The sequence below is a fragment of the Asterias rubens genome, chromosome 3 (genome assembly GCF_902459465.1).
Source record: "Asterias rubens chromosome 3, eAstRub1.3, whole genome shotgun sequence".
NCBI lineage: Eukaryota > Metazoa > Echinodermata > Asteroidea > Forcipulatida > Asteriidae > Asterias > Asterias rubens.
In genome coordinates, this window is record NC_047064.1 from 3,865,624 (window position 1) to 3,987,519 (window position 121,896).

At 38.6% G+C, this 121,896-nt stretch overlaps 10 protein-coding genes and 1 long non-coding RNA gene across 15 annotated transcripts in view; 5 read left to right on the forward strand and 6 right to left on the reverse strand.

Annotated features, from left to right (window-relative positions):
* Positions 1-10,996, forward strand: part of LOC117288220 (HIG1 domain family member 1A, mitochondrial-like) — an 11,074-nt gene extending 78 nt beyond the window's left edge. Inside the window, exons 1-3 of the mRNA XM_033768989.1 lie at positions 1-49; positions 2,151-2,309; positions 10,391-10,996. The exon at positions 1-49 is cut by the window's left edge and continues 78 nt beyond it. Coding sequence (XP_033624880.1) covers positions 2,189-2,309; positions 10,391-10,569 — 300 coding nt within the window. The 5' untranslated portion in view covers positions 1-49; positions 2,151-2,188 and the 3' untranslated portion in view covers positions 10,570-10,996. The remainder of the gene's footprint in view (positions 50-2,150; positions 2,310-10,390) is intronic.
* LOC117288219 (branched-chain-amino-acid aminotransferase-like protein 1) lies at positions 4,553-7,809 on the reverse strand. The gene is made up of 2 exons (XM_033768987.1): positions 7,743-7,809; positions 4,553-5,781 (listed from the first exon to the last, which is right to left on the reverse strand). Exon 2 carries the CDS (start codon positions 5,728-5,730, stop codon positions 4,858-4,860), a length of 873 nt encoding a protein of 290 aa, XP_033624878.1. The 5' UTR covers positions 5,731-5,781; positions 7,743-7,809; the 3' UTR covers positions 4,553-4,857.
* An 8,021-nt stretch (positions 10,997-19,017) lies between the features above and the next one.
* LOC117288196 (ras suppressor protein 1-like) lies at positions 19,018-27,003 on the reverse strand. Its single transcript, XM_033768941.1, has 8 exons — positions 26,780-27,003; positions 25,922-25,972; positions 25,066-25,186; positions 24,073-24,191; positions 23,201-23,283; positions 21,834-21,948; positions 20,328-20,460; positions 19,018-19,853 (listed from the first exon to the last, which is right to left on the reverse strand). The coding sequence occupies exons 1-8, from the start codon at positions 26,886-26,888 to the stop codon at positions 19,754-19,756; spliced, it is 831 nt and encodes a 276-aa protein (XP_033624832.1). The 5' UTR covers positions 26,889-27,003; the 3' UTR covers positions 19,018-19,753.
* A 275-nt stretch (positions 27,004-27,278) lies between these two features.
* Positions 27,279-38,540, forward strand: LOC117288197. 4 transcript variants are annotated; one of them, XR_004518863.1, is made up of 9 exons: positions 27,279-27,293; positions 30,352-30,527; positions 31,836-31,935; positions 32,907-33,026; positions 33,937-34,011; positions 35,148-35,277; positions 36,007-36,076; positions 36,847-36,934; positions 37,448-38,540. It is a non-coding gene; the product is annotated as an uncharacterized LOC117288197 (long non-coding RNA). The 4 variants fall into 4 exon arrangements; XR_004518862.1 differs by having other exon boundaries at positions 35,153-35,288; XR_004518861.1 differs by having other exon boundaries at positions 35,153-35,277.
* A 967-nt stretch (positions 38,541-39,507) lies between these two features.
* On the reverse strand, positions 39,508-49,539 carry LOC117288198 (histone acetyltransferase type B catalytic subunit-like). 2 transcript variants are annotated; one of them, XM_033768944.1, is made up of 10 exons: positions 49,513-49,539; positions 48,636-48,707; positions 47,521-47,596; positions 46,984-47,107; positions 45,698-45,993; positions 44,854-44,958; positions 43,923-44,029; positions 42,204-42,355; positions 40,725-40,841; positions 39,508-40,234 (listed from the first exon to the last, which is right to left on the reverse strand). In XM_033768944.1, the coding sequence occupies exons 1-10, from the start codon at positions 49,517-49,519 to the stop codon at positions 40,067-40,069; spliced, it is 1,224 nt and encodes a 407-aa protein (XP_033624835.1). In that variant the 5' UTR covers positions 49,520-49,539; the 3' UTR covers positions 39,508-40,066. The 2 variants fall into 2 exon arrangements, with proteins under 2 accessions (XP_033624835.1, XP_033624834.1); XM_033768943.1 differs by lacking the exon at positions 49,513-49,539 and adding an exon at positions 49,253-49,339.
* A 475-nt stretch (positions 49,540-50,014) lies between these two features.
* LOC117288245 (calcium-binding mitochondrial carrier protein Aralar1-like) lies at positions 50,015-65,744 on the forward strand. Its single transcript, XM_033769023.1, has 16 exons — positions 50,015-50,255; positions 51,744-51,800; positions 52,475-52,617; positions 53,335-53,450; positions 53,660-53,799; positions 55,043-55,189; positions 55,972-56,110; positions 57,309-57,402; positions 57,779-57,933; positions 59,446-59,598; positions 60,038-60,171; positions 60,937-61,077; positions 61,578-61,716; positions 62,320-62,478; positions 63,122-63,212; positions 63,627-65,744. The coding sequence occupies exons 1-16, from the start codon at positions 50,214-50,216 to the stop codon at positions 63,805-63,807; spliced, it is 2,031 nt and encodes a 676-aa protein (XP_033624914.1). The 5' UTR covers positions 50,015-50,213; the 3' UTR covers positions 63,808-65,744.
* Positions 65,745-68,905: 3,161 nt separating this feature from the next.
* On the reverse strand, positions 68,906-77,140 carry LOC117288383 (methylsterol monooxygenase 1-like). The gene is made up of 6 exons (XM_033769226.1): positions 76,693-77,140; positions 75,399-75,625; positions 74,354-74,480; positions 73,670-73,718; positions 70,449-70,604; positions 68,906-69,341 (listed from the first exon to the last, which is right to left on the reverse strand). The coding sequence occupies exons 1-6, from the start codon at positions 76,858-76,860 to the stop codon at positions 69,196-69,198; spliced, it is 873 nt and encodes a 290-aa protein (XP_033625117.1). The 5' UTR covers positions 76,861-77,140; the 3' UTR covers positions 68,906-69,195.
* Positions 77,141-79,036: 1,896 nt separating this feature from the next.
* On the forward strand, positions 79,037-84,466 carry LOC117288581 (proteoglycan 4-like). The gene is made up of 5 exons (XM_033769492.1): positions 79,037-79,188; positions 80,606-80,758; positions 81,359-81,467; positions 81,917-82,140; positions 82,425-84,466. The coding sequence occupies exons 1-5, from the start codon at positions 79,084-79,086 to the stop codon at positions 83,604-83,606; spliced, it is 1,773 nt and encodes a 590-aa protein (XP_033625383.1). The 5' UTR covers positions 79,037-79,083; the 3' UTR covers positions 83,607-84,466.
* A 1,660-nt stretch (positions 84,467-86,126) lies between these two features.
* On the forward strand, positions 86,127-90,414 carry LOC117288595 (putative malate dehydrogenase 1B). The gene is made up of 4 exons (XM_033769512.1): positions 86,127-86,204; positions 87,058-87,170; positions 87,698-88,793; positions 89,461-90,414. The coding sequence occupies exons 1-4, from the start codon at positions 86,183-86,185 to the stop codon at positions 89,859-89,861; spliced, it is 1,632 nt and encodes a 543-aa protein (XP_033625403.1). The 5' UTR covers positions 86,127-86,182; the 3' UTR covers positions 89,862-90,414.
* A 2,462-nt stretch (positions 90,415-92,876) lies between these two features.
* Positions 92,877-100,406, reverse strand: LOC117287981. Its single transcript, XM_033768647.1, has 8 exons — positions 100,357-100,406; positions 99,651-99,839; positions 98,222-98,362; positions 96,659-97,934; positions 96,310-96,408; positions 96,082-96,155; positions 95,345-95,464; positions 92,877-95,150 (listed from the first exon to the last, which is right to left on the reverse strand). Exons 1-8 carry the CDS (start codon positions 100,404-100,406, stop codon positions 94,160-94,162), a joined length of 2,940 nt encoding a protein of 979 aa, XP_033624538.1. The 3' UTR covers positions 92,877-94,159.
* Positions 100,407-102,345: 1,939 nt separating this feature from the next.
* On the reverse strand, positions 102,346-118,549 carry LOC117287733 (organic cation transporter protein-like). Its single transcript, XM_033768237.1, has 10 exons — positions 118,376-118,549; positions 114,526-114,861; positions 113,609-113,839; positions 112,785-112,981; positions 111,659-111,961; positions 111,107-111,241; positions 110,495-110,580; positions 109,300-109,420; positions 104,279-104,351; positions 102,346-103,531 (listed from the first exon to the last, which is right to left on the reverse strand). Exons 2-10 carry the CDS (start codon positions 114,856-114,858, stop codon positions 103,388-103,390), a joined length of 1,623 nt encoding a protein of 540 aa, XP_033624128.1. The 5' UTR covers positions 114,859-114,861; positions 118,376-118,549; the 3' UTR covers positions 102,346-103,387.
* Positions 118,550-121,896: the final 3,347 nt, after the last annotated feature.

The following is a 121,896-nucleotide window of genomic DNA, read 5'->3' on the forward strand; positions in this document are numbered from 1 at the left end:
CGCGTTTGTGATTTATTGACGACACGCACGACTGAAGTCCTCTTTTCAGGTAAAAATGATTAATTGATACAGGATTACGGTGAGGAAATAATGGACGAATTATCAATAAAACAAATTGTTGATATTGTTTTATTTGAAATTGAATGGACTGATCCCTGATATGGGCTGATCCATTGTGATGCAATTGCAATCTTGATTGCAACCACTGCCAGAAAGGGTAAAACCATGGTAAAACTTCCGACGACGACAGCCACATTTTTATTCATGATACTTACTTCACTACTTTTGTTTCACTAACATGATGACAGTTATTATTTAGTGAACAAATGGTCGCAGTATAATAAAGTGTTTAGTAAAAATTTGGTGAACATATCATATAACTTCCAAGCAAGGTCTAATTATTAATTAACTAATGATTAATAAGTTATTCTTTCATCATCAACCCAACGACTCCAGACCAGAGTTGCACATGTAACAGTAAAACTTAAAAGTAAAGAAACATTTACATATTTACTTAAAGACAGTGGACACTACTGGTAATTGTCAAAGTCCAGTCTTCTCACTTGGTGTATCTCAACATATGCATAGAATAACAAACCTGTGAAAATTTAAGCTCAATCGGTCGTTGAAGTTGCGAGATAATAATAATAGAAAAAACACCCGTGTCACACGAAGTTGTGTGCTTTAAGACGGTTAAATCTGAGGTCTCAAAATCAAATTCGTGGAAAATTACTTCTTTCTCGAAACTATGTCACATCAGATGGAGCCGTTTCTCACAATGTTTTATACCATCAACCTCTCCCCATTACTCGTCACCAAGAAAGGTTTTATGCTAATGATTATTTTGATTAATTACCAATAGTGTCCACTGCCTTTAAATTATTTTATATGTTCACCAAATTGTTACTAAACAATTCAGATTGAGTAAAAGTATTTCAGAGTGAGTATCACGCCCCTTCTTTTTCATTAAAAAAAATCAAGATGAAATATTATTATACATGTTGTACATGTAGGGGCCTACATCTTGTAAAAATGAGTGAAAAAGTGGTGGCATGGCAGGATATGGAAAGTTAACAAAAAATTTCAACTCAAAGTAAAAAGTGAGGTTTTCCTTTGGGGTTGGATGAAAGAGTAGCATAAACCATTTAGTTTTCTAACAAGTGAGTTTTCTTGAGTTGTATTGTATTTTGTAAGAAAGAGTATCAGAAGCCATTGAGTGGGCATAATTAAATTCAAGTGAGTTTTTTTAATCGTAAGAAAGTAGCAAAAAACATTTGAGTATTTCAAAATTCAACCGAGATGTTTTAGTGCTTATCCTTATTCTTATTTGTATTTTGGCCATTAAACAATTAAAAATACAAACAGACAGTACACACTGTATATAAAATAAATAATACAAATACAAAAGTAAATACAAAGCAAGATAAACAGGAAATTACAAAACAAACTTAATGTGATGGCCAGGATCAACCAAAGTTGATAGAAAGATTAGCAAAAACCTACTTCTAATCTAAGAATGAGGTTCATTACGCTATCGTCCCCCCATTCATAGCAGAATTAACCGCAGTCATAGTTTTAAGACTAAGACAAGAGTAGCAAAAACCATGCGACCACCCCTTTGCAGTTGAGTACACATGTATTTCATGCGAGTGGTTGATTTTGAGTTTTAACAGTTGCAAGGCCAGGTTTTTTGAGTTATAAAGTAAGACTAAAAAGAGTAGCAAAAACTAAGAGTATTCAACATTTTTAAAGTACAGTTAGCAAAAGTCGAGTTCAAGTACTTTGAGTGAGGTATTTTCAGTTTGTAAAAAGTAGCATAAATATTGGGTTTTTATTGAGTATTTAGTGAGTTGTCTTTAGTCGTAAACAGCAGCCAAACTTTTGTTAAATTGTCTACATTAATAGTCAGTTATGAAGAAAATATTGAAAATATGAGATTTCTGAACCATCTGGAACACGTTTTTGTTTGAAATTATACAAAGAAATTATGGAATCTAATGAGCATCGTTTCACAGCTTCATGCATTTTTATTAAGATCTAATAGTCACTTAATTTACTAAGAAATTTCACCAAAGTTGCACTTCACACATACCTCAATCAGAAGAACAGCAGCCATTTTAAGAAATTCCTCACCACATTTTCTTTCCCAGATTTTATACTTGACCAGTTGACTTCAGAAACGAAGAAGATGTCCAATTCCGCAAGTCCCAGAACGACGCAAACACCAAACATCGACTACGGTCAATACCAGGAGACTGTAACAGAGAAACTGAAGAGGAAGGCTGTCAATGAACCGTTCGTTCCGCTTGGTAAGATACAATTATGTTTAATACTTACGAGACAAGAAACACAATAAAGGGGACTACTTTATTACTGTCACCTTTAATGGCACTGAACACGTTTGGTAATTGGCTTTCTGGAGTTTTGATGTTTCACCAAAGGACGCTGAATTGAAACAAGGTTTTGGGAATGTTTTCTTTTATATCTGGTCTTGGTTGTAAAAGCCCTTCTGTGCATTCTCGAGCACTCTATTATAGTTTTCTCTGCAAGTTTTTGTTGGGGAAAATGTGCATCGTCATGCACTACACTGTTAACGGCTGGGGAGAACTCTGCAGGCCCTCCCCTGTATCAAATGTGGAGAGCGTCCGTGGACGTCTTATTGCAGATTGCAGAGAGTTCACTATACAGCCAAAGAACAGCAGCCAATTTCACAAATTACTAGAGAATTAATCCTATCTCAAGTTAGGACGAGTAACCCTTTCTTACTTAGGACAGGTTCAATGCATCCTAACGTCTTCGAATACAGAAGTAACTCGTCCTATGTAAGTCCTAAGATTAATCCTAAGAGTTTGGCGAAATCGACGGCTGGTAAAATACAATGACACAGCACTTTAACCAGACAGAATAGTTCAGAAGCTTTATAGTTTCCCACTACATTTTGTTATTTATTGTTTAAAAAACACTTAAACTATTTTAATAATAACACGCAACTTTTATAAAGCTCATAAGCAATGGCATCAATGCGCAAATTTACAAACAATTCTAAACAAACAATATAGAATATCGAAAAAATACCTTGCGCTACACACATAAAAATGAGTTCTACACAAATCCTATATTTAAATTATATCCCACCTCATATGAATGAATTAAACTTACTCTGATACTATGTAGATTTTAATAAGGGAATCAATGTGTGGTGAAGAGGTTTTCAACTAGTGGTTTAAACCCAACGAGGCCTGGTTCTTGATAATTTTACCGAGACGAAGTCGAGGTAAATTATCAAGAACCAGGCCTCGTGGGTTTAAACAACTAGTTGAAACCCGATTCAACACACTTTGATTCCCATTCATATACCTTTCGGTAAAAAAACATCAACACTTTTGGTAAAAAAGTAAAATAAATGCAAAAATTATGATTGTTCAATGGTTTCTTTCAACATAACACCCCTCCAGCTACATGTATGAAATGGTTAGGACCTCCGCCGCCCTCGGGTAAACAATTCCTTATATAAAGGGAATGCTGTGCGTGTCGCGCTTATCGCGTGATGTGGCACAACTGTCCCGGCCGTTGCTCTCCACCAATAGGAATAGCGAAACTGTCTGAGGTATTTATGAATTAACATTTAGCCTGGTTCATTTGATTTGAACACAAATTGCGAAAGCAAAACAACTTTGGTTGCATCATTCACAGTTGGAAAGCATTGAGTATTGGCTTTTCAAGTGAAGTATGTGACGGGGTTTGGATTATAACAGTTGGTTGTTGAGTCTAATGCTGTACATTACTCTACCCACCCATTATAAATGTTAAGCTCAAATATTTATAAATTTAAAATCAAAAATCAATTCTGTTTCTGAAATATAGAAACTTTGATTGGCTGTTATTTTCCCGATCCCGCTTCTTTCTGGATCCTTCCCTTAATCCCTTTCCCCTCTCTTTTTCTATAAATGGATATATGTATTTGTTTGTACTTGTTTTATGCCTCTGAAGAAGGTCCGGTTTGGATCGAAAGCTATGCCACCTACCCTATTCATTATATAAATTTAAAATCATAATATTTTTAAAGTACTTTTTAAATTAAAGTTCATGAAACACATACTTGTACCACTGTACTTTCAAAAACCATAATTTAGGCTATAACAAACCAAATCATGACTATGACATGTATGAGTACAAATACAAAGGTCTTGAGTAAATAGAACTTGATGTTTCCCTCATGTGTTAAATCCATTGGACACTTTCGGTAAACAGTATTTTCCAAGGCCCACACTTCGTGTATCACAACTTATATATAAAATAACAAACCTGTGAAAATTTAGGCTCAATCGGTCATTGGAGTCGGGAGAAAATAACGGGAAAACCCACCCTTGTTTTCGCACATTTCGCCATGTCATGACATGTGTTTACTATAAATCCATAATTCTTGTTGTCGAGAATTGATATTGTTTTAATGTTTTCTCAAAAAGTAAAGCATTTCATGGAACAATATTTCAAGAGAAGTCTTTCACCATTACCTTCTGTGAACCCTGTAAGTTATATGTTAATCTGTGAAGCTTTTTTTTCCTATTGTACCGAAAGTGTATAATGGCTTTAAAGCAATGTACAAAATGTACATTGGACCAAAGTGTTGCCCAATATGTTTGAATACACGAGAAACTTGCACTAATCTATTGGGGCAGGATCCGGAAGCTCAGTGCACAGGTGGACCTAACTAGTTGTTTACTTCCAACACCCTTTTTATTACATAAATGCTATCCACTCACCATCATAATACGTAATTCTTGATTTGAAGATCATTATATATATTTTTAATTAAAGGTTTCTGGTTCATTTTGCTCTTACTACCACTGTGGTTTTTTACTTCATTCTTTTCTCATACATCTGTGTGTAATATGGCATTGAAATATCAATCAAGTTTTGCATTTCAGCTGACACCTCTGGATCAGCTTTAGGTTTTGGCTTCAAAAAACAAGGATGTGTGCGGAAGTTCTTACAGGTTTCTGTGTATTTCAGAGTGTTCAGCAGTTCTTGGCTGACAGTCCAGTCTTCCACAACCTCAACCCCAGGTTCCCATCTCAGCAATGCATCACTGTATGGGATCCCCATTTTCTGGCAAAACCTGGACAGAACACCTTCTGGATCATTCAGAAGGTCATCTGAATCTATGATGACGGGGTCGGGATCCAGACCTTTATCTTTGATGTGTGAATATAAATCACACGTTGCCTGTATGAAAGAGGATGCTCTCTTAAATGAAATTTTGCTAATGTCTGCCGTCGCTGGCATTTTTCCCTGTTTGGCCATGAGAGTTATCATTTCCGTCACCACTAAGTGCCACGACGGTAGTACCTTTGCAGGGTTGCGGATCAGGAAGGCATGACGGTAGCCAGAATCGGGAATGTAGTCAAACTTTCCTGGGATGCAAAACGTCAGCTCTTTGCTGAACACCAACTTCTTGTCCGGGTACCCTGTCTCTAGATGATGTTTCAGCCACTCGTACGTGCAGATTGAGCTGTTGAAACCGGATTCAGGATCAGCTTGGGCAACTTCTGATGCTGATGGTGACGGGCTTTTCTTGTCAAAGAACATTCCTTCCGGTCCGTAGCACATAGCAGTGGTGTACATCTCAAACAGCATTTTCGAGTCGGGGACATTACTCATACATTTCACAAAAGTAGAAGAGACAGTCCGGGGATAAGACCATAGGATGACTTTGGTTTGCTCGGCCATTGTTACTCAGATTTGTATCCAGATGGAATCAAGTCGTACAGTTCATGCAGTCTGAAATGAGAATAAATCAATCAACTGTGCAGTCTCAGAAAACCTAACCTGCGACATAAAATTGTACACAACATTGAACCCTATAATAAATATGTTATGAACTATTGGATGCAACTGTTTAGCTCAGTTTAAAGCCATTGGACACTTTCGGGAAACTGTATTTTCCAAGGCCCACACCTCGTGTATCACAACTTATATATAAAATAACAAACCTGTGAAAATTTAGGCTCAATCGGTCATTGGAGTCGGGAGAAAATAACGGGAAAACCCACCCTTGTTTCCGCACGTTTTGCCATGTCATGACATGTGTTTACTTTAAATCCGTAATTCTCGATGTCGAAAATTTATATTGTTTTAATGTTTTCTCAAAAAGTAACGCATTTCATGGAACAATATTTCAAGAGAAGTCTTTCATCATTACCTTCTGTAAATCCTGTAAGTTATGTAAATCTGTGAACCCCTTTCTTTTTTTTCTGTACCGAAAGTAAAATGGCTTTAATAGTAATTTGTCTTTGTTCAACCCCAAATCAATTCAATTTAAGATGACATTTTATTTCATGCAAGAGTTAATAAAGTAAATATTGCACTAGAAACTAATAAGTAGCCTTGTGATTATTGTGAGAGGGGGGAGAACATAAGGTATCAAACCAAGGCTTTACGTTTATAGAAAACAACCTGGGCCCAATTTCATGGCTCTGCTTACCGTAAGCACAGAATCGGCGCTTACAGAAGCAGGGAATTATGTGCTTACGGCAAGCGAATTGCACAGGGTAGCGGCGAATTTTGGCTTCTGCGTGTGCGTACTCGACATTACTAGGCATTTTAAGCTTTTAAATACAGGTAGCACAGAAATTCGGTGCTTGCATGTACATGTAAGCAGAGAGTTGTTAAATGGAAGTGCAGAATTCGGCGCTGAGCAGAGCCATGTGGGCCCGAAAAAACCATGGGAAAAAAAATGACATCCTAAACATGAACGAGATAGACAAGAAAAAACCCAATCCCAAAACATGGGGAGACCGACACGACTGAAAAAGACATTACACAGGGATGATAAATATAAGATTTTATCTGAATTCAGACTTTATGAAGTCAACCTGGCAAACAAATTAAGTTTTTTTTTCCTTCCAAAATGAGCTAAACCTTGCTCTTTGATCTACTTCTGTAGCACTGAGGATACCGTTTCCATAACTTCCTTGAGGTCTACATTTGTATGTATAACTCCCAGGGGTTGCCAAAAGGTTGAGATGTCATCATGTCAATGTTCCTCCAGAGATCTGGGTCCTGGTTTCAGATTTCTTTTCTCTGCAGTGACTCTCACCCACCCTCCCCCCCCCCCTCAACTACATGACAAGTATAACAAGAGTAATTTATCAATAATCACACATAAATGTACTCGGGGCTTGAACCCACTCCTGGACTGCAGGCCTGAGGCCACTAGTTTGAGTGTTGGGCCAGTAGACTTATGACTGGAGTCTTTTATGTTTTTTTTTTATATTATTGAATGATAATGAAGTTCAAGTGTTGATTTTGATCTGCCCAAAAATACCATTCGAGGCATAGACACTATTGGTAATTTACCAGTAGTCAAAATAATTGTTAGCATAAAAACTTCCTTGGTAATGAGCAAGGGAGAACTGGTGATAGCATAACACATTGTGAGTTCTAAAGTACACGTAGCGTAGTTTTTGAGAAAGAAGTAATTACTCACTAAAATGTTTCAATTGAGTTCAAGACCTCAGCAGAGGTCTCGAATTCAAGCATCTGAAAACACACAACTTGTCAAAAGGGTATTTTTTCTTCTGATTATTCTCTCGCAAGTTTGATGACCAATTGAGTCCAAATTTTGCCCAGGTTTGTTAATATATGCATGATTATGTTGGGATACACCAAGTGAGAAGACTGTTTGTGATACGTAGTGTCGCAGCTATTGGCTCATTTGAACTATTTACTAAAATACTTACGATTAGAAAAACTCCAGCAAGGTACAATATTTCTTACATCAACCATGCATCAACGAGCCACATCCCAGCAATGCAGTAGATGTGCAGGTGATCTTGCTCTTGCTTTTTATTTGATCATTGAACTGTTTATATGGCCCCCAAAAATAATGTTCTGTTTCTGTTTACGCGAACTGTGCTAATTTTATGGCACCTAACCATAACAATTTATTTTGTGTAAAATAAAAGAAACAAACAAGGGGAAAAGTATCTTCTGATTTCTCTATGGTTTGACCCTCTTTTATGATTCACTCGGCCGTATAACACTAACAGGTTCCCCTACCAGCAGAAAAATATCCACTTTAGTCCAACAATGATTTCCGGTCAGTCTGATTGTAGCTTTACAAGATTTATGATACCATTTACTATACGAAATGACCCCCAAAAAGTGCTCCGACACAATAAAAAATACAATATAAATAAAGCAAAATGTGTTTGTTCAGGCATAGAGGAAGGACAGTATGGTTCAGGTGGCTTTAATACTGGTACATTGCTTTTAAAATATATTTCTTTTGTCAATTTCATATCTGCTAGGTAGTACTACATGTACATTTAGGTCAATAACGGAATGTTTAAAGGACACTATTGGTTATTACTCAAAATAAATATTTTACATAAAACCTTTCTTGGTGACGAGTAATAGGGAGAGGTTGATGGTATAAAACATTGTGTGAAACAGCTCCCTCTGAAGTGCCATAGTTTTCGAGAAAGAAGTAATTTTCCACGAGTTTGATTTCGAGACCTCAAGTTTAGAACTTGAGGTCTCGAAATCAAGCATCAGAAAGCACACAACTTTGTGTGACAAGGGTGTTTTTTCATTCATTATATTATCTCGCAACTTCTACGACCGATTGAGCTCAAATTTTCACAGGTTTGTTATTCTATGCATATGTTGAGATACACCAAGTGAGAAGACTGGTCTTTGACATTTACCAATAGTGTCCACTGTCTTTAACGGAATGTTGAATATAAACAAATGTCAAATATAACAGATTTGTTTGCAGGATTTGAAATTTTGCATTGTGGAAAAAGGATATGGAAAGGTTTGCGGTAACACCATGTAATGACTATCTCTAATGAGTTGGGGTGGTTCTGAAATGAACCATTGGTTTCAACTCAACGATTTGTTTGTGTTTACTTCAGATTTGTTTGTGTTTACCAACTCACACCTCTTTTCATTTGTTACTTGAGCATGTTGAGTTGTGAGAAGGGATACAACGAACTCAGTTATTCTATGTCAGGCCCCGAATTTTTCACTGGACCGCAAGCCTGAAGCCTGGTTCATGATTGCATGTTTTGACATCAAAGCTCTGTTTTTTATTTGGATATTCGCAGGCGTTTTCCACATCACAACTGTCTATCTACACTCTGAATGAAGAATAACCATGATAACAATAGAAATATTTTCGAAAGCGTTGTTTCTTTTCACAAGTAACTATAACAAATCTTACTTTTGTAAATTGGGACAAAGAATAGATGTTTAGTAGACAGAGCCAGTCACATATTTTGTGTCTGTGAAAATTTGAGCTCAATCGATCGTCGAAGTTGCGAGATAATAATGAAAGAAACAAAAACGCCCTCCTCACACGTACATGTAGTTGTGTGCTTTCAGATTCGTGATTTCGAGACCTCAAGCTCTAAATCTGAGGTCTCGATAAAAATTCATGGAAAATGACTTCTTTCTCGAAAAACTACGTTACTTCAGAGGGAGTCGTTTCTCACAATGTTTTATACTATCAACAGCTCCCCATTACTTGTTACCAAGTGAGGTTTTATGCTAATAATTGTTTTGAGTAATTACCAATAATGTCTTTAACATTAGGGTGGGCTTTATACGTGCTATACAAGCACTTCCCTGCAACGAGCTGATGAACAATATTTTCTGCTGTCTTGATACTGCTGTAATGCTGTAAAAAGACTTACGACTCTAATATTATTGAAATTCTTCTCCTGAAGACGAGCAGAGTATACTGTTAGAAACGTCGAGACCAAAACGGCTCTTTTCAGATTTTACTCATGCTTGTACCCGCAAGTTTACTATTCATATTTATATTTATAGTTACTCTTATTATTGAAATTATATTTCATTCGATATGGATGAAAGATGTCAATTATGAATTTATGAATAAAAAAGGATAATGATGGTGCCACAAATGATTGTGCCAGATGTTTTATTGCTTAGGTATATGATTTGATCAACATGGGGGTATGGACAGTGTTGAAAGTGTTTCAAGCATCAGTGAATTTAATATATATGGATAATTGAAACATGAAATGCCTGTGGAAGTTCGAGGGTTTTAGAAGCTCTTTGAATCAAAATTGAAGCTGGCTTCTTTAAGACAAAATTTGAACAAAAGTTTAAAGACTATTAAACAAAAATTGATTGGCAGCATGTTACACCATAGCAGCACCTTATAAACCATTAAGTAGTGCTATGTACATGTATAAGGATTACATGTAGGTCTCATAATTCAAATGTAGTCCGACATACCCTGCAGGAAAAGACTAAATAATGTATAAAGCGCTTTGAGCGTTACTGAGTGGTGGAAATGCGCTCTATAAGAAGCTACTATTATTATCATTTAACCTTCCTGTCTGTTTGCAATACTCAGGTCTCACCGCATTGGTTGGTGCTTTGGTGTGGGGCGCAGTCTCATACAAGCACAGAAAGGGAATGTCGACCTCCATATACCTGATGAGGCTCCGTGTCGCTGCGCAGACGTGTGTAGTGGGCGCCATGACCATCGGAGCGGGATACACAATGTTAAAAGACTCCAAAAAGAAGGACTAAGAAGTATGCACCCTAGCGCTTTTTATCCTATTTGAATGCCTGCCATAGATATACTTTTTAATTGAGTCACGAACATGGTGTTTTAAAAACAATAGTTGGCCAGTACATGTAGTAATGAACCCTTATGCACTGACGCCATCACAAGTGCAATGGAAGACACACATCTGCGTACGCACAGTGCACAGGATGGGCCAATGAGCAACCTTGACCTCAAAACGAGGGCGCCCTATTCTAATGACGTCATATGCAAAAGGTCTATAGTTACCAAAGTACGTGTATCAGAAACTTTTTCAATATTTTTAATCATGTAGAAAGTTTTACTTCGCTTACCACAAAAGTGGTTTAAAATATTCATACATTTTTAAAGACAGTCGACACTATTGGTAATTGTCAAAGACTAGTGTTCACAGTTACATGTAGTGTATCTCAACATATGCATAATATAACAAACCTGTGAAAATTTGAACTCAATCAGTCATCGAATTTGCGAGATAACAATGAAAGAAAAAACACCCTTGTCACACGAAGTTGTGTGCTTTCTGATGCTTGATTTCGAGACCTCAAATTCTAAACTTGAGGTCTCGAAATCAAATTTGTGACAAATTACTTCTTTCTCGAAAACTATGTCACTTCAGAGGGAGCTGTTTCTCACAATGTTTTATACCATCAACCTCTCCCCATTACTTGTAATCAAGAAAGGTTTTATGATGATAATTGTTTTGAGTAATTACCAATAGTGTCCACTGCCTTTAAATATTAGAAATACCAAATTCATTTTGTGTGTGTTTAACTTATCTCTGCTTAGACCTACCTGCTCAGCTCCTTGTAGAATAAGACACTGTTGCCAAAGAGAAGAAGCAAAACGTTTCCTTCTTTGCTTATTTTATTCAGTACCTGCTACCCGCCGTTAAATATCTTTTGTTTGTAGGCCTATTCTATTTTAAGAAGCAACAGTCTGTTATCTAAGACTCAAAACATGCACTTAGTATAAATTCCTTTTTAGGTTTAGCTTTAAATTCCTGGATTGCTTTAAAAATCCAAGTAGTTATTGGGCTTTCATGTGGAGGATGGTTTATTGTTCTCCATCTTCAGCCTTTTTTGCATCAAACTGGGTCCAGGCAAATATTGATCACAGTTACACCAAGAGTTTACTGAACATAAAAATGTGTTTGGTAAAGAACTCTGGCCAGCTGTTGGTAAAGAACTCTGGCCAGTTGTTGGTAAAGAACTCTGGCCAGTTGTTGGTAAAGAACTCTGGCCAGTTGTTGGTATTACAAAACATTGTTATAAAAGACACCATTTGAAGTGATATAGTTTAAGAGAAAGAGGTTATTTTTCACACAAAAATATGAATCTGACAAAGGCTTCAGGGATGAAGTCAATGTTTTGAAGTTAACAGGACACTTATAAAGGGGCAACAGGGCCAAGTATGGAACCAGGGCAACAGAGGCATTGGCTTTTGTGGCCTATGTGTGTTTCCTGGCCTGAAAATTATATTTCCCTCATAGGGAAAACATTCCCTGACAGGAATGAAGTATGGTTACTGCTAATGTTATGTTAGTAACAATAATATCAACTCTTATATAGCGCAATTCCAAAGAATGATCATTGCGTTTTGAACATCATTGCCCCTGGGCTACTCGAACATTTATTTAATTCCTTAATCCATCTCGGCACCATGGGGAGTTTATACAGCCTGTGCTGCCAAGTACGTAGCGCACTAAGCTAAATCAATTACAAGACCCATCTCTGTCTTCCTAGGTACCCCTTTACCACACGGTGTTTAGAAGGACACAAGTGTCATGACCGGGATTCGAACCCACACCCTGCTGCGTAGGTGCTTTATTCTTGATAACTCCAGAACCCATGTATTGCAATGACGCTAGTAATGAGTTTACTAATTTAAATTTATTCTGAAAACTAAAACGGTTTTAATAAACTGTGCTTTTCAAAACTCCAAAATTTTCCATCCTGCTATAATAATTTTAATTCTAAATGTTGGTATTTTTTTCTTTAAATTAATCTCATATTAAAGTGTGAATAAGATTTTATTTTATATTTTTTGTTTTTAATTATCTGTTAAACAGAAATAATAAACCTCCAGAAAGGTCCAACTGAATAACAATTTTCAAAGTTTGTTTAGTATGAAAGTTCTTTCCTTTGTTGCACCCTCCAGTAAAAAGAAAACCTCTGTATTTTTTAAACCCTCCAGAAATAAACAAGAAAAGGGGTAATCTTTCAGAGTCAAGGCACATTACTGTGATGGGATTCGAAGCCCCAATTTTTTTTTTTCACAGCTCAATAAGAGAAAACATTAAATCTTTGATATTGCACTTTAGGATTTTGGGACACAATCACATCAAAAACCTTTTCAGCTGTTACTTTTATAACTCTTGAGTTTAAGTTATGGCACAAAAAGTGTATCGGACCTGTATTGCCTGCCAGAAAGGGCCTGGATGGTACACTTATTCACTCTTTTTGTAAACTAAAGTTTCACACCCTGTATACAAAATGAACCTACATTTAGGATTGATTGATTTGGGACCAGAGTTAATTGTGTACGGAAATAATTGTTGTTATGATTTTATTGCCAACCCTTTTGATTATTTCTAGATTAGAGATTTAATTCAGAGTGCGAATGAACATCTGATGCAGATGTAGATTTATTTTTATATTTGGGGAAATTTGTTGCTTTAGAAACACATTTGAGTTTTTGGATTGAGGATTTTTGATTGTATTTTTTGCCCTATGAAAATCAGTAAAATGTGTTTTAAAAATCCTGACAAAATCTTGAAACACCAGATCACTTGTGTGCTATCCCTCATAATTAAAACTATCCCTATTTAATATTTCGAGACAGACTCTACTTGGGTCGAAACGTCAGGCCATTAATAATTGATGCATTTGTACCATAGGTCCTTCCGTTTGGTAAGCAGTTTGCAACAGCTAATTCTATGTCCTATTTGATATTTCAATGGTTAAACTTCCCACCTATATTGTCAATATGAATGTTGAATGTATTTGTGTTAACAACTTGGACAGCTGTTGTACTAGGTCAAGACAGACTTTTCCAAGGTCCTTGTTATTCTTCTGTCTGGAGATCCCAGATCCGAACCCACTGATGAGCTCACACAACCATACAAAACCTGGAGGGATCATGTTTGCATTAGACCCTATATTTGTATTGTGAGTGACCCACATACACTCAGAATCCAATCTGTAATGATTATGCTGGTTTTTTCCTAAGTAATGTCTATGTCTGGAACTCTGGAAATGATTATGCACTTTTTCTGCTGGGTCCAATTTCATCTCTCTGCTTACTGAGGAATTCTGCGCTTATGGCGCCCTGTAGATCACATATGTTTATGGGCTGTAAGCGCATAATTCCTCGGAAGCAGAGCCATGGGGCCAATTTCATTGAGCTGTTTAAGCAAAAAATTTGCTTAAGCACGAAAATAGCTCGCTTATTTTACACATGTTACTAGCCCAAATTTCATGCCATATACATTGCTTGTGACTGGTATTGAGCTGTTGTTTACTTAGCATAACAACTGAGTGGAGTCTTGGCCGGTTAATCTGATTTTACTAAGCAAGTATTTTTTCGCTTAAGCAAAATTTTGTGCTTAAGCAGCTCTATGAAATTGGGCCATGATAGTGGGCCCTGATCAGCTGATATTCTCTGTTTCTTCTTCAACTGATTTGTTGCAGATAGGTGCTATTTAAAAAATAAAAATAAAAAACCCATAGTCTACGAAGAATGCACAAATTACTTGAAGCATTCAGAGTCGTGTTTGTGTGGGGTCCCAACAATATCTCATGTTGTATTTTTTAAACTAAACTGTTAATAATATTATGTGAAGAAAAAAAATCATTGAGTATCATCTCATATAAAAATTCAAAACTCCAACTCCTTGACTGAAGAAAAATAAAATTTCAAGAAATGTTTTACCATAAATTTGGCATGGCAAACTGACTTTCCCTTCATGTTTTAAATATCGCACCCATTCCGTCTAATAATGTAGATTAACATTTTGAATGAATTAAACCGGTTGGTGATTTGTTTTAACACTTTAGTTATATTTGGTGCTGTCTTTTGCAAAAAAATTTTTGTTTAAATAGCTGCTAAAGCCACTTGCATAGACTTTGTACCGTGTAAGCTGTACTTGTAGCTCACTGTACTGTTCTTGGGTTTATTCTGATCCCGTAAGTGACCTTCCATTATTCTATTTATGTTTTGTTATCCATTGATAGATGTATCTTGAAGTGCTTTCAATATATGTATAGCTAAATACAAGTGTGTAGTTTTATCTTCCATCTGCATTTTAAAGCTTTGTCAACAATTTTAGCAACATTTATCCAAAAATATGCTTAGTATGATTAATAATTGCCTTGTCAAAATTGAAATTGTTATTGAAATAAATAAACCAAAGAAACAAGTAAATCTGTTTTGATATTTTGTAATTTTATGCGTTGGTTGAAAACAACAGCCAATGTGAAATAACTTAAATTCAATATATGGCAGGTAGGTTATAGGATTGTGCATTTGACGTTACAAGATGGATTAAAGGCAGTGGACACTATTGGTAATTATCAAAGACCAGTCTTCTCACTTGGTGTATCTCAACATATGCATAAAATAACAAACCTGTGAAAATTTGAGCTCTATCGGTCATCGAAGTTGCGAGATAATAATGAAAGAAAAAACACCCTTGTCACACGAAGTTGTGTGCATTTAGATGGTTGATTTCGAGACCTCAAGTTCTAAACCTGAGGTCTCGAAATCAAATTCGTGGAAAATTACTTCTTTCTCGAAAACTATGGCACTTCAGAGGGAGCCATTTCTCACAATGTTTTTTACCATCAACCTCTCCCCATTACTCGTCACCAAGAAAGGTTTTATGCTAATAATTATTTTAAGTAACTACCAATAGTGTCCACTGCCTTTAAGCACACATGGTATTTTGCCTGATAACCCGTGTCCAGCAAACACAGTTTTTATCTACTTTTTAAACTTACGCACCTGGAACCTGGTTACAAAAATGGGTGTTGTGAACCTGACTGGCCAGCGTCAAATTTCATGGCTCTGCTTACCGCAAATTAATCTGTGCTTACAGCACCCTTCTAAGCGCATAATTCTGTGGGTCTAAGCATACAATTCTGGTGAATTAGGCCCTCAAGTCACAAAGATAGCATCATGGTTTTTCTCCATAAGAAGACAAGTGACAATGTAGTAGGAAAATGACCACGGAATAGAAATGTGGAAAATTTAAAAATCAATAAAGAACACATGAACACATTTGTAAAAAAAAGTTAGTCTGAAAATGTCTTTATTCAGCTGAAAGATGGTTCAACCTATTTAACAATGATTTGATTTAAGTTATAGCATGCACATAAAGCACCAGTTTAAAGCAAACAAACGAAGACTTCAGGAAAAATAACTGTATTTTTAATTCTTCAGTGAAAGTGTGAGATCCCATTTAGGTTAAGGTTCAGGGGCTAGAGCCTTATTATTTTAAAGTAAATTTTTCTTCAACATCCTGTATTTTATTTTGGTTTATTATTGTAATTACTTATACTCATATACTTTTTCCGAGGAGGGAAGTTTTTATAGTGCAACTTATCTAGAAATTAATTTATTTTTTAGATTAGTCGCATTGGTAGTAGAAAGAGGCCCCTCCCCCCATTAAGAGTATTCAATTCCACCTATCCCGAGTGTGTTTAAGACTCGGGTACCATGTAGAAGGCTTGTCCACTAAGCTCCCCCCAAAACAAACCAATCACACCAGCAGACACGTGCCTAATAGTCTGAAAAACATTTGGCACTTATAAAGAAGTTTGTAAACAAGTTTGGCTATTTTGATTGCTGCGTTGTCTTTTGAGTGTGATATGGGACAGAGCAAAACTTGTGTGTCGTGTAAAAAAACTATCCCAGCAGATACCAGTGATAAACAGTTGTTAAGTTGGGTGGGTCTTAATGGACCGGTCTAATTCTCCCTCATATAACAGTGTAAGAACTCCTTGAGAAGTTTAAAAAAAACATACACCTGTTCTTTATCTACATTACGTTTAAATTTAACGACTACTCCTTCCAAGCTACATACATGTAAAATCTTAATTTATGTCATCAAATGTTAATATACTATTCTGGATAATCTCAATTTTAAACAATTTGTACCCAAAAGTGAATTTTTCCAGTAATTTTGTTTTTTTATGACAAATGCAAAAGTTTTTTTTACAATCACTGAAGAAATATGCTGATATTGAGATAGGCAGCTATCTGAACCTGACATACAGCCGAGTCATCGCAGAACGGGTACAGATCTGGCCCTAATTTCATAGCTGCTTAAGCACCGAAAGTAGCTAAGCACAGCAGCATTTGCCTGACCAGATAAAGAATACCAGCAAAATGCCATGTCACAACTACAATTTGTGATTGCGTGGTATCCTGCTCATTTCTGCTAAGCAGGAAATTGTTAAGCACACTTTTCTGCTTAAGCGGCTCTAAGAAATTCAGTCCCACAGCTACACGTAGCACTTCCTTCAAACTCTACACGACTGGGATGCGCTCCCCCGAAAATATTTCAACTGCCCACAGTTAGTTCAAGGGAGCAACCAGTTCCTACAAGCACAATCTCTTTACTTGCACTCATAGAGTTATATATAAGAACTAGAGGGCGCACTGGTGATGTTGCTTGCACAAACGCGACGGGAATACGAAACACACGTAGGAGTTTGTGTTTATTGAACGCTATCATGATGCTGTTCTGTCAACTTACAAAATGGCCGCACAAACACACACTGGGTGCGGTCGTTTAGCTTCCCTGGGTCAACCCCTGTGTGTGGCGGTTATTTTTTTCAAGGATGAACTTTGGCAAATAATTACCCACGTTCGTCCTGGAAAAAAAAATTGCTACATGCCGGGGTCGACCCAGGGAAGCTAAACGAGCGCACCCACTGTGGGATGCCTGTTTTGTCAACTTAGAAAATGGCCACCTGCTCGCATGCCGAGGCGCATATATAGGCCAGTGCACTCTCTAGTTCTTATATATAACTCTATGCTTGCACTAGAGCCCCTTGCACACAGGCTCACCATTTAAGGCACCACACCACAATCCTCAATAATTTGCTAAACATACATTCAATGAGTGCCAACATAGAAATAGAAATATAGGCATGAAATTACAGGCCTGTATGCTTCGCTTTTAAAGGGCAAGGGCACCAAGGCTTTCTGTAAGGGCCAAATATCATGACTGAAGTGCCCTTGTGCAACATGAAATTGGCCCTGCCCCTCCCAAGACATAATTCCAGGTCTGACCAAAATATTGGACAAACTAGGGTGACACATAAGTGTGTGATGCTAAGCAAAAGAAGTTGGCATTTAATAAAGTCAAGGTATTTTACACAAAATTCCTTACTTTGGCTTACTCCATGATTACTACCTCCTTCACATTCAAAAGGCTTCCGTTTTTTCTTCTTCTTCCATCCCAAGTAAAATACAAGAAATATTCAGTTAGTATAAAAAAGCTGTACATTATTATGAAATAAATGCTAAAATAGAATAATGTTAATAAACTATTGGTATAAATAGGCATTACTATATACAAATGAGTTGAAGTGTGACTGAATCCCACAATGGGCAGCTTACTTATTTTAAGCAACAACAAAAATGTTGAATTTGTGACAATTTGGCCCGAAGAGACATATCTTCTCTTTGTACCATAGCAGGGCTCTGAATTTTACACTGGACCGCAGTTTCAATGTCGGGCCAGTAGACTTGGCTCATACTTCCTGCGAATGCGAATTTCAACATCACAAATTTGCAACAAATAATTTGCTACAGTTGACTTGTGCTGAACTCTTGCAAAACATTCACTTGCAAACACAGCCCTGTGTCGTCACAATTCGTATCGGATTCGCAGGAAGTATGAACCAACCTTTATGACCGCACAAGTCTGGTGAGCTTGTGTTTTTCAATGGGAGACTTTCTGGGACGATAGAGGGCAGCAGACTTACCGGGTAAATCCATTGTTCTCAGAATTATGCGCATGTTCAGAACTACGTAAACAATGGAAATTTACCCGGTATGTCTGCTGCCACCTAGCGTTGGAAAGTCTCCTATTGAATAACAATACCTCACTGTGAAGTATCTTGAACATAAACAAATGTTCAAAATGTTTACTTTGAGTCTGAAAATTACCTTTTAATTCTTTTGAGTAATACTTAATACCTCAAAAGACAGATGAGACCAAACTTCTTCACAGAGTGTGTTCCGCATATTGTCAGTACTCGGTAAATGTTTCTTTCATTTTGAGTCCGGTCTTGTAAAAGCAAAAGACCGGTCCAGTAGGCTCCGCCTACGACGCACGTGTGAGCAAGAACCCGTGGGGCTCTCCAATGCCTTTCTGCACAACTCTGCCGCGCGTGCAAAGCATAGGCGCACGCATGTCGGACCTTAGTGTCGGACCTTCGTTGCGTTGTGATTGGTCAATAGGCGATGGGGCGGAGCTTAATGGATCGGTCTTTTCTGGTCTAGCCAACATTTTTTAGTTACAAGCCACTTGTAACCTTGTGGATTTTTCTAACAAATTCAAGCCGTGCACGGGAAATTCAAAAATCCTTTGCAATTGCAAAGTACTTAAGGCATTTGTGTGAGTTAACAAAAAAATTGAATTAGCAAGTTCAAGTTTTTTAATGCATTGCGACTACGTTTAGACTCGATTCAAGTTGGACTCTTCCGTGTTACAACCATACAGTATGCAGTTTTTGTGGAGAAAACTCTCAGTTAAAATTTGATAATTTACTTTCTTCAGAACAGCAAGTGCCTCAATAGACCCCTTGCATAATGCAAAATGACGCTGGGCTCACGTGCTCTTCTTACGCACAAAGAACAGCTATTTGCCTCCTTTGACCCCAGTGAGGGCGCTGTTGGACCCAAGTGAGGGCGCCTTTTGAGCGTGAGACGACACAGGGGTCTATTGAAGATCAACAATGACAAAGGTGAGAAAGATCTCCCAAGATTTCCCACATTCAAAACATTCTACACACTCCTCCGAGGGCTACAACCAAGTTTCTTGTTTCCAGAATAACGTCTTACTGTTGCTTTTTTTTTATAAATGAGGAAGATCTCGGACTGTTGAGACAAGAGAGAGCCTGGATATTTCAGGATTGGTACCTCCTTGTATATTTACTTCTTTCCCCACACTTCTCGTCGACTGATCTTCTTGGCTCTGTTGTTGGTCTTCGGTGGAGGGGCGGCCCCAGCTTGGATGTGGCGACCGTACAAACTGGTTAAATCGAGAAAAGATATAGAATGAATACACTGAGCAGTTAACAACAAGCGAAGCATTCTCCCTTATCAGTGGTCTGCTGGCCAAATGTCAGTTTAACACCTTAGGACCAGTCAAACCTTGCCGAGCCAATATGGCTCATCAGGTATTGGCTCGGCAGGCCTGTGTTTATATCCAGTTTCCTTGGCATTAAACCACTCAGAATATTTCTATTCCCCCTGGACAGGATGCCAGTCAACCGCAGGTTACTCCCCAGCTCTCGTCAGTACCCCTGTTGTATTCCTGTGTGGAGAGAAGCAATTATGATAATGTGCCTTGGCTCAAGAACAAGTGTCGCTACAGACCAGGCCAGGATTCAAACACACATTCTGTACAGAACATGAGTCCAACACCCTAGACTGCTTGGCCACCACAACCCATTGTTTAAAGTTGAGCAGCACTATACAATGTTAGGCCAAAATCTTCACTTACTATTTGTACGTGTCTGATCTGATGTAATCAAAGACATGAGACACGCCCACCTGGAACTGGTCAGCAATGGGCGGGACCCAAGGGTTGTTCTCCGCCTTGAAGACCGTGTTGCCACTGAACAGGTCAATCTTGCCTATTAGAGTGAATTGAAAGATTTAAAGTGTAAATAACTACTGATAATAAAATACATTGTCTGGGTCATGACCTGCCAATATTTCAAATAGACCTTCAACAACTTGTTACCATCTCTGTCAACTTGCAGGAAGTTAGTTAAATACCAGTCAGAATGTCAGTAGCAATTACAGAGTCTCACTCTGTTCTATTTATTGATTTCCACATTATTCAAATATTACATCAGAAGCATTGCAATATCTTCACGTTTGTTATTATTAAGGGTATAAAAGGGTAGCGACGAGTTCTTACATGACCGTTTAAAGCCGGCAGGGTCGAATTGCCATGTGATGGGCCTTTAGCGCACGGCAACGACCCTGCAAGGTTTTAAACGGACGTTTAAGAGCGAGTCACTACTCTTTTGTTCCCATTCATAAATGCCCTTTTGTTAAAAAACGTCAACAAAATATAATTACAGACACTTGAAAATTTGAGGTTTGAAATATTTTTTTCAAAAACTTTGTGAAGAGTCTGTTGCGCGTGGGTTGTGTGTACGCGCGCGCGCTTAGAAACAGATCACGCGCACCCGCTTAGAAGCAGATTACGCGCTGTTACTAATAGCTATGAATTGCTTTCCGCGTGATAATCTTGCGCGCCTGACACGCAGAAGCCAGCCGGTTATAAACACTGGTCATTATTAACCGTTTAAACACCCCCACGTGACGCCCTCTCCACCAATAGGAGTAGAGAAACTGTCTGGGGTATTTATGAATATTATATATATGTCTAGTATTTAAATCAGGGATGCCTTATATAAGAACTTAATCACTGTACATGGAGCTTGCAAACCCGAGGAAGCCTGTAAACAAGGGTGTGAACTATGTGAATCAGGAAAATACAGGGTTAACCCCTACTCTTCCATGATAAAATTGTTCTGGGTTCTTTTATGTGCACTACCAATTCTAGTACACGCTTACCCTAGGAACTACAGTTTCATGTCCGATTTGAAAGGGACACAAATTATGGTTGAGAAAGTAGACATGGCAGAGCTTAAGACTGATGCTCTTAACCGCTCGGGCACAACACACCACAACAGAGGAGTGAAAACTGCCAGAAGAACCCATAAAGCGTGCAATTCTCCATGAGCTATAGAAAATGCAGCAACGAGCACCGTGATAGGATGCCCACCATAATTTATGTTTAAAAAGCCTTCCACGGCGCTTTTATACAGTGTAATTTTTGAAGATTTCTGAAGATTATTGTTGCATGTAACCTTTTGGAAGTCAATTGCATGTATGCAATTTTACTTCCAAAATGCCCCAGCATAGCCTAGTGTGACATCAGGGCAAGAGGTCTTCGTCAGATTTCCATCATGAAAGTTGAAATTCCACTTACCCAGTTCTGGGGGTAGAACGGTGAGTCTGTTTCCCTGAATATGAAGCTCCTTCATTTTTTGCAGATCCCCGATAGCCTTTGGTAGAGCTATTAACTCATTGTCTCTCATTGCCAGCTGCGAGAAGAAATATATTGAACTATTAGTAAGTCTAGTAATTAACTGTTGAACTTCATTTTAAGTACAATTTCCTATGAGTTTAGTTAACTTTAAATCGAGTGGTAAGTAATAACATTACAGACACAGACACAGCCACACAAACAGACAGACATCATTTTGCAAATTATTCAGAGATAAAGGATGAATCCATCAAGCAAAACAAAACAGAGATTAGGGACATGATCATCGACGGTATGCGGCGCAAGCAGCACTCATGGCGCTGCTGTACAAAAAACAACCAACAAGCAAATAAAAGTAGCATCACATAATTAGAAAATTGAGTCAACAAAATGCTTCTTTATGCAGATGAGTTTTCAAACTGTTCTTGAATATGCCAAATGAAAGGCACATGAGATGTGATGGAAGTGTCGTGGTCGAGCAGTTAAGAGCACCGAATTCAAACTCTGGTGTTTCTGATCAGCAGAGTGTGGGTTCGAATCCCCAGCCGTGACACTTGTGTCCTTAAGCAAGACACTTTACCATTGCTTCGTCCTTCAGATGGGACGTAAAGCAGTTGGTCCCATGTGTTGTGTAACCCATGTAAAAGAACCCAGTGCACTTAATCGAAAAGAGAAGGGGTTCGCCCCGGTGTTCCTGGCTGTGGCTGCTGTATGCACCTTGTAAACCCTTATAAGGTGCTAACTAATTAGGTCTCAAAATTCATCACTGCAATAACCTATCTTTCTGAAAGTTTGTATATATACTCAGCGCCTTGAGTACCTTGTTTGGTAGATACATGCGCTATATAAGACTTCAATCCTATTACCAATGCACTCATAGTGTGTACCATGGCTAAATGGCGATGAGCAGACAGAAAGGGAAGGTACAGCGAAAACCCGACTGTGGTCATAAGCTGTAAAGCTTTATGTTTTTTTCTTTCCCATCTTTGTGTCATGTGGGGTCACAAGTGAACAAACTATGGGCAGCCATCAAGTGAAAAATCAGACACAAATTTGTTTGTGTTAATTTTATTGGCTTTGATGAAATTTGACAAGTACTAGATAATAAAAAAAAAACTGTGATGAACTTGGATAATACTTTTCCTACAACAAATCAATTTTGTTTTTAAAACACAATTGAGCTGAGTGATAAATCTTTCAAACTTGGCTTTCATGGCTTTTTCTGGAACATGACTGAGTGTGCAGTGTGCACTTCCACGTTCTAATACGTAGTTGTTTTCTCTCTAGTGAAAATAATGGCTGTTACTTACCACTTCTAATTTGCTTAGCTGACCAACATCTTCAGGGATGATCTCAAAATCGTTGTCGGAAAAATATATCCCTCTCATTGATTCTGCCATAACAAAAAGAAAGAAGATACTTAATTATTTCACACAGGAACAATTAACAATGTAGAAAATCTTAGCTGAATAAACAGTGTAACCAGGGTCCATTAATGTGAAATTTCATACTTAGTTATAGTCACCACTCTACGTTAATTGAAGAATGCTTATTAATGTCGAGGTAACACGAAGAAATCCAATCTCAATTTCATAGAGCTGCTTTATTTGGCAAAAAGTAGAAGGATACCAGCCATAGATGATGCATTTGAGACAGTTTTCTTTGTGAGTTGGGGTTAAATAAAGAAAAATTTACTAGTGCAGGGTTTGAACCAATAATCTTCGGATTAATTTGCCAGCGCTCTACTAACTGAGCTATCTAGCCCTAAGCATAATTTTGCAATGCTTAGCCAACTTTTGAACTTTTACAGGCTCAGGGCCTTTGTGATTTGGGGTTGAATCAAGAAAAAATTTACTAGTGCAGGGTTTGAACCAACAATCTTCGGATTAACTTGCCAGCGCTCTACTAACTGAGCTATCTAGCCCTCAGCATAATTTTGCAATGCTTAGCCAACTTTTGAACTTTTACAGGCTCAGGGCCTTTGTGATTTGGGGTTGAATCAAGAAAAATTTACTAGTGCAGGGTTTGAACCAACAACCTTCGGATTAACTTGCCAGCGCTCTACTAACTGAGCTATCTAGCCCTAAGCATAATTTTGCAATGCTTAGCAAATTTTTGAACTTTTACAGGCCCTGATGCTTACAGTAAAAAAACAGAGAAGAGAAATACAAAAACAACTTACCAAGAAGAAAGAAGTTTCCAGGGAGACTGTTTTCATTCAGGTTGTTGTACGTTGCATCCAGGACCTCAAGCTTAGGGAAGGCACCAAAGCCTCTCGGCAAACTGTACAAACGGTTCATTCTAGGGAAAAAGAATAAGATAACGATGTATTTTTTATTATATGCATCATGACTACAATTCTTTGGATGTTGAAACAAACAGCGTCGTATACAGGTACAATTATACTTGCATTGCAGTAACAGATTAACAAGACCAACTAGTAGTATGATTTGATTGATCCAACTTCATTTATATTAATAGCTGGGTTTTCCTCTCCTATCCAAATGTAATATTCTTGGTTGGAATTGGGTCCTTCTTCCTCACGTACGTGCGGAGTAGTAGTAGTAAGTATAGTAAGTTAATCGGGAGGGCTTGAACTTGAAGTTGACGTTGAATAATTAAAGTTCGCCACAGAACAAACAAATGACAAGTTGAACTCGAAAGTAAGTTGATGTCACGATAAATGATTTTATTAAGAGTTCTCTTCTCGAACCCTCCTGTTCTCCAGTCTAGCTCAAACTAAACTCCTCCTTTTTCATTCCTTTTCTTTATTCCAAACCTTGTTATTAATCATCTTCTAAATCACAATATTCTTAATTCCAAACCAACCGCGCGCACGCTCACGCTTAGTAATTAGCTCACGCTTTGCAGTTGGTTTAGGGTACATGTAGATCACTACAACTAGATAAGGTCATTCTCCTCTTCACCAGAGCCCTATTTTATAAACATGTTAATCAGAAAATATTGCTTAGCAAATTTGTTTGCTAAGCAAAAAAATGAGTGGGGCACCAGTCACATCACAACAAAGTAAACTTTATGGAATTTTGATGGTAACCAGTTTCTGTTCAGCAAATCCAAATTCTTCTGTGCTTCGCAAGTTGTTATGCTTATATACAGGCTTTAGAAAATTGGGACCAGCAGGATCTTTCCTTATGATGGTTTAAGTAATACTTACCCAACATTGAGGTACTTGAGACTTTGCATGGAGCTAATGTTCGTTGGGAGCTCTTCAATGTGATTATTGAACAAGTTGAGCGTCTCTAGGGAGACAAGCTCCACAATGTTTGGTGGAAGAACTGCAAGAAAGTAAATATTAACATCGACAAGTTAACATCACACAACCTTTCTGTTTTAACTTAAAGACACTGGACATCTTTGGTAATTGTCAAAGAACAGTCTTCTCACTTGGTGTATCTCAACTTATGCACAAAATAACAATCCTAAATTCAATTGGTCGTCAAAGTTGCGAGATAAATAATGGAAGAAAAAACACCCTTGTCACACGAAGTTGTGTGCTTTCAGATGCTTGATTTCAAGACCTCAATATTTTACTGAGAAATTACTTCTTGCTAAAAAACTACGTTACTTCAGAGGGAACCATTTTTTAAAATGTTTTAAATACTCTCAACAGCTCTCCATTGCTTGTTACCAATTAAGTTTTTATGCTAACAATTATTTCGAGCAAATTACCAATAGTGTCCAGTGTCTCTAAGTTTCTTTCTTTGTAACTGTATGTTGGCTAAACTTTGTATCACTTCTTCCAACATCTTCCCTTTTAAATTACAGATCTGCCATCAGATAGTCTGTCTTGGTTCAGCCCACTTTTTTCAACATAAAGAAACTTTAGTTTTTTGTTAAAATGAACCTAAATACAATGTTAAAAGTGGTTGTGTGTGTTTTGATGATGGTGGGTGTTTTTTTGCTGGATCAATATTGGTTTTTTTTTATTGTGTGTTTATGTGTGTCTGTTTTTTTTTTTTTGGGGGGGGGAGTACACGTCGTGGTTACAGGAAAAGCTGAAATGGATTTACCATCAATCTTGTTATGGCTTAACGTCAAGCGAGTCAGGTTTCGTAGCGTAACTGCAAAGGAAAGATACACCAAAAAATACTGTTAAGTTTCATAACACTAACTGTTATTAAAATGTATTTTAAAATAGACAACCTTTTTGCTCGACCACAATTTATTCAGGAACAATTTGCAGAGTACCCCACAACTAAGTAGAGACCTAAAAAATAAAATATGGATTCTTGTTCCATAGCTGACCTGGGCTAGGTGGGCCACTCCACAACACGGGAGAAATGGTGAAAAAACAATGTCTTCATTGTGACCTTGGCTATGCTTTTGAGTGAAATGGGATTCCACAAGTGCATGTGTAGAATAACCACTATGCTACTAGTCTAGGAAAAACAAGAAGCCGGTACCCAGAATTCAGACAAAATGTGTCAAATTTCACTAGTAAACACTTGCACGTACGTGCAAGTATGATTTAATATTAATAATTTACTTGCATAACCGACTAAACAGTTCTATTTAGAACAGTTTGGCGCGACGATATTGATGCGGTTATCGCATTAAAAAAGTGGAGGAATGTTTCTCTGACACTAACGGTAACACCAGCCACTATTTTGAGCAAAAGTAAAGGGTTGACAGTCATGATTGTTTGTGCTCAAAACTATAATTATAAAGCAACATTTACTCTGCAAAATTCAATAATGACAACTAGCTAGCCTAACTATACTTCAGCTTCAGACGTGGCTACTGTGTGCACCGAACTTAAACTACACATGTGTTGAAAATTATTTAGAATTACCGTAAACAACAAACAAACAACTGTCATTTCATTCTGTAAAATACTACATACATTACAAAACAATTCAGTCACTTACACAGTCCAGGGATGTCAGCCAGTCTATTGATGCCTCTATCGCTCAAATCCAGATCGGGACTGTTGTGTTCCCTGGCCTCTTCCACTTGCTTTTTGACAGATTTAGACATTGTAGGAACAAGAACAATAAAATAAATTGCAAAAAATGTTACAAAATGTAGAACACCGGAAGAAAAATGCGAAAAACCAACTCCGTTTTTCTGTATCAGATAACGTTGAGTGGGTTGAAACCGGAAGTGCCGAGGAACACCTCTGAGGTCAAGATTTCGCGCCAGTAAAAATAGTTCCATACTGTCCCTTTTTAGGACATTAAACTCCTTTAAACCCCAATTTAGAGTTTACAAACACAAATTTACAATTTATTGTAAATACAACAATATCTTTAAGGCAGGTTTTAAGTAATTTGAGATTTTGGCGAATTGATATTTCAAGTTATTTCCGGTAAACTAGTCTCCCATAATGCAGTGGACGACTACCGAGTTCATTTTACAGAAAAGCATCTTGGCGGAAGGAAGGTTGGTGTCACGTTTCTGGAATTGTTGAAATATTTTAACCGATGATTCATTTTTCCATGTGTATTGTAATGTTTTTCGTTGCTGTAAAGATAGCAGACAATATTTTTCTTGAGGTTGTGTTTTGATTACATCTCTTTACTATTAAATAATTGCGCGAAAAAGTGTGTTTTTCTGTTAAAATGTCAAGGATCTAATTTGGTATTTTACTTATTTCCTTCTTTGCCCCACCCAAACCATGATGTGGATAAAATAAACAGCTTAATTTGATTGAAATTTTAATTTACTTGTAAAACTAAAATAACAAAAATTGTAATTTTGTTCAGGTCAAAACTAGGAAAAGTATGTAGCTGGCCATGCCAGGCAGGGTGGTAGACCCAATTCTTTTGTTCTTCTAAACTAATGTAAATTGTAATATTTGACTTTATTTGAATTTGATTGAGTTTTTGTCTTTGTTTGAGCATAGAATGGTTTGAGGAGGGAAGGCAAGCCCGTAATTCGGCTTGCTGGTTGGGGGGGGGGGGGGGTGTTTAATCATTTTTTAATAATATATTAAAAGGCTAAATAAAGTCATCCAAAATTCAAATTAAAATGCAAAAGGGCAAAAATCAAAACGGCTTGTGTTGCGCCTTCATTTTAAAACTTATTTTCCAACTTCCCCCAAAAACAAAAATAAATAAATAAATAGGCCCTAAATAATTATAAATAATATATAAAATAACTGAAAAAATAAGAAATAAATAATCAAAAAACAAAGCAACCTTTTGAGATCAAAACATTTTTAATTTAGGGGTACATGAAAAGATGACAAACCAAGGCATTACTTCCTTGAATAACACAAAACCCAGACAACTGTTTATCTCGACTTGAGAATAAATTCTTAAATTTACACTATCATTAAATAGTAATGCCAGCGAGGTGGTGGTAAATGATTGAGTAAAGCCAAGGTAAACTGTGCCGACAATCCTTTTTGGTTCTATAAATATTGGCTTTTAAAGCAAAAAATTTGCTTAAGCACGAAAATAGCTCGCTTATTTTACACATGTTAATGGCCAAAATTTCATGCCGTATACATTGCTTGTGACTTGTATTTGGCTGTTGTTTACTTAGCATAACAACTGAGTGGAGTCTTGGCCGGTAGTCTGATTTGGAAAAGTTTCCGTATGGCGCCACCACTTTTTCATTCGAAATAAAATAATATAGTATCTAATTTACCTGATTGATATATCCCTTTTTGTAAAAATGAGTGAAAAAGTGGTGGCGCCATACGGAAAGTTATCCTCTGATTTTACTAAGCAATAATTTGTTTGTTTAAGCAAAATTTTGTGCTTAAGCAGCTCTATGAAATTGGGCCCTGATTCATAGCGATCCTTTGGACCAAGTGGGAGAAATATTCCTCACCAGTAATGTTTGTAAGAGTCCAAATGTGTATAATAAACTCATTTGAAACCATAAGACTTTCCTTGAAATTGCATTCCTTGAGGTTGGTTTTAGATGTTTGAATAAAAATTTACTCACCGGCCGAAAGCATAGCATCGACATTGTCAGCTCGTCAATCAGAAAAAAAACACCCTGCGAAAAAAAAAAATCGCCACCTCCTACGCTTCTATCAATCCACTAAGGAACTCTCTGTAAGCATGCAGTTTATACTCGTCAAAAAAATGCTGTCACTTGAATGGCATTCCGTTTCTCGGCCAATGATCATTGCAATCTATCTCTGTTCAAAAGACCAATCTGTACTGTTGTCAAACTCTCACACAATTCAACGAACTGCTCACCCAGTCTCTGGCATGTTTAGTAAGGTTAAACCGGCAGCTCACTGATAACTTTCACCTGCATTCCTGGCTGCCATATGATGACTTTGCCCATTCAGAACGTCAGTAGCTTTACAGTAAGCATTGATGTGTTTCTAAAATGTCATTCGATACCCTTTGAAGATGCTGGAGGCAGGAGTAGTGGTGTAAAAGGAGGAGCATTGCACATTGTTCACATTTTTGAATGGTACGATGAGAAACATTTAAAGATTTAAAAAAAAAAAGGAATCGTTAAACTGTCAAATCAAAGCATCTGGAACCAACATAAAATGTGTTGAGATTTATTGACAGAAACAACATACCTTTAAGTGTTATCATTTGATTTTTGTAACAAAAATATTTTGAAAATATTATGACTTCCAAATGTTTATTGGTCTCGTACTTCAAGCTTCTCAATACCTTACAGGAAAATACTGAATGTTGAAGCACCTTGAGCATCACTGAGTGCCAGATATATAAAAAGCCAGGCCTGTTATTACATGCAGGCCCCAGAGGCCATGGACTCTGTTGCCCCTGGTCTTGGCCTTGGTGCCCCTTCAAATGTTTCCCATTGATTTCCAGATTTTCCAATGGAAGGTGCCCTTTGCAAAATAAAAATCGCCCTTGCCCGTTCAAAGATTAAATTCCACTATTGTTATTATTAAAATTAAATGAAAAATGCACATCAGAGTCTTTGGATTTCTTTTACTGTTTATTTGCCATTGTATCCCGCATCTTTAAGATGTAGACCACTCCTCATCTCAATACCTCCTGCTGACACCTTCAATACTTGCTGTCAATCACAAGGAACGAACCTCTTTGAGGCAGAGAGAGAGTCAAACGGTCGGCAGACGCTGTCTGCTGGCCTTCCAGCGCAGCATTATAATTGCTAACAACTGTTGAGAGATCTCACATAGTATTAATACAGACCAAGTTCACTCAGTGCAGTCGTGTTATTTATTTGGCCTTGTAGTTTTATCAAAAATACATTAAAATAAAAAAAATCTACTTCATACTTGAACCTTTTGAAAGAGAAACTAAACACATGTTCTCGGTCAACTACACTGATGTGTAGTCAAACAATTGCATTAAGGGTTTTTTTTTTTTTGAAAGAGTTTGTTTTTAACGCACATAGTTAGACATGCTGTAATACGCAATTCACTTGCAATACTGTCTCCTAACTGGATAGCGCTGTCTTTTTTTACTCTTTTTTTTTTATTTTTTTTTTTATTTTTGTATCATTCACCATCATGTTGATTATACTGCAGGATGGGGATGTTCACCTCTCAACAAGTCGTATCCATGGTGAGATGCAGATTATTCGGTACCTATCATGATGAAGTTCTTACACATCCACTAAAGGAGCAGGCTGTCTTCCTTAAGGACGAGTTTCTGCATCTTCTGCGGTTGAGGAAGAAGTACAAGTTAGATCAACGTTGAATGGGTAAGGGCTTTATATTAAAACAGGAATGTTCTTTTTTCGTTAGTCGGTTGGACTTACTACTTAAGATCCCCTGAATCTATCAATGTCCACCCCTCGGTATTGCCATTGAGAGAAATAAGCATACAAATGTGACTTGAATGTAAATGGTATTGATCCAATATGCTGTTGGTTTTTATGGATATTTGGAGATTCTCAATCGTGAAGCCTTGAGGGTATTAGGTAAAACTCGAGTATTGTACCAGTTACCCAAACACAGACTTTTCTAAGTAATAATCCATATTAATTCTACAAGTACGGGATTTGAGGCATTGCATTGTGAAGTGTCGATATACATTTCGTTTTGAACTTTAGTAATGTTACCATCTGGAGACTATGTTAAGAAATTAAAACACATTTATTAAAGTGTTTACTTGTGTTGTATGGCTCATTTTTATTGAGTAGAGGTTTGTTTTAAGCAATCCTTTTTGTTTTATAACTTGGATAAAAGACCAAAAACAAACTGCTGCTGATATAAACATTTGATCGGTATTTAAAATTACAACCTTAATAGTTTTGCAAGTGAAATCAATCAGCTGGTTACGATCTGCCCTGTGATGACAAAAGATGCCTTATTCTGAGGCCAGTCTGCAGCTAGGAACCTCTTCATAAAATTGCTTCAGTTTTTCAATCTTTCTCTCCCTCCCCAAAGCAAATCCAATCCCTCTCTCTCAAGTCCACCCCTCCCTCCAATTCTTTATTCTTTCTTCTGGTCTTCCTTGCTGATCAATCGTTGGAGTGGAACCCATCCGTTGACTGCTCATGAGAAGACAAACAGTATGTCTGAGGGCTATGTTGGATTGGAGAGGAGGATTTGGGTTATAATGGCCGGGAGGGGAGGGGGTTGCGACAAAAGCATAATTTGCTTACACAACAATTTTGCTGTGTGCAGAAGAATTCAGACCAGGGCCCAAATTCATGGCTCTGCTTACCGCCGAATTTTGCGCTTACGATCACGATTCCCTGCTTACGTGCAAGCGAATTTCTGTGCTAGCCTTGTAAGCGTAGAATGCCTAGTAACGTTGAGTACGCACGCGCAGAAGCCAAAATTCGCCGCTAACCCGTGAAATACGCTTGCCGTAAGCGCTGATTCTGTGCTTACGGTGAGCAGAGCCATGAAATTTGGCCCTGATGTTTCATTTGTGAAAGGGCAAAGGCACCAAGGACAAGGGCTTTGGTTATTTTGTATTAAAAAGCTGTGTTTTCTAACCAAAGTTGTAAATAAGTGAAGGTAATTTTTTCGTATTGATTTTTGTTCATATTATCTGACAGTTTAGGAATCAAGGAGTTTGAACGACTGTAAGACTCTGGAGGAAAATGATTCCGCTGAAGATGTAACAACATTATTTCAGAGCTGTTATTATTATCACAGGTAAATGTTTAAAAAAAAATAGCTTGTTTCAAGATTAAAGCCTGGTTCATACTTCCTGTGAGTGCGAATGCAATTCAAGTTTTGACACCCCAAATTCGTAACGCACAATTCGCATCAGTTGCCCTGTGCTCTACTCCTGCTAAACATTCGCTTTAAAACAGCCCCGTGGCGTCAAAATTTTTAAGTATGAACCGGGCGAAACTTGTTACATGCCAGGTGCAGACACTAGAATCTGTTGTCTCGGCACAAAACTCTCTGAAACGAAATTCCCTTGAATTGGCTGGCATAACTTGTTGTTGAACAATTCAAATTCACTTGCCAATTAAACGGTTGCCCTACATTGCCTGCTGGAGCTGGCGAATTCATTCATAAACATGGCGATCCACCTGCCCAGTGATGACAAACTATGCCGTGAGGTTAAAGCCGCTGGGCACAGACACGGACAAAGACACTTTCATCTTTCAATCTCCTCCTTGCTTCTTAAATCTTTCAATCTCAAATATCTTTTCTGAGTGTCTACTTGATTTCTTCCTTTCCTCTACCGTCTTATCTGTTGATGTGTCTGGCAGGATGGCAACCGATGATAGTCTAGATTATGAGAGCTGAGGGCAGTGTGAAGCCGATACGTTTTGATATGTGGAAACAAATTTCCTTGAAATTTTACGTAATTTTCTCTGAGTTCTGCGGTTCTTTATGGTGACAGGAAGACAATTCTGTAAATTGGAGGCCACAATGCTCCCGATCAGTTGATGCTCTGTCATAGACCTTTTGCAAATGACGTCATTTGAGTAGGACGCCCTTGACCAGAGGTCAAGCAGAAGGTTGCTAATTTACTTATCCTGCACGCCTTTGTTTTTCATCATCATTTATTTAAGATGGTGGTGTGATGACATCAGTGCACAACATTGTAAAAGCAAAGCTTGTATTTTTCTTGAAACATAAAGCATGTTTTTTGTGAAATTTGTTGATAGCAAGTATCAGTGTAGCATCGGTGACCACAAGGACAATGCACTGTGGTTACTTATGACATTGTACGAGTATCCCACAGTACCAATATCAGGAGTATGGGACTCCACTATGGGAGGTTGAAGGTATGCTCTACAGTATTTGATGGTCTTATATTTTTATTATTTTGCGACAGTTTAATTTTGTTTATACATTTATTGATAAGTAAATTAAATCATCAATAATTTTTAAGTAAAAAGATTGTTTTAAATGGCCTGCCGATACTGGATATATCAATCTTGACTTGTATTTTAGAGGAAATCACAAAATCTTATAGACGTATGAAGTAGAACTTGTTATGGAACTTTCAAAATTAATTTCCTTGTATTCTGATCACATCTAATGATCTTGTCAAAGGATGTCCCTTTTGCAATTTATAAGGACGAGGACTGCATGGTATTACCCTGTGATGACAAAAGATGCCTTATTCTGAGATTGATCTTCAGTCAGGAGCAACTTCCCCACCAACCCTTCATCCTGCCAACCCATCCCATTGCCTCCTCCATCCCTACCCTCATCTTCCCTTCATCCTTTCCCATGACCCTCCCTGGAGTTGTTGCGACTCTCTGTTGTATTGCAATTCGTGAGTGGAAAACAAGGCTGTCTGAGGGTTCCAACCAGTATGTCTGTCTTGACACGCATCAAGAAGATAAAGATCACACATGTAAACTTAAGTAGGATTTGAAACTTTGCATGGTGGAAGTAAGATATAGAAGAGTGTGCGGTAACACCATGTAATAACAATCTCTAAATGAGTTGGGGTGGTTCTGAAAAGAACCGTTGGTTTAACTCGACGTTTCGATCAGTATGCTCTGATCGTCTTCTGTAAACTTATCAATCAATGGAATTTAGGGTTTGCCAACTTTAGGCTTGTGATTTTCTCAGGTTGTTTTCTATAAATTTTTTCTACAAATTTTGTTTTTTAATTGTATCTTTATTAACACTCCGACTATCTAATAACCTCCAAGTCTCCCTTGTTGTTATCCCCAATACCAGACCTTTATCCATTCTTTGGACTAAGAAGGGATACGAGAGATCGTTGGGATGCTACCATTGTATTCGGCGTGAGAGGTAAGTCTGAGATCCCAGCATGTCAAGACCATTTTCTTTATATTGGCCGTAGCCGATAATTGGCCATAGCCAATTATTGGCTGTAGCCCGATAATTGGCCGCCGGGCATAATTTACTTTGGAATATGGCTAATGTTTGGCCAATTCACAGTGAACATGTACCACATTTTCTTAAAAGAGAAAACAAATCCCTGAACATTTGTTGTCTACTTTGTTAAGACAAGGTGTCATTTTGACTACAAATTCTCAACAACAGAAATATTCTGGAAATTTTAAACAACTAATCCAATGGTTAAAGCCATTGGACCCTTTTGGTACAGAAAAAAAAATAAAAGCTTACAGATTTACAAATAACTTACCGATTGAGTCTAAATTTTCACAGGTTTGTTATTTCATATAGAAGTTGTGATACACAAAGTGTGGGCTTTGGACAATACCGTTTACCGAAAGGGTCCAATGGCTTTAAGCACAAACAAAGTTTGCAGGCAAGTGGTCCTTTTTTAAGTAGGAATAATTTAAAAGTAGCAGAATTTTTTTTATATTGCCTGCCGTTGTTGAAGGATTCATTCATCAACATGGCGTCCCACCTGCCCAGTGATGACAATCGATGCCGTGAGGTTAAAGCCGCTGGACACAGACACGGACAAAGACACTTTCATCTTTCAATCTCCTCCTTGCTTCTTTAATCTTTCAATCTCAAATCTCTTTTCTGAGTCTCTACTTGATTTCTTCCTTTCCTCTACCGTCTTATCTGTCGATGTGTCTGGCAGGATGGCAACCGATGATAGTCTAGATTATGAGAGCTGAGGGCAGTGTGAAGCCGACATGTTTGATGCGTGGAAACAAGTTTCTTCAAAATTTATATACATTCTTTTTAAAGGTTATGCTGATACCACATACATGTCGGGTATACACAACTGATACTTCTCTGAGGCAATCGCCCCCATTGCCCCTGGGCATAGCCTTCATTGCCCCTGGGCATTGCCTTGGTGCCCCTGGTCATTGCCTTGGTGCCCCTGGTCGTTGCCTTAGTGCCCCCTTGAAATGTTCCAATAGAGATTTACAATGCATTTTACATTGTATAAGCAATGCTTGTATTTTGATTTTAAAACGCGTTGTATGTGAAATTTGTCCTAGTGTAGCAGACACACTGCTGACGTCATGGACTGTGGTTAGTCGTGACATAGTCCGAGTGTTGCATAGAGGTATGAAGGCACATCGTCTTGCTCAGTATACCATCTTACGTGTATGAGACTCCACCTTTATCGTAAGTTGAAGGTATGCTTTATTAAATATTGTTTTCTTAAACTCTTATTATGTTGATCAATAATTGTCAAATAGAATGTTTGCCTTACATTGCTTGCTGGTACTGGGTTTATCAATCTTGACTTTGTTTTTTAAGGAAATCACAAAGTTCTTATTGACATATATGCAGTAGATGGTTTTTGTGTAGAACTTTCAAAGTAAAAGCATTTCCTTGTATACTGATTATGTTTTACCGACCTGTTGAATGATGTCCTTAATGCAGTTTATAAGGACAAGGACTGCATGGTTATACCCTGTGATGACAAAAGATGCCTTATTCTGAGATTGGTCTTCAGTCAGGAGCAACTTCCCCACCAACCCTTCATCCTGCCAACCCATCCCATTGCCTCCTCCATCCCTACCCTCATCTTCCCTTCATCCTTCCCATGACCCTCCCTGGAGTTGTTGCGACTCTCTGTTGTATTGCAATTCGTGAGTGGAAAACAAGGCGGTCTGAGGGTTCCAACAAGTATGGCTGTCCAAAATGTCCGTCTTGTATTGATTAATATCACAAACGTAAACTTTAAATCAAGGGATTTTAGAGTTATTCAATTTGAGGCCTTTGATTTTCTCAGTTTATTTTCCAAGAAGTTTTCCTGCAAATCTGATTTTTTTTTTATTGTGTTTGTATTAACCCTCCCAACTATCTAATAACCTCCCAAGTCTCCCTTGGTCTTATCCCCGATTACAGACCGTTGTCCTTTATTTGGATCAATGAGAGATCGTTAGGATGCCACCAATGTATTCAGCATGAGAGAGAGGTAAGTCTGAAATTCCAGCATGTCAAGTTCGATCATTGGCCATGGCATACGGCCAAGGGTTTTGCCAACTCACCGTGACCAAATGCCACAGTTTCTTGAAAGAGGAAGAACAAATCCCTGAACATTTTATCTGAACATTTTGTGGTCTCCACCAATTAATCATCCAATGGTTGAGCGCGAACATTTCCTGTGGCAAGTAGTTTAAATACAAGAAACTAGAATAATTTTATAGCAGCAACAAATTATTATATTGCTTGTTGAAGATGAAGGGTTCATTCCTAAACATGGCGCCCCACCTGCCCAGTGATGACAAACGATGCCGTGAGGTTAAAGCCGCCGGACACAGACATGGACCAAGACACTTTCATCTTTCAATCTCCTCCTTGCTTCTTTAATCTTTCAATCTCAAATCTCTTTTCTGAGTCTCTACTTGATTTCTTCCTTTCCTCTACCGTCTTATCTGTTGATGTGTCTGGCAGGATGGCAACCAATGATAGTCTAGATTATGAGAGCTGAGGGCAGTGTGAAGCACACATGTTTTGATGCGTGGAAACAAATTTACTTACATGTTTTTTAAAGTTTATGTTGATATCACATGCTGGATATACATGCATAATTTTGTTGTGCTTAGCTGCTGTTTGTGATTAAGCAGGTCAATGACCTTGGGCCTGGTTTATTTCTATATTAAAAGCTTTGTTTTTTAAACCAAGTGTTTTTTTGTTGAGAACACTTCTTGGATTAATTTTCATTGATATTATTTGACTTTTTAGGAACAAGGGACAGTTTGACTGTGAGACTCAAGAGAAAAAATACTCTGCTGAAGATGGATTACCATGTTATCACAGGTACAGTGTAAAGGTAAATTATTAGAGCTTGTATGTCAGGTGCAGAAACTGGAATGTCATCACAAAACTCTTCAAAGAAATTGCCTTGAACTTGCTTGCATTACCTGTTGAATAAATTCACTTGCTAATGAAATAATTGCCTGTAACGCTGTTGATGAATGATTCATAAACATGGTTCCTCACCTGCCCAGTGATGACAATCGATGCCGTGAGGTTAAAGCCGCCCGGACACAGACACGGACCAAGACACTTTCATCTTTCAATCTCCTCCTTGCTTCTTTAATCTTTCAATCTCAACTCTTATTTCTGAGTCTCTACTTGATTTCTTCCTTTCCTCTACCGTCTTATCTGTTGATGTGTCTGGCAGGATGGCAACCGATGATAGTCTAGATTATGAGAGCTGAGGGCAGTGTGAAGGAAATGTTTTGAAAAATCAAAAAAAGTTGCCCTTGTATTATATACTTCAAAGTGTTCATCTTGTCGGTTACTTATTCAATCAATACAACTTTGTGTGTCTCTCTTTCAGACTCAGTCAACGACATTTGGATAGTGAAATGTCAAGTTTGTCTCAAAGACTTGAGGAGTTTTGCAAAAAGACGTTGTTGGGCACCAGTATAGCGTTTCGTGGCCTGAACATCTTTAGAAAATAGTGGACACAAAGTAAAACGTTAAAAGTTTCCCACAGTTTATCATGAGTACGTCGTCATTTATTGGACTAAATATGCACCAAATCTATAAACATGAGGTATACAGGAAATACTATTTATGAAACGGAGCAATCTAGTTATATATTTCATTCAACATAGAGTAATCCCAATCCCCGTCTTAGAAATAAAACAACAAACCCGATCAAAGAATTCAAGTATTTTCTTGGCGCCTTGAGAAGTTTGCATGTACACAGGTCTAGTCAGGTTTGCAGAGATACTGTATGTTTAAAACTCACTCGCTGAATGGTGGCGGTTCTAAAAATCATACCCACCACTACTCCTAGGAGTTTTATGTACATTTCATCTCAGCAAACCACACTAGGTTGTACTCGCAAAGTTTCAAATCTTACTTATGTACACAAGTATTCTGCTATTGAAATATGTTCATTTGTAGTCTACCCCAGCCATGTTATAGTTTTTGTATAGTTTTATTAATGCTTCACACTCTCTTTACTCTAGGTGTTGTTTGAACTACTTTGTAAAAATTGTTTATAACTAGCTTCAAATTTTCTATTACTTTCTTGGTAACTTTGACATTTGTTGTTGAATCTTTAGTTTTAGCATTTAATGCTTCTTGTTACAGATTTAGTTGAAATAATTAAATTGGATGGAACTATTCCTTTAATATACCGTTGTCAAACAACAAAGTTGGTTCTTTTAGTCTATACTTTCACTATAATCATGAACAGTGATAGAAATATCTTCTTTTTTGAAAAGAACAAACTCTCAATAGAACTGGAGAAAAAAGTCTGAATAACTTTAAATTGTTTGTTTTTATTTTACCCTACTCGGATGTGTGATAAGCATTGTATGCCCCCCTACACCCCATGCCATCCTAGAGCAGATAGCTTACCACTAGACCACAAATCCTATACATAAATAGCAGTTGCTACCTCAGCAATATAATGGATGTAATAATGGTATCAGAAATAAAGAATATAGTTGGAACTATTTCAAATAGTATGGTAAGAATATTTATTAAATTTGAAATAACAGTCTTATTTGTAACAGAATGAATGTGCATAATTGCATACTTGTCTCAATTCATAGAGTAATGTTAAAACATTTTTAGTATAATTCAGAATGAACTTTCCCCAACTTTGTTGGAATATACATTTGATTTTTGATTTAAATTGCAATTTGGAAGTAAATGTGGACCTGATTTGAATTGAAATAAAAGTGGCTTTAAATCCAAAACAGATATGCTATTGATTTTGTGGTTTCTGGAATTTTCTGGAAAAATACTTTAACAATTTAAATATCCGTACACTTCAATGTTTCCTACCTATGACTCAACTGCGCCAATTTCATGGCTGTGCTTACTGTGGGATTCTCTCGCCCTTCTCCAGTTATCATAGGGCCCTTTTCATAGAGTTTTGCACAGCCGAAACGAGAATGATAAAGTCACAAATGGTGTTTGTGATGTGGTGTATTGGCTGTCAACATTAATTTGGTATGCACATTTCCCTTGTGCTTAAGCAGCTCTATGAAATTGGGCCTATGTCGCTAGCTGTGCAAGCAAATAATGCTTCAGTAACCGTGAAACACTCGCCACAAACATTCCTTGCTAACCAGTTAAATTTTTAATGTTCAGATTTTTTTCTGCTGGCGTGAGTGCAAATTATTTGCTTATTGCAAGCTGAGCAATGCAATTTGGCTTTATGCAGAAACTTTCAAAGTGGAAAACCATGTCTGCAATAAAATTCCTGTATGATCCTCTACCAATGTCGGGCCATTAGCTATTTTGGTGGGGTGGGTTCTTTTGGTTGGTAAGCAGTTTACAACAGCTAATAGGGGACTTTTGAACACTAGGTGGCAGCAGACTTACCAGGTAAATTTCCATTGTTTACGTAGTTCTGAGCACGCGCACATTACCGAGAACAATGGATTTTACCTGGTAAGTCTGCTGCCACCAGCGTCCCAAAAGTCTCCCATTCTATTTTCTCATCTACCAACCAGTCAACATAGTTGAGTATCGAAAGAGGTAATGACTGGTATATCTTTGAGGGGTTGAGAGTGAAAACAAAAACGGGCTTCACTAAGAGGCCTCGCTGTAAAGCCGGGTTCATACTCCTGAGAATGCAAATGCGAATTTTGGTGACGCAATAATTCATACGAACTGTTTTTCCAATAGACCCATTGAATGTGAAGTCACACACTCAAAAAGCCCCCTCACTGGGGTCAAAAAGTGCCCTCACTGGGGTCAAAGGAGGCCAAATGATAAGACGATAGCTGTTCTTTGTGCGTGAAAACGTGCGCATCAGTGTAGCGTTTCGCGTTTGCAAGGGGTCTATTGTGACGCAAGAAAATACACTTTGCACGAATCATTCGCGGGAAGTATGAGCCAAGCTCGACTTATTTTTAGCAGAATATAATCGTTCTGCCTGCAGTAATAACCTAGCACCCTCATAACGATCACGCCTTGTGTCTCCCTTTGATCAATCCATAGCCAGTCTCTCGATCACACCGTCGTAGCTGGTTATCAGTTCTTGGTACCAGTTCTCAAGCGTTTCCTGGCGCTCTTGTAGGTTGGTGCCCTGCATGGTTGCCGAAAGTTCCTCTGGTTTCAGTGTACGGCGCATCTTCTCGTAATCCGACTTTTGTTTCTGCACATGAGAGAAAGAAAGTGACCACCCGTGAGTTTACAAAGGAATACAGGCATTTTGTGCTTATGAAACAACCCTTTACACAGCTTCTATTTAATAAACCTATTTGCTAAACTTAAGCAAAGCAAAGGGCAAATGTAAAAAATTTGAAGGATTAAAAAGTAATTTCTTACAGCCCGTAAGCAGACATTTTGGTGCTTGGAGAGCGACCCTAGCACAGGTTTTATTTCATAAACACTCCTTACAGTTGAGTTAGCGAAGCAAAAGGCATGCTATCTTGCCACTGGTTCTTTTAACCGATGAGTGACGCAACAATGCAAATCCATAGTAAGTTTGCAAACACATGCTGTCAAACCATCTCGCTTGTTTATAAAATACACTCTTGCTGTTTGGACATGGTTTTCTGACATTCAAAGCGCAATGAATTTGATTACTAGTAAGCAGCTTTATGAAAATACAACAAATGGTGATAAACAAATATTTTGCTTACTTGGAACGGGATATTGAGTCTCTTCTTGACGTCCAATCTGTACTCCTTCATTTCTTCAGGGTTACTTGAATCAGTGACCCGTAATCTTAAGATCTCATACACTCGTCTCACTTGTTTCTGAAACAGGACAAAATATCGAGATTATTGAAAATAGTTCAGTGGATGGGATGTTTATCAACTTACAAACCACAGGGTAAATCTAAAATATAAAGAAAAATTTACTAGAGCGGAACGTTAACCTTCGGATTGAATGTTTGTTAAAATTTTAATAGCAGCATGATTCCTTTTAATCACTCCATGTAGTGACTCACTTTTTAAAGAATGTTTTGCTTTTGGTATGAGAATTTTTTTATTTTATTCATTACACATCCAACAGCACAACTTAGTGCCAATAGACCGATCCATTAGGCTCCGCCTACGACGCACATGTGAGCAAGAAATAGTGGGGCTCTCCAATGCCTTTCTGCACAACTCTGCCGCGTGCGCCAAGATATGCTCACACATGTCGGACCTTATTTGTCGGACCTTCGTTGCGTTGTGATTGGTTAATACACAATGGGGCGGAGCTTCGTGGATCGGTCTATTACAGGATGAATAGTAACGAGAAAGTGTTCTTAGATGTGAAAGGAAAACCCCCAATGGGGGAAAACCCATGCAATCAAGAAAGGACTGAAAACACAATCTACATGCAAGGCTCCGGTCTGAGGTGGGATTCGAACCAGGGTCCACAGAGGTGAAAGGCAGGCAAAGAAAACACTGAGCCAACATAAACCCTCTCTGCTTTATCACATCCAATTCAAGAAAAACACCATTTTACTAACCTGTGAAAATTAAATTTTAAATGGTGGACAGGCTTTATAAAAAACAATGAACAGGAAGTGTTTTTTTTTTTCATGGAACTTTGAGCACATTCATATTGGGCTAAAAATAGACCCTTATCATGCTGCCTCCATCTTGGTTATGTTCCTTGTGTCGCATAACGATAATGAATGCTAATAAGCATTTTGCATTTAGGAACCAGACTATCTTGTTTTTCCAGCCATGGTTTGGTAACATTGACATCAATGGGAGAAATTCAAGACAGCTGCACTGTGATCAGGGGTGAGAGTCATTGCTAACGAAAAAGTCTGAAACTTGGATACAAATTCGGATACAAATTCAAAGGTATGTTGAAATGAAGCCATTTCTACCGTTTGGTAACCCCTGGGGTTATAGATTCCAAGGAGCTTTTGGAAACAGTATCCAAAGCACTAGAGAAGTAGACCAATGAGCAGGATTTCTTTATTTGTGGAAACAAATATTGTCTGATTTTCTTCACCAGGCAACATAAAAAGTCTGAACAATCTCATCCCTGCCTGACAAAGGTCGATCAATTGCGGCAATCAAAACACAAATTTGTGATGTCTTCAGATGATTATTTGCATGGCTTTTACAGTATCTTATGATTAAATTATGGGATAGGCTTAGTCCTTCCAGTACCTTGCACAGCTTCAGTTTCTCCAACGCTTGTTTCTCCATTTCTGGTGAGAAACCCTTCCCTAAGTTGGGCGGAGTGAACGCCGGCAGTTTCTGGCAATTCCTGCAGTCTACGAAATCTCTCAGTCTCACAAAGTTATCAGACGGGTCTTCAACTAAAATGTAAAATGAAAGCGATCAGGAGACGATTTCACAAAGAGTTACATGTAGGACTAGTCCTAAGTTAGAACGAGTTGAGATAAGACTAGTCTTAACTCTTTGTGAAATCCATCCCAGAAGAATTTACCAAATGTGTTGATAAAAATCTAAATTTTTCCGTGCACAGCCACAATCATGGCTACACCTTTTGTTACAAAGACTCCACATGAACAACAGATACATAATGAGTAACTCCTTGTACATCTTGTATTCGACAAACTAAAGCATTTTCTTGTTAACCATTGACACAACGATTGTTGATTGATATATCAGTAACATTGAGATAACTGCTACATCGAAAATATATTAGTAAATGGCAGAAGTGCAGAAATTAAGGTCAGGGGTTATATGAGCCAATGTGAACTATAATAAGTTCAACAGAATTAAAGAAAGCACACAATCACATTTTGAAAGGTTGGGATGGTACAATGTAAATGATTTATGGCCCAAAACATCCCTTCACTGAATTCACCTATGTATCTTCTTGCATATCGACATCAAGATGGACATCAATAGAAATGAACAAAAACTTTTAACCAATGGATAAATGATAAGAAACAATTCAACACTGAAAAACAAGTTGTGGTGGTGCCTAAACCTTTTCCACCAGAAAATTTTATTGTGGTTTCTGAAGCAAATGACTCAGAAAAGTGAACTTAATCACTACACTAGCTATTAAGGACCCAATGGAGGGAAGACAAGGAAGGATGTTTCAGTTTTAGATGTGGGAGGAAAACCGCTGAGAATTATTCCAGGGAAAACGCACTACATCGAGACGGACATACTGGTTGAAACCCTCAGACAGCCTTGTTTTCCACTCACGAATTGTAATACAACAGAGTCGCAACAACTCCAGGGAGGGTCATGGGAAGGATGAAGGGAAGATGAGGGTAGGGATGGAGGAGGCAATGGGATGGGTTGGCAGGATGAAGGGTTGGTGGGGAAGCTGCTCCTAACTGAAGATCAATCTCAGAATAAGGCATCTTTTGTCATCACAGGGTAATACCATTCAGTCCTCGTCCTTATAAACTGCAAATAGGACATTCTTTGAAAAGCTCATTAGATGTAGAGTATATTTTTAAAGTTCTACAAAAGCTTAGGCGTGTCGTGGCCAAGTGGATAAGAGCACCAAACTCAAGCTCCGGAGACTCTGATCAGCGGGGTGTGGGTTCGAGTCCCAGACTCTAAACCATTATTGATTCAGCCTTGGATGGGACATAAGCAGTAGGTCCCGTGTCATGTGCAACGCGCGCAAAAGAACCCAGTGCACTTATCTTAAAGAGAAGGGGTTCGTCCCTGTGTTCATGGTTTGATCGGCTGCATATTGCGTCGCAGCACCATGTAAACCAATGGTGCTATGCAAAGGAATATGACTCATACTTCAACAGGTAGCTCCGCATACCTTGTAGGATAAATACTGAGTGCTTTGAGACGCCCATCGGGAGTAGATAAAGTGTTATCTAAGAACTTCATATTATTATTATTAAACAAAACAACAGCACAAATACTAAGCTTAACACCAACCTGTTACATCCAGTACTTTGTTATCGTTCCTGAAATGTGTGTACATTGCTTCTAGAAGGTGAACTCCGTGTCCTTGTCTCTGGAACGGTGGCAATATCAGTACTTGACTAAAAAGAAAAAAAAAAGTACAAGAATGGTAATTATGTTTTAAAACACCTGAAAAATATCTTCTTTGAAGGTTATACACATGAAAACACAAAATCTCAACATAGTTTCGCTTACATGGCTTTAACGATCAATAAAAATACAGAGTTCTTATATAGCGCTTTAACATGATTGGGGGGGGGGGGGGTCTTAAGCACTCAGTATTTTTCCTTTTCGCTTTTTTCCCCTTTATTTAGCACCATGTACATGATGTAATGGTTTACAAGTTGCTGTGGTGCAATATACCACTAATTGAACCATATTACCAGGGTGAACCCCTTCTCCTTACAACAATTGCACTGGGTTCTTTTATGTGCATTACACAACACATGGGACCTACTGCTTTACATCCCATCCGAAGGACGCAGCAATAATGGCGAAGTGTGTCCAGCTTAGGGGCATGAGTGTCAAGATTGGGACTCGATCCCCCACTCTGCTAAATCAAAAACACCGAGTCTGGTGCTCTTATCCGCTCGGCCACAACAATATACCAGAACCTGAAACAATATATTTTTAATTTTAAAATCTTGTAACACCTAAAACATTTGTAAAGCAAACAACATTACTGATGTTGAAATGGAAAGAGTAACACTGAAAAATCAAAGCAAGAACTGTAAGATCAGATAACAAGCCCATTCTAAGATAACCAGGATTAACAAAAGTGAACCCTTTCACTGTGGCTCAAAAACCTACTTATCCAACCGGAAAAGGAAAAGAAAGTCTGGTTACTTTTTCATGGAGTTTCAAAGTGTACTATGATCATGAGTTAGGGTCTGTGGTACCATACCTTATTCTAGGCCTTATGAGGTCGGGATAGGCATAGTATCTGTAGGCTGTAGCGTACCCGGCGACAGCGTATCTCTTGTTACCATCCACTGAATATCTCTCAAATCTAAAAAAAACCCAAAAAAAAACAATAGTTTTTCAGGAGAAAATAAAAGAAAGTTCAGCATTCCTGATTTCTTGTGTGAGACCTTTGTAATCTTGGTGTAAGTTTTGTAAAAAAGACCCCAAAAACCAGAGACCTTTCTGCTTGAAAACATTAAACCTAGAAACATTACAATAGAATAGCTTTTAGAACAGAATACCTTCCTCATAAGATTACATTCTTCAAATCTGTGAGTTAGCATGATTGATAAATATAGTGAAAATTACCAATGCAAGTTTCAGTGAAAGAGGTTTTCAAAGTAATAGAATGGTTTTTGTATGATTTGGGGTAAAGTTTAATAGGAAAACAAAAGGGTTGGTCATTCTATGCTTGCTATAATACTGTGGTAGATCTAGGAAAGTTCACAGTAACTACCACCACATTTACCTTACATATCGGTAAAAAATTAGTTAATGGCTGATGTTTTGACCCTAGCAGAGTCTTTCTCGAAGGCTCTTCTAGGGTCAAAACGTCAGGCCTTGAACTATTTTGTTTGCATTTAGTGTAAAGGTCCCTTTGGTTGGTAGGCAGTTTCCAACAGCTAATTCTATTTCTCTCTTAAATATCAGTAATAAGGTTTTATGAAAGATAAACTTGATACAATGAAATAAGATCATTCAAAGAAGGGGCAAAGTTTGGAGAACTTGTGGGTTGGAGGTAGTCCGGTTCAGGGTGGGAAATCTTTTGAACTGGTCCAACTTACATAGTATAATAATCCCACTTCTCATCATCTGTGTCAATGTATGATGCTGCATCGATGTACCACCACAAGAATGTCTGCAATCTCTCATGGTATTCTTTAAACCCAGGGGTCGTGATGCTGTTGGAGTAGACCTCGAAGTGTCGGGCTGGCCCCTCCCCTTCCACTGAATATGCATGAAGGAGATCACCCATTGGCTGGAAAGTGCTGTCGTCTGATATCACCGTTAGGAACTTGTCGAGGTTGTCCAGTGGTTGGATCTCCAGTTGGTCGATGATGGTTTTCAGGACATTGTCAGCCTGGAGTTTGCAGAGAAGATCATTTTGTTAAATACAGGGGTGAGAGTCATTACTAAAGAAAAAGTCTGAAACTTGGATACAAATTCAAAGGTTTGTTGAAATGATGCCATTTCTACCTGTTGGTAACCCCTGGGTTATAGATTCCAAGGAGCTTTTGGAAACAGTATCCAAAGCATTAGAGAAGTATACCAATGAGCAGGATTTCTTTATTTGTGGAAACAAATATTGTCTGACTTTTCTTCACCAGGCCCACATAAAAAGTCTGAATTCAGCAAAAAGTCTGAACAATCTCATCCCTGTAATTAACAATCTTGGTATTATTTTCCAGCGAGTTGACCAGCCATTTGAAACCATTCAATGGGAACTTTGGAACGCTAGGTGGCAGCGGCTTACCAGATAAATTAATTTCCATTGATTATGTTGTTCTGAGCATGCGCACATAAAAAAGAACAATGGATCTACCTGGTAAGTATGCTGCCACCTAGTGACCCAAAAGTCCCCAATAGCACAGGTTTGTGTATGGCGGCTAGCATGGTTTCAGTAATAAATACCTGGGACAGTTTATCCATCCTGATTGGTCGAGAGGGGATCACATGAGCATGTTTAAAAAAGCAATTGAAATATAGTAAGGAGTGTTTTCAAATGGCCTGAGGAAATTGGGTCAAAAGAGGGCGCTATCAGATGATTGCTTATTTCACATCCTAATTTAAGTTAGGTTGATATTGGGCTCACGCAAGTTCAAAACTTATGTCCGATAGCTTGAAACTTAAGGGGCGCGAGGAACTTGCGGGAGGAGCTACTTAGTGCTCAACATGGATAGAAGTTCAATGCAGAGTCTAAACAGCTCAGGCTAAACTGTCAGATTTGTTCTCAACTTTTCAAAGTTTTTTTTTGGTCAACGTTTATATGAATGGGACTGAAAGACCAGCTTCTCAGACTTAAACTGCGGCTTAAAACTTAGCAGGGCAATCGGCTTTTCATTGATATTACCTTGACACCATCAAACAGCTTACTGTTGACCTTACTGCTAGAGGTCATGTGAAGGTAGGGAACAAGTCTAGCCGCTGTAAAGTACAGCTGCACCTTCAGGCCCTTGTAGCCAAAGATGTTCTCACTGAAACAATGAAGTAACAAAAGTTGGAATTGTACTTAATTATCAGCAAGATTGTTGACAACTTTCCTATATGTGAAAGGGCTCCCCTTTAGCACTAGCCCAGCATACAATGTCTATTAAAATTTGCTATCCCATGCTATTAAACATCACTTCTCAACTTGCCCAGTCCTGTGAACTACTAAAAACTGTGCAGCAACCTCGTTTAAAAATAAAATGCTCATATCTTCTTAAACAACTTGACTTTAAACCTATTCTTCTCGGGTTTATTCTCTCACATCTCTCTCACAACTTTTGAACCAAAGGTGGTTTTAATATGGGGTATTACAAAATTTAACACATAGGTTGTGCTCTTTTCAAATGTATAACTTTTTGGTAAATGACCTTGGTCGACAAACGACTAAAATGAGTCTCACCTTTGGCCGAAGAGCTGGTGAGTAAACTCCGGCTGGAAGATCTTGTCATCGTTAAACACATCCGCCTCCTCTCGGACTGTAAGGGCAGAAGGGAGATGGTGTAAGGGTTTAAGAGATGCTAGGTGTTTAATTTACTAAAAATTGGGTTTAAGATCAATATTTATTTAAAGGTATGGGCCCTACCTTTGTTTTTTTGGGGGACCGTTCGGTTCTTTTAATCTTATATGTGCACAGCCACAATCATGTGTACACTTTTTGTTACAAAGGCACCAATTGAACAACAGATAAATGTTGAGTATCTCTTTGCAGATCTTGTAATTTATTCGACAAACTTTTTTCATTTATCATTGACACAGTGATTATTAATTGATAGAACTGTACAATAAAAAGTAACCTGTGAAAAATTGATTTTGAAAGGTGGTAGGCTATTGCCAATATCAACCATTTATACCCCTGGGTGAGAAGAAAAGCAAATTTAGTGAAGTGTCTTGCTCAAGGACACAAGTGTTATGACCGGGATTCAAACCCACACCCCAATGACTTAACCACCAGAACTTGAAGTTTACGCTCTAAACCACTCGGCCATAACGCCCTACAGAATGCTAAACAGAATACAGACATTATAAATGGAAGTGTCGTGGCTGAGCGGTTAAGAGCACCGAATTCAAACTCTGGTGTTTCTAATCAGCAGAGTGTAGGTTCGAATCCCCAGCGGTGAAACTGGTGTCCTTAAGTAAGATACATAACCATTGCTTCGTCCTTCGGATGGGACGTAAAGCCGTTGGTCCCATGTGTTATGTAACGCATGTAAAAGAACCCAGTGCACTTATCGAAAAGAGAAGGGGTTCGCCCCGGTGTTCCTGGTCCAATCGGCAGCAAATTGCGCCACAGCACCTTGTCAAGCATTACATGGAGTATCAGAATTAGGTCTCATAATTCAAACGTAGTTCCACATCTCGCAGGAAATACTGTATGTTAAAGCGCCATAAGAAGCCATAATTATTTTTATTATTATAAACGCAAAACTAATCACCTCACGGCCTGTGTCAGTGTACTAGCAGAGGAAACGTGAACTACTTCTTTGCTTGTTGTTTAGTATTATATTAGAAACTCACCTAACTTCAGTTCAATTACATCATTTGAGGAACAGACAAACTCCTCCAGCACATTTTTCATGAGAGTCACATCTGGAGAGAAAAAAACAGGCCAGGACATTCAATGTTGTTGGAAAACAAGTATTACTATAATGTCAAAAACTCAAAGATTGTATATCTTTTATTTTTTTATATATTTTTTTAATCATATGAGATGTATGCTAACTTCAAAAGGGCGGACGGCCACTTCAGAACGTAGGGTGAGGGTTACATTGGATAACTTTCCGTATGGCGCCACCACTTTTTCACTCATTTTTACAAAAAGGGATATCTCATTGACTTTGGAAACTTTGAGGTAAATTAGATGCTATTTTATTTCCTATCGAATATGGCTGTCAACCCAAATCAACCGCCGCCACCTGTGACATAGGTGGGGGACATAGGTGGGGGACATAGAGACTTTAGAGTCATTGCCACCTACGCATGGTACTGAAAATGTCCCGTAACGGGAGATGATAGCGGAATGAAACCGCATAGTTCGAGGAGTAACTAGCAGTAGCACAAGCAGATCCTGCAATGATCCAGTCCAATTGCGAGTACAGTGCCCAGTGTCATTCGATGTGTGCCAACATACACACCTGTATTCATGGTATTCTTTCTACAGTTTTTACACTACTTGATTCCTACAGACATTTGACGTGAGATTGGCACCTGCCAGATTTGGGACATCGTCATCTACAGGACACGGACAGTGAGTTAATTTTTGATAACAAAACCTCTCCAAAATAAACTGTGTGTGTACATAAAAACCATTAATTTATTATGCCAGGAAATTGTAGCAAAGAAAGTAAAGTACAAGTCAACAACAGTAATAAAGTGAAGAGTGCTTCCGACTTACCCGCCATATTTTCGACATTTCGCGGGGTTATCCACAGTACAGAGTGAACTTTGACCTTGTTTCCGATTGGCAAGATTGGCGTACTGACTTGATAAATGCATAAAGCAACTTAGTGAAGTCTAATCGCCAGACAAGTAATAAACTTGCTTTAAATACATTGGCAGAATATGTGTCTGCAAAATTGTTTACTTCATTCATAGGAAATAAATGTCCTTAATTTAAAGTTAACATAATAAATTCTGACTATCAGGATGAATTATTTCGTTAAAGTGAAAAATAAAAGCTAACATCCGGCGTTTAAAATAAAAATAAGTACCGGTGGATTTGTAGCGAGTTTAAAGTAAATTCCATGCGGAAATTTTGCAAGCCGCCAATCAAATCATTCCAATCGCGTGCTGAAGCCCATATTTGGATGTTAACTTACTTTATATGGTTCGAATGGGTACGTGACTCATTACCATAAAGCAACCCTCGACTCGATTTATTTCTCGCGTGTGTCGAATATCGGCGAGAATCTCCCGGGTCGAACTCTCTCTTCGGTGTTGTGGCGGTTTATATCTGAATAACTAAATTCATGTATTTTACAAATAATTTACTCTTCAAAAGGTTGTGACCCATATTCTTGTAAATCACATATAGATATGTGAGTTTGGAGTGTTTTGTAGATCTCCCCCCTCGAAGCAATACATCAAGACTTCAAGATGTTTCAAACTGCAAGTTGTATGTCGGCACCGGGAGCGCAGGTAAACATGCACAAACTTTGCATCCTCGGGGTTTCGCACTTTGCATGCCCCCTTCCTTATTTTAATATTTAAATAAACGTTTTAAAATTAAGAATACATATTACAACTTACAAGTTGACGATGCAAAGACAACAATCAAAACCCTGCCAAATAACAAGTCTCATAAGTGCCCATGCCCATCTATGGACTAACACTACAGTAAAACAGATCATCACAACATCCTGTCATTTTAAATAAATGATGGTGAAGTTAAGTTTTATTTGTAAAAGTTTTGAGTGAGTTGGAAATGAGAGGGGGGGGGGGGGCCGGGGTGTCTATGGTTGCAGCATGGAGGCTCCATGGTTGCAGGTAGGTACCGTCTGTCCAATGTTATTTCGGAAAGGTTTCCGTTATTCCTGTCCAACCACCGTGACAAACCTTAATATTTGGGTTAATAAAACTCTATTGTTAGACAATTGGAATTTTCATGTATGGATGTGGATTGGAGCTCCCTCGACCATACCTTAACTAAGTTTTTAGCAAATAAATCAGACAAACTCTACCGTGTAATCCCCCCCCTCCCCTCCTAAAATAAACATTAGATCAAACACAAATTTGACCAAATGAAACAACCTATTAAAAATAAAAGTATACTTTATGATTGTGAAAATAACGTTCATTTGATTTTGATCTGTCTGAGGTAATAAAACCTTTACATTAAATGACTCTTTCTGATCATTTTTCGACAATGATTGATTGATATGAGTAAATACCTTGCTCGACTTGCTCGGCGCTGTATTCCTTTTTTTTCTTCTTTTAATAGCGGTCCTGCTACGTAGTACAACCGATAATGGACAAATTTGAAAAAAAAGAGTAGGGTAGGCGCCCCAGTTACTTGGTCTCACCTGTTTGCAGTCATTCCAAGGCTACATTTGGCTTTTTGTCTGACTGACCCTTTTGCGAAGGTCATTTATGGAATCTACTACATTACTTTAGAGGGAGCCGTTTCTCACAATGTTTTATACTATCAACAGCTCTCCATTGATTGTTAAAGCCATTGGACCCTTTCGGTAAACAGTGTTGCCCAAGGCCCACACTTTGTGTACCACAACTTCTATACCAAATAACAAACCTGTGAAAATTTAGGCTCAATCGGTCATCGGAGTCGGGAGAAAACAACGGAAAAACCCACCCTTGTTTCCGCGCGTTTCGCCGTGTCATGACATGTGTTTAAAATAAATCCGTAATTCTCGTTAACGAGAATTTATATTGTTTTGCTGTTTTCTCAAAAAGTAAAGCACTTCATGGAATAATATTTCAAGAGAAGTCTTTCACCAGTGCCTTCTGTAAACCCTGAAAGTTATTTGTAAATCTGTGAATTTTTTTTATTTTTTTATTGAACCGAAAGGGTCCAATGGCTTTAACAAGTAAGATTTTATGCTAACGGTGATACCAATAGTATCCAGTGCCTTTAACACTTAAATGTTTTTTGTTTTGTTTTTCTTCTAGACCCTTCATCTTGTAAAGAGAGCAGACACGGCTCAGCTGAGGCAGATTTTCTCCAAGGTCAGTTATTATTTGGCTAATGGTTTTCATGTCTAAACATTTGGCCACATTCCCTGGGCGTTGTTTTGTAATCTATTCATTGCTTCTTCCCCAAATTGCCAAACGAAACAAAAGAGGAAACTGTGTGGTCTTACAAGTTAAAGTGATGAGTGTAAAGTTTTGTATTCTTCATTGCTTTTCCCAGCACTGCCAATTGAAACAAAACAGGAAACAGTTTTGTCCTACAAGTTGAAGTGATGAGTAAAAATTTCAAGTGAAGAGTCAGAATTCCTAACTGATTAGTTTTGCTGATTACTATTAGGCAAGACATTTTTGGCATGATGTATTTCTGTACTAAAGAAAATTCCTTCCCATCATAGAAAACCAAATCATAGAATTGGGTTCCTATACTTCCTGGCCTTAAAAGCTGACCTAGAAATAGTAATTGCCCTTAGTGGATAACCCTGGTACGATAACGCAAGGCAGGCGTGCATTTTGAAGGGATAAATCGTGTGATTATTTGCACTCATGTGGAGGCTTTTAGGTGTGCGATGGTATGCGGGTGCGATTCATGCTGCAAAAAAAAGAAGGACTGAAATTAACCCCTTGTGCACATCAAACGTTGCGACTGTGCCAATGCTTACTTCACTGTATAACACACAGTGATGCAGAGTATCCTTTGTTTTTGTTTTTAGTATGCTGGAGTAGACAAAGATGGAGAAAAGTTCATGAATGCTGAGGATTTTATCCGCGGTTTCCTGGGAATGCAACCAGAAAGAAACTACAATCCTCACACTATGAAGCTGCTTGCTGGCGTTGTGGACCAGACAAAAGACGGGTAGGTTATTGAACAGATTGCTTCCTTAAAACTAATACTTGTCTTGCGCGAGGTGAATATTAGCCCATTTTAAGATAACACAGTCCATGGTTGCACTTTCAGCTACCATGCCGGCTTATGCAACATAATATTAACAATATCAAAATCTTATATAGCGCACGTATCTACCAAACAAGGTACTCAAGGTGCTGAGTATATACAAACTTTTAGAAAGATAGGTTATTGCAGTGATGAATTTTGAGACCCAATTAGTTAGCACCTTATAAGGGTTTACAAGGTGCTAGGGCCCATTAAGCAGCCGCAGCCAGGAACACCGGGGCGAACCCTTTCTCTTTTCGATAAGTGCACTGGGTTCTTTAACATGCGTTACACAGCACATGGGACCAACGGCTTTACGTCCCATCCGAAAGACAAAAGACTCTTGCATTGTCTAATGCATCAAGGACTTCCAGAATGTAGGTTTCATTTGAAGCACAACTTGGATTAAAGACAGCAAAAGCACTGGGCATCATGGCAATTGCTGTAGGCGCTATAGTTTTTTTTTTATCTAATGAATATTCCTAAATGTAACCTTCTGGATGTTTTAGGGGCTCCATGTCAAGACTAAGCTCTTGACCGCCTCCCAGTTTTCAGGATGTTTCAGTTTGTGCACAATAGTATTCCCAGTGTACAATTTCCATTTCTCACGATGCACCAGTTGTTTGCGTTTATTTCCAGCCTGATATCCTTCATAGAGTTCCAGGCCTTTGAGGCACTGTTATGTTCTCCAGATGCACTTCACATGGTAGCCTTTCAGCTTTTCGACACCAACGGCTCGGGATTTGTGTCGTTTGGTGAGTGATTAACCTTTCGTTAACCTGTATTAGCCTTGAAGGTTTTAGACATTTACGCAAGAGTGGATACTGTTTTGTTGAGTTTTGTGGCTGAGTGGTCTATGAACTGGCATTTTGCCATTGTTACAAGAGAACCCTGAGCTTGCACACTTGTTATGTGTTGTTTGTACAATTATTAACTATTGAATACATTGATTTCTATCTATCAGAGGAGTTCAAGAAGGTGATCAGCGCCACCGAGGTATACCAACAGATCCCGTTCAACTTTGACTGTTCCTTTGTCACCAGGCATTTTGGAAAAGATAAGAAGAAAGAACTGTCCTACGCTGAATTCACACAATTTCTCTGGGTACGTAGAGTTCCCTCTCTGAATAAAGATGTGGCACTTTTTGGTAAGGGTTGGCAGGCCTGATACTTCATGAAGGCAACGAAGGCGATTGCCTCCATGCCCCCGGTCATTGCCTTGGTGCCCTTGAAATGCTACAGTAGAAATTTAAAACCTCCTCATCGATCATAGGGTGCCCTTTACCAAGGAGCAAATGCCTCGATGCCCTTGCCCTTTCAAAGACGAAGCATACAGGCCTGGGTTGGTCTACTCATGAAACTCACTGATAGTGGCTTGGTTATTCCAAGTCTGTCAGAAAACACAAGGTGTGATGGAACCAATCACCAAGGCCATAGGGACATCGAGTCGTGGCCAAGCAGTTAAGAGCACCAGACTCGAGCTCTGGTGTTTCTGATCACCAGAGTATCAGTTGGAGTCCCGGTTATGGACACTTGTATCCTTGAGCAAGGTACTTTACCGTAGTTCTCTGTCCTTTGGATGGGATATTTTAAGCCCTACGTCCTGTGTTCTAGGATTAGAAGTGCACATAAAAGAACCCAGAACACTTATCGTGGAAGAGTAGGGGTTAACCCTGGTGTTGCTGGTTCACATACCAAGCACCCTTGTTTACAGGTTTCCTCAGGCTTGCAAGCTACAGTGGAAGGGTAGGGGTTAACCCCAGTGTTTCTGGTTCACATAGCAAGCACCCTTGTTTACAGGTTTCCTCAGGCTTGCGAGCTACAGTGGAAGGGTAGGGGTTAACCCCAGTGTTTCTGGTTCACATAGCAAGCACCCTTGTTTACAGGTTTCCTCGGGCTTGCAAGCTACAGTGGAAGGGTAGGGGTTAACCCCAGTGTTGCTGGTTCACATAGCAAGCACCCTTGTTTACAGGTTTTCTCAGGCTTGCAAGCTACAGTGGAAGGGTAGGGGTTAGCCTTAGTGTTTCTGGTTCACATACCAAGCACCCTTGTTTACAGGTTTCCTCAGGCTTGCAAGCTACAGTGGAAAGGTAGGGGTTAACCCCAGTGTTTCTGGTTCACATAGCAAGCACCCTTGTTTACAGGTTTCCTCAGGCTTGCAAGCTACAGTGAAAGAGTAGGGGTTAACCCCAGTGTTTCTGGTTCACATAGCAAGCACCCTTGTTTACAGGTTTCCTCAGGCTTGTGAGCTGCAGTGATTAAATTCACTTATGAGACATCCTTGGTTTCATTACAAGAAGTATAAGAATAATAATAAACTTTTGCTATTGTTGTGCACTTTTTCACAGAGTTTACAAGAAGAGCATGCTAGACAGGCCTTTGATAGATTCGACAAGGACCACCTTGGCGTCATCAACGCGTTAGAGTTCCGCAAGATCATGACCACCATCTCATCTCATCTCCTGACAGAATACGTAGAAGGCAATCTTGTTTCGGTAGGTGATTTAGGTTTCTTACAAAGGCAAGTCTTTAATTGTCAAATGAAAACTATATTAGATTTATTGGCTAAAACGATTGAGAGTTTTGCTGTGGGCAGAATGCCAGTCCATTGAAGATTACTCCCCAGCGCTCACCTGTGTTGCAGGAGATTCTGTCCCGCCGGAGATTCTCCCCCCCCCCCCCCACCATCATACAGCAAACTGTGTACGAACTGCTTCTGAAAGTGCCCTCTTGAAACAGCCTCCTTCAGCCCACGTTAATTTCCCATAAAGGGGACAATCTCTGGTGGTCGTTGAAAGATTTCCCAGGGACAACAGTACCCCTTTTTAGCAATTGGGATAAAGTGCATTCTGGAAGGACACAGTTGTCTCAACTGACCTGGCCAGGATTCGAACCCACATTCTGTAAACTACAGAACTGGAGTCCACTACCCTAGACCACTTGGCCATCGGGCCATGACACCTCAGAAACAGGCCTAATAGGAAAAAAAATATATATATATATTAATTTTTACAATAATGGAACAAAGTAGTCTGGGCAATTTCATGAAAACTTGGTGCAGGGTGGTCTTATTGTTGTTGTTCAGGAGATTGTGAAACGATTTTTTAAATGGAGTTGTCGTGCCTGATCAATGGCTGATTGAGCATGATCTAGATCGGCACAAAGCCGTCAGAGTGACATATTGATGTCTCGACTTCACCCTTGTGCACAGCACCAGACTCCAATTCCATTCACAAATCGTGTTAATCAATGTGTGCTACCCCGTCTCCTCCCACAGGTTGCAGGTGGAGAGACCAAGCATTTAGTGAGCTTCCCGTACTTCAACGCTTTTAACTCTCTACTCAGTCGGATGGATCTCATCAAGAAGATTCACTCTGATATCACAGACTCGGACCCCATAGCAGCTGTCACAAAAGGTAGGAGTCCAAGGTAGACAGTCCATGGTGCAGGGACATTGATTCTCCCTTTTCAACCGAAAATCCAGATTTTGTTTAAATTCCAAAAACAAATCTTCAAGGACCACCTTGGCGTCATCAAATGTTTTGTTTTTGTTTCTTTTTTCTCGAAGATCACATTTTTGTTTTATTTAACTAAGATCAAATTCATAAGACAATTATATGGCACACCCCATATTGCAGATTAGGGATTTTTGAAAATCTTTCGCGCTAGCAAGCTATCACGCTTTCTGCTCTTGGTTTAGTTTTCTTTTTAACAGCCTTTGACGGTGTCAAACTTATGCCAACAGTTTCCACTAACAAAAGTTCCAAATACGTAGCTATCAGGCTAAATGAGTTGTTTGTCGGAAATATCGGTCATCTGTACAGAAACAAACAAAAAAGGGCAAACAGGTGAAACTTTCAAAAACTATTTTTTTAAGGCCAAAGTATATTTATTTTATGTTAGCAACCTCTTTTCTGATAAACAACGTCAAACAGATTCTTCACAAAATTTTTGAAAATATATATTTCAAACCTCAAATTGTCAACTATCAAAGTGTCTATAATTGTATTTTTTTTTACGAATTTTAAAGCCATTATACACTTTCGGTACAGGAAAAGAAAAAAAAAAAGTTCACAGATTTACAAATAACTTTTGGTAATGGTGAAAGACTTCTCTTGAAATATTATTCCATGAAATGCTTTACTTTTTGAGAAAACATTAAAAAACAATTATCAATTCTCGATAGCGAGAATTACAGATTTATAGTAAACACATGTCATGACACGGCGAAACGTGCAGAAACAAGGGTGGGTTTTCCCGTTATTTTCTCCCGACTCCGATGACCGATTGAGCCTAAATTTTCACAGGTTTGTTATTTTATATATAAGTTGTGATACAAGAAGTGTGGGCCTTGGACAATACTGTTTACCGAAAGTGTATAATGGCTTTAACAAAAGGGCATTTATTAATGGGAATAAAAGAGTAAGTGGCTTGTTCTTACACGTCGTTTAAAACCTTGCAGGGTCGTTGCCGTGCGATAAAGGCCCTCACCTTCGCCTTATTGACGGATAATTTTTTTAAATTCAACAATATTAGTCATGTCTGGGCTTGTGGTGATGATTAAATACAGAAAGTGTTATTTCCAATCCTGTCTGTACTTGTTATCTTTATCAGAGGAGTTCTTACACGTAGCTCAACAGTTCTCACAGGTCACACCCCTGGAGGTTTCCATTCTGTTTCATCTCTGCTGTATGGACAGCTCCACAGGGTAAGTTTACCGGTCAATCAAATCACTAAAACTGCCAAGCTCGACCAATCATATCACTAAAAACTGCCAAGCTCAACCAATCGTATCACTCAAACTGCTAAGCTCTGACCAATCATATCACTAGAACTGCCAAGCTCGACCAATCGTATCACTCAAACTGCTAAGCTCTGACCAATCATATCACTCAAACTGCCAAGCTGAAAAGCTGTGACATAATATCAGTTTTGAGAAGAGATTTGAATTTTGTGGTACAAAAGATTTAATGGTAGAGGGTTCTGGATACGTGGCGCAGCTGAAGAAAAAGACCTGTCACACCAGGAGTGGTTATTTTATCAGTTTGTATTGTATGTCCTTTTCTTCTAATCCATTAAAACAGTCGTATCACGATGGCCGACCTTGATAAAGTAGCTCCAAAGGGTGACCTCGTCGGTGAACTTCAAGTCCAGCAACCAAAACAGGAAGTCAAGAGGACTGTGATCATCCAGGCCATGGAGTCTATCTATAGGTTTGCTCTTGGTGCTGTGGCTGGTGGTAAGTAGCCATCACAATACAACAGACCTGTAACTTAAGCATGAGATCTTTTCTTCCACGGTATAAAACCGCCCCCCTAGTGGCTTATAAGCCCACCTGGTATTCACTGCCTACCTTTATACCCATTTCACCTGGTACATTCTTCTAGGCATGCCAAACTGTTTTCTGTCTGGTTTGGAGCTGACAGTATAAAGTTATTGAAGCGGTTAGCTTACTGAGCCATATTACTGAGATACTGGGGGGGGGGGGGGTTGTCAAAGACTAGCCTTCACGGTTGGTGTATCTCAACACATGCATAAAATGACAAACCTGTGAAAATTTAAGCTCAATCGGTCATCGAACTTGCGAGATAATAATGAAAGAAAAAATACCCTTGTCACGAGAAGTTGTGTGCGTTTAGATAGTTGATTTTGAGACCTCAAGTTCTAAACTTGAGGTCTCAAAATCAAATTCGTGGAAAATTACTTCTTTCTCGAAAACTATGGCACTTCAGAGGGAGCCATTTCTCACAATGTTTTATACCATCAACCTCTCCCCATTACTCGCCACCAATAAAGGTTTTACGCTAATAATTATTTTGAGTAATTACCAATAGTGTCCACTGCCTTTAATGCATCAGAAGGGTAAATTTATGACAATACATGTTTAAAATCAGGGCTACTGACCCCAGAGTTTATTAGCCCGAATGGCTACTTAACAAAAAGCTTAAGAGCAAGGCCTGACACCCCATTGCTAAAACTAAGAGGTAAGTGGTTTAGCGTCTATTGCTCTTATCAAAGTGTCAGGGTTTAGGGTTTAACTCTGCTGTGGGATCGGGTTGGGATTCAGGCCTAATTTCAATACTGTTTACCGGTAAGCAAATTTGTGCTAACTGTATCAGAAAAATGTGCATTAGCAAAACACTTATTTCACCATGTTTTTTTCAAGTTAGCAGAACATTTCTAAATGGCCTGCACATTCACTGTGGATTTGCTTTGTTATGTCACTCATGTGCTAACCTTGCTTAAGTTAAAGCCATTATACACTTTCGGAACAGAAAAATAAATAAAAGTTCACAGATTTACAAATAACTTACAGGGTTTGCAGAAGGTAATGGTAAAAGACTTCTCTTGAAATATTGTTCCATGAAATGCTTTACTTTTTGAGAAAACATTAAAACAATTATCAATTCTCGGCAACAAGAATTACGGATTTATAGTAAACACATGTCATGACACGGCGAAATGTGCGGAAACAAGGGTGGATTTTCCCGTTATTTTCTCCCGACTCCGATGACCGATTGAGCCTAAATTGTCAGAGGTTTGTTATTTTATATATAAGTTGTGATACACGAAGTGCGGGTCTTTGGACAATACTGTTTACCGTAAGTGTCCAATGGCTTTAAACAGCCTTATAAAATAGAAATTCTGCTAAGGGAGGCCCTGAAAGTACAAAACGGCTCCTCACTAGTCTTACAAAATTGAGCCCTGAGTTGACAAAAAATCTCCCATGTATGTTTTTTTTTATCGACAGCTGTTGGAGCCACTGCTGTGTATCCGATCGATCTGGTCAAGACCAGGATGCAGAACCAGCGTGGAGGTTTGGTCGGCGAGTTGATGTACGAGAATAGCTTGGACTGTTTTACTAAAGTCATCAGACACGAAGGCATCATGGGTCTCTATAGAGGTATGTCACCACCTTGCTTACTGAGTTTTCACCCCTCTCTTCCCCTCCTGCTTAGCGGAAATTTGCCCCAAGCACAGTTTCTAACAGTTTCAGTTTTTCATAGCAAGGTTGAGAGCAGGGGAACGACTAAGCCATTAAGTTGGTTTAAGTGGGCAGTAATACTTAACTTTTTCCCCAGCATTTGGAGCCTTAAGCTCGGTACATACTTCTTTTGAATGCGAATGCGGCAGCATCTCCAATCTTCCCTGTCCTTTATGCAGCCAACTCTGTTGTGGTTTCTGCCCCAGCATCTCTCCTCAAGACACCAACAAAGCTCAACCTCTGTCTTCCTTAACACCTTCTCTGCAATAAAGAATAGCACAGAGAACTGAGTGGGATACTTGTATACCATTAGCGGCAGGAACGTTTTTAAACAATCTTACTTTTTTTATTTTAACAGGGTTACCCCCTCAGCTGGTGGGTGTGGCTCCAGAGAAGGCCATCAAGCTCACCATGAACGACTTTGTCCGAGATCATATGAGGAATAAAGACGGAAGTATACCATTTTGGGCTGAATGTCTGGCAGGAGGCTGTGTAAGTGTCTCAAGGGGTTATGAAATAAATTGCCTTTCAAGGGTTTGAGTACATTTTGTAGGACACAAACACAATGTCCACAGATTTTTATTTGAAGATAAAGATGGCAGAAAGCTTCCCTTAAAATATTACTTGCTATAAAGGTGCCGTAGGTTTTTTAGAATTGAGTCACAAAACAATGTTTGTATCCACGAGACAAACGCTATTTTAGCATGTCAAACGTATTTACCAGTACTTATATGAAATACCAATACTGGTTAATACGTTTGTACATGCTAAAATAATGTAAATCTGTGGACATTGTGTGTTGTGCTTCAAAAAAGTACCCAAACCCCTTTAGAGGCAGGGTATACTTTTAGTAATTGTCAAAGACAAGTATCAAATTTGTTGGTGAAAAATAACCTCTTGCTCCAAAACTACAATAACATCAAATGTCTACGTCCTTGCGGACTGGTAGGAGGTAAACCTGTTTCAGCCTCAAGGGTAGGTGGCAACAAGCTCCTTATGTCAGTTGATTTGAGTCAATAGTCCAAACCCGTTAAGTGTAGCCCAGACCTTGCAGTGGGCTTGTGATATTAAGCAATCTCATGAAAACAAAATGTAATCAAATTTTTAAAAAAGGCAATTTCTGATAAATTACCTTCGCATTTTTGGAGCTGACAAAACAAAACGTTTCGCTCCATGCCAAATCTGTACTGGTAGTAATTTTCTTCAACAAGTTGGCTTATTTCTCGTGGTATGACTTTATTATAATTGAATTTACAGGCTGGTGGATCTCAAGTGATGTTCACCAATCCATTAGAGATTGTGAAGATCCGGTTGCAGGTAGCTGGTGAGATTCAGGCGGGACCCAGAGTCAGTGCCATCACCGTCATCAGAGATTTGGGATTCTTTGGTCTGTATAAGGTAAGAAACATCTTTAGTCTCTTGACGTTGACTAGAGCAAGCTAGTCAAAAAATGATGAGACCCATTAAGATCTCACTCTGCGGCAGTGAAGTTATTAACGAGAACTCCCCTCAATCCAACAAGAAAAAAGTAGTAGTCCATGCCGATTTCCTACCTTCCGTCCAGGTAGTAGTTCTTTTTACAAATAAGTAGTCTCCCGAAATCTGAAATCTACTCCGTGGTAGTATAAAAAAAACAAGACCTCGTCTCCAAGGAGCCAAGTAGATGTACTACCGCAAGCTGAGTATATATTGATACCTTAACATGCAATGCCTCAAAAACTATAAACATCGTCTGCCTCTTAGTTCTGCTGCTGAATTTCAAAACTTTTCCACAATAGGTTTCCTTCACTGTGAATGGATCTTGATAAATTTGGCATGAAAGTAGTATGATGAACGGAAAACTACATTAAATTCATAGTTTGTTATTCATTCCTTTTTTCCAATCTGTTCTGATCTAGGGTGCCAGAGCGTGTTTTCTTCGAGACATCCCCTTCTCTGCCATCTACTTCCCCGGCTACGCACATCTTAAGAAATTCTTTGCTGACAAGGATGGACACAACAGCCCTCTCTCCTTGTTGACTGCTGCCACACTTGCTGGTAAGTTTTTAATTTTTTTTCTTTTTTTCTTTTACGGTGTTGCTGTTGGTTGGTGTTTGATTGTTTCTTTCTTTTTGTTGTTTTTGTACGTTTGTTTTGTTTGCTTGTTTAGATGATCTTATCGACAAAAAATACTTGGCAAAGCTCCCCACAAGGGGATATAAACGCCAAGCTGGCAACAGCCAATCTTAGTTTATTGTCTATGACTATGATTTGTGCAACGATGAAATGTGATTCACTAACTAGGCGACATACTAATACTAGTCATTGTGAAATCAGCGGTTAGCTTGGCCGGATTCAAACCCAGAACCTTTTTTATTGCAAGTCATGCAGTCTGACCACTTGATCACGATGGCATAAAAGACACACTGGAATAAACAATTTTTAGACATTGAAAATAACATACAACATCATTCTGCCAACACATGTCTCAAATTGTATATTCCGATTACAGACTACTTTCCCTGCGCTTCAATAACAGCTCCAGATTTTTGGCAATATCTCGAATACACTACAAATTTGTTAAAACAATCGGATGGTGGTTTCAAAAACCAAAGGTTTACCTTGCCTTTAATCTGTTCATGTCTCTGTTTCTCCCCCAAGGCCCTCCTGCCGCTTATCTAGCCACACCAGCTGACGTCATTAAGACCAGGCTACAGGTTGTTGCCAGGAAGGGACAGCAGACGTACTCCGGAGTCACTGACTGCATCCGTAAGATCTATGCACAGGAAGGCTTTAGAGCGTTCTTCAAGGGTGGGCCAGGTTAGTCGCATCCAGGCATGGTATTCTGTCTACTCTAGTCTGATTTCCAACACACAAAAAAACAGCAAAATTTTGGTAGAATGGGTTAACGCTTTAGAGACCATATTGGTCTCACAAGCGTCTTGTACCAAAATGCCCATGGCAACGGCAAACACGTATACACTGTGTGTTAGCATTGTATGCTCAGTTCTGTGAAAAAAAATCACAGGCATACTACTCGGATGGGATTCGATCCCACGACCCTTGTAATTCTAGAGCAGTGTCTTACCAACTAGACTACCGAGGTTAGACTGCTAGAGGCAGTTCGAATCCTATGTTTTAGCCGCAGGTACTGCAAACGATTTAATAGATGTATTAATTATATTAACTTTGGGTTTATTAGCACTGTATGCTTGGTACTTTCCCCGAGTTCTGTGAACAAAATCACATGAGTAATATGCCTACGGTACATGTAGGTGTTCTGTTTAATTTTTAATGTATATTGGTCTATATTGTTACAATTTTAAATGTTTTTTCCCTGTTTAAATATCCGGGGCCAGCCAGAAAAGCAGGTTGGCTCCGTATGTTTTGTTTTTAATCAGATGTGTCCTGGTTTTTTACTAAAAATTAATTGATTTGATAAAAATGTTGTTCTGTTTTTTAGCCCGTGTGTTTAGATCGTCACCGCAATTTGGCGTCACCCTTATGACATATGAGATCCTGCAGAGAAGTCTCTACATCGACTTTGGAGGACAGTAAGTTTAACAGTGTAGAAGTGTCAAAGGGTGTCACGGCCGAACAGTTTGAGCGTTCAATTCAAGTTCTGGTTGTTAAATCATCGGGATGTTGGTTAGAATCCCCGGTCATGACACTCTCTTCACTCTCTCATAGCCGTCTTCACCCAGGGGTATAGTGGGTTCCTTCGAGGGTAGAGGTTAATATTGTGTTTGAAAAAGCCTTCGGAGCACCATGGCAGCCTGGGGCTGTATACTCCCCAGTAAGCTGAGAAAGATCAAAGGAATGTTTTATTATTATTATTATTCGCCCAGACCTACCAATCATAATTGTTAAGTTTCCATTATGTAATTTTCTAAATCCACCTGAGTAAAAGCATTGCTTTCTGAAAAATGAGTCTTATTATTTTTTATGTATTTGTGTTTTTTCCGCAGACGTCCAGAGGGTTCGACGCACAAGGCAAGCACCCATGTAGCAGACCTGCCTCCTGTCAACCCCGATCATCTTGGAGGACTCCGGCTAGCCGTCGCCACCTTCTCTGGTGTCGAAACCAAGTTTGGCTTGTTCCTACCTAAATTTAGAAACCCTGTCGCAGCCGCCGCGCAAAGCAGCTAGTGACGGAATGTTTGTTTTTGAAGAATTTAAAAGTAGGAGCGTGTAGATAATTGTGAGTACAAGGGAGGTAAGGAGGGGCTGGACAGTTCCTTGGTTGAACCATTGAATCGGATAAGGAACAAAAGTGGTGTGACTTAAATACTTTTAAGGCACTGGTTAGTTTTTTATTTAGTTTTTTTCTGGGAAACCCAACAAGCATTCTATACACCAATCCGGGCGCCCAAATGTTGGGCACCGCGCGCCATTTGCTGCGGTGTCTTCAGTGTCTAGATTATGCACAAAGACACCGCAGTTGTTAATTTTGTTCAATAGATGGCACTACCAATTTTGTTTCGTCGGATTGGTCTATGGGTTGTCTGTTAACCTAACTCAAACTACGAGTGTTCAATTGCGTTTAAACCTAGGATTTGACTGACCCTCATTAATCTTTGTGAAAATTCTGTCTGTTATTTTTTTGGTTTTTGTCTGTTTGAGATAGCATTAGCATTTCATTGTTGTCTCAACAGTGCAAACTTGCAGAGTAAGTTTGTAAAAAAATAATTGTCACAAGTGCATTTTTAATTTTAATTTTTGTTTGCCAAGTTTCTGATTGTGATAATATTTCAGTGAATATTTATCACCGAAATTTGTAATGAATGATACATGTTGCCAACATAAACATTTGCTTGAAAATCTAATGTATTATAAATTTGTCTAGGAGTAAGAAATATAAAGGAAAAAATATGGATGCCCGTGCCGCACAAGCTTGACTACTGAGCTAGAGCAGTTGTCTTTGATAGAGCAGTCAGCAGCTCTATTGTATTTGGTAATGATAAGGCTTGCTTTCAGAGAGGCTCAAATCATTCTCTTTTGATGTGAATTATCTTTTAAATCGGGAAACTTGTTGGTGCTTTGTGCAGCTGAGTAGAATCTTGAATGGTTGGTTTAATCTCTTGTTTGAGAAGGAGATAAGAGTGCGGTGTAAAAGACGAGTATACTGTTTTACCCATTGTGTTAATTTACAGGAAGTGGAATAGCGCCCTCGCTTGCTATTCAGAAGGATTACATCATCCACCTCTTGATAAATTTGATGGTAGTATCTGCAGATTTGTTACTGTTGCATGCAATAAAGGCCAATGCTTGCTATTTGACAAGATTTATCCACACGTTACGTGGAAAAGTGTTATTTATTGCAATTTGCAGGCGAGGCAAATATGTGTTCAGGTGAACTCCTTCTGCACTGGGACATGTTGAAATTGTTTCAAAATGTTGTCGAAAGACTTCGGTATTGCTATGGCAAGGGAATTCAACAAACTATGTTGTGAACAAGTTGTGCCCAAAATGTGCGAGCATAAATTCAGCATTTGATATCTATCCTGCAAGGTTGAAAAAATTATTGTAATTTTGAAAAAATTATTGTAATTTATTTTTGCCATTTTAAATGGAGAGACAGTACTTTTTACATTTTTTTTCACAAATCAATTATTAAATGACAGGGTGTTTTATTATAAATGAATAATAAATTCCAGCTCCTTTAAAATCAAATTTAATATGTTTTGGGGTGTGAATATAGAGATAAAGAAGACGTTTCCAGAAGGATTTACTCAAAAATGTATAGTAATGAAGTTAGAGTCGATTTATCATATATAATCCACCTTTATAGAAACGTGAGGCTTCTTAAATAACCAAGAACAATAGTTTAAAAAAGTGAATGTTGTATAAATTGCAGTGACAGTGTGCACTTGGGATACAGGCAAATGCCTGTTTTAGAACCACTCAAATAATTGAAAGAATAGCTGGAAGCAAATAAGTTTTTTTTTGTGGCTGTTCGGACAGAATCATTTTGTAAGATGCTTACTACTGTAACCATCTCTATAACAAGTTCAAAGACACTGGACACTATTGGTAATGGACCCTTCCCATGAAATATGCTAATTACATTCACGCATGCGAATGTGTATCTCAACATTTGCATAAAATAACAAACCTGTGAACATTTGAGCTCAATTGGTCGTCAAATAGGTGGAAGAATAATGGAAGAAAAAACGCCCTTGTCACATGAAGTTGTGTGCTTTCACATGCTTGATTTCGAGACCTCAAAATCTAATTCTGAGGTCTCGAAATCAAATTCCTTGGAAAATTACTTATTTCTCGAAAAGGTCATTACTTCAGAGGGAGCCATTTCTTACAATGATTTATACTATCAATAGCTCTCCATTGCCTGTTAACATGAAAGTTTTTGGTATGGGCAGGAAGTGCCTGCTGGTTTTGGCATGGTACAATTCATTTTGTATTTTGGAATGATTAACATAATATGATATTAACACAACATGGAAACTGTTTATTATTCCCCTTTTGTTCAACTACAAAACACCCAGTACATTTTAGCTGCTTGGTGTTCTCAAACTGGGTCACTAGTTTGTTTTTTTGCATGCTTTAAAAAAAATTTGTTTTTAAGACAACAAAATATCAGGCATGCCTGGACAGTTTCTTTAATGGTTTTTCTTACTTCTTATTCAAATGTATATTTTAATATATTTAAATGAATTGTACATTAGAATCTAGTCTTTGAGAAAATGGAACTGATGTGTTAGTTCAAACCGAATGAAGAATTAAAATGAAATGATTTTTCATTGTCAAAAGTTGTTTTTCCTTTCTACATTCGTGTCTGAGTTTTTGTTTGATTTATATTTGTCAAGAAAAGATGTAAAAAGAAAGTTGGTCAGATTATGGCTCTGGCAAGGTTAAAGACACTGGACACTATTGGTAATTGTGAAAGACTAGTCTTCACAGTTGGTGTATCTCAACATATGCATACAGTAACAAACCTGTGAAAATATGAGCTCAATCGGTTGCTAGGTTCTGAGATAATGAAAGAAAAATACACCCCTGTCGCACCATGATCACACGAAGTTATGTGCTTTCAGATGCTTTATTTCGAGACCTCAAATTCTAACTCTGAGGTCTCAAAAATCAAAATCATGGAAAATTTCTTGAAAACTATGTCACTTCAGTGGGAGCCGTTTCTCACAATGTTTTATTATATCAACCTCTCCCCATTACTCGTAATCAAGAAAGGTTTTATCATGATAGTAATTATTTTCAGTAATTACCAAAAGCAACACGCTCAGCAACAGCCATAGCAGCAGCTGTACACACCAATTTGGATACAGCCTTAGTGTTGGTTTTACTTTGGGTTTTTTTTTAAGTTTAATTTTTTCCCATCCCTCTAGTTTTCATTTGTACACATCCTTGCCTGTAAAGTTTCCATCTTATTGGTTGCGTTCTGGAGGAATCAACTAGTCCAGGGCTTTGAAGCTATCCATTCGACTTGGGACAGCATTTCAGATTGAAATATTTGGGTTGGTACATGTATAAACTTAAGTCGAATTTGAAACTTTGCATGGTGGAAATGTGATGTAGAAAGGTTTGCGGTAACACCATGTAATGACTATCTCTAATGAGTTGTGGTGATCCTGAAAAGAACCGTTGGTTTCAACTCGACGTTTCAATCGGTATGCTCTGATCGTCTTCTGGAAACTTAATAAATCAGTGAGCTTGCCGTAGGAAACTTTTTTTTCTTTCTCTCCAACAACCAATTCAGTAGTTTTTAATATAATAAATACAACCACACTCTGAATAATTCTTGTAATGATTTCACAAACCAGAAAAAAAAGTGTTTGCAAATAGTTGAAGATAATTAGTTGCAACGTAGCATATCAAAGTATTTTTGTTGTGTGGTCAACAATTCCCTTTAATGCTATTGACACTAACGAACACAAGATCACAAAATAAGAACAGTCCAAGATAATGAGGTACTTTTAATGATAAAATACCAAATTTATTCATACAAATACTGTCTTGTTGCATAAAATACCATGCATGGTATCATCAGTTAAAGATCCAATCTAGCAAAATTGTTAATTTCTATGCAGTGATGTGCATTTGGAAAGAAATATCTTCTTTTATAATCTTAAGTTCCTCAAACTTCAGTTTTAGTAAATTGTTTATGTAACTACAGTTTTAAGAGAAATTTGTCACATTTTAATAAAATGCCATAAAAACTAAAAAATACATAAAACAATGTTACTTTGAAATTAAATCTACATCATTCACACTTTCTAATGGAATAAAGATTCAGAGTAGCAAAGTTAAACATCTGACAAACTTCTCTGAAAAATTTGTTGAAGAATATTAAAATATAACATGACTATCCTACTATATTTTAAAACCGATACCTTAGTCTAATCAAAATAACTTAGTATCGAGAAATTTATATTCATTCCATTTTAATAACAATATTAGTGTCCATATGGCGTGTTTGATGCTAAGCACAATGGCAGAATTTGTAAAACCGGAAGCCTTTGTTTTATCAACACAGAATATCAAGAAAAAATATTTGAATAGTTATTTTCTTGCTATTTTTCCAATTACCCGTTTGATGCTTCACACAAGTTTCTACACTAACTTAACTGTATTTTTCTTCTTCTTATCAATAGGAAGTGAAACACACTGTTGATGATCTTTTTCAAAAATATTCTTTGGTTTGTTTTAAATAATGATTTCCTTTCCAGGCTCAATTTGTCAAACACAGAATTCTTTTCTTTGTCGCTCCTCTATCGAATAGTCTACCTACAACATTACACTAATCTTGGTGTGGTAGCCCAACATGGGAAATTTGCCGAGTATCAATGTAGAAGTAGACTGTTTCTCTACAAAGGTTCAAGAAAGGACTTGAATCCCTTTTTTTGCATATTTTGTTGTGTGATTTGTCTCATCATACAACCACTGTGATTTTGCTAGCAGCAGGAAATGCAGGAAATGGGTATAAAGAAGTTCAACATTAACTTGGTCATAAATTATAAAATTAATCAAAGAAAACTCTTATTACACAGTGGTTATTTTGTTAAAAATTAACACAAAATTTAACACCCCTTAATAGGCCCCCATGCTTACATTGTTAAGAAAAATAAGACGAAATAAGGATTTTGTGTTCGGGAGAGACAAAAATTGTTCTTCAAAAATTCTGTCCAATAAACCTTTATCATGGTGCAGCCATCTTGAAATTGTCCCACTGATATCAATGTTACCAAAAACCGAGGCTGGAAGAACAAAAAAGTCTGGTTCCGATTTGCTGAATGATTATTAGCATTCATTATTGTTATTGGATGCGAGGATCATGACCAAGATGGAGGTAGCCTGATAAAGGTATATAATATGATGACGAGGGCTCCATCATTTCATCTCTGCATTCCATTAAATCAATTCCAATAAATAATAGCCAACTTTAACTCGGGCATTTAATTTAAATTCAAAACCCTCTTTTGAAATAAGTGATTTTGGAAAAAAATATAATCACCAGGGGTGGAGCAAATTCTTAAAAGCGCTAGTTGGGTCAAATATTTGTCTTTAATCTTTCTTCTCTACTTTGGCTGCTTCCTTCTCATTGTACTCGATGAATTGCTTGTCTGTGCCGAAGATCTTGTCCCAGTAAGTGAAGGTTGATGAATAATTCCCATTGAAGTTCATGTGGTGAAAATCATGGAAGCGGGCACCTGAAGGAGGGTGGATAATTACAAATTAGGTTTTGAATTTATAAGGCCATCGACTTTAGAAGGGAATAGAGTCAACTCTCTTTATTACAAGGGCACAATTTCATAGAACTGCGAAGCATACAAATCTGCTTAGCGTGAAATTTCTTCTTTGATAAAAAAGACAGGAGTACCAACCAAATTTCCACGTGATTTTCAGGATAAGCAAAGAACAGCTGAATACAAGTAAGCAGCAATATGCAACAAATGGAAATTTGGTTGGTAATCCTGTTTTTATCGAGGACGAAATTGCATGCAAAGCAAATTTGTGTGCTTAGCAGCTCTATGAAATTGGGCCCAGGTTGCTGGGACTGGCCAAATTACCTCTTTACAAAAGGAATGTAGTTGCAAGAGGAAATCAGAACAAAGAAACACAAAGCAGAAATGAGATTTCGGAATGTACTCTTCATAAGCAGAACCCTTAATTTAAGAATTCAAACCATTCAGCCACATTTTCGGACAAATATGTGTAAATTAATTGATGGATGATGCTACCCCAGCGAATGGGGATACTCCAGGAATAGCCACCCCAGGGCCTGCTCTTGAGTAGGGGTAAGCAAACAAAACCCCTGGGGTATTCTTGAAACATGCAGCCAGAAACCTGTGGGATAGGGACCTAAGCATGGACAACGTGAAAGCGCGCCGGGCTAACTCACTTTGGGCTAAAAAAACAGACTATTTTGGTTGCGGTAACACCATGTTTGTATCTACTTGCCAGGTAGAGTTTGTTCTTAGAGAACTGTCTTTCTTTATTCTACTACCGTGGAGAAGATTTATCGGATGTTCGGGAGACTTCTCAGTTCTGAAAAAAATGTCCTGCTTTTAATTACTACCCGTGCGGAAGGTATAGAAAATTGGCTGGGACTACTACTTTAGCTTATAGGATCATAATTAACCACACTGCCGCGAAGTCAGTCCTTAATTTGGTCTCAACGTTTCGACTAGCTTGCTCTGATAGTCATCGTCAGGAGACAAAGGAAAAGGACTGTGCGTGTATTCCACAAGAATAAAAGATGACATTGTGAAAAGGGCTCAAGTCATGTCTCTAAACAAGAGGAACCGAGTACCCACCTCCGTAGAAGGGTAGCAGGTGCAGTGGGTTGAGGGGGAGGTCGTAGCCACTGTGAACATCAATGGTCTCAAGTAGACGGAATGCCATCCATCCCCATAGAAGCATCAGGTGGTTACAGGTCAGCATGATGCCCCACATGAAGCCTAGTCCAAGGACTGCAAAGACACAAACAAAGAATTGTTTTTGTTTAGCATTAGATGTCATTTTTACCATAATCTTTGGCGTAATAATAATAATATTGAAGTCTTATATAGCGCACGTACTGTATAACAAGGTATTCAAAGCGCTGAGTATATACAAGCTTTCAGAAAGATAGGTTATTGCAGTGATGAATTCTGAGACCCAATTATGTAGCACCTTATAAGGGTTTACAAGGTGCTACGGCGCATTCAGCAGCCACAGCCAGGAACACCGGGACGATCCCCCTGCGCCTTGAACACCCAGCAGGGTGGCTATGTGTGCATTACAAGTCTTATTATTATTATTATTCTCTTTTCAAAAAGTGCACTGGGTTCTTTTACATGCGCTACACAACACATGGGACCAACGGCTTTACGTCCCATCTGAAGGACGAAGCAATGGTTAAGTGTCTTGCTTAAGGACACAAGTGTCACGGCTGGGGATGCCAAACATGTCGCAACTTCTTTAATTTTAAAACAATTCATGATGAACAAGTTCCTCAACTTTGACCTCATGTTATAAAACACCTTTGATATCTTGTTATCTAAATCTAATTAACCATATCAAGTTTCGAGGAGTTTCACGTTTTTTTTCTTTTTGATATTACAAAATTACTTTGTCATGACGTGATGCAGGCTGGTTTTATAAAGGACCCCTATATAACAGCTTACAAAACCAAATCTGTTGAATTCTCAATAAATACGACCCTCATGAATCAGGGATGTCTCATGATGGCTAAATACCAGGGTACCCTCATGTTTCTTCATCCTACGCGTTTGATCAACACTCGACAGGAAGTCTCTTTACCCGCCTCAGTGATTTGGCCTTTTCCATCATTCCCTCGATAACGGCCCACTTACATAAAAATTCCTTTCACGACGACGACTGATGACATCATGAGCTTCTTTGCATGCGTGTTTATCCACGTATTTTTAGTTGTGTAAGATGTCCTTATTTAACTTTAAGTTCGGATGTGGTTACGTAAAATGTCCGCCACACCACTTGTTATGAAACAAGCTTAATTTGAATCAAAATTCTTAAGAAAAGGTTTTTGGGGATTATAGAGCGAATAAATTGTTGGATCTATTGATTGGTTAGAGTCACTTTCCAGTTAATATCTAGTTCTGTTTCCTCTAACCAGGAATTTAAGCTGCCTGGGCCCAACTTCATAGAGCTGCTAAGCACGAAATTTGCCAAGCATTAAATTTCTTCCTTGATAAAAACAGGATTACCAACCAAATTTCCATTTGAGGCATATTGCTTTTTACTGGTATTCAGCTGTTGTTGGCGCATCCTGAAAGTCACGTGGAAATTCAGTTGCTAATCCTCTTTCTATCAAGGCAAAAATTTCATGCTAAGCAAATTGTTGCGCTTAGCAGCTCTATGAAATTGGGCCTTGTTCACAATATCAAATTTTGTCCCTTGGTGATCATTGGTAGGCATGATAGGCGACAAGAGTTTTGTTGGGGCAAAAGCATCCCAACTGACTGCCAAGCGACAGCATCGGATCAGGGACACAACTGATGACCAGTTATCATGCAAATTTATTATTTGTTCATAGATTTTAGAACCTATAGCTTTAAAGGAATTGCAGTTTATGTTATGAACCTTTCAGTCGTGTCAGTAATATGTTAATATGTTGATGGAGTCACGTAGGCCACAAGGCCATACTCAATAATTATTTTACTGGTTGTATTTTTTACGACCATGGCTTCACTTCCTCAAGTTTTTATTACTTTGTGTGTTTAATTTTTAACTTCACAAAAGGTACACTTTTTAGTACATTTCGGTCTACGTGACTCGTGATTCACCAATGACCAAATCGGGGGCAATGGCATGCTTAGGATTTTTGTGGGCAAGGGACTGCAAAGAAATTTCTTAATTTTGCAGCACAGCAGGAGCGCAGTAAGGTTATTTTTGGAGGATGGTATAGGACATTCTATTTTAGTTGATCTGTAATCACGATGTACAGGTGACCTGAAACTAAAGGGATATTTCGATGACAATGGGGACAAAACTAATTAAACAGGTCTGGTGACAATGTTTAGACCTATAAATAAAGAGATGGGGGGGGGGAAATTACCTTAAATAAAGAAATGCAAACAATTGCATATTGATAACATTGTTCATTAAAAGAACTACAATAACAAAGTAAACATTCTACAGGTACTGTACTTTGTACTCTTTGAGCCGATACTGTTTGATAATACTTGATTTCAGATTGTTTGCTTTTTATCAGATGCTAAAATAGTAATGTGGCATAATGTATCTTGTCATTTAGTTTTTTTTTTTTAGCATTCAAGTTAACCACTTCAGAAAGACAATAAAGATTACTCCCAAATTTCAGGATAAAGTGTCCATTTATATCTTGACATGTAGGTGTTCCGACAAAGAAAATTCTTCATCTGTGTAAACTATTCTCATCATAGATTTGGGATAAAATGAATCTGCACAATTTCAGATAATTTTGAAACTTATTTTTTTTAAACGATTTTGTATGGTATGAAATAAAAGATGGCCCCAATACATTAGTGTTAATCAACTATTGGTACTATTAACTGATGGGACTACTTGACTCTTTAGTAACTGAGTATTACTGTAATGTTCACATAGAGCGCCGTACTTGTGAACAATGACATGACAATACATGCACTATTGTAAACAAGGCTTGACCAAAGGTCCTGTGTAGCCAATCATTTTTTAGAGAATATTTTTACACAATCTAAAACATGTTTTTGTTGTTTTGAATTGCTGAATTTTTTAGAAGGTTTAGAACTCAAAAGCTTCAGCAAACATTTGTGAATCTTAAAAAATGTTTTTGTTTTTAGAAAGGTAGACTGCCGGGCTTGTTTAGCTGTGGGTTTTAACTGGCCAAGTGGTTTGGAAAATTACTGGACTCTGGCGAGAGGTCCAAGGTTTATTTCAAGCCCAGACTCTGACATAACACTAGATAAACCTTTTGAGGAGTGTCACACAAAGCCTGAAAAAATGCCTTAACAATTGTAAGTATTATTGTTACATGAAATAAATTAAAGCTTACTCATTGTCTCAGCAGGGTGGGCATACTCGGCAACAATACCAAATGGAGCCTGGAGAAGAAAAAAAAGGAAAACATCAAGTAAATTATTATATATTGCACTCTTTAGACAAATTACCCAAAAAATTTCAACTGAACAATTACCATTTAAAATATTGTACACTCAGTGTACCCACAATGGGCCTGTAATTATACGTAGGCTGGTCTCTGTTGCCCCTGGTCTTGGCCTAGTTGCCCCAATGACACCAACAATGTTAAGTTCAATTTCCATTCAAAGTGTGTCCTAACAGGAATGTTTCAAAGGGGCAGACAGGCTTGCACTTGGGGCAATGGTCACTGTGGTCAATTGACAAGTGGTTAGATCGCAATCACAAGGTTGTAGGTTCAAAACCAGCTTTAGAAGCTAAATGCTGTAGTCACGAATCACAATTGAATGATTTGTACATTTTATAATCATACACTACAATAAACCGTTGTTTGTATGGGAGAGATTTTTGCCGTTTCCAACTTGATGTTTAGTGGGTACAGTATATCCCCCTTGTATGTAGGAGCTTTGTCGAATTCCCATGTTGGGAAGATCATCTTATCAAACAAACAAACAAACCAAGGAGGAAACATCCACTAGCCGGTATAATTTGGGGCCTGTTTAAGGACCCCACAACCTATTTCGACATTGATTAAACTGACCTGGAAGTTGTGATGGATCTTGTGGATGTACTTGTAGATTCTCTTATCATGAAGGGCGCGGTGGAAGAAATAATGCCAAGTATCTTCAATGACGAGGCATACTAAGAATTGACCCATCAGAACATACCTGTATATTCACAAAGAAAGAAAAGAACTTGACAAATTTTGTGTGATCACACTAAGTTGTTACAGTGTTATTTTGCAAAATGAAAAGTTTCAACACGTGTTTGCATGCAGGTCTGGAATTGCATTGTTGAGAGGGCAAGGCCATTTTCAATTTGTAAAGGAAACACCCATTGCAGATTCCTATAAAAGTGTATGGGAAAGCTTTGGAGGGGCACTTAGGCCAAGACCAGGGCAAGGGAGGCCATGATGGCATTGATTGCCCCAGGCCTGTATGCTTCAAATTTGAAAAGGCAAGGGCACCAAGAAATGTTCGCCTTGGTGAAGGGCACTCTATGAGAAAATTGTAAAAACAACGGACCACTTGTGCAAAAGGTTGTGATCCGATTGCTATTAAAGACAATGGACACTATTGGTAAATGTCAAAGACCAGTCTTCCCACTTGGTGTATCTAAACATATGTATAAAATAACAAACCTGTGAAAATTTGAGTTCAATTGGTCATCGAAGTTGCGAGATATGAATGAAACAAAAACAAAACCTTGTCACACCAAGTTGTGTGCTTTCAGATGCTTGATTTCGAGACCTCAAATTCTAAACTTGAGGTCTCAAAATCAAATTCGTGGAAAATTACTTCTTTCTCGAAAACTACATGTTTTTTCTACACAATGTTTTTTATTATCAACCTCTCCCCATTACTTGTTGCCAAGTAAGGTTTTATGCTGATAATTATTTTGAGTAATTACCAATAGTGTCCATTGCCTTTAAATTTGTGCATTGTTGCCGCTACGCGACGCTATATGACTTTTGGTTGTTCCGAACCAGTAATTTGTGTGATTTTTCATTATGTTATACTTTTAAAATACATCAATGACAAATGTCAGTTATATAAAATATTTGTATACTATACAGCTATACATACCATGCCGGCATCTTGTCCCACTCAAACGATATATTGAAGAACTCACAGTAGACATACGAACCGCATACCATCGGTAGCTGCACAAACAACTGGTTTACCAGAAGAATTCTCAGACATTTCCACTGGCTCGCTGCGGTTTCTGGTTTATCCTTTTGGATTTTGTACTTCCTCATGTATGGTATGAACTGGAAAGTAAACGCTGGAAAACTCAGCAGATAGTAGGTTGCCTGCAAATAAAACAAAACATTAAATTAAAACAAATCAGTTAGGCCTATTGCAAACAACGATGCAATTAAGTTTAATATTATTTTACAAAATTGGTTTGTTTGTGCATTGTTTTTTTTTATATTATTATTTGTTTGTTTGTTTGCTCCTTTGAGCATCATCAGTTCTGTTTCCGCAGTAAATCAGTCATTGAGATCTAGAGGCAGGTATGTTGTCTAGGTAAAATTTTAATAGAAACACGATTAATAGCTTTAAACTGTTTAATAGTTTTTGTTTTGGGTACAAACACCTGACAAATAAGATGTCTCAGTGAAAACATTGAAAGCTGCTAAATGAAGCATGGAAGCAAAACGAAATTTTGGGATTGAGAACAAAAACAATACCTATTAAAATATTTTGAAAGTAAAGCCATTAATAACTATCGACTCTCAAGTTAGTTGCGATTACGTGACCCTCTTCGCCGTCTGGAGGAGGGTTATGTTATCGCATTCGCAACTACTCTCAAGTCACAAGTGACAAGTCTCAATCAAGATCTGCAAAATAATACTATTTATTTATAATATCTTACTTATCACAATATCACAAAAATAATACTGAAATGGTTAGTTAATAATGAAGACCAAGATTTTTTAAATTTTGCGAAATCGAGAAAGCAGGCAGAAGGTTACATGTAGTTGCAATAACGTAAAACCCTCCTCCCAAAACGGCAATATAAATGTATCCGCCGTTGGGAGGAGGGTTACGTTATCTCAACTAGCAGTGAGCTATCGTCTAGAATCTGTTCTATTCTATGTCACTATGTGTGTTCAGGAATTAAAATTGCAAAATATCACACTTTTTTCCTCTTTTTCAATCATCCACCCCCCCCCCCCCCCCACAAATTAATAGTAAAATTATAAAATTATATTTAAAATGTACCAACTCAGTTTCCCTTCTCCTACTCTAGGCCTACTACTAGTACTACTACAGTACTAGTAAAGACAAGTTGTGGTTTATATTTACTCTTTATTTACCGTTACAATTACTGGAATTTAAAAGTAAGATAATTTTAGGCAAACTTTTTTCTCACCATGTGAACCAAGACAGACCCGACGGTAGCTATCTGAAACCGGGTGTAGTTGTCAGTCATGTAGGTCCATGCTGATTCCATGGGTGGTTTGAGCGGATTCTCCGGTATGTACTCCAGGTACTCGCTGGCACTCAGCCGCATCGTCTCCATAATTCCTTCCTCAGCCATGACTGGGCTTTTGTTGAGGATTTCACTGCTGGCCGGAGGTTGCTGCTTGCACACAAATGTGGGCTGCGAATGCCTTCAGCTTTATATAACAAGATACTTATATAAATGGGGAAATGGTGTGTATGTGCTGGTACTTTTCGTGGATTTGGACGTTTCGATCTCCCCCCGCTACGAAAACAAGTCCACCGCTGATCGACCGCTCTCGTTGTTGTTGCGATGTGTATTCTTTTCGAGGTGCAGTCTCTCTTCGGTTATGCAATCATGACACGAGCTTATCACGTAACATCGCGTGATATGTCGAGTGTCGTCTGCTGAATCGAAGCGCACGTACGCCAGCAAGTTTGCTCGACCCCACCAACGTTATCTGTAGGGTAGTTAAGAGCAACCAGGGGCTATTACTACGGAGAGAAGGTCCAATGTCGTTCTCGTTCTCAAAAGTAATCCAGTGAATGGGGGGGGGGGGTAATAATAACAATAATAATAATAAAAATGAAAACTTATAAAGCGCACAAATCCACAGAAGTGCTCATGGCGCTAAAATACAAACAATAGCATTTATTAATATACAATAGCAACAACACAAATTAACGTGGGGCGGGCGTGGACACAGAGCCGTACAATAAGAGGTGAGTGCCGTAAGCGGTGAATCAGTGGCCTGGAAAATCGGTCCCAGGGAAATCCGTCACCCAGAAAGAAATTATGGGATGGAGGAAGATGACTCAAAGGAGGGCGTTATCAGAAATAAGTTTGCATGAGTTCGCAATGGGGGAGGGAGCGGGACCGATCCTGCTATAGCGGGCGATGCATCAGAGGGAAACCCACCTTTGACAGGACTTAATTTTTTTTAAAATTTTATGTACTGATGTTTTTTTAACTCTCAACTGTGCGTGAACAGTTTTATTTTTCAATTACCAGGGCCATGTCAGTGTTGTTATAAATCAATCCCAGTAATTTATGTATTTATTTATTTATTTAATTATTTATTTATTTATTTATTTATTTATTTATTTATTTATTTATTTATTTATTTATTTATTTATTTATTTATTTATTTATTTTTTATTTTTTATTTTTTATTTTTTATTTTTTATTTTTTATTTTTTTTATTTTTTGGGGGGAGGGGGGGGGGGGGGGCTATCCTTGGCTTGGTGTGCATTTTGTCTTTATTGGGGGGGGGGGGGTCATAGTCTATCCTCTCAATTTTGTGTATTTCATTCATTAGATTTATTGTGAGACAAAGGGACTGTTCAAATTCAACAGTGGATGAGTAGAGACTCTTAAACCGTCCGCCAGCATCATAATATGCAACTTTACTGCCACCTACGCGTTCGAATCTCCAAAGTCTACACTCACTTTATTTCAATACGCACGATAAACGGGTATTATGTGTTTTTGTTTTGTTATTTCAGCCTAGATTGAACAATCCGAGCCATTAACTTTTGGGAATTGTGGATGATCAAAACAATTATAAAAGAAAGTGGACACACTATTTGGTAATTATTTATTGTCAATTCTCACTTGGTGGTGGGGGGGGGGGGTATCTCAACATGTATGCATGAACAAACCTGTGAAAATTTGAGCTCCATTGGTCGTCGATGTTGCGAGGGTAATATGGAAGAAGAAAAAAACACCCTTGTCACTCGAGGTTGTATCAGATGCGTGATTTCGGGACCTCACATTCTAAATCTGGGGTCTCGAAATTAAATTTATTAGTGGAAAAATTACTTCTTTCTCGCAAACAACGTTACTTCAGGATTCAGAGGGAGCCACCTCCATGGTAATACCAATAGTGTCCAAATTAAAAGACTACATTGTCGGCCGGCCGGCTATAGGCTAGGCGCGGCCTAGTCCTATACTAATGTATAGGTACATGCTTAGTAGGTATGTGTAAAGTTACAGCCGAATACATTGTCAGGGTCAACAATTCACTCAATTAGCCAATTTTCTAAAAAGAAAGATTTTCAGTGACAAAGAGTATAGTGCCAGCATGAAGTTCGGTTTGTGGAAACCGGAATTTACACGTGTCAACTAAACTTATCGTAAACACACTCGATGACGAGGTTGATCTTTTGCATGAACTGCACGTTTTTAAATGTGTCACTCGATCGCTCAGTAGATAGTCTGGCTCATTGATTATATTTATTGGATGAGCTTGTATCTATCAAGCGTTGGGTACCAGACCTAAGCTACACGTGCAGTTTTGCAAGGTGAAAATCGTCAAAAATGGCTCTACTGGATGAAAATGATGCCGAAATGTTGGCTCCAGACTTTTCCGATGATGAGCAGGGGAAAAAGAAGAGGGTTAGAAGAAAGAGGTCGAAGAAAGTGGTAAGTAAAATTATAATTTCATATTGCGATAAAGAATAGAAATATAATGGCAACAACAACACGACTGACCATTCAACAAAATTGTGTGTTAAACTTTTAAAGGCCGTGTGTTAACACTAACAGTAAGCATGGTAGGGGTGAGTAGAAGTTAGTCAGGTAGTGTCACTCAGTCTCATTGCTCATGTCATCATGGAGGTACGTTACTGAATTCCTTGTTACTTCTAGAAACAATAAAAGGCTCCCCCGTGAGTAGAAAACTAGAAGTAGTATGACAGTGTATATCGATATCATTATCAAGCAAGGGAAAGAGAAACATGTTTCGCTACTTTTGGAATCCTGCCAGCCACCATTTCTTCACTCATTTTGACAAAAAGGAATATCTCTTGATGACAGTAGTATTTTATTTCATAGAATGAAACAAAAAGTGGTGGTACGCAGGATTTGAAAACTTTTGCAACTTTCAGTATCCAAATCCTGCCACCATCTTTTCATTCGTTTTGAAACATATTAAATTGGTGGAAAAGTTTCCGTATGGCGCCACCACTTTTTCATTCGATATGAAATAATGTAGTATCTAATTTACCTCAATGAGATATCCCTTTTTGTAAAAATGAGTGAAAAAGTGGTGGCGCCATACGGAAAGTTATCCAAATTGGTATCTAAATGCCCACTATTTGACCTCCAGGACTGATGGGTGCTTTATCTCATTGTCCGTATGTGAGTCAGATTTGCGTGTCCAAGGACCCACCTGAGGCAAAATATATACTCTTTTTGTACATTTCTTACTTCTTTCTTTGTACTTGAAAAGATAGCCAATTCCCAAGCGTGTCACTAGACTAGACTATGTTATCTCGTCAGGGACAGGGTTTATAGTTTAGCAGTTGTTAAGCCGAACATCGTCAAAACCAAGAATGATATGGAATTTTGGAACTTTGGGTTAGTCTTTATTACGTTTATTGGAAGATGTCATTAAACATTTGAATTAACAAGAACACATTTAATGCAAACTAGCAAAAATCTTGACAGACTTAACCTTGACTTTTTTTATTTCATGGTACATGTATGTGTTGCCAAAGGTTGCTGGCTTTAATTTATGTTCTAGTTTCATTTTCATCATTGTCTTGCTCATTGTTTGATTGTATTGTTGTCTGAATAAATCATGTTAATAACAAAAGTTGTCATGATTTAGATTTGTTTATTGACACTTGCTATTTATTTATATAGCAAAGGCAACAGCATCTGTGAAGATAGTTGCAATAATGTACAGTAACCCTCCTCACGACGACGGCGGCGAATGAGGGTTACGTTATCGCAACTACTTTTAAGAAGAAATAAAGAGAGAGCAACTTGAACTTAGGTAAATAATGCTTAAGAGACATATCTCTCTAGTAAAACAAAATATTGTTTTGATTCTTAGAAGGAAGAAGATCTTGACATGAGCGGTGAGCCAGAAGAACGGGGTGTGGTCTACCTAAGTCACATCCCCCATGGATTCTACGAACCTCAGATGATATCGTTCTTTGAACAGTTTGGCAAAGTCACCAGATGTAAACTGTGGAGAAGTAAAAAGGTAATTAATTGTTTGTCAGGTCTTAGAGAGGTAATAAAGACGATTGCCTCCATGCCCCTGGTCATTGCCTTGATGCCCTTGGAAAGCTCCAGTAGAAATTTACAATTTCCTCATAGGGTGCCCTTTACCAAGGAGAAAATACCTTTGTGCCCTCGCCCTTTCCAAAAGAATACAGGCCTGCAGGATCATAGTTTATGACTGTCATTTATGTTTGCTTGTTAAATAGTTAGTATTTTCTGTGACATATTTTTTATTGGTCATGTATTAATTGCTGCTAAATTGTATGATTTGGTGGTTTAGAGTTGATTATCTGTGCATTTTAAGACCATGTTTACTTTAATGCATGTTTTAATGTTTTACCAAAACTATCTTTTTTGTGTTGTGATGTTTAGTTTTATTGATGGATACTTCTGTTGTTATTGCTTTGATAATTCTGAGAATGTTTTTAATGCAGCTATTATTGAAACTATCCTGTGGTTGCTAGTAATAATAATAATAATACCAATATTGCAAATGGAATCGTCCAAAGTGTTTACTGTGACCATTTGTTGAAACTTTGATGGCTCTTACAAATTGATTCATACTTTTATTTGTTTTCAGACCGGCAAGTCAAGGGGCTATGCCTATATTGAGTTCGAGTACATTGATGTCGCCAAGATAGTCGCTGATACCATGAACAACTACCTCATGTTCCAAAAGCTGCTCAAATGTAAGAAATGTTCAGTCATCAATTTAAAAATAATGAGGAAATAACGTTTCTTTATTTAAAGGGAATGTACACTTTTGGTAGTTGTCAAAGACCAGTGTTCTTACTTGGTGTAATCTCAACATATGCATAAAATAACAAGCCGGTGAAAATTTGAGCTCAACACTGGTCATCGGAGTTGGGAGAAAATGATGAAAGAAAAAACACCCTTGTTGTACGAATTTGTGTGCTTTCAGATAGGAATAAAAGACTTCTAGCTAGAAGTCTTTTATTATTGTAGTGAGAAATTACCTCTATTTCAAAATCTGTGCTACTTCAGAGGGAGCCGTTTCTAACAATGTTTTATACTATCAACAGCTCTCCAATGCTCGTTACCAAGTCAGTTTTTAATTTATTATTTGTTTTGAGTAATTACCAACCTAACTAATCTTGTTTGTTACCTTTAACTTCAGGTAAATTCATCCCGAAAAAGGATCTGGTTGCTAAAGCCTTCAGTCAGTGTGACAGACATTTTGTGAAGCCATTTCATCGCGAACGCTCGGCCAAACGCCACAACAGTCTACTTGTGTCTGGTGAATCCCGCATCCTGAAGAATCAGAAACGACTTGTCCAGATGGAGGGACGTCGCATGAAGAAGATGGCAGCCTTAGGGATTGAATACAAACCAACCGGATATGTAAGTCTACTTCAGGAAACTGTTGAGCTAAACAGTAAGCCAAGTCAGACTTGAAAAATGTTATGTCCACAAGTTACCTCTTAAATTTGAATTCCTTAGACTTTCGAGATAGTTGGGTACATGTATAGTTATGGAAGAGACGGCGAACACCCACGCACAAGTATGAATGAATGTGTATGGCACAATGAGACAGGATGAGATTAACCACAGATTTATTGCCCAGTGTTTTAATGAATCAGAGTTTGGCAAACTTATTTTCGAAACTGTATTTGTCGTTTGTATAGGCAGATGAGTGGGAGGACATCAAGAAAGCCAAGAACGTGATCCACGAGAAGAGACGTGTGGAGGAACTGCTCACCAAAGAGATCACGATGAGGAAGGAGGCAGCCTTGAAAAAAGCCAAGCATAAAGCCCACCTTCTCTCCAAGAAGCGAAGAATCGGCAAGAAGCTGAGACGCAAAGAAGAGAAGGAGAAAGCTGCAGCCGCAGAGAAGCCTGAGGAGCCAAAGACGGAGACCCCTGATGCAGTCACCCCTAAGTACCCTAAACGTAAGTCTCTGGATGCGGTCTCGGGGGAAGTCGACCAGCAACCACTGAAGAAAAAGGGAAGAACCTCCACTCTGTCTACCCCTGCCCAAAAGTTGGCGTCTCCCGCTCCAAAAGATGAAGTGAAAGCCGCATCACCTGCCGTAAAAAGCAGTAGAAGAAGTAGCCGAAGATCCGTGAAGGGTGATGCTGCTGCACCGACATCCCCTGAGAAGGAGGTTGGCTGCAAAACGCCAAAACCTAAAACCCAAGGTTCTAAGACGCCCAGTTCTAAGACGCCAATTTCTAAGACGCCCAAGACCATCAAAGAAGCTTCATCAACATCTGTGAAGGATGATGCTGCTGCACCGACATCCCCTAAGAAGGAGGTAAGCTCCAAAACGCCTAAACCTAAAACCCCAGGTTCTAAGACACCAAGTTCTAAGACGCCAAGTTCTAAGACGCCCAAGACCATCAAAGAAGCTTCATCAACCCCTGGGAGAAAAGTTGCTACCCCGTCCCAAGCTGTTTCCAAACTGTCTGTTGAAGATTCCCCCGAGCCCAAGATGGTGAAGAAGACCCCGAGGAGTTCGCGGAGAGGAAGGACACCCAGAAAAGGACTCTCTCTCGATTCAGAAGCCACCAGCGACTCAGATTCTGGGAAACCAAAAGTGATGGAGTTTGCCGGAATCAAGCTCCAAGTATCAGATACCCCAGAAGTAGAACTCAAAACACCAAAAGCATCAAAGGCCAAGACTCCGAAAACAGCCATCAAGGGAAGTTCTAAGAAAATCGCACAGATTGAAGAGCTTGAAGGTAACATGACACCAAAAGTTCCTACAAGCAGTAAGAAAGGTGCCAGCGCCAAGAAGAGTGCCAAGAAGAGTGCCAAGAAGATGACAGAGATCAACATCCCAGAAGCATCAGTGTTATTATTTTGAAAAAAGTAATACTTAAATAATCAAAACAACTTTTTTTTTAATGATCATTGAAAAGTCAATTTATGAAATTAATTCATTTTTTGATTTTGTTTGTTTGTCAAACTCATAAAAACAAACATGTACTCTGTATGAAGTTGTCACTTTTTATGCAAATTGAAAATACCTAAACTTTTGGTGAGGATTTTGTTTCCTTTTTTTTTCAGAGTTTCAACGAACTTAACATTTTACATTATTTCATGTAGAGAATACAATTTAAGGTCTCCACAAATGATTATCTGGATTTCCTAATATCCTGAATTGTGTTGTTTAGCATCAATGTTGTAGCTCAAATTTGGTTCAAACATTGAGTTTTACATTTGTTGTGGTGTAGAGAGAGTCTGTAAATCCTCAGAATGGTAAGAATTACTATTATTACCATAAGAAATGAGAAAAGAAAAGCCATTTTTGTTTTCTTTTTTTCTTTTTTTTCAGCATGTGTCAATGCTCTGTCTTTAATAAAGTTCTAAATAATTACTTATGCATTTTATGATTTTGTCAACAAAAATTTGCAGCAATATCCAACATGTAATGGGACACCATATTTATTTTTATATCTGTGCTGCAGCAGAAAATACCACAAGATTTCTTGTTTTGAATTTGGTGGCTGATACCATTTGACATTGTCGAACGAGGCAAGCTACTCTGTGAATGTTGAATCCATAAATCTCCCTCATGGATTAGTTTGTTTGAAAGTTGGCTAGTCTTTGCCAAGACGATGATATACTGATATAGGGTATGTTTTTCTCAGTTTCTTTTTTTATTGTTTCTAATTAAACACTGGACACTGGACACTATTGGTAATTACTCCAAATAATTGCTAGCATAAAAACTTACATGGTAACAAGCAATGGAGAGCTTTTGATAGTATAAAACATTGTGAGAAATGGCTCCCTCTGAAGTAATGTTGTTTTCGAGAAAGAAGTAATTTTCCACGAATTTGATTGTGAGACCTCAGAATTGGATTTTGAGGGCCCGAAATCAAGCATCTGAAAGCACACAACTTCGTCGAGGATGATTTTTCTTCCATTATTATCTTGCAACTTTGACGACCAATTGAGTTCAAATTCTCCCAGGTTTGTTATTTTGTGCATATGTTGAGATACACCAAGTGAGAAGACTGGTCTTTGACAATTACCAAAGGTGTCCAGTGCCTTTGAATTCCATTTACAAGTTTGTATTCATAATATACAAAAACTTTTTATGATTAATTTGTGGAAAACAAAATTTTGTTCTCTATTAATTCTTAAATTGTCAAGTAAATTTTAATATTACGTTCAATTATTAAGCTTTTTGAACACCTGTACTGTGTTCTCACTTTTAAGGAAAATAAAGATACATGTTGTAAATACTTGTGTGCTTGGAAAGGTGGTATACAAAGAATATTTTACTGTGTCCATTAACATTTGGAACAATGCCTTAGAGTAATCATTGTAAAATTCGCCTCGTAAATGCTTACTATTTAATTCATGGTTAAATTTTTTTATTTTTTTTATTTTGAAGTTTACTTACATGCATGGTTATTTTTTTTTTTTGGGGGGGGGGTGTATGTGATGATTTTGACTTTCATTTGCCTCTGTGTCCACATTTTTGACACAAATTTTAGGAGTTTTCCTTATTGTCAAGTCGGTGACTAAATTTGTAGAGCAACTGTATACATTTCTTCTCTAAAAAAAATTGGAAAATAAAAATAGGTTTAGAAAAGCTGCCGGGAAAAAATGGTCTGAAATAGATTGAGAACAGAGAAAAAGAGTGGTCCTAGTGGATGCTTCTGCCACAATTTGAGGGGGGAGGGGGGGGGGGGCACACGAAACTCCAAAATTTGCTTTGATGCCCTGTACTATGGGATGGGCAGCATCAACAACACTGGGGGACGCGTCCGGACGCCTGCCCTTCAAGGCGAGTAGGACAATGCGAGCTCGCTGTGTGCAATACAGATAGACTTGATACAAAACATTGAAAAAGAAGAACACAATTAAATATGATAAAGAAACTAACAATGAAAAGAATTGTCAAAGTTGGCGTACAATAGTCGGGCAGTTGTAGAATTGTTGTCATCTCGCATTTATCAGCCGTGTTTTTTTGTGCTAGCAGATTTCATGAAGAAACACTTTGAGCGTGATGTAGGCCTATATCTGAGATGAGTCAATTTTTCACTTTGAGAACATCTTGGGAACTAAATACTGTTTTTGGCTGAAAAATGTAAATTTCATGAATTTTGGTATTATGAAAATTTGGCATTCCTCCCACCAGCTCCCTATGCTGTTCATAAATTTCTCGGAATTAGAATTCATCAAAAAGGCGCTGAAAATACAAGAATAACGCAATAATCCAGCCTGTGGCACCGTGTTTCCCCCTCCATGGACAAATTTATTATTGCGCGCGGCGTGCAGCCCCGATACCTCGACCACCCTATGAGAACGAGGTTGAAAAACACGGTGACACGAAATACTCGGGCTTATTTATAAATAGTTGGTGGTTCGTGGCACGTTCCTCCAGTGTACGTGTGTCTTGGCAACACACTACACATTGTCAACAACATGACGAAGTTGGTGATAGCAGGTAAGTTAAATACCGTAATTTTACACACTTTAGACACATCAGTGAAAATTTAAAGTTTTTATATCGATTAAATATGTATTAGGGCATAGTTGAACTGGTATAATTTGGTCGTCCTGTGTAAAATATCGCCTGAATCATTTGAAAAAGTTGCTAGCCCAATTTCCGGACATTACCTTTTTTCACAGTTTTCTGATAGATGAATAAATGGATCTTTTAAATACTACGGCTAAAACTACTTTGATTATTATTGACTTCAGTTTCTTAGTTGGTGATGGCCTGCCAAGGTAGTTTCCCCGTAGTTTCATTTATTTAAAATGTTTCATTTGTTAAAAAGTTAAATTAAAGTCATTTTGTTTGGGGTTTGGTGTGTGGCCGTGTGGGTGATTTGTGGCCTTTTAAATGATTTTTTAAAACTAATTTAATAATATATAGGGAAATAAAGTTTAGAAAATCATAAATGGTCTGATTTCCATCTTGTGACTATGGAGTCACAATATTCGTGATGCATATAGATAAATATACTACCCCATGTTTGGAATGACCCCATCATGCTGATCAAATCATGATGTCATTGACCAGCCAAACTGGGGGAGGGGGGAGTGGGGGAATTTTTGCATAAAACAACCAATGAAATATGCACCCCTCCGTCCGGCCATAGCCTTGCCAAATAATGACATTTTAAATCACGTAGAAGGCCTATAGTAATTCATTTTTTTTTTTCATTTTTTTTTTTTACATTTTTTTTATGGGGGCATTAGGGCTGTAGTTTTCTGTTTGTCAGTTCAGTTATTCTTTAAACAAATATTTTCTCAGTCTCACCTATAATTGTCTCTTTAATTCCCATTCTCAATAGGTCATGCTGATTGCCCCTACTATGCCCGGGCTGAACTTCTTGCGGATGATCTGAAGATCAATCTGCCCAGTTTTAGTGTCCACAAAATTGTCAAACATCCAAAAGAATGGGAGGTAAAAATTTAGGCTTGGCATTCATGGATTAATATTAAACAGTTTGTAAACTGTTTTTAAATTGGTGAGGTTTGCGGGAGCATCATGTGTGAATTTCTTTTGATTGAGTAGGTTCTGAAAAGAACCCGTGGTTGACAAGTCAACATTTCAATGAGTATGCTCTGATTTTCTTCAGGAGAATGCTGGACTTTGTTGCTTGATCCTGCTGAAGACGATCAGAGCATTGTGAATTTGTGATCGTCAAAACTTTGAGTTGTCAACCACTGGTTGTCTTCAGAACCAACACTGCTTTAAAGAGATTTACACATGGTGCACCTAGTTATCTTTCCACCATGCAAAGTTTAAAATCCCACTCTTTCAATTGTTTCTATATTACCAAAACATATCAAGTGTCTAAGTTCCAACGACCAGATCTTTTTTTTTATCCCAATGTCATGGCTACTGAATGCAAGAATTTCAGAGAGGTTAGTCAACTCAAAAGATGTTAAGATAATTTGTAATTTAATGATTTACTGTATTTTTTACAGCCGTGGCTTCAGCAGCTGTGTAAGAAGAATGGCTGGGGCCATCGCAAGTCTCCCATCGTATGGCGAGAGCTCATCGACCGAGGTGGGAAAGGCGTTCTCATCGGAGGCTCCAATGAATTCCAGGAGTACGCCAGCGGCTACTACGGGATCACATCCAAGCAGATGAGTACCGATATGACCAAGATTGCCGGCGAGAATATCGAGACTAAACTGCTCGTCGACGCCGAGGAAGAACACGAGAGAAGTCTGAGTAAGCCCCTGCATGTTTGCATCACCAACGCTGCAAGCCCTGTTGCGTACCACATGCTGCGTGAGATAGCTCAGGGTGACGTGCTCGGCAAGGGCACCGAGGTTTCCATAAAGCTACTGACAGAACCCGACTGTATCAAAACAGTTGAGGGTATGAAAATGGAAATGGAGGACTTGGCTTGCCCTCTCCTTCGTAACATCGTACTGACTACGGATGTGAAACATGCCTTCAAGGATGCGAGTGCCATCATCTTTTTGGATGAGATTGCGCAATCAGAGGATATGGAGAAGGCGGAGTGGCTGAGACAAAATGCTGAGGTGTACACAGAGTACGCTAAAGTATTGAACAATACGGCACTACCAGACGTCAAGGTGATTGTGGCCGGCACAGGTCCGCTGAACTTCAACGCTTTCATACTCGGACATTTCACCCCTTCCATTCTGAGACAGAATGTCGTAGCCCTAGCACGCCTTGAAGAGAATCATGCTAAGTCGGCCATCGCCAGACGCATCAAGGTCAAAACGGCCGGGGTCATGAACCTCGTGATCTGGGGCAACATTGGCGGAACAACGCACACCGATCTGAAGAAAGCAAAAGTGCGGGGTTGCGACGGCGCCATTTGGGGTCCGCCATTTTACTCTAGGCCAGTTGGTGAAATGGTCCATGATGACAAGTGGCTGCAAACGGAATACCTCGAGGGATTGAAGACATATAAGGAAACTATAGAGGGAGCCCTTAAACACCGCGCAGCATTCTCTGAAGCTCACTCTATCATTAGTCTTCTGACAGACTGGTGGAATGGCTCAAAGGGAGACAACTTGTATTCTCTTGGTGTCCTGTCTGAAGGTAAATTTTATTTATCTTTTTTTTCCACAAAACACTAATTCACAAAGATGTAGTCTCCACAAATTTTAAACAGGTATACTGGTGTAACAGCAGTAGCCAGGTGGAAAAATATGAAAAGAGAGAGACAGAAGTGTACAGTACCCGGAAAAACCAATGGATGAAGGATGTCTCCTTTTTCATTTGTTCATTTGTTGCCTTTTCTGTGTGCTTTTTTCCCTCTCTCTCTTTTCACTTATTTCTGCTTGATTGCTTTTGTTACACCAGTATACATGTTCATGTGTTGTGTTGCCATTTAGCGTTTGAGAAAGGCTAGAGTCAAAATGTCTGGCCATTTAATATTGTTTTCATGTACATACAATTTGACTTTTTTAGCTGAACATGTAAAGTGACACTATGGGCAAGTTAGATCAGCGACAGCGACCATTATTTTGTCAACCCTAGTCAATGTTCCATGGCTACCTTCCTATCTCATGAAATACCTCTTGTTTATCAGGCAAACATTGCTCAGAGATTGAAAGTTAGTCAACTATAGTCCCTAGGATGAGCTTGCTCTAGATTTGCTCTTCCAATAACTCATGCCTGCAAAATGAAGTTGTACAAATTCATATTTTGTGCACATTTTAAAGTTTTAATTTTACAAACAAAACTCAATTTGAACTTGATGCAGGTTGGTACGATCTCCCAGAAGGCATTGTGTTCTCCCTGCCCGTCAAGTTCCAGAAAGGAAACTGGGAGGTCGCTCAAGACATCAACATCAGCGAAGACGTCCACAAGACGCTCAAGTCGATTGCCGAGGAGCTCATTAAGGAGAAGGAAGTCATCTTCCCTCCTCCACGGGTCTCCCCGCCTCCTGGGGTAGAAGAGGTTAGTGATGAGAGCGAGAAGAAAGTGTTTGGAACGGACGAGATGGGAGAAGCAGGAAAGGAGAATGGAGAGATAAATGAGCAGAGTGGGGAGGGTGTGACGAAGGAGGATGGACCATTGTCTAAGATTCCTGAGGAGTCGGAGGTGGACAGTAAGGAAGGGGAGAAAACAACAGAAACAGAGAAATCAGGAGAAGAAGCCTAACTTGAAATTGTTCCTGCAAAAACAACAGGAAGGACTTATGAGGGCTATTGGTATTTTGTTGGATTACCTTTTAATTAACTTTTAAATGGATTAATCAATTAGGCTCCTTGACAGTATGAAATTTGAACCGGAATCGTCAGAACAAATTTGAGTGACCATGATATTGCATGCATAAGTCCTTTCTGTTAGCTCAACATAACGTTGTTTAATGCAGGCATGATACTCTGTTTTCCAATTTTATTTATTTTTTTCCTGAAAAAGTGTAACTCATAAGGCCTATTGCAGCCTGTACAGTGTTGGTCCATGGTAAATAAAAGGTAGGACAATTTTATGGAGTACAAACGGCTGACGACCTACAGGGAGATCAGCCTTTGTACTCAATAAAATTGTCCTTCTTTTTTCCAAGGACCAAATATCGCGCCTGATAATGTTACCTTTAAATTACTCCATTGTCTCCCAGTTCCATTACTCATCCATAGGTATTGCGTATTATATAACACCCAAGCAGATCCTTGCCATTTGATTGGAGGATTGTCCGTCACGTGATAGCAAATAAAAGTACCATTGCACGCTGAGTCACTCGCCGTGCTTGTTCGTTCCATCCGAAAAGTACCATTGCACGCTGGCACGCTGCCAGCGTGCAATGGTACTTTTCGGATGGAACGAAAAAGCTGAGTAAAAACATCACTGCGTGCGCGTGTCTTTGGTAACGCAGCAGGTGTTACTGCAAGAAGGCATAGTAAAATTACTAGCATTCGGCTTCTACAGTTGAAATTGTTTGTTTTGAAAGTTGTTTCTTTCAATCAAAATGACAAAGTTCTACGTGGATGTTATATAAAACAAATAATGAATGTTTTTCATTCGTGCAATGGTGCGAATATGTTCATTCGTTGAAAGCTGGAATGTTCCATTCAACTCGGCTCCGCCTCGTTGAATAGAACATTCCATCTTTCAACTCATGAACATATTCGCACCATTGCACTCATAAACATTCATTATGTGTATACTAATGCTTTTACATTTGGTCAGGTGCACATTGTTTTGATGATGATATCACAGTTGCATACTTTGTAACTGCTTTTTGTACACTTCTAGTTATAGTTTATAGACTTGGATTTATGGACAAGACCTTATTCAAACACATTTAATTTAATTTTTAAGAAGAAACAGTTCATGGATCATTTCTTAACCAACCTGCCTGATTATGAGTTGATATAACATGAGTTGATAATTAATACCATCTCCAATTGCTGTTATTAAATAATAATATTTGTAAATACATGTTCATGTACATCGATCTTCTCGGTTTAAAGTTATGATGAAGTTTCTGTACAAAAACAATATCAAGATCACTGAAACGTGATAAACTTTTTTTTTTTTTTTTCTTCGGCTTACAAAATTAAAGATTAATTTAATTGAACTTTTTTTGCATCAAATTTTTTTTTTTAATTAACTGATGTTGAAAATAATAATGATGTAAAACATTTATTTTGTAAAGATTTCTTCCATTAATAATACAAATACTTTCCTTCCATCCTGATAAAACTGTTTGACTCTTTCTCGGTTTTTTTGTTGGCTCACCAAACTTAAAAACCTCCTCGTGACAGGAGATTCCGCCAAGCCCCCCCCCCCCCCCCCCCCGCTGTCTCCCTCCCTGGAGATTCTGTCGATTTATTTGGAAGTTTCGCCTGGTAGCACCCTCTAGTGACCCGGCTACCTTCATCAATACTTGTTTTTAAAATATTAAATTACCGCGGGAAGCAATTTTTTTCGTACCACACGCTGGCCACGGGGTCAGCAGTGAAGGGATCCGGGAAAGCGCCAATACCTTATGCGTGTATGCGATGGCCAGCGTGTGGTACGAAACAAAAAAATTGCCCACGGGAAGGGGGAGGGTGGGGGCGGTGTTTCCGGTGACCACAATGTGGGACAACCCCCTACGACATCGGCAGCCAAATGAAATGGACGGCAGATTTCATTGGGCCTTGTCACACGAGGCAACTTGGGAGCAACCAATAAATTGCAGTGCATTCCACACAACCACTTGGGTAGAACATGAGTTATATTTCAAACAATATGTGGGTCGATCCCCAATAATTATGTGAACCTTCAAATAATGTGAATGTTAATTTCTTGTATGGAGACACAGTAGTTGCCTCTGTAGATTGCCTCGTGTTACACGACCCTTATCTCATATCAGCAATCAATACCGTCACCGGCTTGCTAAAGGACACCAACAAATATCATTACTTAATCGCCAATAAAACAATCATTGACTGGAACACCTGGAAGAAAATGTCGTTCAAGCTGAGTCAGTGGACTCCTTCAAATCCCTTCTTCGTCGCAGTCCTCTCTCCTCCAAATAAATCTATAAGTACACCCTCTCTCTCACCCGTTGCCAGTTTTGGTCTCTAGTGCGACGTACACATTCAGGAGACAGATACAGATACTGGGATGGATTTCACAAAGATAGTCCAAACTTAGGACTAGTCCTAGGCAATGCTAAGAGATAGGACCAGTCCTAATAGGATGAGTTACAAGTAGGTGGGGCTTAGGGAAGGAAAATGGGCTTACAGCGTTGTTGCGATGTTGGTTAGAGGGAGGGCAGGGGCCAATTTCACAGAGCTGCTTAAGCAAAAAAAATTGCTTAAGCACGAAAATAGCTCACCTAATTTACACCTGGCCAAAATTGCATGGCATATACATTGCTTGTGGCTGTATTTAGCTGTTGTTCACTTAGCATAACAATTGAGTAGAGTCTTGGCCGGTAATCTGATTTTACTAAGCAAGGATTTTTTTGCTTAAGCAAAATGTTGTGCTTAAGTAGCTCTATGAAATTGGGCCCAGATCAGTGGAATGGATTCGAAGGTCCGGTAGCATGTAATTATTTCAATGTTCAGTTTGGTGATTTAAAATACTATCTACCTCGTTTGAAAAAACACCCACCAAACCAGTTTAACTAGGATTTCTAAAGAATAATGACAAAGGGAACATTTTTAAAATATTTTATGTTATTTATTATTTTCTTGTATTTTTTTTTTCTTGTAAAAAACCCCGATCCATAGCAAAAATTTGGGAATCTAAACCAAGTTGTGAGACTCTAAACCCGGGTAACCCTTTTGGAAACAATTTTTTATTGATAGTGAACATTATTTTGCAGATAATCTAAACGTTACTTTTTGGTTTTTGGTTTTAATAATTAAAATTAATGATTTTCTATTAATTTATTGGTAACAATCGATCCATGGCGAAATTTGTCAAAGCTTAACCAGGTTGTGACAGTTAAAACCCAAGTAAAACTTTTAAAAGTAAAATTGAGAGTGAACATTATTTTGCAGACAATCCAAACGTTATACTCTATCATGTAATTATAGCTTTTTCAAATATTCTTCAAACTTTTTCGTCAATAGACGTGTGTAATATTTGTTTTCCTTTCTTAAAATTTTGCTTATGGGGCCGATTTTACAAACAGCTAAGATTGATCTTAACATGTGTACCAATTATAAGTGCTGAGCAGAGTGTGTTTTCACAATGCAGGTCACCATTGACAACACAATCATGTTAAGATGAATCTTAGTGTTTTGCGAAATCGACTCCATCAGCTGGCCAACAAAACGGCGCCGTTTGCGCGTTATGCAGAACCACGAAATTTGACCCAAGGTTGAATGGACAATTTGAACGATTTATTAAACACCGGGTAAACTTTTTTAGAAATAAATTTAAAGTGAACATTATTTTGCAGATAATCCAAATTAATATGAATGCAATCCTGTGATTGTAGCTTTTTTCTGATCAGCAACTTTTACCATCAACTTGTCAAAAGCTTTTTTGTTAAAATAATTCACCAGGTAACCGTTTTCACAAAGAGCTAAGATTGATCTTAAGATGTGTGTTAATCTCAGTTGAGTGCTAAGCAAAGTGTGTTTTCACAATGAAAACCCCCATTGACAACACATGTTAACATGAATCTTAGTTTTTTGTGTGAAATCGAATCCAGCTGGAACCACAAAACAACACCGTTTGGCTGAACCGAGGTTGTTCAAATGAAAGAAACATCATCAAACTTGTATAGCTCAGTGACACAGCACAAACAATTTGATAACATTATACAAATTTAAGCCCAGTTCCTTTGCGAACGCGATACGAGTTTTAACGTCACAGCTCCGTATTTGCTGCGAATATTTCGCAGGATTGAGTTGTCCACAAGTCAACTCTTCCGAATTATTTCGAATTTGTGACGTCAACATTCGTATCACTTTCACAGAATGGGCCTAAGGAATTGTGAAAGTGTTTATACATCAAGCCTGCTCCGGACTTCTTGAGTCACAACTCAGTGACTGCTCATCAGGAGACTCGCCCTCAACAACATTCTGGTATAAAGCTTCAAGCTCATTAATGATTTCAGGCAGAGATGGTCGATCGTTCGGATCGTCAACAGCACATCTGACACCAATCTCGTAGATTTCAGCGAGTTCGTCTTTTTGAGCAGCTTCCTTGGAGCTGACCAACAGCGCCCCCATGCTGTAGATGTCTGTTTCGATCGACATGGGGAAGCCTTCGATGATCTCGGGTGCGATCTGAGGACAGAGTGTTCGACAGTACCATTTCTCCTTGTCGTTGTAGCTTGTCAACGGAGGTGGGGTGTCGATTCGGACGGCACTGCCGAGGTCAATGATCTTAGCTGACCATCTGTTGGAGATTGGGTCGTGTACAACCATGATGTTCCCACCGTGTAGATCGCAATGTATCCACCCTGCTGCGTGTAACGCTTGTAACCCATGGGAAATCTGCAGACTGATCCGGGTCCAGTCTAACTTAGTCAAGTTGAACGGACCCATTACGGCGGCAACCAGATTGATAGAAGTCTTGGTCACAGGATCTCCAATGAACTCAGTCGCGAAGGTAGTCTGGTCGACGATGCCGATGAACTTGGGAAACTGCTCGTGGTGATGCATGGCTACCATGGGTCGGATCTCAGACAGCATTACCTTGTAAGCTTTCATCTGATTCTTGACATCCTTCAGTCGTTTCAGCGCCACGAGGAGACCGTCTGATTTTCTCCGCATGAGGTGTACGTCACCGTACGCGCCACTTCCGAGGATGATGGGTTTTCCACGGGATGTTTTCACTCTCTCCAAGTCGGATTCCGCGAGTACGGGAATGAAGGCACATTCAGCGGGCATGGGTGGCGGGAGAAGAGACTTCCCCGGTCCCGCAAAGTGAAATGCCGATGGTGGTCGTTTTGACTTTTTGTAAAAGACCTGCTCGTCGTAAAGAGGTGACTGTTTTCTGAAGAGACAAAATATAAACATATTTTTCATTACTAAAAGGAAACCAAAAATTGTTACTTTTTTTTTATTTTTACGTAATTGTATGCTAAAAAATTGGTACATCACTCGAAAACACAAAACCTGCATTTACGAATATCACAATCATGTAACAGCCGTATACACGCTAACAAAATACACACGTGATTTTTGTACCTTTTAGGACCGTTGATTGGTTGACGAGGGGACGGAGGAGCTTGTGATTGGCCAGCTGCAGCTACCTGTTCTAACCCCATAGCTTGCATCCATTGTGGCTCAGAATCACCATTCAATTCACTAGAATATTCAATTTAAAATTTAGATTTTAGTACATTTTGCAGGGGCGAAGTGTACCCATCGTCCATCGTGTACATACCACTTTACAAGAAGTCTAACTAGATCCACATGCATCCACCAACAAAGCATAAACCATTGTCCAAATTCGTTGTGTTGTCATTAGCCTACAATCCCTGCCAAAAACATATGGGTTTATTAGATTTGGCATCCGTAAATCTTTGTTTTCCCAAAACACTAAATTACAAAATATAAAACACTATGGTATCGAATGGTCATTCTAATGTGGTGATAACTATCCCCCCCCCAAAAAAAAAATGATTGTTGACAATTTTATTATGTTTTCGAAGAACGTGTAAATGCACTGCAAAGATGGCATTTCGTTTAGAAAACAGTAAACTTTGTTTCCTTTCTAGTGAAAGTTTATTCCTTTGAAACACCCTCACCCCCCCCCCCCCAAAAAAAAAAAAATAAATAAATAAAAAATAGATAGCCAAAACATTTGAAATGATACCTCAAACTTGGCCAAAAACATAGGGATAAAGACAGGACACCAGTCTTAATAAAGACAAATAAACTTTGTTTTCAAAAGAAGGATCAAAAAGTGCAATCAAATTTACCTGTCAGTTTCCCTCATGGCTTGAACCCTCCCCATCACATCATGGAATGTGTTTTGCTCATCTTCACCCAATTCCTGTAGAAAACAAATTTTTCAAAGCAAAACCCCATTATCATTAACCATTATTGTTAATAATAATGTAATCAAACCAATCAATCGGAATCAAATCAATCAAAGTTGACTCTTAAAGAAAGTTCAAAGTTGTTTTATTTACTGAGGAAAATCTTACCAAACTCTTTTCTTCATCTTTTTGTGCTACCATTGGGTTAGGACTGGCTGCCGTCTGCCCAGCAACGTGGGATGTGCTTTGCTCTACTTCACTTACTTCCTGAAAATCCACAAACGAAACACCATTATTTTTTGCTTTACCATAATTATTATCAAACCAATCAATCGGAATAAAATCAATCAAAACTGAGTCTTATATTTTCTCTGCCTAAAATAGCGATATTTATTGGTTACTCCTTTAAACAAATATTGTCTGTACTGTTTTCATGGAGTATGGAAATAACTGTAAGATTGAATTGAAATTGAATTGAAGAAGGTTACAAATTTTGAGGTTTTCAGGGAAATCTTACCAAATTTTTTTCCTCTTCTGTTTGTGCTTCCAATGGGTCAGAACTGGCTGCCGTGTGTCCAGTAGCTCCATCAAGTTCGGCAGTCGAACTCAGAGCTCCATCGTTGCTTGCAATTGGAGAGGGTGTGTCCATGCTAAGTTGCTGTACCGGTGCCTTTTTCTCCTGAGGCTTTTCCTTCTTTTCAGTGGAGCTCTGAAGAAGTTCTTGTAGCTCCGGACATTTCTTATCTACCGGTTCAACCAGCTCGTTCCTCCAAGCCCCATCTGGCTTGACCACACTCGAGCAACAGGCACCTTCAACTTCATAAGAATCTTCTTCTTCAGAAAGGAGACCTTTCGTTTGTGAAGTTTCCTGATTCTCCTGTAGAAGAAGCTGCTCTTCTGCTCCCTGATTTGATGCTGATTGCCCGTTATCGACTTCTTCTGCCAATTCTTGAGGGTCCTGCTCCAAGGGTAACGGTGTCTCAACAGCACGGCCATTAGGATTATCTTGGACATCGAGGGTCAAAGTTGGAGCTTGATAATTCACCAGTTGCTCTTCCTCTACTTCAAAGAGACTTTCTCCTCCCTTGGCTTCGTCTTGCTGGTTATTTGCTGCCTTCATCTCTTCTTGATACTCTAGGACATTCTCACCTCTCAAGAAAATCTTCTCTTCCTCAATATCTCCCTGTGAGTCTTCTCCAACATCTACTCCAACCACTTGCAGTTGGACCACGTCCAGAGGGTGTGAAGGTGCTTCTGGACTCTCAAAAACATTCCCTTCTGAGGTTGATTGATGTTGCTCTATGGTCTTCTCAGACTCTTCATCACCTTCTCCTCGCATCCCTTCTTGGCTTCTTGAGATTTCCTCGTGAACCTCGTCAAGATGATGCGAAGGTGATTCTGGGCTCTCAGAAACATCTCCTTCTGAGGTTGATTGATGTTGCTCTAAGGTCTTCTCGGATTTTTCATCACCTCCTCCTCGCATCCCTTCTCTGCTTCTTGAGATTTCCTCTCCAGTATTCAGGAAGGAGGAGGCCAGATGGTCACTTTCATTCCCATCCGATGGTGGGTTCTTTGCATGAGAGGACTCCTCCTTGCGGTCACCAATACTTGATGGCAAGATGTCGGGATGTGCCCAACCTTTTTGCTGATTGCCTCCAAGTGGGCTGACTGATGGAGGTTTCTTCATCAGGGATGGGTGAGTGGGACTATCTCCATCTGCTGATGGAATCACGCCACCAACGTCTGACAGAGGGCAGGTGAGATGGCGAACCAAACTGGTTCGATCTTTGATACTGTAAGGATAAAAAAAAATAAAAAATGAAATTGTCGAGACAGTCGAGAAAACAGCATCCGAAAATGCCAAATAACTGTTGCTTATTCTTAATGCGACAATGGGAATAAATTTATATACATACGTGCAACATATAGAGACAAAGCATGAACCCCCTTATGTACACATTTCCATTTTTTTTTCTTGATTTTTTTTCTTCATGAAACCGTCCCCCAGCAGTGGATGGAAACTGCTTTTTGTCAGAGACCAATATTAAGGTTTAATCTTCTAAGTAGAATAACAACTTACCCAGTATCCGGGGGTTGATTCTTGACATCAACCCAACGTGGATCGAAATCCAGTTCCCATCTTTCGATGAATCCTTTTGACATCGAGGTGTCCGGATTCAGTATGGTACTCATAGGCCTATCTCTCGGTCCAACCAACAAACTAAACAAGAACAAAATGAAAGCAAAAAAATAAGCACAATCTGAACCGCGTAACTCTTGGTTTCAAGACTGGACACTAGTGGTAACTGTCAAAGACCAGTATTCTCACTTGCTGTATCTCAACGTATGCATAAAATAACAAACCTGTGAAAATTTGAACTCCATCGGTCATCGAAGTTGCGAGATAATAATGAAAGAAAAAACACCCTTGTCACACAAAGTTGTGTGCTTTCAGATGCTTGATTTCGAGACCTCAATTCTAAATCTGAGGTCTCGAAATCAAATTCGTGGAAAATTTGTTCTTTATCGAAAACTACGTTACTTCAGAGGGAGCAGTTTCTCACAATGTTTTATACCATCAACAGCTCCCCATTACTCGTTACCAAGTAAGGTTTTATGCTCATAATTTTTTTGAGTAATTACCAAGTGTCCACTGTCTTTAAAGGTATGGTACATTTTGTAATTGTCAAAGACCATGTATCCACACCTGGTTTATCTCAAAATTATGCACAAATAAAAAACACCTTTGAAAATGTTTGCTTAGGGCCTAATTGGTATTCAAATCTGCAAGAATTGTGAAATATAAAACACCAATGTTGAATAAAATTGTGTGCCTTCAGAAGCATGAGAATATAAAGGTTTAATATATGAAGCCTTTCTCATGCATCTGAAGGCAAACAAATGGTTGGGGTGAAAATATAACCTTTTTCTTCAAAACTGCTTTTGTATTATCTAGTGCTTTCTATTAAAGCAAGGTTCACGTTTAAAATTGTATGTAATTTGTTTTCAATTAAATGCCCAGCGAATGAGCCAAACGTGCACAGTGAAAACCGCGTTTGCTTATTTGTTTTTTTGAGCGACACGGTGTTTGTTTGTTTGCTGACATTGTTAAACTTGTTTTAATTTTAATTCAAATCGACATTTGTTTCATTTTTAGTTTAGTATGAACACAAGTTCAAGTTAATATTTATAGTTTGTGCTAAGACACTCGATAACAATCACATGATAAGAAGAATTACAAGATTACCCAGGGGAAATAAGTAACAATAATATTGAAAATATGTATCAAATAATAATGACATCATGCACAAAATGGAAAGTAACTTTCTGTGTTATAGGATTCGGACAATGCAATTTCTAATTCCAACTTTATAATGTTGAATTGAACAATACGCATAAAATAATCCAAAACATACTGGTATTACAATCTCCTGTTCCCAAATCATCTTTCTGGATCTAGGCACACACACTTTTTTATCAATTCAAACTTGTCTGTGTTTTTTCCTCACCTGAAAAGTTCCATGGCGACTTTCGACAGTAGCATCTTCGGGAGCTGAGGCCGATGGTTTGCCTCCTCACTGCTACCCGGGATAAGTGGCCAATCCACGGCATGGTGTTGGTTGCCGGTGGCCTGGCCAACAAGTGGGACTTGCGGGACAGTCCGCAGGAGCGAGCCGTATCTACGATAAGGGCGCTCACTGAGTATCGAAACAAAATATACTACTTCAGGTATTTCACACAAAATGTTTAACAAACACATTGTGTATTAAAAAAATATAAATATACTCGTGTGTTTGCTTGCTATGACTATGAAAGAGAAGAAATGTATTTTATCGTTGGCAGGGGTCTGGTTTTCGAGTCTTAAGATGACAGTTTATACTTTTGTGTAACCTTGACAGCCACTTTCCAACTTGTAATCGTTGTATATTTCTAAAGATTTAATAAATAAATAAATAAATAAATACATAAAAAACGCTTGATAGGTGAATTTGAATTTACGGAAGGAAAAACAGCCACACAAACAAAATTAGTATGAATTATTTATAATCGAGACAGCCAAGATGTCAAATGAATTGTATTCGTTTAGCTTGTAGACCTAGAAATGAACTTAATATACTATCAAGTGAAGTAGTGAATCAGAAGGGACTTCAATACATTTTTATATCTGAATATGCATAGTATTTGAGGTAGATTATTTTTTTGTAATCAACTTACCAGTTCTTCACCGCTTGAAGCTTAAAATTGGTACGTAGTACAGTAATCATGATTTCAAATCTTGATAGTTCACAATTGAACACTCGTCAAAAACTTTCGCTGGAAAACTCCAAACTCAAGTATCACGAAATCCTTGTTAACACAATGAAGTCTCAACAAGCACTGAGCATTAAACACACGGTATACCGTTGCCTGTGTATTTTTTACAGCAACGTGGCAACAGAATATTTCTAAATAGCGCGCGATTCCATTTTTCCTGACGTCATAATGTTAACAATCTTTCTAATTATTCAGATAAAGCAAAACGCGCACTTCTTTACGCGCGTGACCAATTGTCAGCCAATGGGGTGCCGTCTTTTTGTTTGTTCACTGGATGCGTTTTTCACCCTATGACATCATAATGCAATTAGTTAACGGGGACATCTCTGCGTCATCTCTGAGTGTATGCGTCATGGCCTAGATCGGATGCGAGCACACGCGCTGCAAGCCGTATGCACGAGCCTTCAGGTTTCATGGATACCACTCAAAATTTCCAAAAATATTATGCACGACATAATATTGAAAAACAATACGCCTAAGCAAACATGAAGGAGCAATGCGGAACATTTAATAAGGTAATCAATGTGTGGTGAGGAGGTTTTAAACTAAGGCCCTATTTCAGAGAGCTGCTTAGTCGATTCTGTGCTTAACGGGCGCACCTAACAATTGTTCATTTCATAGCCGCGGTTAAGCAATGTTATTTGCTTATAGGCCAAGAACAATTCAAGATGGGCGAAACCTCTTCGCCCAATGTCATGGCTCTACTATAACGACAAGGGCGAAATCGAAACTCGCACCAGAACCATAAGGGCCTTGTCACACTTGGCAACTTTAACAGGCAGCTTGATTATGTATATTATGCACGTCGAAGTTAACTGCGAATCTCCATAACCATGAAGGCAATGTGAAATGATGCGGGGTCAAAGGTAGTTATGTACGCAGACATTTTAGTGTGAAGGAAGACTCTCGTTTTTATTTCTACTCATGTGTTTAATTAATTATTTGAAACGATGACTACAGCAATACTACTTATTGAACCATTTATACTGTTTAAAGACACCGTATAATCTCGAGTTAGGACAAGTAACTCTTCCTAACTTAGGATTAATCTTAAGGTCTGCATGCTACAGTGCAGGGTTGGGACTCGTTCTAAGCCCCAAGATTAGTCTTAAATTAGGAAGAGTTTTGTGAATTCGACGACTGGACACTATCGGTACTTGTCAAAGACCAGGCAGTCTTCTCACTTGGTGTATCTCAACATATGCATAAAATAACAAACCTGTGAAAATTTGAGCTCGATTGGTCGTCAAGTTGCGAGATATTATTAAAAAAAAAAACTCACGTGCCACGAAGTTGTGTGTTTTCAGATGCTTAATTTGGGGACCTCAAAATCTTATTCTGAAGTCTCGAAATCAAATTCGTGGAAAATTACTTCTTTCTCGAAAACTACGCCACTTCAGAGGGAGCTGTTTCTCACAATGTTTTATACTATCAACCTCTCCCCATTACTTGTTACCAAGAGAGGTTTTATGCTAATAAATATTTTGAGTAACTACCAATAGTGTCCACTGCCTTTAAATGGACATGGCAACAAGAAAACAAACTTGACTACAATAAAAACACAAATTTGTCGCGAGAGTACGCATAACTTTCTAGAGGATTTAAAAAAAAAATTAGAGTCAGTGATGTTAACTAAAATAAGTTTCTCGAACCCAATGTCCCCTTTCATAAAACCTGTAGCTTCTTTTTACACTCACCAACATTTTAAAAGTTTTTGTTTAAATATGCAGGCTTTTTATACTACACCATACATAAACTGAAATTTAGAAGTTTGAAGGCCATCTGGGTCACGAGAAAAAAAAGTAGGGAAAACCCGATGACACATTTTGCATGACATCGATTAAATGCAAAATAAAAAATTAAAAAACGCTCACTGAGCGATAAACTCCAAACGGGAAAAGTATTTTTACTTATTTCTATTCAAACAATATCATGACATTTCAGACAGAAATATTTCAAGGGGTGTATTCTTCTACGTATCATCATCCTTAGACACGGTGTAACTTTTATGTAAAACTGTGATCTTCACGACTTTTTCTTACCAATTTTGTAACGTTTCTTTAAACAAAGAATCGTTGAAATGTTCTTCACTATTTTGCACCTCCTCAAAAGAGTCATTGATACATTATTGTGTTCAGGTTGCTTCAACAAAGAATTAATAGTAATTATAACAATAACAGCTCTTATACAGCGCAATTCCATAATATAAATGGTAAACTTGCACCGTACTGAAAAAATACAAACCAATTTTCAACTACCAAACAACTGAGATTTATTAAACTATTAAATTATGAACTGTAAAGAGAAACAAATTGTTGAGCTTTCGTCCCGCGACGTTTTTTTTTTATCCTGAAGCTCTCCCCTCTTGACCAAAATCACATACTTCATAAACGGTGCACCCCAATAAATAAGAAGAAAACAGCGTGTCGAGTACATTAAATTTGTGTATAGGCTCTCAAATATTCCATGATTATTAGACAGATTTGAGAGCCCCCCAAAAGGGTTTCAGTGTATAAAAACTTTGCATAATTGTGACCTGGGGGTTGTTAACATCCAACTTGAGGTATTTTGGATAACATAGGCCCTAAACAATATGTCATTTGTTGAGAAGTCTAGGGACATTTTTCAAGATTGATGCGTGTACGTTTGGAAAATTACACTGGTGTTGAGGTGTTTTAACTTGGCGGGAAAATAACCTGACGCGCACTAGGACTTCCCTTCTTATATTTATAGTAATAATAATGTAATAATTGAGCAGAGGATTAAAGTTCAAGAGGCAATAAACAATGTTCTTCTTTACTGTTAAAAGCTATGAGACGTCTTTGTTTTGTTCGTGTATTTAGTAATACTTAGCTTTTTGCACTGTGGGAGTTTATAGCGTTTGTGTAGCCACAACTACATGAGTCGTCGTCTATAGAGGGCGGTATACAAATCAAACACGCGGTTCTTTGCTGCTGTCTTCGTAGGTTTCCGGCAACGGTTTGTCCTTGGTTTCTGGTAGCATCGTGACGCACACGCAGACTACCAGCGAAGAGACACCAAGTATAGTCATTGGGAGGAAGTAGACGACTTCCTTCTATAAAGTAACACAAGATGAAAGAAATGAGTTCTCCCAGCAAGTCCAGAGTATTACCTTTTTCCCGTAGGAGATGTTTTTGGAGTTAGATAATCAACACAATGTCCTCATCAGCAGACTAGAAAATGTATGTTCATTATTTTAGCCAATACGAGTAGGCCTACACACTTGCACGAGGTCGTTGGTTCGAATCTCAGCCGAGTATAATGTATACAGATCGGGGTATAGGGGTAAAACAATTATTAGTCATTATCCCAGATTCAAATTAATTAATTAATTAATTAATTAATTAATTAGTTGATGTATCAGGGTTTGCCTTTGTTGTTGTTTTTGCCAAGCACGCTGAAAAACTTCCGGGTCAACGATGACCCAGAACCGGGTCACATTTTATCTTCCGTAGTATAAAGTTGCCATCCTCAATCAATATTTCCTGAGAATTATTTATTAAGGATTCCCTTTTTGGCATCGATTGAAAAAGAAAATCCCCGTTAAAGGCAGTGGACACTATTGGTAAATAATCAATATAAATATAAGAATAAAGTTACTTGGTAATGAGTAATGGAGAGCTGTTGATAGTATAATACATATAACGGCTCCCTCTGAAGTGATGTAGTTTTCGAGGAAAAAAATAATTTTCCAGGAATTTGATTTAGAGACTTCATTTTTGGTTATGTTTGACTATAGAAAGTAAAACAAATGTTATCCCCGGGATAAAAACAATAAAATAAAACATAAAAAATAACTTACCAAATACACAACAAATGGAGCAACTATGGCACCGACCCTCCCAATGGTGGAAGCGCTTCCAGTTCCTATAGATCTTAGGGGGGAACAGAACAACGGGAAACACGAAATCACAACCTTATACATTACTGAAATGACCAACCAACTTATTGACAAGTACATAATGAATATGACATCACGGCTGTATGGCTTCTGACTGGTTCCCATGAACAAAGATAATACCCAGATAACATTCATACATTGGGCCAACGTTGGTGTTTGGTCGGCATCGTTGGCGTTGGTATTGTGTCAGCTTTTGGCGTTGGCCCCATGTTGGCACTACGTCGCCACGATCGGCATTGGCACTATGTTTGGTTCTGACATTGGGCCAACGTTGGCTGTAAGTCGGCAGAATCACGTTGGTTTTACACTGGCGATCAATGTTGAGCCAACGTTTGTTTTTAGTAATTAAACAATATTCGGCATTGTGTTGGTATCCGACGTAGAACCAATGTTGGCGCTAAGTCGGCATTACCACATTGATTTTACGTTGGCACTCAATGTTGAACTAACGTTGGTTTTAAGTGGGACGTCAATATCGGCATTGGGTTGGTTTCCGACGTAGGACCAATGTTGGCTCTAGGTCGGCATTACCACATTGGTTTTACGTCGGCACTTAATGTTGAGCTAACGTTGGTTTTAAGTGGGACGTCAATATCATCATTATGTTGGTTTCCAACGTAGGACCAATGTTGGCTCTAGGTCGGCATTACCACATTGGTTCAACGCCGGCTCTCACTGTCGAGCCAACATAAGTTATTTTGTGGAAAAGCAATAACGGCTTGTGTTGGTGAGGACGTAGGACCATTGTTGGCTCTGGGTTGGCAACATCACCATTGTTTAACGTTTGCGATCAGTGTTGAGAGAATATTGGTAGCATTAAAGCTTATTCATTGGACCAACGATCGTGTTTAGTCCATTACATTTGCCTTGGCAACGATAGCAATTGACCAACAATGTTGAGGTCGGAATTATGACAGTTTATAGCATTTTTTTGCTATAATTTATTCCATAAATTATGGTTTATTTATTTATTTTAAAATGTCATCGCAGCATACCGCTGAAAACATATTTCCAAATCTTTAAAAGTATTACAATAATTAATTAACTAGACATTAGGTGTTTGTGCACAAGCACAAAGCTGTTCCGTGGTCTTTTGCTTCGATTGAGCGCTTCAAAGATTATAGTTGGTCTGATTTCAAGAAATAACAGTTTTGGTCTTTGCCCAAAACTGAAAAAAAAGTTGAAAATCGGTTGTGTAGTTCTTGAGTTATGGCCCCACTTCCGGTCAACATGGGATCAAGATTACCCAAGGCTAATCTCCAATGCCAAAGGAGTCTCCCAGCAAACATCTGTATTGGCTCGATACTGGCATTTCGTTTGAAACATTGGCAATTAATCGGCCCAGTACAGTTGCCATAACTGCTGGCACAATTCTTTATTGGGCCATTACAGTCATGTCACTATTGACCCAGAATCAGCCCGTTATCTGGCCAGATATGGCCCACTGCTGGCAGAAGGCTGGCCCAATACTCTTTGCATAGGCCCAATAACGCTCGCGCCGATGCCGGCACCTCTGTTTTGGGCCATTATAGCATGGCACTATTTGGCCCAGAATTGGCCAGCTACTGGCCAGATAATGCCACAGCTGGCAGAAGGTTGGCCAAAATACTTTTTGCACAGTAACAGTTGCCATAACTCACCCAGTAGGCTTACAGGCCCAATAACGTTCATGATGAGTTCATGCGGGCACTTCTGTATTGGGCCAACACAGTTTGCCACTATTGGCCCATAATTGGCCCGTTACTGGCCAGATGGTTCAGTGTGTAATTAATACGTTAATTAATTAAAGGCAGTGGACACTATTGGTAGTAGTAATGATGAAGGAACGCACACCTAATCGCAGTCCGGCAAGCAAATATGGCTTGTTTTCAATGTTGTTTTGCCGGACTGGAAGTGAGGTGTGTCGACCCTGGCGGAGGTGGGCTAATGTAATTAGGGCGAGCTACGCAGTGGTGAGGGGTTGGGCCCACGGCAGTGTTCGGGAGGCCCGAAGGGCCGAAACGTGGGGGGGGGGGGTGTTAACATGATGCATGGCATTATGTTGAGTGTACAAAAACAACCAAATGCGTAATTACATCAACAATCTATTAAAAAGTGCCAGCAGTCCATTAAAAAGTTCCAGCAAATAACAAAAATCTATAAAAAGGTTACAGCAAATATCAATCAGTGAAAATAACAACAAACACATGACACTACTCCGTCCCCTTGTCACACAGCCGTCGAATTTATTAAAATCTGTGCGAACATCAGCCGCTTCCGTCGTAATTACACAAACACATGACACTTTTCCGTCCACTATTTTGGTCACACAGACGATGAATTTAATCATAATTACACAAACACATGACACACAGCCGTTGAATTTAATCATTTAATAAGTGCAGACATAAGCGACTTCCTTCGTAATACATAACACTAAATGCAAGGGTGACACCGGCTACATAGACGGGGTAGCACTAGAGACAAAGGGCAAGATTAAAACATTTGAATCTGCAAACACACATGTACATAAACACATTCTAATCCTCGACCAACCCTTTTTATTCTTCCACGACGGCTTGTCATACGTCGTGGAATCAGCCGCTTTGTTTTCACTTCGTGAAAATACAACCAAGACGTACACGTCTCGTTTGTGCTGCGTGTTTTTGTTCTGCAGCGCTTCGTGATTTAAAAAAAACACTAACGCACCGCCAACTGAGTACAAACAATAACGGTTTGCACTCAGTTACACTGTCGTGAGACAACTTCCACTCAACATAATGCCATGCATCATGTTAACACCCCCCCCCCCACGTTTCGGCCCTTCGGGCCTCCCGAACACTGCCGTGGGCCCAACCCTCACCACTGCGTGGCTCGCCCTAATTACATTAGCCCACCTCCGCCAGGGTCGACACACCTCACTTCCAGTCCGGCAAAACAACATTGAAAACAAGCCATATTTGCTTGCCGGACTGCGATTAGGTGTGCGTTCCTTCATCATTACTACTACTGGTAATTACTCAAAATAATTATTAGCATAAAACCTTTCTTGGTGACGAGTAATGGGGAGAGATTGATGGTAACAAACATTGTGAGAAACGGCTCCTACTGTCTTCTCACTTGGTGTATCTCAACATATGCATAAAATAACAAACCTGTGAAAATCTGAGCTCAATCGGTCGTCCAAGTTGCGAGATAATAATGGAAAAAAAAAAACCTTGTCACATGAAGTTGTGCACTTTCAGATGCTCGATTTCGAGACCTCAAATTCTAAATCTGAGGTCTCGAAATCAAATTAGTGGAAATTGCTTTTTTTTCTCTTAAACTACATTACTTAGAGGGAGCCGTTTCTCACAATGTTTTATACTATCGACCTCTCCCCATTACTCGTTACCCAAAAAGGTTTTATGCTAATAATTATTTTGAGTAATTACCAATAGTGTCCACTGCCTTTAAAGAAAAAAACGTGCACAAATCTTTTGAGGTTGTAGGCGGAAACAAAGAATAATAACAAAAAATAATAATAACAATCTCGACGAAAACAATACCTGTTCCGACAGTAGGTTGGAACAGCTAAAAAGCTTTACAATAGAAAATATGATACAAAATCACAAAACAAAGGCCTGGACGAAATGTTCAAATAATTGATCGGGTTTCATATCAATTGCCAATCATTTTGGGACACCATTGGAAACAGAACGTTGATACACTGCAAGCTGTTGGGGTTGGTTTGCTTGTTTGGTTGTTGCAAACAGACAAAGCTTTCAAATGGAAAACGTTGGAGTTGTGTTGAAATGTTGCGCAGTTATATGTTGGAATTAGGTCAGCGGTCTGATGTTTCGTCGTCAACCATTTATAACAAGAATCATACTACGACAAATGAGTCAGGGGATATGACCAAAATGTGGTTAAGTGTGTCTGTCTGGTCATAAAATAGATTAAATGTCTTTGCTTGTTAGTTATAGGACAAGTTTGATGGTCAGAATCATCGCTAATGTTGAAGTTTTTTATAGGAATTGACAATCAAACGTCATTAATCCCGAAAATACAGTTGAGCCAACGTTGGACCAACATTGACATTAATGCAAATTTGTGGGCGGGGGCTTAGAATTGTGTGAATATTTACTTTGATAATATCACAACAATTTGGGTGAGTTTAAGTTATCCAAGGCAAATTTTTGTGTTTTTGTGTATAATTCTTTTGTGAGAAAATATGAACATCAAAGGTACAAACAAACATTAATTCAACATTGTTAATTAGGAAGTACACAGTTCGAATTAACAACAAACCATGAATGGAAAGTCTATGGATCCTGGACTATAAATACCAAACATACAGTGCAGAAGGATGCATAGGCATGTATTATAGATTGTAGTCAGTTTAGAAAGTATTTAGTTATTGGTATTGTAAATTACAAGTAAATAATATAACTGATAAGTAGCTGTTCACAGACTCTAACTAGACCTACTTGAATTAATCATAAAGATCATTCAGTTCATGAACAGAAATATAAACTCAAAGTCAATATTTTTGAATAATGATACGTTGGCTCAATGTTTAGCCAACATAAAGATTATTAGTGGGGCCAATGTTGGGCCAACTTTTTAGAAGCATATTTGTCGGCATATTTTTAGAAGATGGCGCTCAGTGTACATCATGACATTAAACTCATTCGTATGATCAAGTAGCACTTCCGTTTGTTACACTTTACGTCACACTAACTTTACGGACCGGAAACTCGAACTAGCAAAAGGAACCCATTAGCATGAACTTCGAGGCCCATGACCATTATCACCTTTGACCTCCCAGATCATTTTACATGGACTTCATTACCCTAGAGATTCGCAGTCAAAACCGACGTACATAATTTATGTGTATATAAATAAAGCCAATGCCCGTCTTGCGGATAAAGACAGGGGACCAGACAATTATAGGAACCCACCTGAGCACGGTCGGAAAGACCTCTGCACCGACTAGTATGGTCAGCTCAAATGTAGCACAACTGTAGAACTTTCCAACCATTGCAGAGGCGACAATCAGTGCTGTGAGATTGGTTCCACTTGCTTCAAAGAAGTTAAGGAAGAACAATAAAACTAGACAATGGTGGATGCACGAAAAGCTGTTTTTTTTATGCTTACCGGTTGGCCCCTACGTGATCCAGGTATTGAACCTGACCTGACCATGAATTTGAAATTAACTCAAACAATAAGTTTATTCCTCCATTTTTTTCACTGAGCGTAACTTTTCAGGAATAATCTTTCATTCGTGAAAGTTCAATATCCATTCATACGTTCTTTTGAAAATAGGATAATTGTAAAGAAGATATATTGTTAATACTAAACTATTATATAAGGTGCAATGGTATGGAACTAATCCCCGATTGGAAACCCTAAACATTCGTAGGATTTACATTTATTGGTAATGCACAAATCAAACGGGCTTCACCTGTGGTCCACCACCCCCCGTGGAAATAATAATCCAGAGGGCTTCACCCGTGGTCCACCACCGCCGTGGGAATCAAATAAAAAGGAAATGAACACAAACAGGAGAGCCTCTAGACAGGAACTGTGTTTCTTATTAGGTAATTCTTCTGTCTTCAGCTGTTTCTTTTTCCTTGTGCTCATTGCTGTATTTTAAAATGTTTTTACCTAATTAATGTGCATTGTAGTACTTTTTATCTACCCGAGAAATGAAATGCATATGAATAAATATAAATATCAATTCTTTGGTCATTTGGAGAGACACGCATATCACTTACCCCGTCGTGACGCTTGTGTCCTTAAGCAAGACATAACCATTGCTTCGTCCTTCGGATGGGACGTAAAGCCGTTGGTCCCATGTGTTGTGTAATGCATAGGAAACCAGAGCACTTATCAAAAAAAAAAGGGGGGTTCGCCCCGGTGTTCCTGGCTGGATTGACAGCATATTGAGCCACAGCACCCTGTAAACCATTACGTGGTGCTGAGAATAAGGTTGCATTATTCAAACTCCTTTGGAAAAAGGCGCGTTATAGATACTGCTACAATTATTGTTTACAACTTTCCGGGTCAGCCTGACCCAGAAGTGGGTCAAGTCCCCTGGGACCGGGGAATCCAGGTCAATTCTGATACGGGAGTTTTATTTTTAGAGTCCGGTACCTGTTTCAAACGGTAGAAACGCCACCAGAAAACAGGCTACACCACTGGCGAAGAAGAAAAACACTAAGGGTCTCTTGCGGCCAAACCTAAAAAGAAACAGCCGTCAAGAATAAAATTAATCACCAGTAAACGGCCGTTGTACATTAGAGGCCGATATTTTGCCTGAGTGACCCGGAAAATGAGGTCAGAAATGTTTATAAAAATGACCGAGATTATATCAAAGGCTAAAGGCACTGGACACTATGTTGAAAATACTAATACATCGAGAAACGGAGAGCTGTTGACAGTGTAAAACATTGTGAGAAACGACTCCCTCTGAAGTTTTCTAGTTTTTAATAAAGATATAATTTCTCACTTAAATAATCTGAAGCCTTTTATTTTACATCTGAAGCAAAAATTAATTTGTGCAACAAGAATTTTTATTTTTATTTCAACTTCGATTACCAATTGAAGCCAATCTTTCACAGTTTTATTTTATGCATAGTTGGTATACACTAAGTGATCACACTGGTGTCCAGGGGTGGATTTCACAAAGAGTTAAGAACTCTTTGTGAAATCGACCCCAGTGCCATTCATGAGATTCTACTGATGGCCATAATTAATTTGACCTACCTTCTCACGATGAAAAAGTCGATAAAGTAGACTGGTGTTTCTGCGAGCGCCATCAGGAAGAAGTTTAGGTATTTGTTTCCCGCCAACAAAGTGGAGTAAAATAACAGCGCGTAATACACTGAGTCCATCACAAACCTTTGTAGATAAACGTAGTTAGAAAGATGTTTTGAATTAGTCAATTACAAATATTATTTATCTTAATATTGATATGACAAAAATCTATCACGTCAAATTAAAAATGGCTGCCATGACGTCAGTTTTGTATCAAGCATGCAGTACCCGCTGTTTTTCTCGACATTTTGCTGATTTTTATTCTGTTGTAGATTTTTGTAATGCGTTTTTGGTGAAATGCGCACAATAAAATAATGCGGTATTATTATTAAATACTTTATCAAACCGCTGAAAGCTATTAAGCTATGCACCCTTTTCGATGGTTTTAGGAATGATTTTGAATGGCTCAGTGACCAGGGGTATAGGGTTGGGGGCGCTTTGAGACGCACCGCGATATAAAAACCGATCATACAATTAATTTAACTTGAATTCATGACGTACCAACACAAGTAGATGATAAGTGTGTTCTTCATGAGAACTCTAGTCCGGAACAGATCGAGAACGTTGTACTTCTTGAGGGGCGCCCTCTTCTCGTCCAATGATTTAGCCATAGCCTCGACCTCTTCCCCAGAGTCGCTCAAGTTGCCCTGACTGTCATGGTTGATGTTCTTTTGTGGCTTTCTGGTGAGTTGGAATCCCGGTGGGTAGTGAATATTCTTGGATTTAGCGATCCTCTCTAGGATGGCCCCAGCCTCCTGGAGACGGTCTTTTTGGACGAGCCATCTTAGAGATTCGTACGAATACCTGTGGTGAAAATTGAAAAAGTTTAGCAAATAAACCTCTGTTTTATTCGTAAAGTTTGTGTAAGCTGGTAAGGACGGGTTATGGTTCAGGGTTGTGGAGTTTAAGACTCTCAGTTCAGGGGGTCACAATAATCTGGAGCTCTTAGGTCAGGTTCCACAATGATCTTTGACTCAGAAGGTCACAATGATCTAAAACTCAGGTCAGGGGTCACAGTGATCTAAATAAGCTAAGACTCTCAGGTCAGGGGTCACAATGCTCTAAAAGACTCAGGTCAGGGGTCACAATGATCTGAGACTCTGAGGTCCAGGGTCACAATGATCTAAGACTCTCAGGTCGGGGTCACAATGCTTTTCGACTCGGGACTCGGGTCAGGTGTCGCAATGATCTAAGACCCAAGGTAAGGGGTCAGCAATGATCTGACTCTAATTAATTTAAAGGCAGTGGACACTATTGGTAATTACTCAAAATAATTATTAGCATAAAACCTTTCTTGGTGACGAGTAATAGGGAGAGGTTGGTGGTATAAAACATTGTGAGAAACGGCTCCCTCTTAAGTGCCATAGTTTTCGAGAAAGAAGTAATTTTCCACGAATTTGCTTTCGAGACCTCAGATTTAGAACTTGAGGTCTCGAAATCAACCAACTAAACGCACACAACTTCGTGTGACAAGGGTGTTTTTTTCTCATTATTATCTCGCAACTTCGATGACCGATTGAGCTCAAATTTTCACAGGTTAGTTATTTTATGAATATGTTGAGATACACCAACTGTGAAGGCTAGTTTTTGACAATTACCAACAGTGTCCACTGGCTTTAAAGCTCACCATAGGAGAGGACCGAATGGAAGAATGCCCAGAGAAATTACCAACTGCAAATGTCTCCAGTTCGGGATGAGAAAGGCAAACAAGGCGATCAGGAGGATACCGACGGCCCAGAAATTCTGCGCCAAAATATGGCCCAGCAGTCTCTTCTCGGTGGTGAACATCTCGATCATGCGCACGTAACATTCAATCAAACACCCCTGTGATACAAAATCAAAGACTTTAACAGCGATAAGTTCAATGTAGTTTTTGGAATCCAGTTCACCTTATTTTAATGCATGAATAAGTAACCAGCTTCCTGTTCATAGTGTTATAAAACGTTTAGTTTTGTAGTTTTCGGAATTCAGTTCACTGTATCTAAATGCGTGAATAAGTAACCATGCAGCTCCCGGTTCATAGTGTTATGTAGGAATTAGTGGCCCCTTCTTTCGTCATACCCGGGTAGTTTAACAGTTCAGTTCAAGTTTTCCTAATCCTGTTTTACGTATACGTTTTCAGGAATAGGGAATCAGGAAACGGGAAGACTTTACTGTCTATATCAAACCTCAATTTTTATTCCTTTTAGTTATTCATTATTCACTAAGGGGCCAAAAGTTTTGTAAAGTATCTAAAATTACTGCCGTGTATTCATATCGAGATCAAAACCAAGACAGAACCTTAGGATGGCTAGGAGGTAAATGTCCAGGTGAAACTGACGATGGATACCATTTACCTATTCATGAGCCCTATACAGACATCAATGTCTATACCATTTTACTTATTATTCATTATTCATTCTAACTATTCATAATCTATGAGGTCAAAGCTATTTGTGGCCGTTTTCATACCGGTAGAACAAAACCAAGACATAACCTCAATACAGCCATGAGATAAACGTTCCAGGTGAAACTGATGACGGTTCCGAACAGAGCGATAAAAGCCGTTGAAACCATCGCAACCAGACGCCGTCCGAACGTGTCTCCCGCCTGTCCCATGACGACAGAGCCGAGGGCTACCCCTACGAACTGCAGAGACATTAGGAGGCTGGCTAGAACACCGCTGTCGCAGACTAGATTGAGCTGGAGAGAGAAGACAATAGGTTGTAAAAGTAAAAGTAAAAGTAAGAGGAGTTTCTGTCCCACCGAGATTCGGTCCCCCCTTATTATGGCAGTGTGTGTACAAACTTCTTCTGATAGCGCCCTCTTTTGAATCATTCTCCTCCAGCCCATGTTCATTTCCCATAATATAGACCATGTGAACCTTGTTTGCAATAAGTGTGACCTTGTACATTCTTCCAGTATTCTGGCAGGCAAGATACAACTGTATACACTGGTCCTATGGGAAAGTTGATATTTTGTGTAATAATTTCCACATAAAACCAAGAGTTATGAAAGTAAAAGCTGGACAAGTTTTGAGATGTGCCCCCTTTCATCATATCAAAAGTCGATAAGAATTAGACTCGCAGTGCAATCTCCCTAAAGTATAAGATTTTACATTTTCTGCTATTGAGCTGTGTACAAATCTTGCCTGCAAGAAGCCAAGGCTCTGTGGCTCTTTTGTAAACATGTGATGTCACGCACGCACAAAATAGTTACAGACAGCTAGAGCTCATGTTTTGTTAGATCAATCATAACATAAAAAAATGCAAGATCTGTGTTAGTCAGGAGAAAATAACTGATGTACAATTTTGAGCATATTACATGTAATTCATATTTTCTCAAGTTAAGAGAGATAGTAAAGTGTCTTCAAAGAACGCTATACATACATCTGTAACAGAACTCGTTTCGCCGTATTCAGCCACGTATTTCCAGCCGTTCTGACATTTCATTATATCACCCGTCAATGTACCATTTGAGACTCCGTACACGTTACACCCATCACGTACGTAGCCGCCATCTTTGTAGATCAAAGGCGTCGTCTGATTAGCTGTGAAGCCTGGCGGTGGATTACAGTAGAAGTCTATTGATTGGTCGATTGTGAATGGCATCGATGTCATTTGCAGGGCGGATATGGAAAATGCCAGGCCATTTGCAACGAAAACAACCGCTTGAAGCCATCCAAAGTTCCCCACAATGCCTAAACCGGTGTCCACATCCATTATCTGAAATTTAAACCTTTCTTATTTAGAATTGATGTTACGAATCTTCAAACCTTAGGGTCTATGTACTTTTTGTAAGGACATAAAACACAATGTCCACAGATTTACATTAAACTTACACAGTTTGAAGATAGTGATAGTAGAAAGCTTCCCTAAAAATATTACCTGCTGAGGTGCTGTAGTTTTTGAGAATTGAGTACAATAATTTTCGTCTCAGTGATCATGAGACGAAAATTATTTTAGCATGTACAAATGTATTTCCATGACATTGTTTTACTCATTTTTTTTTTAAATCTTCAAACAGTGTAAAGTTTAATGTAAATCTTTTGACAATGTGTTTTGTGTTACAAATAGTACCCAAATCCTTTAAAAGTAACACTGTTTTTTTACGGGTGTGCGTTCGGTAATTTTGCTCCTCAAATTCAATAATGGCCATATGAAAGCATAATTGGTAAAGAGCACACGGGGAGCTGTTTATATTTTTTATATCATTGTAAGGAACGGCCCCTTGAAGTAATGCAGTTTAGAGAGGGATTTATTTTCAACCTAAACATTTGAATCTGAGAAGGGCGTCACGAAGCCTTTCTCAGGTATTTGTCTGAAAGCACACAATTCCATAATCCAAAGGTGTTTTTTCTTTCATTGCTTTCTTGCAATTTTGATTACCAATAAAATTGAGCCAACATTTTCATGGGTTTGTATTAATTTATTATGCTGGGATACCCCAAGTGGGGATACTGCATGCCTATAATAACACTGGACACTTTTGGTAATTGTCAAAGACCAGTCTTCTCGCTTGGTGTATCTCAACGTGTGCATAAAATAACAAACCTGTGAAAATTACGAAGTTGTGTGCTTTCAGATCAGATGCTTGAATTCGAGACCTTGAAATCTAATTCTGAGGTCTCGAAATCAAATTCGTGGAAAATTACGTCTTTCTCGAAAAGTATGTTACCTTAGAGGGAGCCGTTTCTCACAATGTTTTATACTAACAACAGTTCCCCATTACTCGTTACCAAGTTAGGTTTTATGGCAAAAACTATTCTGAGTAATTTCCAATAGTGTCCACTGCCTTTAAACCGTGTTTTTTCAACAAAACACATGTAGGAACCAATAAATAGCCCTTGCACATGACGTCATATGGAGAGGACGTCCTCTGTTTGTTCACTGGCCTAATCGTTTCCTTAAAAGATTGCAGAGCTATGACGTTCATTAAACCCTCCCCTGAGACAGTGCAACTGTATTTCACTGCACTTATTTGCATTTTTATGCATAACTTTACTAATAATTATTTTTAAACATCAGGCTTCCGTGTAACCCAACTTCATACCTGCATAAAACAGACTGCCAAAGTTGAATGGCACATGCTAACCCGGTGAGGGATGTCACATTGCTTTGTGTACAAAGCTATAATATAGCTTTGTGTTCAAAGCTATAATATAGCTTTGTACTAAAGCTATAATATAGCTTTGTACACAAAGCAATGTGACAGCCTTGACCACCACATGTGGAATCAATCACTTCATAGAGCAAATGCTACTGCATTGGACGATGATTGGACTTTTTCGTGGTGTGTTTTGGAAGGAAATTTCAATGCTATTTTAGCAAAACCTTGAGAGTGTCCGTGGCTGTTCATAGCAGTTGTTTACTCCACCCAACCCCTACTGAATTGTACCTTTTTGGTTTTTATTAGCGTGCACAAATCTTTAGTCTGAAGACAGACATAAAACAATTATTTGTTTTTTGTTTTTTCTCCCCCCCCCCCCAAAAAAAAAAAAAGGGCAAAAGATGTTTAATCCGAGATTATTAGCAAATGTTTTTTTTAATAATTTTTTGTTGTTGCCAACTTATACCTAGACCCTCTGAAAGGTGTTGGGCGTAAAAAATATTGGAAATAGCTTTATTTACCCCGGCTAGATTTTCCTGAGCGCAGCAAACTACAGTGGGTCTCATGCAGGGAGATGAAGTTTTTTGTCAAACGCATGGAAGGGTTAAAGTCGTTGACAACACTATTGTTTGAAAACAGAAAGAGGTACACATTGGATGTTTGTTTTTTCTTTCATTATTATCTCGCAACTTCGACAACCAATTGAGCTCAAATTTTCGTAGGTTTCTTATTTTATGCATATGTTGAGATCCTCCATGTGAGAAGACTGGTCTTTGACAATTACCAATAGTGTCCATGGTCTGTAGTAAGCAAAAAACCTTGCTTAATCAAGGCTATGAAATGAAAAATGGTCTAGGTGCCCCCAATAAGCACAAAATTGACCGTTACGGCAGCTCTATGAAATTGGGCCCTATGACAGAATGCTTAAGCAGAAATGGGGCTTTAAGGACCCTAATTTTTGCTTGCTTGCTTGCCGCTATAAGCAAATAACATTGCTTTAATAACCAAGACTATGAAATTAAAAATTTGCTATGGTGCGCCCGTTAATCACAAAATCGACCGTTAGGCAGCTCTATCAAACTGGGCCCTGGTCTTTGACAATAATAATTTTACCAATAGTGTCCCGGTAACTACAGTTTGACCGTAATAAATCACCGCACTAAATCACCGCACCTTGTCGTGGTGAGGTGAATTGTGAACTGTATAGTTCAAAGCTTGAACTACAGTATGACCTTCAAATATCACTACATCTTGTGAAACGTTCATATTAAAGGTCAAACAACCACGAGGTCAAACATTGCTCCCTATACAACAAACAAGATTCGACTGCAAACCAAGGAATTTGACAATATATCACCGGTCGGGATACGTAATGACATTGCTCTCACAACACAGCAGAGACAAACCCAATTCCTCGCACATTTATATACAAAAAATGACTCAAGCTGGTTTTTGTCACTATGTTACGGGATCTGTAAAACCAAACCAAGACCAGAGCAGCCCTTCCACAGCAAAGCATCCTAACTCGAAAATTTTGGTTCCTTAGGGCCTATAAGATCATTTCTTAAAGTAAATTTAAGACGTTTTGTTTATTTCAAAGTTTCAAAGGCTATGGTGATACCCTGTCCTATCGCGGCCTCTGTTTACACTATGCCATCCCAGTTATACGGCAAAACAGGGTATCTCTGTACTAACCTTGCTTTTCTCAAAAAGTTACATTTTTCGAGTTCATAGTCAGGCAAAGTGTGGTTATAACTATACATGCAGGATTTGAAACCTTGCATGGTGGAAATACGATATGGAAAGGTTTGCAGTAACACCATGTAATGGCTATCTCTACACGAGTTTGGGTGGTTCTGAAAATCGATCAGTGTGCTCCGAGTGATCTTCTTCTGGAGTAACATGGTGTTACCACAAACCTTTGGTTCTGAAAAGAATCCGTGGTTTACGACTCAACGTTCCCGATCCACAGTATGCTGTGATCGTCTTCAGAGGACATTTTGTTGAATTGGTGTAAGCCTGTAGGTTGTTGATCCCCACATGTGCCCCCATCATGATTAAACAAATGCCCACCCAGACACCCGTGTACTGTGTGTATGGGACTTTACACAAAACTGTCCAAAACCCTACCTTGATTATCTGGAATCCGAAATTCACCAAAATTCAGATATTGAAGTTGCTTCTTGGTGTTGATGATCAAATTACTTTCGCAGTCCGAACATAATCACGTCCAATTTGGCCTGTGTGCCACGAACTAATAAGGGAATCAATGTGTGGTGAAGAGGTTTTCAACTAGTGGTTTAATCCCAACGAGGCCTGGTTCTTGATAATTTACCGAGACGAAAATCGAGGTAAATGGACCCTTCCCATGAAATATGCTAATTACATTCACGCATGCGTACAGAGCCTGTTGGTTAGCAAACACCATAGAGTTGTGCACTAAGCAGACGCGCAATCGCGTGTGCGTCACGCACCCATTAGCCGTGTACAAAACAGGAAGTAGTATTTTTTCAAAATAAAGCTTTTGTCACTAATATATGTGTTTTGATGAGTGGAATGTGAATAAACAGTTAACTAAGGTTTTAAAAAATCAGTTCTTATGTTATTTACAAATTTAAGAGTAGACCCCGACCCGAGAGGGCGCTGTTCGTGACGTCAATCGCAGACTTGCACGTAATGCGTAGAGTAAACACAATTGCAAAGTACATGTACGGACCAAGTCGTGAGTTTGTACGTTTCAAAAAAAAAATTGTTTGTGTTTTTTTCCGGCAATGCCGACCAGGTATATTGCTGCTGAATGCAGAAAAACACTTTTTGAAATGTACCAACTCACGACTTGGACGTACATGTACTTTGCACGTGTGTTTACTCTACGCATTGCAGGCAAAGTCTGCCTCGATTGACGTCACAAAAGGGGTAGGCGGGGTCAGCCCTCCAAACAACTTTATATATTTTTTAAACATATAAATCGTGACAAAAAGTTATTAAAAAATTTGTTTTATTGTTCGTAAGCATATACTCTTATGTTTGAAAGAAAAAAAAATTATTTGCAGGTGACTTTAAAATATTTTAATTTTTCCCCTACATTGGCACACCATAGAATCCCAAATAGTTCCCACCTCACGTGATCTATCTAGTGGCTAAAGCAGAATGAAACTCAGTCTAGCAGATAGTAATTTTGTTTTGAACTTTCGAGGTTGGATGATGTTTCTTTGACATTTGAATGTTGGCATAATAATGCACTAGTGATTTGTACCAAAAATCAATCATTTTATAAATGTTTAAGCATAACCAACGACAGGAAACTTTATTCTCAGCATGATTAAGCTTGATTAAAACACAGACCGTGAGTAAACTGCATAGCTTCTGCCAACGGTGCAGCTTGCAAAATCTCGCGGTAAACGGGAATCAAAGTTGGGGTTCGAAAGCATATGAGGGTCGATAACGTATGACGCTACGATATAATAATGACTAACTTGGGTAGAGATGCCCTAATCAGTTCAATGAAACAGAATTACGAAGTGAACAGATTGGTTTTGAGTAGTTGTTTAAAAGAACTAGCTTGGGAGATTGTCTAAGCTCACAGCGATTCTATTCTATTTTATTTAGGAAAATTCTATAGGCCGTAGATGCTCTCTGGTGCAGTCTAGGGAGTCTGAGGGGTGATGTTGGAATTAAATGCATATTGGAATTAAATGCATTTTTTGCTATCATGGTTATTGTATACCTAAAAAAAACCATTAAGTACCCTCTTAAAGGAACACGTTGCCTTCGATCGGTCGAGTTGGTCTTTGAAAAGCGTTCTGTAACCGTTTGTTGTAAAATGTATATGGTTAGAAAGATATTGTAAAAGTAGGATACAATGATCTACACAAATATGCCTCGAAATTGCGTGGTTTTCTTTTTACCCTGTCGACTAAACACGGTCGGCCATTTGACCGACCGTGATAGTTCGCGACGTAAAAGGAAAACCGTGCAATTTCGAGTGGTACTTGTGTGGATCATTATATTCTATTTAAAACATCTTTCTAACCATATGCATTTCATAAAAAAAACGGTTTCAAACGCTTTTAATAGACCAACTCGTCCGATCCAAGGCAACGTGTTCCTTTAATGTAAAAGAGTAAAAAAGCACTCTTTCAAGAGCCATATGAAGGACAACTCTTTTTTCGAGTGGTCTTCCACTCTTTTAGGTTGAAGTTTGCATCTCTTTGAGGGATTTTTTTTTTTGAAGAGGCATATTATGAAGGACAGTTCGAAATGTAAAGAGTGGTGTTTTTCACTCTTTTACATTTAGAGAGATAGCTTCGTATCCATATTATTTCTGTGTGTAATGCTCAGACGGCGTTTCATATCATCACCAGCATCGTCAAGGGTGGATTGAACAAGAAACTTTAAGGGATGGGTGGGAGGGGGTGGGGTGGTAAGATGGAGCATGCTACAGCGGAACTCGATGCCTTTTACGGCCTGTGGTCAAGATGCTGGGGTCTAGATGGTTTTAGATGCTCTGTGGTGCAATCTTAGGCCAATACGAGGCAAAAGGAATGGAACAGAACATAAGCCTTAACAATTTGGGCAGCAGTAGAACTTTTTGAGTTAACAGCATCTTCAGGTGCGGATCTATATGTCGCAAGTTATAGGGGGCAAATATGTCAAAGAATGATCACGCGAGTGTGAAACCTTTGCTACATGGGTCCGGGCCCGCTAAAGGGCCTTTTGGGATTTTGGAAATAGGCCTACTTGAACTTTCAGTAAGACAAAATGAAACTAGAAATTCAGATTTTGTATCACTACAAAAACTGGGTGTTCGGAAAGAAGTAATGATTGCTTGTAAACATCGATGAGTGAATATACACAACAATGTACATGACACAGTTTACAGTTAGTGTTGTAGCATCATTTTTTGAAACTTGTTAGCAGCGGGCGCGAAAATGTAATCATTAGGTTTAAACTGGAAAAACGTAGTTTTCAATATTGACAAACTGAAACCATGTCTAACAGTTGCTCTATAGTGACCACAAAAGTAAAAATTATGGCTTTGTCATATTTGTTCCTTAAACTCCCCGTTGGAGCCGCAAGACAAGGTCAAATTTGGATCATTTGAGAGGGACATTTAATATGCTTTCAAAGACCTTTGCGATGATGTAGTGTATACATTGTATTGTGTTCTGGAGTTATGGATGATTTTATTGTTCAAGTCACGTCTTCATATTTAGGTTCAAGTATATGGAGGTTCAACAAAAATGCAGGCATTTCTGTTGTATGGAGGCGTTTCTGCTTTTTTTTGTCTTCAATGTAATGTGTTTTCTTTTTTCAAAAACAGTTTGTACAAAATTCCGTACCTTTTTTCCTTTTACTGTTGGGCTTTTGTATACGTTATAAACAATTATACATAAGTCTGTTGTTGTACATAAGTCTTTTCACATGTAAAAAAATCACCCAGGGTTTAAAGATATTGTACTCTTTCGAATCATATAATAATATTGTCATCATTTATAAGAAATTCTTAAAGATTGTTCAGTTTGTTTGTTCTTTAAAGAATATGTTGAATTAAAGACTTGTACATGTATACAAGTAAAATAATTGCAGAAATTGTTTCTGACTGAAGTTTTACTATAAAGTTAGATTTGCTCACTGCGACTGCTCCCAAA

Coding starts and splice junctions, on each gene's coding strand:
- LOC117288196 (XM_033768941.1), bottom strand. CDS start 26,888: ATGTCTAAATCTGTCAAAAAGCAAGTGGAAGAGGCCAGGGAACACAAC. Junction 25,187..25,921: donor AAGCCATAACAAGATTGATG/GTAAATCCATTT, acceptor ACTTTCTTGCAG/TTCTTCCACCAAACATTGTG. Junction 19,854..20,327: donor AGATCAGACACGTACAAATA/GTAAGTGAAGAT, acceptor CGATTTAACCAG/TTTGTACGGTCGCCACATCC.
- LOC117288219 (XM_033768987.1), bottom strand. CDS start 5,730: ATGGCCGAGCAAACCAAAGTCATCCTATGGTCTTATCCCCGGACTGTC.
- LOC117287981 (XM_033768647.1), bottom strand. CDS start 100,406: ATGATTACTGTACTACGTACCAATTTTAAGCTTCAAGCGGTGAAGAAC. Junction 96,409..96,658: donor CAGAAGAGGAAAAAAATTTG/GTAAGATTTCCC, acceptor GTGGATTTTCAG/GAAGTAAGTGAAGTAGAGCA. Junction 95,465..96,081: donor GCCATGAGGGAAACTGACAG/GTAAATTTGATT, acceptor TGAATATTCTAG/TGAATTGAATGGTGATTCTG.
- LOC117287733 (XM_033768237.1), bottom strand. CDS start 114,858: ATGGATGTGGACACCGGTTTAGGCATTGTGGGGAACTTTGGATGGCTT. Junction 113,840..114,525: donor AAACGAGTTCTGTTACAGAT/GTATGTATAGCG, acceptor TTCTCTCTCCAG/CTCAATCTAGTCTGCGACAG. Junction 112,982..113,608: donor GTCTTGGTTTTGTTCTACCG/GTATGAAAACGG, acceptor TTTGTATCACAG/GGGTGTTTGATTGAATGTTA.
- LOC117288383 (XM_033769226.1), bottom strand. CDS start 76,860: ATGGCTGAGGAAGGAATTATGGAGACGATGCGGCTGAGTGCCAGCGAG. Junction 75,626..76,692: donor GGTCTGTCTTGGTTCACATG/GTGAGAAAAAAG, acceptor TTTTATTTGCAG/GCAACCTACTATCTGCTGAG. Junction 69,342..70,448: donor CCTGCTACCCTTCTACGGAG/GTGGGTACTCGG, acceptor ACCCTCCTTCAG/GTGCCCGCTTCCATGATTTT.
- LOC117288595 (XM_033769512.1), top strand. CDS start 86,183: ATGACGAAGTTGGTGATAGCAG. Junction 86,205..87,057: donor GACGAAGTTGGTGATAGCAG/GTAAGTTAAATA, acceptor CATTCTCAATAG/GTCATGCTGATTGCCCCTAC. Junction 87,171..87,697: donor AACATCCAAAAGAATGGGAG/GTAAAAATTTAG, acceptor TATTTTTTACAG/CCGTGGCTTCAGCAGCTGTG.
- LOC117288198 (XM_033768943.1), bottom strand. Junction 40,842..42,203: donor AGAAACTGAAGCTGTGCAAG/GTACTGGAAGGA, acceptor GTCCTGTTTCAG/AAACAAGTGAGACGAGTGTA. Junction 40,235..40,724: donor GACTCAATATCCCGTTCCAA/GTAAGCAAAATA, acceptor TCTCATGTGCAG/AAACAAAAGTCGGATTACGA.
- LOC117288245 (XM_033769023.1), top strand. CDS start 50,214: ATGTTTCAAACTGCAAGTTGTATGTCGGCACCGGGAGCGCAG. Junction 51,801..52,474: donor TGAGGCAGATTTTCTCCAAG/GTCAGTTATTAT, acceptor TTTTGTTTTTAG/TATGCTGGAGTAGACAAAGA. Junction 55,190..55,971: donor TAGAAGGCAATCTTGTTTCG/GTAGGTGATTTA, acceptor CTCCTCCCACAG/GTTGCAGGTGGAGAGACCAA.
- LOC117288581 (XM_033769492.1), top strand. CDS start 79,084: ATGGCTCTACTGGATGAAAATGATGCCGAAATGTTGGCTCCAGACTTT. Junction 79,189..80,605: donor GAAAGAGGTCGAAGAAAGTG/GTAAGTAAAATT, acceptor TTTGATTCTTAG/AAGGAAGAAGATCTTGACAT. Junction 80,759..81,358: donor AACTGTGGAGAAGTAAAAAG/GTAATTAATTGT, acceptor ATTTGTTTTCAG/ACCGGCAAGTCAAGGGGCTA.